This window comes from Hypanus sabinus, chromosome 25 (assembly GCF_030144855.1).
Source record: "Hypanus sabinus isolate sHypSab1 chromosome 25, sHypSab1.hap1, whole genome shotgun sequence".
Classification (NCBI taxonomy): domain Eukaryota; kingdom Metazoa; phylum Chordata; class Chondrichthyes; order Myliobatiformes; family Dasyatidae; genus Hypanus; species Hypanus sabinus.
The window spans coordinates 51659838-51804016 of NC_082730.1; the positions used below are offsets into that span (position 1 = coordinate 51659838).

General features: G+C 39.7%; 1 protein-coding gene across 2 annotated transcripts; it reads right to left on the bottom strand.

The window, feature by feature from the left end:
• Positions 1-15279: 15279 nt before the first annotated feature.
• Positions 15280-48667, bottom strand: tmem183a (transmembrane protein 183A). Of its 2 annotated transcripts, XM_059950615.1 has the most exons (8): positions 48250-48666; positions 37220-37309; positions 32736-32903; positions 31512-31671; positions 30775-30955; positions 26120-26200; positions 19431-19586; positions 15280-18671 (listed from the first exon to the last, which is right to left on the bottom strand). In XM_059950615.1, exons 1-8 carry the CDS (start codon positions 48608-48610, stop codon positions 18486-18488), a joined length of 1383 nt encoding a protein of 460 aa, XP_059806598.1. In that variant the 5' UTR covers positions 48611-48666; the 3' UTR covers positions 15280-18485. The 2 variants fall into 2 exon arrangements, with proteins under 2 accessions (XP_059806598.1, XP_059806599.1); XM_059950616.1 differs by lacking the exon at positions 32736-32903 and having other exon boundaries at positions 48250-48667.
• Between the last annotated feature and the right edge of the window lie 95512 nt (positions 48668-144179).

The window sequence follows — 144179 nt, forward strand, 5'->3', positions numbered from 1 at the left end:
CCCTACCGAGCCACGCTGTGCACCCTTCTGCGCAGCTCCCTACCGAGCTGTTGTTTGGCTGGCTGCTGAATTGTGTACCTCCTACTACACACGCAAGGGGAGAGATACAGAACCCAATCAACAACAGTAATATTGTTTAACTTTTAAGATGTACACTAGTCAGAATCAGAATCAGCTTTGCTATCACTGACACGTGTCGTGAAACTTGTGAACTTAACAGCAGTGGTACTATGCAAGACATGATCATATACAGAAAAAAGGGAAATCAGTTACAGTAAGTATATTTATATGTATATTAAATAGATTAAAAACAGTGCAAAACAGAGATAATATAATAGAAATGTAGTGAGGTAGAGTTCATGGGTTCAAAGTCCATTGAGAAATTGGGTGGCAGAGGGGAAGAAGCTGTTCCTGAATCACTGAGCCATTCACCTTCAGGCCTCTGTACCTCCTTCCTGATGGTAACAGTGAGAAGAAGGCATGTCCGGGGTGATGGGAGTCCTTAGTGATGGACGTTGCCTTTCTCAGGCACAGCTCCTTGAAGTTGCTTTGAATACTACAGAGGCTTGTACCCAAGTTGGAGCTGACTAATTGTATAACTTTCTGTAGCTTCTGTCAGTCCAGTGCAGTAGCTCCCCAGCCCTATACCAGACAGTGATGTAGCCTGTCAGAATGTTCTCCACGGTACATCTATAGAAGTTTTCGAGTCTTTTAGATGACAAATCAAATATCCTCAAACTCCTAAAGAAATATAGACACTCTCATGTCTTCCTTGTAACTGCATTGATATGCTGGGACCAGGTTAGATCTTCAGAGACCTGACACTCAGGAACTTGAAATTACTGACTCTTTCCACTTCTGATTCCTCTATGAGGATTGGCTCATGTTCCCTCATCTTACCCTTCCTGAAGTCCACAATTGGCTCTTTCATCTTACTGACATTGAGTGCAAGGTTGTTGCTGTTACACCACTCAACTAGCAGATATATCTCACTCCTGTATGTAGTCTCTCCATCTGCGATTCTGTGAACAATGGCTGTATCATCAGCACAGTCAAGGGAATAGAGGGAGTCAAGCAGTGGGCTAAGCACACACCAGTGTTGAGTGTCAGCGAGGAGATGTTATCACCAATCTGCACAGATTGTGGTTTTCTGTTTAGGAAGTCGAGGATCCAATTGCAGAGGGAGGTACAGAGGCCAGGTTCTGTATCAGGACTGTGGGAATGATAGTGTTAAATGCTGAGCTGTAGTCAATAAACAGCATCCTGACTGACGTAGATGTTTGTATTGTCCAGGTGATCTAAGTCCATGTAAATAGCCATTGAGATTGTGTCTGCCATTGACCTATTGTGGCAATAGGCAAATTGCAGTGGGTCCAGATCCTTGCTGAGGCAGGAGTTCATTCTATCCATGACCAACCTTTCGAAACCTTTCATTGGCAGTATTGTTATACAAGTAATCAACCTCCATATTGATATGTAGAGACAGTTTTCCATCTAACATGGTGTGTTAAGACATTGTTAATTTCAGTGATGGTGCCAAATTTGGTTGCACTCAAAAAGCAGCAAGTAATGTCAATAAAAAGCTTGATACCGCATCAGTGTAGGTTGCACCCAAGTAAAATGTTTAACCTAGTATATACACAGCTTTCAGTGGTTCTACTCTCAATGACCCTCAACCGTCATCACTGAGCAGTCAACAGAGAAGAGCATCAGCCCTTAAAAGCACAATCCTTGTAGGAGCCAAATTTGACTCACACTTGACCCCTGATAGGGGCAAGTGAGAACTCCATGGTTGATTGAGAAAACACATATGTGCTAATCAATGTAAAATTTGCTAGGGGAGAGATCTTTTTCATGAAAGGGGCCAGGAAACCCATCAGGAACACTAACAAAAGAAACATGCAGGAGATGAGTTATGAGGAAGAGAACCACACACTAAGATACAGAAACACATAGTTCAGAATTGGGTTTATTATCACTAGCATGTGACGTGAAATTTGTTAACTTAGCAGCAGTTCAATGTGATATATAATCTAGCAGAGAGAAAATAATAATAATAATAATAAATAAAATAATAATAGTAATAACTACACAAGTAAATTAATTACATATATTACATGAATACATTTTTTTAAACATGCAAAACCAGAAATACTGTATATTAAAAAAAATGAGGTGGTGTCCAAAGATTCAATGTCCGTTTAGGAATCGAACGGCAGAGGGGAAGAAGCTGTTCCTGGATCGTTGAGTGTGTGCCTTCAGGCTTCTGTACCTCCCTCTGCAATTGTTACTCTATCCACCTCTCCTATTTATTCCATTTTACTCTACATTATTCCACAACCTTCTCTTCACCACCTTCACAAAGAAATCAAGTCTCCCAAGATCTGATGATGAAAGAATTCTTCCATATTCTTCATCCCCTTCTTTACAGCTAAAACAAGGAATAGGAGAGAGTGTCCACCCGGCTGGAATAGCCATTCTACCCTCACAGGCCGATGACCCAAAGAGCCAGAAGACATTTCCCAAGCAAAAGGTATACAGAATCTGTCAGACATTCTCACAACAGTGTTTATTTAGATTATTATATTCCCATCCCGTTCCCAATTTGACCAGCACTAGATATCCTCATTAGCATTTGTGCTTCTGTATTGCTCTGAAGCTGTTTTGGATGCTTCCGAAAAAGATGGCTAACCTCTTTGTTCTTTATTTTTCGTCTTTATGGTGTGTCAGAACAGACTCACTGTTTCCTTGCCAGCACAACACCACAAAATAGCAGAAACACAGAAAGTGGAGGAAGGAGAAGTGTGGTGTGTAAGGGGGGAGGAGAGACATTCTAATGGTAATCTGATAATGATGGTCAAAGTGCAATTGATCAACATGACACCAAAGGGCCCAGGAACCAAACTAAAGTGGCAAACGAAAGGGAGGTTGGCTCACAAATAGAGGAAGTTTGGAGACAGTGCGAAAGGGAGGATAGGCAGGTGAAAGAGAAGGGACGCGTTCAGTCCGATGGTTTGAGATGTGTCCATTTTAATGCGAGGAGTATCACAAGTAAAGTGGATGAGCTTAGAGTATGGATCAGCACTTGGAGCTGTGATGTTGTGGCCATTACAGAGGTGCAGGGGCAGGACTAGTTACTTCAAGTGCCAAGCATTAGATGTTTCAGAAAGGACAGGGAGGGATGCAAAAGGGGTGGGGGCATGGCACTGTTGATCAGAGATAGTGTCACGGCTGCAGAAAAGGAGGAAGTCATGGAGACGTTGTCTATTGAGTCTCTGTGGGTGGAGATTAGGAACAGGAAGGGGTCAATAACTCTACTGTGAGTTTTTTATAGACCATCCAATAATAACAGGGACATCAACGAGCAGATAGGGAGACAGATTCTGGAAAGGAGAAATAATAACAGGGTTGTTGTGGTGGGAGATTTTAATTTCCCAAATATCAATTGGCATCTCCCTAGAGTGAGGGGTTTAGATGGGGTGGAGTTTGTTAGGTGTGTTCAGGAAGGTTCCTTGACACAATATGTAGATAAGCCTACAAGAGGAGAGGCTGTACTTGATCTGGTATTGGGAAATGAACCTGATCAGGTGTCAGATCTCTCAGTGGGAGAACATTTTGGAGATAGTAATCACAATTCTATCTCCTTTACCATAGCATTGGAGAGGGATAGGAACAGACAAGTTAGGGAAACGTTTAATTGGAGTAAGGGGAACTATGAGGCTGTCAGGCAGGAACTTGGAAACATAGATTGGGAACAGATGTTCTCAGGGAAACTAACAGAAGGAATGTGGCAAATGCTCAGGGAATATTTGCGTTGGGGTTCTGAGTAGGTACATTCCAATGAGACATGGAAAGAATGGTAGGGTACAAGATCCGTGGTGTACAAAGACTTTTGCAAGAAAAAAAGAAGAGTTAATGAGAGATTCAAAAACCAGGCAATGATATGAATCTAGGAGATTATAAGCAGGAGGGAGCTTTAGAATGAAGTTAGGAGACCCAGACGGGTCCATGAGAAGGCCTTGGTGAGCAGGATTAAAAAAAACCTCAACACATTCTACAAGTGTGTGAAGAGCAAGAGAATAAGCTGTGAGAGAATAGGACCAATCAAGTGTGACAGTGGAAAAGTGTGTATGGAACTGGTGGAGATAGCGGAGATACTTAATCAATACATTGCTTTAGTATTCACTACAGAAAAGGATCTTAGTGATTGTAGGGATGACTTGCAGTGGACTGAAAAGATTGAAAATGTAGACATTAAGAAAGAGAATGTGCTGGAACTTTTGGAAAGCATCAACTTGGATGAGTCACCTGGACCGGACAAGATGTACCCCAGACTACTGTGGGAGGTGAAAGAGGAGATTGATGAGCCTCTGGCAATGATCTTTGCATCATCAATGAGGACAGGAGAGGTTCCGGAGGATTGGAGTGTTGCAGATGTTGTTCCCTTATTCAAGAAAGGGAGTAGAGATAGCCCAGAAATTATAGGTCAGTGAGTCTTACTTCAGTGGTTGGTAAGTTGCAGAAGAAGATCCTGTGAGGCAGGATTTATGAACATTTTGGTGAGGCATAATATGATTAGGAATAGCCAGCATGGCTTTGGCAAAGGCAGGTCATGCCTTACAAGCCTGATTGAAAACTTTGAGGATGTGACTAAACATATTGATAAAGATAGAGCCGTAGATGTAGTGTATATGGATTTCAGCAAGGCATTTGACAAGGTACCTCATGCAAGGCTTATTCAGAAAGTAAAAAGGCACATGATCCAAGGGGACATTGCTTTGTGGATCCAGAACTGGCTTGCCCACAGAAAGCAAAGAGTGGTTGTAGACGGGTCATGTTCTGCAGGGAGTTCGGTGACCAGTGCTGTGCCTCAGGGATCTGTTCTGGGACCCCAACTATTTGAGATCTTTATAAATGACCTGGATGAGGAAGTGGAGGGATGGGTTGGTAAGTTTGCTGATGACACAAAGGTTGGGGGTGTTGTGGATAGTGTGGAGGGCTGTCAGAGGTTACAACGGGACATTGATAGGATGCAAAACTGGGCTGAGAAGTGGCAGATGGAGTTCAACCCAGTTAAGTGTGGGGTGGTTCACTTTGGTAGGTCAAATATGATGGCAGAATTTAGTATTAATGGTAAGATTCTTGGCAGCGTGGAGGATCAGAGGGATCTTGGGTTCCAAGTCCACAGGACATTCAAAGCTGCTATGCAGGTTGACTCTGTGGTTAAGAAGGCATACGATGCATTGGCCTTCATCAATCGTGGGATTGAGTTTAGGAGGCGAGAGGTAATGTTGCAGCTATATAGGACCCTGGTCAGACCCCACTTGGAGTACTGTGCTCAATTCCGGTTGCCTCACTATAGGAAGGACGTAGAAATGATAGAAAGGGTGCAGAGGAGATTTACAAGGATGTTGCTTGGATTGGGGAGAATGCCTTATGAGAATATGTGGAGTGAACTCAGCCTTTTCTCCTTGGAGTGACGGAGGATGAGGGGTGACTTGGTAGAGGTGTACAAGATAATGAGAGGCATTGATCGTGTGGATAGTCAGAGGCTTTTCCCCAGGGCTGAAATGGCTAGCACGAGAGGGCATAGTTTTAAGGTGCTTGGAAGTAGGTAGAGGAGATGTCGGGGTAAGTTTTTTACACAGAGAGTGGTGAGAGCGTGGGATGGACTGCCGGCGGTGGTGGTAGAGGCGGAAATGATAGGGTCTTTTAAGAGACTCCTGGATGGCTACATGGAGCTTGGAAACAGAGAGCTATGGGTAAAGCCTAGGTTCTTCTAAGTTAGGGACATTTTCAGTGCAGCTTTGTAGGCCGAAGGGCCTGTGTCGTGCTGTATGCTTTCTGTGTTTCTAAGTAGATTAGAATCAGCAGACCATTAGCAGTACACCAGACAAGGGCGGGCTGCATTACGGCAACTGGCTTAGGGAATCCATGCAGGTTTATCAGAGGCTGGGTCCGTGCATCCATGCTGCCCTGGGGACTTTGGTAAGGATCTCTAGTAGGAATCTTAATTGTTAGAATGATTTGGGTATGAAACAAATTGCCTACATGCTATTAGGATTACCTGAGTGGATGTAGGGATGACAAAGACCAAGGAGGAGCCCATCTCTATATGACTAGTTGTCTCCTATGAGCTCGACCACCTTGCTCACCGCCATGGCAACCCTTTGGCACGTTTGTCATTGTTACCCCCTGCATCCTTCCCTCTCTCTACTCTTCCGTCCTTCACTCCCACCCTCCGGTCACACAAAATGTCATTCTGCACAGGTTTCCAGAAAACTCATTCCGTCCTCTCACCCCTCCCCCCTCCCTCCCAGTTCCTGCTCAGCCTCTGGTTGGCCTCAGGACCTTATTCTAGGATTGTGATTTCATGCACTGTAGTCACAATAGGGGGCTGGGATATACAGTGCCTCTAAAATGTATTCAGTCTCTTTGAAGTTTTATTGTTTTACAACATTGAATCACAGTGCATTTAATTTGGTTTTTTTGACACTGATCAACAGAAAAAGGCTCAGTCGTGTCAAAGTGAAAACAGATCTCTACTAAGTGATTTAAATTAATTATAAATATAAAACACAAAATAATTGATTGCATAACCAAATCATGACTGGTGCAGCCAATTGGTTTTGGAAGTCACATCATTAGTTAGTGTCCGAGCTATATACAAACCTGTGCGCATTCAAGGTGTTTATTGTATTAACAGGTATCTGGAAGGTCCAACTGCTGGTGAGTCAGTATCCTGGCAAAAACTCACCATGAAGACAAAATTCCAAGCAACTTCGCAAAAATGTTGTTGAAAAGCACGTCAGGAGATGGATACTAGAAAATTTTCGAGTCTCTGAATCAAGTCAATCATCAAGAAATGGAAAGAGTATGCACAGCTGTAAATCTGCCTAGGGCAGAGGGCAGACCGTTCTCAAAAACTGAGTGACCGTGTAAGAAGGGGACTAGTGAGGGAGGCCACCAAGAGACCCATGACAACTCTGGAGGAGTTACAAGTTTCAGTGCATGAGATGGGAGAGACTGCACATAGAACAACTGTTGCCTGGGTGCTTCACCAGTCACAGCTTTACGGGAGAGTGGCAAAGAGAAAGCCACTGTTGAAAAAACTCACATGAAATCTCAGCTAGAGTTTGCCAGAAGGCATGTGGAAGACTTTGAAGTCAGCTGGAAGAAGGTTCTATGGTTTGATGAAACCAAAATTGAGATTTTTGATTATCAGTCTAAACAATATATTTGGTGTAAGCAAAAACACACATCATAAAAAGCACATCATCCCTACCTGTGGTGGCAGCATCATACACTGCAGCAAACCCTGGAAGACTTGTGAAGGTAGAGGGTAAAATGAATGCAGCAAAATACAGGGAAATCCTGCAGGAAAATCTGATGCAGTCTGTGAGAAAACTGTTACTTGGGAGATGATTTGTTTTCCAGCAAGACAATGACCCCAGGCACAAGTCCAAAGTCACACAGGCTTAAAAACAACAAAGTCTGGAGTGGTCAAGACAGAGTCCAGACCTCAATCCAATTGAGAATTTGTGACTGGACTTGAAAGGGACTGTTCATTCATGATCCTCATGCAATCTGACAGAGCTTGAGCAGTTTTATAAAGAAGAATTGGGAAGGGGGAATATTGCAGTCTCCTTTTGTGCACAGCTGATAGAGATCTATCCAGACAGACTCAAGGCTGTAATTGCTGCTGAAGGCACATCTACTAAATACTGACTTGAAAGGGATCAATAATTAAGCAATCAATCATTTTGAGTTTAATAATTCCAATAAATTTAGATCAATTTGTAAAAAGTTGTTTTCACTTTGATACAAAAGTCTTTTCTGTCGATCAGTATCAAAATGTCAAATTAAATCCACTGTGATTCAATGTTGTAAAACCACATATGAAAACTTCCGGGAGGGGGTGGTGAGTACGTTTTATAGTAATAAGCCTTTCTATATTTCCAATAAAGAACTTTATTCTCCTGATTCTTACGTTTAATACCGGAATTAAAAATGAAAACCACACTGTGGTGACTTCTGCTTTACAAAAAGACCCCTCGACAACTTGATGGCCAAAAGAGCATCTTTATCTGGGATGGTAAATGATATTTACAATACAAAGGCTTCCAGGTACCTCGTGTGGAGGAACAATATACAATGCATACTGGGAGTAGAAAGAGCGGAAGACCCCGCCAACCCTGGATCCCGCCTCTTGCTACCAACAGCTCCCCGATTTGTATTAACTTACTTTTAATAATACTCACATTACAACACTTCTCCCCCTTTAATATCCAACATTCCCCAAATATAGAAGAACTGGGAAATAAAAACGGTGGTATCATTAGCAACTGGTTATCAATACAAAAAGACCTAAAAAACATGGCAACTTCAACATTCAATCTAACAACAGAAGAAACAATCCAATCAAAGATTCAGTCTGTCAGGAGGTTTGCGAGGGCGCTGCGATCTACGCATTAACCCCGGTGACCCAGCATGCACTGCTGGTGAGGATGTTTTGGGTGGATCTAGTGTTGGGGACACGAGAGGGGTCTGTGTGTCCCCGTGAGAATGTCTATCCTCTTCAGGGGACTCTGTCCCCTCTGCCAGTGCCTCTCCCTCTAGCAAAGTCACTGGTGGACATGCTTTCCTGGTATGCATTAAGTGGTCATTGCTCCTTAACTGTTTTGGGCTACTGAGCTTCTTTGAAATCGGTGACAAGCTATTCTCAGCATTATTGGGATAAACGTCATCTGCAGGTTTGTCACCTAGCTTGGAATGCACTGAATAAGGAACTTTGGTTTTTGAACCATCGTCACGACTGTGGCTCAGAATAAACCCAATTGCAAATTTTTCATAGAGTTCCCTATTATAACTTGGAACTGTCTGGAGTTCAACAGCAGGAAATTGCAATGCGTTTCAGAAAACCTCCTGTGCTTGAACAAAGGTCTTGTCTGTTAAATCACAGTCATTGATTTTGATGATACATTCATTCTCCTGGAGCAGGTTCTCTTTTATTGAACAGCTGTTCTCTTCAATACCACGAATACTCAGGCCAAGGAATCTTCCACTCAGCGTAGAGTTAAAAGGTACCACATGGATTGCCAGGGGCCCGCCGCCTCCAGAAAATTCTACTTTCTTTGTCAAATCACTTGGACTGCTTTCTGAGTGCTTGTCTGGTGATCCTGGAGGCTCTGTTCTTACATCGCCTGCGGGTGCCCCGTCCGCTACTGTTACGACTGCCTTCACTGCAGGTTCCTGTTAGTGGGATCATCAGGCTAGGTTGCAGCTTGCTGTAACTGGGCAGATGGTACAAGAGCTGGGTCACTCACGTTGCCATCGGTGACTTCATCTGCACTTCCGTCATGTGTGCATATTTAAATTCATGCCAGTTGAGCCCAATTTTACGAAGCCAATCACGGCCCAGAAGACTGGGCCCACTGCCCTTAGCTATCACCAGCTTGGCTTCAGCCTTCTGGCCCCCGGCTGAAATATCCACATATAACACCCCTAAATGAGGTATGGGCTGCCCGTACAGGTCCTGAGTTGGAGCTTAGATGGTCTGATGGGAGGCAGGTTGGACCCCCACGTCCTCCTGTAGGTCTCTTCACTAATCACAAATGCAGTAGCCCCCGAATCAATCTCGAACTTAATGTCCTTTTCCTTGACAGTGACTGTAGCATAATATGGTTCAGGTGGTCCCTCATCCGTTTCCACCCCAAACATGTTGTAGGGACACACTGCCTCCTCGTCTGCTTCCCCTAGGTGGTGTGTGGCTGCCTGAGTCTGTTGAGCTTTCCCTGCCCAGGCTTAACCTCACCCTTTATGCTCCTGCACTTTTTAACTAAATGTCCCTTCTTGCTACAAGCATGGCAGACAGTATCTTTACACCTGTTTTTAATGAGCCAATTATTAATTGTTTTCTTCTATCTATTCTGATTTGATTCTTACATGATTTTGGACACTGCCCCATTAAATCAAGTTTAACTGTCATTCAGACTATACGTGGATACATTCAAAGGAGACAGTGTTCCTCTGGTGCTAAGGTTCAAAAACATGGGAAATAATGAGAAAGGAAAAAAAGACATAGTAACGTAAGAAAACAAATCTTTAGTCCGTCCTGAGCAACAACTCCAACAAATTGATGGTTTGGTTCCTGGCAGTCCAGCCTGTAATTCCACGAATCCACCACTGGAGGGCAGCACCAGAAGGCAAGACTACCACCAACTGAACCCGGACACCATGCAAGCCTGAGGACTGAGACCTAGTCGTAGCAACCAAGTTGACACTGCTGCCTGGCTGTATGTCTCTCAACAAAACAAGGGAAGCAGACTTACAGCAATCAATGTCCAACAGGGTCTTGCGATCACAAAAGAAACGTCCAGGACAATCACCACACACAAATTGCTGGTGGAACACAGCAGGACAGGCCGCATCTATAGGGAGCACTGTCGATGTTTTGGGCCAAGACCCTTTGAAGTGCTGTCTGGCCTGCTGTGTTCCACCAGTATTTTGTGTGTGTTGTTTGAATTTCCAGCATCTGCAGATTTCCTCGTGTTTGCTCCAGGACAATCACTCTCGGTTTCACTTCATGTCGGCTTTGCGCCAACTCGAAGGCACCAACTCTGGTGTTTGCAAGTAGCAGGGTCTCCACCCAGGTCAGCTCTCCTGATGGCTTGGTTCAAATCCCCAGGCCTTAAAGCTCTCTGCTTCTTTCCAGATAACAGACCCAACCAGATCTCCTCCACCACCACTCTTCTCTGTCTGGCAGAACTGGTCCTTACCCCCAAGAATTTTTCCTTCGCCTCTTCCCACTTCCTATTATAGGTGTAGCCATGGAACTCACATGAGTCCCAGTGATGCCTGCCTTTTTATCAGTAAAATGGAACTCTCCACTTTCCAAGCTTATACCACCATAGCTCTCTAACTCTTCCTATGCTACATCTACGAATGCATTGGGACTGCTTCCTGCATCAATGCCAAGCTCATCAATTTCATCAACTTTGCCTGGAACTTCCACCCTGCCCTCAAATTTAGCTGGCCCACTTCCAACACCTCTCTGTCTCCATCTCTGGAGATAGTGTATCTACTGATATCTTTTATAAGCCGACTGACTCTCACAGCTATCTGGACTCTTCCCATCCTGTCACTTGTAAAAATGCCATCTCCTTTTCTTAGTTGATTCATCTCCACCACATTTGCTCTCAGGATGAGGCTTTTCATTCCAGCACAACCGAGATGTTCTCCTTCAAAGAAAGGGGCTTCCTTTCCTCCACCATCAACACAGCCCTCACCTGCATCTCTTCCATTTCGCATACATTTGCTCTCACCCCTCCCTCCCACTTTCTCCAAGCATCACTCCCGGCACGACTCCCTTGTCCACTTGTCCCTCCTGGTACCTAGCCTTGCAAACAGAACAAGTGCTATACTTATCCCTACACCTCCTCCCTCACTTCCATTCAGGGCCTCAGTCTTTCCAGGTGACGTAGCAATTCACCTGTGAGTCTATTGGGACCATCGCAATTGTATCCAGTGCTTCCAATGTAGCCTCCTGTATATTGGTGAGACCCGACATAGATTGGGAGACCATTTCACTGACCACCTTCGCTCCATCCGCCACAAATATCAATCCATGGCCTCCTCTACTGCCATGATGAGCCCACACTTAAATTGGAGGAGCAACTCCTTATTTTCCGTCTGGACAGTCTCCAACCAGATGCTATGAAAATCAATTTCTCAAACTTCTGCTAATTGCCCCACCCCTTCAACATTCCCCATTCCTGTTTCCCTCTCTCATCCTATCGCCTTACCTGCCTATCACCTCCTTCTAGTGCTACAACCTCTTGTCCATGGTCTTCAGTCCTCTCCTATCAGGTATCTCCTTCTCCAGCCCTTTAGCTCTTTCACCAACTTCCCAACTCTTTACTTCACCCCCTTTCCTTCTCCGTTTCACCTTGTACTTCTTCCTCCCCTTTCCCCACATTCTTACTCTGACTCCTCCTCTTTCTATCCAGTCCTGATGGAGGGTCTCAGCCTGAAACGTTGACTGTTTACTCTTTTTCATAGATGCTGCCTGGCCCGCTGAGCTCCTCTAGCATTTTGTGTGTGTTGCTTTGGATTTCCAGCGTCTGCAGATTTTCTCATGTTTAGATATTATCATGTTCCCTATAAGCTTAATTTTAAATCAGTAGGAGTGATTCTTTTCAGGTGCTTGCATTGTAGTTCCACATGGCAGGGAATTCAAGGTTAGGTGAAATGCTTGACTATGGTTTATCATAAAATGCACTGCATATCAGTGTCTGCATTGTCCAGGTTACATTGCTGAGTTAAACACAAAATGCTGGAAGATCTCAGCGGGCCCAGGCAGCATCTATGGAGGGGAATGAACAGTCAAATGTGTCGAGATTAGACCTTTCATTGGGAGTACCTTGCTCTGGATTTCCAGCAGCTGCAGAACCTCTTGTGTTTATGCTGATGGGTTGATTGGTATAATATACAAAACAAATTATGGAGTATATTCCAGTCTTTTAATAGTAATTAAGTAATCACACTTCACCTGGATTGTTTGAATGGAATCAGCAGTGCTGAAAAATGAGCCAGATATGCAAGATTCAATAATTTTATGTAGAACAGTAATAGACTGCCACCTAGTGATCATATCTGTAACATTATAATACTTTTGCCTGTAAATTAGATTTCACCTATCTTCAAATTCATTTACACCATAACATAGGCGCAGAACTGGGTCATTTGGCCCACCAAGTCTGCTCCACCATTTGATCAAAGCTGATCTACTTTCCTCTCAACCCCATTCTTCTTTCTCCCTGTAACCTTCCACTCATTGACTTATCAACCTCAGCCTTAAGTACTGTACGTGCAATAGCCTGGCCTCCACTGCTGTCTGAGGCAACAAACTCTGCAAAATCACCACCTTCTGGGTGGAGAAATTCCTCTGTTGACTATGGCCAATTTAAAGTAGGGAAGAAAACATTGAACTCGAATGGGTTAAGGACAGTGGAAGCAGACAGATCAATTGGCTTTGTTCCTGTCATGTGCTTGGAGATGGAGACAACCATTTTGTGGAACTGTTTTACATCCTCCAATTTGTGAGATGGAGTTGCTTTGCTTTCTGTGACTTAAAGGAGACATGATGATTCAGGTAATCTCCTGGTCTGGAGATCATTTCAAAGTAATAAGTTATTGTGAGGTGTTCTTTGATATAACATGCAGGTTTATGAATGTTGGGGGTGGTGCCTGCCTGGAGTGATGCAAGCTGGTTACTGAAGAGAAGAGGGCAATAAATGGACACTGGCCTGGAGCAGCGCCAATAAAAAAGTGTTAAAGGTCAATCAGATCATCCACAGCCAATGACACTGGAATGCAACATTTTAATTGGTAAGGAACAAATATAAAAGAGGACACTTCGGATGTGCTATCAGTGATAACCCTCTCAAGAGACCCACCATTGCAAGGAAGAACTTGCCCCAGGCCAGGTGCTAGGCACAGAAAGGATCGATCATCCGGCCAAATGCGATACCCTGTTTTGGTGTTATAAATTGGACAAGTGTTCTTTGTGAGTGTTTTTACAGAGGGAATAATAATCATGTTCTAAGCTGTTGGCCAATAAAGTACAAGCTTTAATTACGAGCTGTGCAGTGTATTTCCTAAATGGTCAACACTTCCTCACCTCTTTTGAGGTTGTGTCCTCTGGTCCTAGACGCCCTCACTATGGGAAACATCCTCTCCAGATCCACTCTGCATAGGCCTTTCAACATTCGATAGGTTTCAATGAGATCCCCCCTCATTCTGATAAATTCCAGCAGGTAACAGGCCACAGCTACCACTCGCTCCTCATCCGATAAGCCGTTCATTCCTGGAATCATTCTTGTGAACCACCTCTAGATCCTTTCTTAGATAAGGGTTTCAAAACTGCCTACAATACTCCAAATTAGGCCTCACCAGTGCCTTATAAAGCCTCAGCATTACATCCTTGTTTTGATATTTTAGTCGTCTCAAAATGCTTGCTAACATCTCATTTGCCTTCCCCACCACTGACTCAACTTGTGCTACACTGCTCAGTTAGTGAAATCACTCTCTCAGTGGTGGAGACCCAAATTCAATCCTTATCTAGGGTGCAGTCTGTGTGGAATTTGCAAATCCTCTCCATTGCTGTATTTTTCCTTTGGGTGCTTTAAGTTTTCTCCCATTATAAAGCTTGTATTGGTCACAACAACTTGTTCCTGATGTATAAGTAAGTGGCAGACTGAATGGGGAATTTTAAAAATGGGATTAGTGTTAGTATAGTATACACATTCAATGGCTATGCTATTCTTTAAAACAAGCTACAATGATTGTGTTGACCAAGATTAGAAACTGGTTGCTTTGATCTCTACATACAAAACTATATTCCAGTCCCCTCACAGGTGTTAAGATTGTGCTTGATGGTGCCAAGAGATTTTGCAGATGCACAAAATCAGGAGCAACATGCACAAAATGCTGGAGGAAATCAGCAGGTCATTCACCATCTATATAGGGAAATGGACAGTCATTCTGGAGCAAAGCCCTTCATCAGGACAGAAAAGGAAGAGGCAGAAGCCAGAACAAGACAGGGAAGTGGATGGGGAGGAGCCCAAGATGGTTGTTAATAGACAAGTCCAGAGGAGGAAGGTAGGAGGGTGGGATGAAAGAATTAGAGCTTCATCTTTATTTGTTGAATATATTCTGTAATGATGTACAATCAGATAAAAGTCATACAATTAAGAGATTAATGTCCATTACATTGAAACACTTCAAAGTAATGATTAGTTTTATAGAGTGTACATTTTTGAAAATGGCTGGTTTGTAGGGGACAAAGGCCATTTGCTAAATAGCCATAAACACCAAACTAAATATAGAATATCTATATTCTAGTTCTGACCTCCTGATAATTCCAGATCTTAGTATTTCCACCAGCAATATTGAGATATGGTTTTAACAGTTTCCATCTCTGGAATTCTTTTCCTAAATTTCTCTTACTCTTCTGTTCAAATGCCCCTTAAAATGTGGATCAACAACATATATTCATTTGTCAAATGATGTTGAAAAACCTCTCATTCTTAAGTGAAAATGAATATCTATTCATTCACCCCAATAAAGGAAGTGTCCTTAAGCAAATTTAATTCTTTAAATTCAAAAATCAGATTTTAAAAAATGCTTGTCCTCAGCTCTTCAGTTTCCCCAATGAAGCTGTTAACATGATACTGTATTTAGTTTAGAAATTCATCAACACAACTTACAGCACAGAAATTTATACCATCATGAACTTTATTAAAGGTCTTGAGACTACTGTCTAAAAATGAAAATAATGTAATTCAAAAATGATTTGTTTAGCAAATATGCTATTTAAATTTTCATAGAATTTATGTTGTACATTTTAAAATGAAAATTCTAATTGTCCAATGAAAGAAACTTTCAAGAAATGAATGAAGGAAATCATGCTCATCAGTTGTCAACCAACATCAAGTTCAACACTTACATAGTCCAGTTAAAGTAACCATGATATATTTCAGTCAATTTGAATAATATTTAGTCATACAATTTCTGGCTTGTTGCAATTATAGTACATGTTCAATAGCAGTGAAATTTCAGACTACATCAATACCTCACATGAATACATCCACATCTGTTTTGTCTACTTAGTGGTACTGTACTTTAAATATTTAACCTCAATAGAGAAGTATGTAATCTCAATAGAGTTCATTTCAAAATAGGGTTTTTACACAAATTTGTAGATCTGTTTTAAATTACATCTTAACAATATGCCAACAATTGGACAGCTATATTTGATAGTGAAGCTTAATTACTTTCCTCCAATGTCTTTATATCTCTAATTATGCATATTAACCCAATACAAGAGGACTAAATCCAGAATGCAGAACTAGAAAATTAATTTTTCTCTTAATCAACATTTAGATCTACTACTTATTAAATTTTCCTACTCAGAACACAGATGGATAAATCATTAACTTCTGTCCAGTGTCTTTGAACCTAATGAGAAGCATCTTATTCATTACAGCTGTACTTCAGTAACACGCATGTAGCCAACAGTATTTGGCATTGGCTGAAAAAATTTCTGGTTAGTTCAGTTTTCTGCATTTCTGTAAATTACCAGGTGAGAAATTAAATGGTTTCAAGACACACTCAAAAACTTGAATTGATAGCTCATAAGCTGATGACAGCAGTGTAAAACTAGGTAATCCATAAACCCCCTTCACTGTCAAAAAATAGAAGGCTTGGAGAAATGAAGGTTAAGCAAATAGGTTTCTGAGATGAAACAAACTTCTGATAAAAGGCATTACTCTGGAGCATGCTACTTACAAATGAGATGCTGGTTTTCACAAAGTCACATTCGAAGAAGCCAATCACCTTCACAACTAACAAAAGATTTCTTCAATGTTACCTGGAATTTCTGAATAATCTGGAACATGTACCAAACATATGGTACTGACTTTAATGAATAATTAGCTACATTTCACAGAAATACTAGATTTTACTTTTAGAAAAAATAAAGTAAGTTGTACTAGGGACAGTAGTAAGCTTGAATTTTCACAGCATGTTTATTTTGATGTACAATTAAATCATCCCTGGCTGAAAATTGAACATTTAATTTTGCATTTATGGTTAAAATATAAGATTAAAAGAAATTTGGCAAATTATTTACCCTTTGAATACATATTCTAATAAATAAATGCACCAAATGGTAAAATTTGAACCAACAGTCACAATTAAAGGCCAATTCCAACAATTTTGAGAAAAAAATATCGAGATAAAATATTAGCTACGTCCTAATGGTTTCCCAGAAGCTAAAAGGGCTGCAACTTTCTTAAGCTCAGCTGTAAATTTCTGCATTTTGTGTATGTTTAATGCCATTTTAGAACTACTGGATTTACAAACTCTCAACTTCCAAACTGTCTAATTATATTGTATATGCATGCACATTGGAAAAACATTGTTCCAAAAAATTCAAATACAAGGTACTTCATGTAAAACAGTAATGAAAGAACATTGCTGTCAATTTCACATAGCATTGAAATATGTGCCACTAACTGAAATAAGCTGCCATGTGCTGTGCAAAAATCAGTATTTCTAGTTTCCTGCAAACAAATCTGTCAATCAGAAACATGATATCCATATTGTACTCAATTATACTACTCATACTCATCATATTCCACTAACAGAAATTTATCATGACTAGTAAGTTAAGATTGATTTGGGATTGACTTTACTTCATCATGTAGCACATTCGCTCAATCGCCGATCATGTAGTTTTTAAAGGAGGCAGGTAGCATGTTAAAAGTAGTGAAGACCAATTCAAAACAAATCAAGTTCTGCAATTTAGAACAAGTAGTTTGACAATGAAACAATTTGTCAGTCACTTTTAGTGTTCCAAATCATTTTCATTTAAAGAAATCAGCATCTTTCATGTATTGTGCCTGACAATTTCTGTCCTCAGACAGCAAGCAGTAAAATTCTAAATGCAAAAAATGTGTCAGGGTGATTTTACTAAATCCTTTTCAGATTACTGGAAACATTAATGGATTTCTTAATTTTTACAGAGATTCAAAAATGGCTTAGATTAATTAAATGCACAATATTTAAATTATCAACTTACAATTCAGTTATTTCAGCTTTTCTGCTTTTCAAGTGCAATTCATAACCATTTTGTGCATTTCTAAACCAATCACCCACTGCAATCAAAATCCCATCAACAAATTATACAAATCAAAACTAAATGTAATATATTTTAATCCATTTCTAATTGTGCAGAATTAAATAATATGTAAATAATAGAGAAAATGAAGAACTTCAAAATAACGCACCATACAAAAATTCTCTTTACAATAAGTTAACTTTTGGCTCCAGTCTTCTCATCTTTTATGAGACCAAAACGTGTTTAATGGTAATGAAGTACTATTGAAAATCCAGATTACTATAAAGCTTGCAATCACTTTTTGTGGAAATACATTAAAAAGAGAGCAATGTTTCTATTGGTTACCACCAATGCTAATTAAAAACATTGCATGTGAGTGTCATTAAGTGACATGGGTACTCTGTTTATGCAACTTCTTACTGCTCGTATACCACTGCAAAGTATTTAATAATTTCGTACTGTCAAAATAAGGGAAAACCAATCCCTACATCAAGCAATCTGAAAACTTTGTGTATAAAATAATGAGAAAGATGTAAAGTTGAACTACTGTTAAATAAATTACTTTCCAGACAAGATTAGTTTTTCCTGACTCTCAGATCCGGGCTCCAAATGGTGTACACATTTCATCCCACAATATTTGCATTTCAGCTGCTAATCACCTTTGACATTTATGAATCACAAAATTCTACATTCCTTAAGTCACTTCTCTATAAACTGAACTCATTCTCCATATCTAACATGCAATTCAATTAAGTGCCAATTTTTTCCTCCCAGTTTTGTATTGTTTGAAAGGGAAATAATACTAAATACTGGCAGAAAAGGGATATTGTGGATGCCACCAGTCCAGTAAACGCACACTATGCACAGGGTCCAAGATAACTTGGAGTCCTTGGTCCTTTTTAGGCTTCTTGCCTTGTGGAAGCGGGGAGTCTTGAAAGAGCATTCTGACACGATGGTGCCTCATATCAGTGCTCACATTTATTGTAAACTGTAAAAGAAACAAAAACTTTTAACATCCTGAGAAGGCTGAACATACAGTACATTTAGTCAGTAAAGGTTTTAACTGCAACTTGTAAGATAGTCTACAAAACTTGCATACCACAGAGATGATGTTCCATAAGTATGACAAATGTTGTAAAATGAAGTAAATTCAGCAGCAGCTAAAATCAGGGTTGGATTTTGACTTCCACAGCTCCAACAAAAGTCTATGCAACCTTCAAACAAGTTTTTAAACATACATAATTTGGTTTAATATTGCAAATAATTAATAAAGTTGTTCATGGAAGACTTTTGCAATACTATTGCAATAGTATTGATTAGGACATTTTTTTCCCACACTTGATGTATCTGCAATGTTTCGAATTTTGCCTACTCCTGAAACAATATTACCAGAGTGACAAAGAAATAAGCCAGCTGTTTAAAAAAGGCTCTTAATTAATTGTATCTTTCTTGAAACCTTCCTAGATTGTGTAGCCAGCTAAACCATATACCTTCCATTTTCCTAATTTGATTAATATTCCAGATGTATGGTTAATTATACAGGCATGTAGGATGGAAATGATTGATGGCAATTTCCATCATCAGTCAAGCTGTAAAGGTATTTGTCACACTCCACCTTATCCCCTTCTTTGGCTGATGTAATGCTGCCAAATACTAGGAAATCAGAAGCCAACAAATTTAAACCAAAGAAAATTATGCACACAACTTAGTGTTATAATACAATTAGAACATTCAAACTTGATCTTACCAAAGCTAATGTCATTCCCATAACCACAGGTGTGAAGATGAAATTGAGAGTGGTGATCTGCAATAAGTAGCAGTCTTGGTCAGGGTTCTTGTGTACTTGCTCGTATTGTCTAGGAAACTGTAGTCCATTTTGACAGCCATTCTTCAACTTAGGTGACTGATGGATACAAGTTGTACAAATTATTTGACAGTAAACCATTTCAACTACAAACTGACTCATCTACAGCTCTGACAGCAAATATGTGAGGGAGGTAAAACAAATGAAATTTTAAAGACAAAAAAATTAACTGAGAATTAAATTGTAGCTTAAAGCATGACAGCTATTAATTTCCACCGAACAAAATCTTAATACTCCTAAAGGTGTGAACACTTTTCTGTGCTAGAAATCCACAGGTACAAGTTACCCAGTAACCTGTTAGTTTGAACAGCATTCCAAGGACTATAATAAGAAATAAGAAACCATCTTGCTTGCAGTCAAAATTTTCAACAGACCATAAGACAGTACAGAATTAGGCCAATGGTCCATTGAGTCTTCTTCACTACTTTATCGTGCTGATTTATTATCCCTCTCGACCCCATTCTCTTCCCTTCTGTCTGTAACTTTTGACACCCCTACAAACCATGAACCTATCAAACCCTGCTTTAAATATACCCAATGCCTTGGCCTGCACAGCTATCTCAGTCAAGAAATCCCAAGGATTCACCGCCCTCTGAACTCCTCCACATCTCTAAATTCCTTCTCATCTCCAATTAGGAAGCAAACCTAATTTTGCAAGGGGCAAGTTGTTTCTCACCAACTTGATCAAGTTTCTTTATGAGGTGATGAGAGTGATTGTTGAAAGTACAGCTGTGGATGTTGTTTACATGGATAAGTAAGGCATCTGACAGGGTCCCTATGGGAGGCTTATCCAGAAGATTTAGATACACATATGATTCATGATGGACATTTGGATTCAGAACTGCTTGCCCATAAAAGGCAGAGGGTACTGGTTTTCTAACTGGAGGTCTGTGTTTGGTGTTCTGCAGGGATCTGTATTGGGACCTCTGCTGTTTGTGATATCTCAATGGCCTGGATGAGAATATAAGTCTGCAGATTATACAATGATCGGTGGTGTTGTGGATAGCTTTGAAGACTGACAAATAATACAGCATGATATCAATCAGTTGCAGATATGAGAAGAGAAATAGCCAATAAGAGTTAAACCCAGCCAAATGTGAAGGGATGCACCTTGGTAGGTCAAATATAAAGAAACAGTATACTGTTAAGGCTAAGAAATTTAATAGTATTGATCAGCAGTGGAATCTTATTGTCCAAGTTCATAGGTCCCTGAAAGAGGCTACACAGGTTGAAAGGATCGTTAAGTTATATTCATGCTTGCCTTGATTAGTCAAGGCATTGAGTTCAAAAGTCAGGAACTTGTGTTGCAGTTTTATTAAACATCAGTTAGGCTATATCCGGAGTCCTGCATACAGTTCTAGTTGTCTCACTTTTTGAAGTATGTGGAGGCTTTGGAGAAGGCGCAGAAGAGGTTTACAAAGATGCTGCCTGCATGTGCTGTAACAAGAGGCTGGACAAACTTGGGTTGTTTTCTCTGGAATTGCAGAGGCTGAGGGAAGATCTAACAGAGGTTTATAAGATTATGCAAAGCACAGGTAGAGTTTTTTTTTTGTCAGGGTTGAAATGTCTAATACCAGAGAGCATGCATCTCAGCTGTGAGGGGCAAGTTTTTTTTTACTCCAGAGTGTGATGGGAGCCTGGAATGCTTTCCCTGGGGTAGTGGAAGAGGCAGGTTGATTAGAGACTTTTAAGACATGTTAAGATGGGCACATAATGTCCATTTTCTGACATTTATGTAGGCAGAAGGGATCAGTTTAGTTGGCCATTTGATTGGTTCAGCACAACATTGTGGGCTGAAGGGCCTGTTCCTGAGCTGTACTGTTCTGTGTTCTAAAGGGACTTCCTTCTATTCTGAGGCTGTTCCCTCTGGTCCTTGACTCCCCCACTTCGGAAAAACATTCCCTCAAAATCCACTCTATTGAAGCCTTTTAAAATTTAATAGTTATCAATTCAATGATGGGTTTTGATGATGCACTGAAAGATTGTTTGGTTTGTGGAAACTTGCAAGAAAGCATTCAAAAATGGCTGCTAAACAAAGTACAACTCACATTTAAAAGAGCAGTTGAAACAGAAACCTGCCAGGCCGAATAAATTGTGTTACTGTTATGACAGGGGCTCATATACACCAGAAAAATGCAATTTAAAGACAAAACTTGCAGAAAATGTAACAGAGAATTGAACTAAATTGAACTGACTTTATTACTTATATCCTTCATGTACATTGAGTAATTATGTTAAGCTTCCATCTAAATGTGCAAAGTGCAATTTATAGTAATTTATAATAAATAGTAAGCACAACAGGACAGTCAATATAACATAAAAATACAGTTGTGTCAATATGAATTAATCAGTCTGATGGCCTGGTGGAAGAAACTGTTCCAGAGCCTGTTGACCCTGACTTTTATGCTGCGGTACCGTTTCCTGGATAGTAGCAGCTGTGGTTCAGTTGACTCAGGTCCCCAATGATCCTTCAGGCCCTTTTTACACACCTGTCTTTGTAAATGTCCTGAATAGTTGGAAGTAGAACGCAGAGAGAATAGCGGACATACAAAATAAATAGACTGCACAGGGAAGATGCAGTTTAAAAAAAACACTAAGCTCCATGCTGTTGATGAAAAATCTGATAATAATGAGTGACACAGGATTGGGAAGCCTCAAAATTTACAATGTGAAAACTAACAAGAGACAAGCAATAGGATTTACATCAGAAGTGAATGGCAAATTAGGACACTAGCTCAGATGTTTCAGTCATTCCTCAAAATAAGTTTGAATGGCATTTCAAAGATAACGAATTGAAGCCTGCAAATATCCCATTAAGAACTTATACTGAAGAAATAATAGCTCCTGTGAGAATGACATTCAGAATAGTGAAACACACAACCAAAAAACAGAAGGACCAACATTGTGGGACTGTGATTGGTTGAGACAACTACAACTTGATTGTGGAGATCCATCCACTATTGGCATACCGTATCCCCTGTAACAGTCATCTGAAAGTGGATTAGGAAAGGTACTGGACGATGTCACAGCAGTGTTCGAGTGGCATTGGAAAACACAAACATATCAAGGGCGAAGTAGTGCTAAATTAAAATGCAAACATCCAAGTTTTTCAAAGCTTGTCTGGCTCTTTATACCATCCTTGATAAAGTAGTCAGTGAACAAGATCGCATGGAGGCTGAAGGAATTCCTTCCAAGGTTGAGCGGAGCCCATGCGCAACGCCAGTGGTCCCAGCAGCCAAGAAGAATGGGTCTGTCAGGATCTGTGGTAATTTTAAGATCACCATCAATCCAGTACTGAAAGTAGATCAATATCTTCTGCCTAGGATAGAGGATACCTTTGCAGATCTTTCTGGAGAGAAACATCGTAGCAAAGCTGACTTAGCTGAGGCCTACTTACAGATGAAGATAGAAGAAAAGTCCAAATGTTTTTCACCATAAACACCCACAAAGGGCTTTATTGCTATAATAGGCTTATTTTTGAAGTAGCTCCAAATAGCTATGGACCAAGTGCTGAAGGGCTGCCCAAGCACTCAATGTTACTGATGGAATATCTCCAAACTGTCAATAGAGTTAAAGATTAGGTTATGGGCCCAGAGCACAACATGACAAGTGTGAATTCTTTACACCAAGCATCACTTACTGTGGTCACACCATTGACAGACACATTACACAAGTGTGCTGAGAAAATTCAAGAAGAGGCAGATGCCCCAAGACCAAAGGAAGTGTCAACCTTTGAACTCATTACTGCAGATTGGGAAAAAATAGCAATGAACCAGGCAGTGAGATGCCTTTCCAAAATGGAATGGAAATGGTGACATCAGAACTGTACTCACACATCATGATCCAGTGGAGCTTGCCTGTGACACTGTGCCTTATGGTATAGGTGCAGTCATGTCACATGTTATGTGATGGATGTGAAGGCCTCATAGCCTTTGCATCATATTGCCTTAACAGATTGATAGAGACGCCTTGAGTCTGGTTTGTGGTGTAAAACGTTTCAACCAGTACGTGTACAGGAAAGAGTTTGCCATCATTACTGATCATCAACCAATGGTGTCCATTTTCAATCCGCAGAAGGGTGCTCCACAGCAGCAGCACAAATGTAGGGATGGGCTCTGTTTCTTGGAGGGCACAATTACAAGATCAAATTCAAGAGGACACTTGACAGGGAAATGCTGACAGATTGCTCAGTTTATCCTTGGCAAAGGTAATAGCTGAAAAATTTACAAATGAGGACACTCCTCTTGGCATATTCTCCCTCATGCAAATTGAAATGTTCCCTATTATAGCAGGAATGATCCGAAGGGAAACCAGAAAGTGCCGAGATGAACTTGCCCTTGACAGATGTTGCCTTATGTAGGGATTGAGAACTGTTGTACCATTCAAGTAGAAAGTTAAAATGTTTAAGGAGTTGCAATACACGGCATTATTCTGAGCATAGTCAAAATGAAGTTGTTGGCTTGAAGCTTTGTCTAGTGCTCGAAGATAGATCAGCAGATCAAGCAGCTTGCAGAAGATACCAAGAACAGTGCCTCTCCGTCCCTGGGAATGGCCTGCATTGCTCTGGCAGAGGAATCATGTGGATTTTGCTGGACCATTCATGGGCACGGATTTCGTGGTAGCAATGGCTACAGCTACAAAGTAGCTAGAAATGTTCCCAATAGCCTCCGCTATAACCTCACATACTGCTGATGTGTTGAGAAACCTCTTCTCAAGAACCGGTATTCCAGAACACTTGGTCAGTGACAATGGACCACAGTTTATTGTGGAACAGTTTGTCATTCCTGAGAATAAATGGAATACGAATGACTTGGTGGAAAGACTTGTTCAGAGTTTAAAGAATGCACTGCAAGCAATGTCAGCAGAACACACTGCCATGAATCAGAAGCATGCCAATTTCTTCTTTGCATAACGTATCACAGAATACTGCAAAGCCATCCACTCGCCATCTATGTTGTTCCTGGGTAATTGCTTGCACTCACACTTGAATCTCCTCGACCTCAATCTCAAAAGGAGTTTGCAGAACAAACAGCTGAAACAAATTGAGGGTTCCTCAAACAAGCAGGTTTGATGTTTCGCTCCCGCAGAAGGACGACAGAGATGAGCAGAAGCGGGTACTTAGAAAGTTTAAGGAGAGAACTGGACCTGTGTGCTACACAGTAGAGACTGCGCAGGATGTCATCTGGAGAGAACACATCGACCAGTTGAGGAGTCTAGACTGAATTGTTATAAAAAAAAAAAGATGTCCAGAGCTGTACAACTTCCTGCAGTTCTAGAGTCAATTCCTGGAACCAGTATGAAGGAAGCCACAAAACCCAAGATTGTTTCACAGCCACAAGTCTCATCTGCCAATTAGAATGATCCCCCTTGTCAGAAAAAACATTATCCTGCAAGAGTAAGAAATCCTCCACAGCAATTAAATCTTTAGGGTTGAATGGGACAACTTAAAAATCACTATTCTGTCTATAATATAATTTGTAAAATATAATGACCAGAGAGCAATGAGCTACGGATTTAAGTTGAGATGCATTCTATATTGACAGAGTTTATAGCTAAGCAAGGAGGATTGCAGTGAATTTATTATTTAAGTAGTATTTGAGTAATACTGTAAGTATATTTTTGATTAAGCATTCTTTGTTTATATGCAAGTAGTACATGAACAGCATATGTCATTATGCCACATCATATGTGAGTGCCTCACTAATAAGAAAAAAAACTGAGTAGACAAGTATCCTGGCTCCTGTGTTTTTCTTTCAATTATTTTCTGAAGTTACAAAACAAAACCTACGTTTATTCCTTCTACCAAAGTGCATGACTGTATAGTTCCCTACACTGTATTCCATCCATCACTTCTCTGCCCAGTCTCCTAATCTGTCCAAGCTCTTCTAATTGCCTCTCTACTTGTAATGGCATGTGCTCTATCTTGTTTAGCAGCCTCATGTGTGACACCTTGTCACACATTTTCAGAAAATCCAAGCAATCAACATCCACTGATTTTCCTTTGTATATCCTGCTTATTAATTCCTCAAAAAAAAAACTAGTGACAGTTTCTCTATAGATAAGGATCCAAAGGACAGTTTTTACCCAGCTCAAGGAAGTCAAGGCCAGACTTAACCTTTTTACTCTATTAATATTTCTATTTGGACTCAACAAGAGCCAGGATACATCTAGGATAGCTACAATGAAAAAAATAGCCCCCCTTCCAGTGGTTAAGTTCTCCAGGACTGTTCATTTGACAATTCAATTTTGCTTCTTTGCAGCCTCTTCGTCCATCTTAATTAGATCCTTTAGTTTTCGTTACATGCTTTTTGTTACACTTGCGATTTCCTTAAATGCAAATAATTTAACCACAAATATGTTGTCCTCAGGAAGTCTAATAAAAGCAAACTACATATCTATGGGAACAAGTTGCACCCAGCTTGGTATCTACCCAGAGATAAAAATGAGAATGCAACTTCTACTTAGTTCCATAAATTGAAAAACATCTGTGATATTGTTAATAAATTTAAAAAACACACAATAAAGCTACACTTAGAAAACATTCATTATCAATTTAAAACTTCAGTGCATACCTGCTTTTTGAATTTGTAGTTGAACTCCCATCTTTGGTCTGATCTATTTCCACTTCCTTTCTTGCACCAGTACAGTAAGCACTAAAAACAACATTTATTTATGGTCAATGTTCAAACATTCAGCTTCACACATTAGTTATAAAAAAAATCATTCTAGGAAATTGGAAGAGTAAATAATTAAAAATTACAACTTCAGTAACACCAGATAATGCTTTGCCAGTAAAATTAGTTGCACACAAATTAAAGGCATTAATATACTCACATATTTCCATCATTTTTATAAATTGTCATTAATATTTAGATAAAAGTGCACAACAGTAAAGAAACTGCAATAATTTTTCTCTATCTACTGACATTATCCCAACAGAAATGTTAAAACAGCTGCCTAAAGACAATCACATTAATGGTTTAAACAATATACCAACTAAAGGAACAAATATTCATGTGGAATTCCATTAATGAAGACATATGTAATAGCTAACCTACTGAAGTTCACACAGTGTAATGTATCTGTATTTGCAGAAGCACAATCCAACGACAGACGCTTAATATTTTCGAAGTAGAAAACAGAAGTAGAAAGGAGAACAAGGACTTGATTATTACCAGTACTATAAGTCGGAGAATACATATTATTAGTAGATATGTAAATAAATGTGTGTCTGAAGAGATCATCTAGTGAGGTGGCACTTGTTCAAAGTGAACAGAGTTTCAATAGCCAGGGCTAATTCCTTCCTTTCTGGCAAGGCCCGTTACAGCAATACACGACAGAGAAGACCAAAGTTAGATATGGAACACAGCAACATAGTTGAAAGAGCATAACTTTCATGCAACAGTACACCTGATCTAGTATGCTGTCCACTGTCTATGTGGAGTTTGCAGATACTCCCAGTGACTGGCTGGGCACATTCCCCCACAGACACTGCAGTTCAGTTTCATCCCTGTAGAATAACAGACTACTGTAAATTTCCCCTAGTGTAAGTGTGTGACATAAGAATCAGAAATTGATGAACACGAGAGAGGTTACGCAGGAGTAGAAAAAATAGTGGGGGAAATGCCATGGATGGGATTGCTCAGATCTGGTGTAGAAATATGGTCCAAAGAGCCTCCACCTCTATGAAAAATATGAGCAAATGTATTCTTTGGTCAGAGCTTCACTCTATATACTTTTAAAATAAACAAACAAGGTTATAGGAATAAAGGTGATGAAGTGAGTGCGGCCATGACTGAAACAGGATATGAAGATGGTCAGGAAAGTTAACGGAGCATTGCTGCTTACAAGGCAAAACTAGACAAGATAGACAGGGTTGAACTATGTGCTAGCATAGCTATAGCGACTAAGGAAGTAACCACAGCTGGCCTTCCAGAAAGATCAGATGGAGTCATTTTCGTTGAACTGAGGAACAAAAATAGGGACAATCATCTTAAGATTTATATACAGGCCCTCTTACAAAGTACGAGATCAAATTGGAGATATTTCAGCACAAGTATAAATACAAAACAATAGGCAGCCAGAGTTGGAGATTTTTAACTAGGTTAACATTAAGTGGAGTGGAACAACTGAGCAAACAGGTAGAGTAGGAGCAAAATTTTTGATATGTACTCCAGAAAACATTTTTATTAAAATTTAGACTTAGCTAAACAAATGGTCGTGGAACTGGACTTGGTTTCAGATTATTAATGAAGGCAGCACTGGGAAAATGTATTGGAGGTAAATAATAATTTAATAAGACTAGTTTAATTTAGCACACATATACAAAAAGGACAATGATAAATGCAGAATAAAAATCCTACTTAAGGGAAAAGGCAATTTTATTGAGAAGTAAAACTGTTAACAGTTGTTTGAAGTTACATCAATATTATTGCAATAGGAAGCAATCAAGGAAGAGATAACAAGCATTCAGAACTAACATAACATCACCGAAAGAGCTCTCAGTGCCACATTTTGCGGATGTTGAAGGACATACAGGGCACAATAATGCTGTGCTGTATAAAACCAGAGGTCACAGTCTCAAAATATTCAGGACTGAGGTGGACAATTTCTTCACCCAGATGTTAGTGGATTTTCTACCCTGGTTAGCTATGGAGGCTCATTTAATGTAGATTTAGGAAAAAGATAGACAGACTTTTAGACATCCATGGAATCAAATAATCTAATTCAGCAAAGTGCCTGACATAAAACAGAAGACCATAAGACATACCTGCAGAATTAGACCATTTGGCCCATCGAGTCTGCTCCGCCATGCAATCATAGCTGATCCTTTCTTTCCCTCCTTAGCCCCTCTCCCCATAACCTTTGATGCCATGACCAATCAAGAACCCATCAATCTCTGCCTTAAATACACCCGACGACCTGGACTCTACTTCTGCCCATAGTAATAAATTCCACAAATTCACCACCCTCTGGCTAAAGAAATTTATATGCATCTGTTTTAAATGGACACCCCTCTATCCTGAGGCTCTGCCCTCCTGTCCTAGACATATCACCATGGAAAACATCCTTTCCATATCTATTTTGTCTTGGCCTTTCAACATTCAGAAGGTTTCAATGAGATCACCCCTCATTCTTCTAAATTCAACCGAGTATAGACACAGAGCCATCAAAAGTTCCTTGTATGATAACCCTTTCATTGCCAGAATCATCCTTGTAAACCTCCTCTGAAACCCCTCCAATGCCAGCACATCTCCTCTTAGATGAGTAGCACAAAACTGTTCACAATATTCAAGCTGAGGCCTCACCAGTGCCTTAATAAAGCCTCATCATCTCATCCTTGCTCTTGTATTCCAGACCTCTTGAAATGAATGTTTACACTGCACTTGCCTTCACCTTCGCCTGAACCTGCAATTTATTTTTTTAGAATGTTCTGCACAAGGACTCTGGAATCCCTTTTCATCTCAGATTTTTAGATTTTCTCACCATTTAGAAAATAGTCTGCAGATTTATTTCTACTACTAAAGTGCATGACATTGTATTTCATTTGCCAATCTCTTGACCATTCTCCAAATCTGTCTAAGTCCTTCTGCACCCTACCTGCTTCCTGAACACTACCTGTCCCTCCACCAATCTATCTACAAAATTGACAACAAAGCCATCTATTCCATCTAAATCATCGATATACAATATAAAAAGCAGTCCCAACACTGACCCCTGTGGAACACCACTAGTCACTGGCAGCCAACCAGAGCCCACTCGCTGCCTCCTACTAATCAACCATTGCTCTAACAATGCCAGTAACTTTCCTGTAATACTGTGGGCTCTTTAAAGCAGCCTCACGTGTGGCACCTAGTGAAAGGCCTTCTGAAGTTCAAATATAAAGCATCTACTACATCCCATTTATCTATCCTATGTGTAACCTTAATTAATTTTCCAGGCAAAATTTTCCCTTAAGGAAACCATGCCAATTTTGTCCTATCTTGTCCTGTGTCACCAAGTAAACCAAAACTTCATCCTTAAAAATTGACACCAACATCTTCCAAATAGCTAAGGTCAGGCTATCTGGTCTATAATTTCCTTACGTTGCCTTCTTCCCCTCTTGAAGATTGGAATGATATTTACAATTTTCCAGTCCTCTGACACCATGCCACAGTCCAATGATTTTTGGAAGATCATTATTAATGCCTCCACAATCTCTACCGCACTTCTTTCAAAACCCTAGGGTGCAGTTCATCTGGCCTGGGTGACTATGTACTCTTAGGTCTTTCAGCTTTTTCAGTACCTTCTCCCTTGTAATAGTAACTACACTCACTTCCCTTCACCAACTGGCACACTGCTAGTGTCTTCCACAGCGAAGGCTGATGCAAAATACTCAGTTCATTTGCCATCTCCTTGGCCCGTTATTATTTCTCGGCTTCATTTTCTAGTGGTCCTATATCCACCCTCAACTCTTTTTTTACATACTTGAAAAAGCTTTTACTATCCACTTTGATATTGTTTGCTAGCTTGCTTTCATATTTCATCTTTTCCCTCTTAATGATTCTTTTATTTGCTCTCTGTAGGGTTTTAAAAGCTTCCCAATGTTCTGTCTGCCCACTAATTTTTGCTTTGTTGTATGCCCTCTCTTTTGCTTTTACTCCCTTGTCAGCCATGGTTGTACTATTTTGCCATGAATATTTCTTCATTTTTGGAATACATCTATCCTGAACCTTCTTCATTTTTCCTAGAAACTCATGTCATTGCTGCTCTCCTGTCATCCCTGCCAGTATCTCCTTCCAATTTACTTTGGCCAACTCCTCTCTCATGCCACTGTAATTTCCTTTACTCCACTGAAATACTGCTACCTCAGACTTTACTTTCTCCCTATCAAATTTCAAGTTGAACTCAAATCATATTGTGATCACTGCCTCCTAAGGGTTATTCTACCTTAAGTTCCCTGATCACCTCCAGTTCATTACATAACACCCAGTCCAGTATAGCTGATCCCCTAGTAGGAATGGTGAGCCATGAATGGTGGAGTAGATGAAATGGATCAAAGAGCTTACTTCTGCTTTTATGCTCTGTTGTAGAAAGACCGGGAAATCTGCATTCAACAAGTCTTTGTGCAACACTAATTCTGTCAAAAGTAAACTTGGTGTTGATTACTACAATTAAAAGACTTTATATAATCAATGTTCACCAGTCCAAACAATGGAAAATTACTGGAAATTAAACTTCCACTTACGCTGCAATTCTGTAACGTGGTTGGAGTTGACTCAGGAATTGCTGGTTTCTCTAACAGACGAGAACGAAATGGCTCATACATGAGATACAAGGAACGAATCACAGAGGCCCGCAGTGAACTAAACCTTCCTATGACCTCGCGTTGTAAACGCTCAGGCAAGTACACATCTGGACAGTAATACCTATAAATTATGCAGGATCATGGATCGGTTAAGACAGCAACAAATATGCTTTTGTTAAAACAACGTAAATAAGGCACATTTATGCTGAACCTTGAAGTCACACAACAAGGATGAATGAAAGAAAAAGATATCTAATGTCATTCCAAGTTGTTCACCATTAATTGGTTCAGATTACAATGCAGTTACTGTATTTTATAATCTCACATTTCCATCAGAATCCAAACCAAACCTATGTGAGAATTACCAATTAAATCTCTACTTCTAACTTGGGAATTTAGGAAAATGGTGGGCATGGAAAACCTGGCATCACTACAGCTGCACTTAGATTTCAACTTAAAATACCAAAGTATGATTTGCAAAGATAAACCTTGGAGACAAATTCTAACTGGATTTGTGCACACAGAATGCATCCTGGCCTGCACAGAATAACGTGCAAGTTCCATTAAAAAAGAGAATCGTCACACCTATTGCTGCATCTACAAAAATCAGTTTCTGAATTAACACTTGTAGCTAGCAATATGTATAGAATAAAAAAAGTACTCAAAAATAAACTCACCTTTTGTACAATCTGGTCCAAAAAGCAGCTGTACAGGTTACAGCCCAAGCACTTTTACAAATCAGAGCAAATTTAACAATATCTTCAGGACGTATGTAAGATGACAGGAATAACCAAATATCTATAGGGTATTCTTCTCCACAGTCCTCTGCATCCTCCACTGGAAAAGGAGGAAAAAAACAATTCACTATGACAAATTTAATTTATACATTTGGATGGTAAAATGTTTTTTTCTTGCTATAACAATAAAATAAATTCAATTTTAGTTAACTCAGGAATTAGTTATTGTTATTAGCTATTGTAACTGTAATTCAAAACTATCAATTGTGACTGTTAGGCACGTAGCAGTTAGATGCTTTGGTCACACATTGAAAGATTACTCCTTTCATTTGTATTTTCCTCCAAAATCAAGGCTGGTGACTCAAATGTTGGGACAAATGTAACGGATAGGGAAACTACTTCACACACTTTATTTTTAAAAGTTATAACATTAAATGTTATGACAGGAGAATTCAATACTGAGATCTGCAATTATACCAGAAGCACAAACTGATTATGTGATGCACCATTCATATCTTCCCAATCTCATCACTCTGTAATAGTGACATCCTTTGGAACATTTGGGATTTGGAGAAACTGGTTAAGTTGGTTGTTAATAACTGAGCATAATAAAATGATAACTTGACAATGGAAGGCAATAGAATTAGAAAAAAAACCTCACACTTGCTTTACTTACAGCAAATGTTTGCCAAAGAAATGCAGAACTTGAATATCACAACTTTAGTGATACAAGTATAAGAACTATTTAACCAGATGAACACTGTGATAACTGCACCAAAACCCAGATAATCCGACACACAATATTTTGATGGGAGTTAGACTGACAGTTTTTCCCAACTGTTTATTAATCCTATATTTACCACAAAGCACTGAATTTTTTTATTGAGACACTGCACAGATGTATAATAACTTGTTTTAAGGGGCTCTGGTTAGTTTAATGGGAATGTGGGAAATGGGGAAATGAGTTTAAGGGAAGTGTAGGAATCAGGAGTTGAACCATCATTGATCTCCAAACATGCAATTTTATTGCAACAATTTAAAAAACTGGTCTATCTATTAAATTAATCCATATTCCTGAAATGCATTTAAAAATCATGCAAAGGACTCTTCGGAAAATATTCAACATTTTCAATTTAAATATATAATTTTGGAAACAAATCTTACTTTGCTGTCGTTTACTTTTCTTTTTCCTAGAGACCTTCAACTCATTTGAGTGGCCATCAGCATCTACTTCGTCACTACTGTCACAGTCCAAATGATCCCCAGCTACAGAGGAAAGAGCTTCTTCTGCTGCAGGGACTTGAGATGCTTCCAATCCACACAGCAATTTTACTAAAACATTACAAATACATTAGACCCAACTGTAATTCCAAGATATTACAATAATTTATAATGAAATATTTTAGAAAACATTCAATGATGTTTCAACAATGCATTAAGGCCATGTTAAGTAGTATTGCTGCATTAAATGTGCAAAACAGAACATTTCAATTCAAAATACTGTTCCCATAGTCCTGGGTTCAACCTACAGGCAACATTTGAAACTACAGGGCCATCACTAATGATGACAAAGATATTAAATATGAAACAATTAAAATATTCACCCATGGTATACAAAAAAACTTCTACAACATGGTAATGCAATGACCTGGGAAAGGTTTCCCTGCTAATGTAATGGCTTCTGTGTAGCGCAGTTTTTGGGTTATGACTAGAGATAATGGGGGCTTTGGAATGTGAACTGGCCAATGAGGAGAGATGTTTTCGTTCTTGTGTGCCCAAGCGAAGGTTCCGCAGTCTTTGGTTCAATGGAAGGTGGAGAGAGAAGATGCCAGAACGGGGAAGTCGTAGGCTGCAGGATGGAGTGGACTTGGAATGGGGTCAGGAGTCGACACCAGGGGAGAAAAAATATCGATAGAGAACAAACAGACGGGAAAACCATGAGCTCCAATGTTGCACATTAGACTGTTTCATGAGAATGGGCCCTTTTCCTTTTTTTGTTTCTTTACTAACCCTATAGACTAATTAAGAATTATAAAGCTCAATTGTTTAATCGCATATTGTGTACTGTTCATTATTTTCTGGTACTGATTTGTAACAGGGGAACACATTGCACAGCATCCACCCAAACAAGATTTGGCCAGGCCAGAGGCGGTCTACCCCTAGATTAAGCTGCTAGCTGAACCTGAGGGTTACAGTAACATTTAAGGCCCTAACAAAACTGAAGAATCCACAATAACATACTTCTTGTGCAACTTTTATTGGCTAGGCTATCAGTGGTGTCACACACACAAATTCTCTGTTTCTAATGGTAGCCAATTTCCCCAGCCCAGCTGCAGGAGCAAAGCAGCCTCCATTGCTTCACTCATTCCTCCATTACAGAAATCCCACTCTAATCCTCATCGAGAAACATCACTGACAGTTGAGGAAGAACAGAAGGCAGTGGATATAACAGGAGAAACCAAGCTATTACTAACCAATATGAAATGTTTTTGTTAACAAATATATAATGTGTTCTAGCTAAAGTTTCACCACCACCCAGAAACAAGGGTCTGGCTGAAATTTGCAAAACAATATAATTAATAAATAAGCCACTTGTTTTGTAATTTTGTCTGTCTTATCCACAAATTAGCTGGAAAATCTGAAGCTCATTCTTAAATATACGTAGAGCCTAACATTTATGATACTAAGAGTTTATCATCAAAACCAGTAAATCCCACGGACTTCTCAACTGTGCCCATCCCAGATTATGAATATCTGATTTATGTAAGTACGAACAAGTGTTTGGGAGACTGACAAGGTGGATATGATGGTTGTGCAGGCCAGATGAACAAGTATTTTGTGTCAGTCTTCACTGAGGAAGGCACAAACAGGATGCCAGAAACAGGAGCGTATCGGGGAGCAGAAGTGAGTGTAGTTGCTATTACTAAGGAGAAGGTGATTGAAAAGCTGAAGGCAGATCAGTCACCTGTACCAGATGGGACTACACCCTAGAGTTCTGAAAGAGGTAGCTGAAGAGATTGTGGAGGCATTAGTAGTGATCTTTCAAGACTTACCAGATTCTAGAATGGTTCGGGAAAATCATTAAAATGCAAATACCACTCCAAATTTTAGGAAAGGAGGGAGGGAAGCAAAGGATAGAAAACTATAGGCTAGTTAGCATGACTTCAGTGGTTGGGAAGACAGAGGCTGAGGTTTCGGACTAACGGGCGACACAAGTCGGAATAAAAGAGACCTTCCATCTGTTCGGTTGCTGAAGACCGTGGTGTTCCACAGGATCAGTGTAGGCATCATTTCTTTTCACATTATATGTCAATGATCTGGATCAGGAAATTGATGGCTTTATAGCCAGGTTTGCAGATGGAAAAAAAGATAGGTGGAGGGGCAGGTAGTCTGCAGAAGGATTTTGACAGATTAGGAGAATGTGCAGTGAGGTGATAGATGGAATATAGTGTAACAAACTGTATGGTCTTTCTGAAACCAGATGTGCAAAGAGACTTGAGAGCCCTACTGCAGGACTTCCTAACATTTAATTTACAGGTTGAGTCTACAGTAAGGAAGGCAAATGCAATATTAATAGTTATTTCAAGAGGACTCGATTATAAACACAAGGATGTAATAGTGAGGCTTTAAAAGGCATTGGTCAGGCCACATGTGGAATATGGCGAGCCCTTTATTTAAAAAAGGTTGTGCTGGCATTGGAAAGGGCCCAGAGAATGATTCTGGGAATGAAAGGATATGAGAAGCATTTGATGGCATTAGGCCTGTACTTGAATTTAAAAGGGGGGTGGATGAGGTATCTCATTGAAAGGTCTAGATGGAGTGGACATAGAGAGGATGTTTCCTATAGTGGGTGAGTCTAGGACCAGAGGGCATAGCCTCAGAATAGAAGGACATACCTATGGAACATAAACGAGGAGGAATTTCTTTAGTTAGAGGGTGGTGAATTGGTGGAACTCATTGGTACAGATGGCTATGGAGGCCAAGTCAGGACCGGTGACCCAGAACTATACAAGTTGTCCAGGTATGATCTACGGTAGGCTATCTTAAGGATAAAAAAACAATTCCAATTGAAGATAAGAGACAGAATCGGACGTACTGGGAGAGTTTGGAGGTCGGTGCAGACTCGAGGGGCCAAATGGTCTACTTCTGCACCTATTGTCTATTGTCATAACTTCCTACAAAGCAAACCCTAACATCATGATTGGCTGTGATGCTTCACTCCCAAATGAGCTCAATGACTCTTATGCATGCTATGAAAGGAAGAATGAAACTACACCTGTGTGAATCCCTGCAGCATTTGGTAACCTTGTGATCTCTGAAAGGAAGCTGCTTCAGAACATCTTTCAAGAGTGAACTCTCGCAAGGCGCCAGGCCCTGATGAAGTACATGCTTGGGCTCAAAAAACCTGTACCAACCAACTGGCTAGACTGTTCAAGGACATTCTTCAATCTGTCAGTACATTCAGAAGTTCCCTCCTGCTTTGAAAGACTGATAATCATACTAGTGCTGTGCGCTGTGATGAAGTGCTTTGAGAGGTTGGTCATGACTAGAATCAACTCCTGCCTAAGCAAGGACTTGGGCAGAGTGCAACTTGTCTATCGTCACAATGCGACTACAGCGGATGTATTTGAACTGGCTGTCCACTTGTCCTTGGATCACCTAGACAATAGCATTACCTACATCAGGCTGCTGTTTATTAACTACAGCTCAGCATTTAACACAATGATACCCTCAGTTCTAATCAACAAGCTCCAAATCCTGGGCCTCTGTACCACCCCCTACAACTGGATACTTCACTTCCTCAACGGGAGACCACCGCCTGTGTAGACTGGAAATAATATTTACTCCTCACTGACAATCAACATTGGCACACCTCAAAGATGGGTGCCAAGCTCTACTCTCTCTAAATCCGCGATTGCACAACTCAAAAGGCATCTATAAATTTGCATATGACACCACTGCTTTTGGCAAAATCTCAGATGGCGACAAAGAAGTGTACAGGAGTAAGATAAATCGGCAGGTTAAGGAATGTCGCAAAAATATCAGACTCAACATCAGCAAGACCATTTGGTATGTTACCCAAACCTCGTGCAGATTTCCACAGATGTATGGTGGAGAGCATTCGGACTAATTGTATCACAGCCTGGTACAGAGACTCCAATGCACAAAATCACAAGAGGCTCAGCCAGCTCCCATCACAGGCACAACCCTCACCGCCATCAAGGGAAGAGGTGGTGCCCCAAGAAGGTGACATCCATCAGTAAAGACTCTCACCATCTGGGCTATGTCTTCTTCTTGTTCCTACCATAGAGGAGGTGGAACAGGAGTGTGAAGACCCATACTCAATGATTTAGAAACAGCTTCTTTCCCTCTACCATTGTACTTCTGAATGGTCCACGAAAACTATCTCATTATTTCTTTTTATTACATTGTTTATTTTGTCTTTATAGTAGTTTTATGTTTTTGCACAATACTGCTGCCACAAAACAATAAATGTCACATTATGGGATAATGATAATAAACCTCATTCAGATTCCTGACTTAAAGAGAAGATGGAAATGTAACAATCAGCAGTAAAGTTCATGGATGGAGACCTAAACCTATACATGAAAAGCTTAATCAATTTAAAAAATATTTCCAGAGCAAACCTTCTTTTTGAATTGCATTTGCCACAGCTTTCTTTACTCTACCAGTCTTCACAATAGCTGGGTCTGAATCGGCATAATCTGCCACAGTAACTGAAAAACAAAAAGTTAAATATTTTTTAACCTCTGATGAGCAGATCTGTAAAATAAGAAAAATAAAAACAGACATCCTTTGTGCCACCAGATGAGAACTTTTTAAGTGCAGCTAGCTTGCCCTCATCCAAGCTTGTCAAGTAGAATATCAGAAGTTAATAAACAACAGATCTTAACATTTCGCTTTTCGTACCACCCACATTGTGCTATTTTCTTCTACCTAGGCGTGTATGATCAACCTAAGGCTACCCAAATTCTATTCATACAGCATCTTCAGACTGGTAGAACTACTACAGTATTATTTGGCATATTGAACTATCACCAGGCAGTGCCAACACTTCAATGAAATTGAACTGAAATTAATACAGCAGAAAATCTGCAATGCTAGTTTTCCTTAACTGACCAATGGCTGTGCCAGCATTTTAAGCCCTTATTTTCCTTAACTGTATTCCTATTTGAAATATTATCTGGAGATGCACAAGAGAACAGGTCCATTAAAAAATCTAATTGGTAGAGCAAAAACAGAGAAAGGGAATTTAATTGTGGGCAGTGTGTAGGCAGAGCTGCTGTGTGACAGCTCAAGCAATCCAGGTTTAATCTTGAACTCCAGTGCTGCCTGTTAATGTAGATAAACACTCAATGTTTTAGGAACAGCTTCTACCCCTCTACTATTAGATTTCTAAATGGACAGTGAACACATCAACACTACTTCACCATATTTTCTTTTATCTCTATAATTTTTTTTATGTATTGCAATGTACTGCTGCCATAAATCAACAAATTTCACAGCATATGGTAGGAATATCAAATCCAATTTGGAGCCTGCAGAAGCTTTTTAAAAAAATAAGTATGGGTTTGTCCTCCAACCGACTAGATCAGGGGTCGGCAACGTTTACCACTGAAAGAGCCAATATGGACCCATTTCCCACAGAAAAGAAAACACTGGGAGCCACAAAACCCGTTTGACATTTAAAATGAAATAACACTGCATACAACGGTTTTTTTTGCCTTTATGCTATGTATAAACAAACTATAATGTGTTGCATTTATGAAATTGATGAACTCCTGCAGAGAAAACGAAATTACATTTCTGCATGCAACAAAAACATTTTGAACTCCGAAAAAAAGACGTTGGGTTGAAGGTTACTCCATAGGTAGCCTACCTTGGCAGTGGTGATGTATATTAATAGCGATAAAAAACACGTTGTAGCAGTGTAGCGCTACACGCAGCGCTAAAATAAAGACACTGCAGTCAAAGGTAACTTTATTCGAACTGAACAGCCTTGATTTAAAGTCTCCCTCAACCCGTCCCCGTGGGCGCGGATGCTCCAAAAGACACGTAGTCACAAACCCCTGTAGGCCATCTCCCTTAGCCGGAATGGTGGCTAATTGTGAGCCGGTTCGGATGTGCCAGGAAATGGGGTCTCCACAACGTTTTTAGATTGTACAAGATCACCATAATCTTCAAATTTTGAATTACATTTCAAAAACTAACAAACTACGGGGAGCAGCAGCACAGAGATCAAAGAGCCGCAGGTTGCCGACCCTTGGACTAGATGCTCCACATCGCAAAAGCATGCTCTTATCAGAGATTGAGAGCTTCAAGTTTCTAGGAATGAACATCACCAACAGCCTATTCTAGCCCAACTACATAGATGTCATGGCCAAGAAAACAGACCACCGCCTCTACATTCTCAGGAGACTAAAGAAATAGGCTACAGGACTAAAGGTGGTATACTTGAATGCCTGCAGTATATGAATTAAGATCGATGAACTTGTAGCACAGTTACAGATTGCAAAGTATTTGTTGTAGACATCACTGAGTCATGGATGAAAGAAGGTTATAGCTGGGAACTTTATGTCCGAGGATACACATTGTATCAAGGCAGAGGGGACTGTTGATAAAAAGTGAAATTAAATCATGAGAAAGAGATGACATAGGGTCGGAAGGTGTTGAATCATTGTGGATAGAGCTAATGCAAGAGTAAAAAGACCCTAATGGAAATTATATACAGACCACCAAACAGTAGTAAGGATATAGTCTACAAGTTACAACAGGAGATAGAAAATGCATGCCAAAGGACAATGTCACAGGGAAATTTCAATACGCAGGTAGATTCGGAAAATCAGGTTGACGCGGGATTCCAAGAGAGGAAATTTCTAAAAATGTCTACGAGATGATTTTTTAGAGCAGCTCGTGGTTGAGCTCACGAAAGATCAACTATTCTGGATTTGGGGTTGAGCAATGAACCAGAATTGATTAGCGAGCTTAAGGTAAAAGTACCCTGAGGGGATAAAAGATCATAATATGACCAAATTCACTCTGAGAATGAGAAGCTAAAGTCAGATGTATCAGTACTTCAGAGGAGTAAAGGGAACTACAGAAGCATGAGAGAGGAGTTGGCCAGGATTGATTGGAAAAGGACACTGGCAGGGATGACGGCAGAGATGCAATAGCTGGAATTTTTGGAAGCAACTAGGAAGGCACAGGATATAAACAGCCCAAAGAGGAAAAAGTATTCTAAAAGGCAAGATGACACAACCATGGCTAACAGGAATAGTCAAAGCCAAGATAAAATTCAAAGAGAGGGCACTATGGCAATTGGAGCATTGGGAAGCTTTTAAATACCAACAGAAGGCAATTTAAAAAGTCATTAAGGTAAAGATGGAATTCAAAAGTAAGCTAGCTAATACTATTACAGAGGATACCAAAAATTTCTTCAGATACATAAAGTGTAAAAGAGGCAAGTGTGGATATCAGACCACTGGAAAATGATGCTGGAGATGCAGAAATGGGGAACAAGGACATGGCAGACAAACAGAATAAGTATTTTGCATCAGTCTTCACTATGGAAGACACTAACGGTATGGTGGGAGTTCCAGGAGTCAGGGGTCATCAAGTGTGTGAAGTTAACATTACTAGAGGGAAGTTTGTTGGGAAACTGAAAGATCGGAAGGTAAATAAGTCACCTGGACCAGATGGTGTACACCCCAGGATTCTGAAAGAGGTGGCTGAAGAGATTGTGGAGGCATTAGTAATGATCTTTCAAGAATCACTAGATTGGGGACGTCACGTGATGACGTATGATCGAGACGCTGGAACTCAGCCCTCCCATAAAAAAGTTAATAAATTAATGTTTAAGTGAAGAAAAGTTAATTAATACTTTTTTAAGGTTACTTATAAATTACTCTGGATTGTTTTAATCTATGCCTCATAAACAGAGGACAAAGAAAACTACTACCGCAAAGACAGCTCAAGTTGGAACAGAATCAAGGCCTACTTCTACTGAAGAACCGCGGACTCAGGTACAACACACCACCGGTGAAACAGAAAAGGAGACCGCTGCAGCATCGGCCATTTCTAAAGGAAAAGATCAACGAGAACTGCACAAGCGTAAAGGAACGAGCATGCGCAAATGAGAGCAAGCAGAACTACAAAACCCAGCAACGACTGAAACCAACAGTGAAAGTGAATCTGAGAGAGAGCCGGACTCTCTGGAAAAATCAGACGAAGATAAAGATGAAAGTTCCTCTGAAAATACAACAAAGACATTGAGGCAAATAATGCATAAATTAAATGCATTAAAAGTAATTAAAAGTAACCAAAAAGTAATTAAAGAAAAAATAATAAATATGGAGGCTATGTTTGATAAAATGACAAAGAAACAGGAAAAAATGGAAAAGAAAATTACAGATTTGGAAGTCAAAATGGAAGAAATGGATGGAAGAATGAAGAAGATGGAAGATGATAACGATGCCTGGACATCAGAAAGAAAACAACTCGTGGGAAAAATTGACAAGCTTGAAAATTTTAGTAGACGCAACAATATTAAAATTGTTGGACTTAAAGAAGGTACCGAAGGAGAAGACCCAATAAATTTTTTTCAAAAATGGATTCCTGAAAAATTGGAAATGGAAGAAGAAACTTCAATTGAGATTGAAAGGGTGCACAGAGCCTTAAGACCAAGATCTCAAGATGATCAAAATCCGCGATCAATTTTGATAAGATGTTTAAGATACCAGGATAAAGAAAAGATTTTGAGGGCGGCTGCCCAAGGTGCTAAAAGAAGAAAAGGTCCATTGATGATAGCAGAGAAACCAGTTCTTTTTTATCCTGATATAAGTTATAACCTTTTGAAGAGAAAGAAAGAATTTAATCCAGCTAAAAATGTTTTATGGGAAAAAGGTTATAAGTTTTTAATGCGTCACCCAGCAACACTGATAATTTTTTTGGAGGAGGGAAAAAGATTTTTTCCTAATTATCAAGATGCGGAGGTGTTCGCACAAAAACTTCCATCTCTTCGCTAATTAAACGTAGAGACTTCTAAATGTAATGGTTAAAGACGAAGACATAGATAGCAAATGGAACTGTGGACATTTAAGGATGATATAAGGGAGAAATGTAAAATTTTAGAAATATTAATTGAGAATAGTATGTTTTTATATATATATATACTTTTTATGTTGCGGGGGGGCTGGGGAGCTTTGAATCGGTTACTACGGGATTCACGTGTGTAATCATGGCGATTGCCATGACCTGTACAATAGAGGGGGGTAATGTTGTGTTTTTTTTCTTTCACAACATTAGTAGGGGGGTATTTTGTTTTTTTCTTTATTTTCTATTTTTCTTCTATTCTTTTGCCTGGATGATTGGTGGGGACACACATAGCAACATGGAGACTTCTAAAAAGATTTCCCAGGATACAATGAAAGTTGAAAGATTAGGTATTATTATAGATTGGAGTAACATAAATAAAAATAATGACTAATTTATTGAATTTTTTAAGTTTTAATGTTAATGGGCTTAATGGACCAATAAAAAGAAAAAGAATTTTAACATATATTAAAAAAATGAAAATAGATATAGCTTTCTTACAAGAAACTCATTTAACGGATATAGAACATCAGAAATTAAAAAGAGACTGGGTTGGAAATGTTACTGCAGCTTCATTTAACTCAAAGGCGAGAGCAGTTGCAATTTTGGTTAATAAAAATTTACCAATTAAAATACAAAATGTATTAATTGATTCGGCAGGAAGATATTTAATTATACATTGTCAAATTTTTTCAGAACTATGGACTCTTATGAATATTTATGCACCAAATGAAAATGATGTAAAATTTATACAGGAGGTCTTTTTGAATTTGGCTAACGCACATGATAAAATATTAATAAGTGGAGATTTTAATTTTTGTTTAGATCCAGTTTTAGATAGATCAACAAAGGCTATTACAAAATCAAAAGTAGCAAAATTAACTATCATTGATGAAAGATTTAAATTTGATTGATATATGGAGAAGAATCAATCCAAAAGGGATTATTCATTTTATTCAAATAGACATAAAACATACTCAAGGATAGATTTTTTCCTATTATCAACAAATACTCAAGATAGAGTGAAAAATGTGGAATATAAAGCAAGAATATTGTCTGATCACTCTCCTTTAATGACAATGATAATGATAGATAAAGAGGAATCAATTTATAGATGGAGATTTAATTCAATTCTACTAAAACGTCAAGATTTTTGTGATTTTATGAAAAAGCAGATTCAGTTCTTTTTAGATACAAATTTACATTCAGTTGATGATAAATTTATATTGTGGGAAGCAATGAAAGCATATTTGAGAGGCCAGATAATAAGTTATACTTCTAAAATTAAGAAGGAATATATGATAGAAATAGATCAATTGGAAAAAGAGATTATAAAATTAGAAAAAGAATCTCAAAGAAATATGACAGAAGAAAAACGAAGACAACTTATTAAGTTAAAATATAATACACTCCAGACATATCGAACAGGAAAAGCAATTATGAGAACAAAACAGAGATATTATGAACTAGGTGAAAAATCACATAGAGTTCTTGCATGGCAGTTAAAAACAGATCAGATTTCTAAAACAATAAATGCAATTCAAACAAAAGTGAATGAAATTACTTATAAGCCTCTAGAAATTAATGAGGCTTTTAAGAATTTTTATTCTGAGTTGTATAAATCAAAATCAAAGAATGATGATGTTAAGATAGAAGAATTTTTATCACAAATAACTCTTCCAAAATGAAATACAGAAGAACAGAAGGGATTAGGTATGCCTTTTACATTGAAGGAAGTTGAAGAAGCTTTGGGATCACTCCAAAGTAATAAATCTCCAGGAGAAGATGGTTTTCCACCTGAATTTTATAAAAAGTTTAAAGATTTATTAATTCCTCCTTTTATAGAGTTAATATATCAAGCGGAAAGAACGCATAAACTTCCAGAATCTTTTTTCAACAGCTATTTTAATAGTATTGCCAAAAAAAGATAGAGACCTTTTAAAACCAGCATCATATAGACCTATTTCTTTATTAAACACCGATTATAAAATAATAGCAAAAATCTTATCTAATAGATTCTCTAAATGCTTACCAAAATTAGTGCATATGGATCAAACAGGATTTATCAAAAATAGACAATCGGCAGATAATGTAACCCGGTTAATTAGTATAATCCATTTAGCGCAAAAGAGGGAGGAAATGAGTGTGGCAGTTGCTTTAGATGCAGAAAAAGCATTTGATAGATTGGAATGGGATTTTTTATTTAAGGTATTGGAAAAATATGGATTAGGAACATCATTTATAAAATGGATTAAAACCTTAAATACTAATCCCAAAGCTAAAGTAGTGCCAAATGGTCAAATTTCAACATCATTTCAGTTAACAAGATCAACTAGGCAAGGTTGCCCATTATCACCTGCTTTGTTTGTGTTGGCAATAGAACCACTAGCTGAATTAATTAGAATGGACCCAGATATAAAGTGTTTCAGAGTTAATCAGGAAGAATACAAGATTAACTTATTTGCTGATGATGTTCTACTTTATTTAACAGATCCGCTACATTCACTACGCAAATTATCTTATAGATTAGAAGAATATGGGAAAATATCGGGTTATAAAATAAATTGGGATAAAAGTGAAATTTTACCTCTTACTAAAGGAGAGGTAAAATTAATCAATGTCGATTAATAACTCAATTTAGATGGCCAGCAAATGGTATAAAATATTTAGGTATAAGAGTTGGTAATGACATAAAAAACTTATACAAATTAAATTATTTACCACTTTTGAAAAATATTCAGGAAGATCTAGATAAATGGATGGCATTACCAATAACATTAGTAGGTAGAGTAAATGCTATAAAAATGAATATATTCCCTAGACTACAATAGTTATTTCAATCATTACCAATACAATTACCCCAGAAGTTTTTTCAAGAGTTAAACAAATATGTGAGGAAATTTCTCTGGAAAGGTAAGATGTCAAGAATATCGTTGGAAAAATTGACATGGAAATTTGATCTAGGAGGATTACAACTTCCAAATTGTAAGAATTATTATAAAGCAAATCAACTTAGATTTATTGCATCTTTTTTCGAGAAAGATAAACCGGCATGGATTAGAATAGAACTAGATAAAATAGGAGAAAACGTACTAGAAGATTTTATATACAAATGGGAATCTAAATGGATACGGGAAAAGAAAGAATCTCCTATATTAAAACATTTGATTGACTTATGGAATAAGATAAATGTTGATGATGAGACAAAAAAATCTTTATTAGCAAAGAGATCTTTAATTCAAAATAGACTTATTCCTTTCACAATGGACAATTAACTTTTATATAATTGGATTCAAAAAGGGATTAGATATATAGGGAATTGTTTTGAAGGAGGTATATTAATGTCATTTGATCAATTAAAGAATACTTTATTTTGTTACTTTCAATTAAGGGCTTATTTAAGAGAAAAATTAGGTCAAACAATGTTATTGCCGAAACCTAATGAAATAGAAATTTTAATTCAAAACGGAAATATTAAAAAATGTATATCTTGTATGTATAATTTGATTCAAAAACAGGCAATTAAACAAGGAGTCCATAAGTCAAGACAAAAATGGGAAAGTGATTTGAATATTAAAATTGAAGAAACAAATTGGTCAAGACTATGTCTTGATCGTATGACAAATACAATAAATGTTTGGTTAAGATTAGTGCAGTATAATTTTCTACATCAATTATATATTACACCACAAAAAAATAAATAAATTAAATCCAAATTTATCGGATCAGTGTTTCCGATGTAATCAGGAAACTGGTACTTTTTTACATTCGACATGGCCTTGCTCTAAAATTCAACCTTTTTGGACAAATTTAAGACTTTTACTGGAACAAATTACAGGAACACAATTTCCTCATAATCCAATATTACTCTTACTAGGTGATATTGAAGGGATAAAACCGAAACTCAAACTAAATAAATATCAGAAAGAATTTATAAAAATTGCACTGGCAGTAGCCAAAAAAAGCTATTGCAGTTACTTGGAAATCGGATACATATTTAAGTATAGACTCTTGGAAGAAAGAAATCTATGGCTGTATTCCATTAGAAAAAATTACTTATAATTTAAGAGATAAATATGAAACATTTCTGAAAATTTGGAGCCCTTATTTACAAAAGACAGGATTAAATATATAGATGCTCTGAAGATGAAACAATTGGTTATTTGGGGAAAGAAATAAATATACATATTAAAGTTATTACGAATCCCATGGAGCATGTGGGGATCTTCCAACAACCAGGCATTCTTTCTTTTTTTTCTTTCTTTCTCTTTTTTTCCTATAGGGCAGTTAGGGGGGAGGGGTTAAGGGGAGGGGGGGAAGGGTTATATACATTTTTTTTCATACTTTACTTTGTAACTACTTAAAAATGCAATAAAAAGTTTTCAAAAAAAAAAGAATCACTAGATTCAGGAATGGTTCCAGAAGACTGGAAAATTACAAATGTCATGCCACTCTTCAAGAAGGGAGTGAGAGAGACAGACAGAAGAAAGGAAATTACAAACCAGTTAGTCTGACCTCAGTGGTTAGGAAGATATTGTAGTTGTTAAGGATGTGCTTTTGGGGTATATCATAGTCAGCATAATTTCAAGGGAAAATCTTGCCTGACAAATCTGTTGGCATTCTTCGAAGAAATAACAAATAGGATAGACAAAAGGAGAATCGGTTGATGTTATGTACCTGATTTTCAGAAGGCCCTTGACAAGGTGCCACACAAGAGGCTGCTTAACAAGATACAAGCCCATGGTATTACAGGAATGATCCTAGTTTGGATAAAGCAGTGGCTGATTGGCAGGAGGCAAAGAGTGGGAATAAAGGGAATCTTTTCTGGTTGGCTGCTGGTGCCTAGTGGTGTTCCACAGGGTTCTATGTTGGGACTGATAGTTAAATATATGTCAATGATTTGGATGATGGAATTGATGGCTAAGTTGCAAAGTATGCAAATGATATGAAGATAGGAGGAGGGGCAGAGAATTTTGAGGAAATAGGGAGGCTACAGAAGGACTTTGATACATTAGGGCAATGGATTAACAAATAGTATATGGAATATCATTGGTAAGTGCACGATCATGCACTTTTTAAGAAATTAAACGGTTTTCTAAACGGAGAAAAAATACCAAAATCTACGGTGCAAAGGGATTTGGGAGTCCTTGAGCAGGATTCCCTAAAGGTTAATTTGCAGGTTGAGTCTTTGGTGAGGAAGGCAAATGCGATGTTAGCATTCATTTTAAGAGGACTAGAATATAAAAGCAAGAATGCAATGTTGAGACTTTATAAAGCACCAGTGAAGCCTCACTTGGAGTATTGTGAGCAGTTTTGAGCCCCTTAAAATGGAAGTGCTGAAACTAGAGAGGGTTCAAGGGAGGTTCACAAAAATGATTTCAGGATGAAGAGCATTTGATGGCTCTGGGTCTGTATTCACTGGAACTCAGAAGAATGAGGGGTGACCTAATTGAAACCTATCGAATGGTGAAAGGCCTTGATAGAGTGGATATGGAGAGGATGTTTACTATGGTGGGAGTGTCTAAGACCAGCAGACACAGCCTCAAAATAGAGGGGCGTCCTTCCAGAATGGGGTTGAGGAGAAATTCCTTTAGCCAGCGAGTGGTGAACCTGTAGAATTTTCTGCCACAGGCAGTTGTGGAGGCCAAGTGTTATGTACCTTTAAGGCAGAGGTCATTAGATTCTTGATTGAGCAGGGAATGAAGGGATTGGGGGGCAGGGGAAGGAGATTGGGGCTCGGAGAAAAAATGGATTAGCCATGATTAAATGGTGGAGCAGACTCGATGGGCCAAATGGCCTAATTCAATTTAACATGTCCCAGTAAACCTTTTAAAACCCATGTTCTGTAGAAAACATCATGTGCTGGTATGGCAGATAATATTTGTCAGATTATAAATAATAAAAAGTTTATATTTAACAACCCCTTCCTATTAAATACAAAACGTTTTCCTATTTATAACCTGACCAATAGTACCTGCTTAGTCAAGTAAAAAATTGATAATAAGTAAAGAACAATCCACGAACATTCTACTTAATGGAGGGAGGAACGGCTCATCTCTCGTCAGATTGGTTTCTTTCCTCTTTATAGTCTCGAGTCGAAACACTGACGAACCCTCTGTTTTAGCAGATGGTGTCTGGCACACTAACTTCTTTCAGCAGGTGTATGTGTTTGTTCCAGATTCCAACATCTGTAGTCTCTTGTGTCTTCAGGTATTACTGGAAAGTCAGGTAAATGGGCGTGGTGTGAGTCCATTCAAACTGACCTTTTGTTGTTAAATCCTCCCAATTTACAATAACGATTAAGAACAGAATGCGACTGTCATGAGCGTCTATCGATAGAACATTTAATGGTCCATTCACAGCCATTCTGTTAGGTCAAAAACTGACCCGCGTTTAATGATAAATGGGCGAACTAACGATGAAGGGCTCAACTCTGAGACAGACAGGTCTACAAGCCAATCGGATGCCTCTTACGACAGAAAGAACCAATCAAGAAAGGGGAGCGGCTCGCAGTTAGGCTACGCTGCCGCGTTGATTCAATTCACTTTCCCTCGGTCGCTTTTACCTGCTTCAGAAGAAATGTTTCCCCGGTATTTCAGCCGTTTTCTGTTCCCTTTCTTTGGCATGGCGGCGGCGGCGACGACACAGAACCGAAACACGCTATCGAGAGTCCTTCCATGTTGCAAAACCAACAGGAAAAACGGAATGAAAAAAGAAAACCGTTGGGTGAATAAAATACAACCCTCCGGGATCTTCAGCCATATTGGAAGTGAGACTCCCATCAGCCCCGGCGCCCGAGGGTGGGAGCGCGCATGCGCGGGAAACGGGAGCCGGGGAAATGCGGACGCTGCCGATCGGAAATTAAAGCGAAATGCTCGGGAGGTCGGGCAGTGTCTGCGAGAGAGAGACAAAGTTAACGCTTGCATTCCTAAATTATTGGCCAACTTATGCAGTTTTCAGCATTGGCATTTGTTTGATTTCAAGTTACCGATTAAATTTACAAATCAAAGGTGGTTTGATTCCAATTCATTGTTATTCCTCTTCCAAGCAATGCTTCTCATAAAGAAGTTGAAGGAGCCAGAGGAAGATAAAATAAAAACATTTTTGTTTGACTCTTGATTTCTTACTTTGGTTTCTGACTGACTCTTATGCTTTAGTGTTTCCCGCTGATGTTGATACACTGTGACCAAAATTTGCTTCCACAAATTGAATTTCTTCTGGTATTTTCTGTTTCATTTCAGAATTCCAGCATTTGGAGTCTTTTCATTTACATGGACAATAAAATGCTAGCCTAGCTAATGATGTTCAAATCTTGAAATAAACAAAATATAAATGTACACATGTACTGGAGACCATCTACCTAAATGTGTTGCGGACATCTTACATTTAATTACACCTTGAATAATACAATAATGTTTTCACCAGTTCTTATCTCTTATGAAATACACAATTTGATACAAATGACTGAATCAATTCTTAAATTGCTTTCTGCCTGCCTGTGCCTAGGCTATTTTTCTGCCATCAGAGACTGAATGTGAAATATGGTTTACAGAGTAACACATTACAAATACAGACCCTTTGACCCAACCTGTATTTACCAACTTAGATGCCCATCCAAGCTAATCCCGTTTGCCAGCTTTTAGTTTATTCCCCTTTAAAATTTTCCTATTAATTAACCTGTTCAAAATGTTTTTATTTTATCTTCCTCAACCACAACCACACGTGATAGTTCCATGAACATACCACTTTCTGTGTCAAAAGGTTGCCTCTCAGGCCCGTTTTAAATCCCCCCACCCCACCCCACCATCACCACCTTAAAGCTTTGCACTCCAGATTTTAATTTTGGTCTACACTCAATTCCCTTTCCCTGGGAAATATGCTCTTCATGATTTTGTACACCTCTATATGGTCACTCCTTAGTCTCCTACGCTCCAAGGAATAATGGCGGAGCCTGTCTGCCCTCTCCTTATAACTCAGGCCCTCAAGTGCTGGCAACATTCTCATAATCCCTGCTCTTTTTCCATCTCAATAATCACTTTCCTATAACAGGGTAACCAAAACTGTACACAATGTTCCAGCTGTGGGCTCACCAATGTATTTCAGAACTGCAGCAGTAATGTCTCAGCTCCTGCACTTACTGCCCAGATTGATGAAGGTGTGCAAGCCAGACGTGGCCTTCATCACCCTGTCTACTCATGGCACCACCTTCCAGGAACTACAGTATATGCAAAAGTCTGTAAAAAGGAATTCTGTAAAGTGAAGGTGCTTTCAAACAGAATGAAATGAAAAGCTTCTAGTTATCAAAAAAATCACTATAAACAGCAGTTAGCAGTAAAAAAAACAAAATCAAATCAGTATTTGCTGTAACACACACAGAATGCTGGAAGAACTCAGTAGGCCAGGCAGCATCGATGGAAAAAGGCATAATCAACGTTCCACCCAAAACTTAGAGCAGGACCACCTTTGCTGTGACCACCCTTTGCCTTTAAAACTGCATCAATTCTGTTAGCTATACTGTTGTGCAGTTTTATAAGAAAATCATCTGGTACATTTTTCCAGCAGCTTGAAGAACTTGCTACAGTTCTTCTGCAGACCTTGGCAGTCTCGCTTGCTTCTGTCTCTCCAGGCAAGCCCATATAGCTTCAAAGATTTTGAGATCAGGGGTCTGTGGTGCCATACCATCTGAAACCATAAATGTAGGGTGCCTAAGAGTTTTACACAGTACTATATATACTTGTATTCCTCTGCACCTCTGTTCCACAACTCTTCCCAGGGTTTGCCCCTCACTGGTTTGACTTAATGTTTCACATGAAACATTAAGAATATATGTTGCAAGTTTTTAAACTATCAGTTCCTATAATATAAGCTTCCCTTATTTTGATTCAGGGGTTTTAATCATCTCTTCAATTAGAAATATTCTAGAAGTAGTTGTTTTTGATATAGGCTCAGATATGATATCTGCCACATATTATACTTGTAGTTAAGCAGTCATGCCTACCTGTGTTGATGGAATGATATGGATAATTATCATCTCTTGTTCAACATCAATGGTCATTTATGAATCTTTAATTAGACTGCTCTTCAATTTCTAAAAGAGTTAATGTCTTATTCAGGTGGAGACAATTTTTTTATAAATATATAAAAGTTGTAAGTCTAGTCAGCTCCATCTTGGGCACTAGCCTACAAAGTACCCAGGACATCTTTAGGGAGCGGTGTTTCAGAAAGGCAGTGTCCATTACTAAGGACCTCCAGCACCCAGGGCATGCCCTTTTCTCACTTTTTCCACCAGATAGGAGGTACAGAAGCCTGAAGGCACACACTCAGTGATTCAGGAACAGCTTCTTCCCCTCTGCCATCTGATTCCTAAATGACTTTGAAGCTTTGGACACTACCTCACTTTTTTAATATACAGTATTTCTGTTTTTGCACAATTTTAATTATCTATTCAATATACATAATTGAGTTACTTGTTTATTTATTATGTTTTATTTTTTTTATCTCTCTCTGCCAGATTATGTATTGCATTGAACTGCGGCTGCTAAGTTAACAAATTTCACGTCACATGCCGGTGATAATAAACCTGATTCTGATAATATATATACAAATATTTTTTTAAGTTAGAGCCAGATTGTGAATATAGTTCAATATTCTTACTCCATTATTTGTACATTTTATATGATAAAATAAGTAAATTTGTAATCAAAGGATATTGAGGATACCAAACAATGTTAGTTATTTTTTCACTCTCAAACTTGATTACTTCTTACACATTAGTCATCTTCAGAGTTACGCAGCTTTTGATTGGTACAATATTGCTTGTCAAAAAACAAATGCTTTTTTGGTAAGCAAGAACCAACTTCATTTTCCATTCTACGTGTTTTAGTAAAATTCTTCTGCTTTGCATTAAAATAATGAGTCTTTTCCAGCAATCAAGCTGCGCTTCCTGTAATTAGCATAGTGAGTATTTTCCATTTGTTTTATCTTTATTAAACTCAATGGTGTTAACAATGCCAAAATTTCTTTTTGCGGCTGATTATACAAATAATTTTTGTTCATAGCTTTTGTTTATTTAAGTGATGGTGATTCTTAGCATTGTAAGCATTTTCCAGGTTTAGCTATTAGAACATAGAATGTAGAACATTCAGCACAATACAAGCACTGCGGCCCATGACGTTGTGCTGACCTTATAAACTACTCCAAGTTCAATCCAGTGCTTTCCTCCCACGTAGTCTTCTATTTTTATCTTTCATCCATGTGTCCATCTAAGTGTCTCTGGTCCCTAATGTATCTGCCTCTATCACCACCCCTGCAGCATGTCCCAGGAACCCACCTCTGTGTAAAAAAAAACTATAATTATGCCTTCTTATATTAGCCATTTCTATCCTGGGGAAAAAGCACTAGCTTTCCACTCTGTCAATGCCTTTTATCATCTCATACACCTCTATCATCACCTCTCATCCTCCTTTGTCCCAAATTGAAAAGCTTTGGCTTGCTCTACCTATCCTTATAAGACATGCTCTCTAAATCAGGCAGCAGCCTAGTAGATCACCCCTGCACTCTCACTAATGTTCCACATCCTTCCTTTAATGAGCCACCCAGAAATGAATGCAGTACACGTGTGGTCTAACCAGAGTTTGACAGAGCTGCAATATTACTTCATGGTTCTTGAACGCAGTCCCTCCACTAATGAAGGACAACATACAATACACCTTCTTAACCACCCTATCAACTTGTGTGACAACTTTAAGGGGTCTATGGATCCCTTTGTTCCTCCACACTGATATGATCCTGTCATTAACCCTATACTCTACCTTCAAGAACATTTCAAAGTGTATCACTTCACATTTTTCTGAAATGAATTCAATCTGCTACTTTTCAGCTAAGGTCTGCATCTTGTCAATGTCCCATTGTAACCTTCAACAACCTTCCACGCTATCCACAATACCAACAACCTTTATGTCATCTGCAAACTTACCAAGCCACCGTTCTACTTTCTCATCCAAGTCATTTATAAAAATCACAAAGTACAGGGATCCCATAACTGATCCCTGTGGAACACCACTGGTCACTGACCTCCAGGCAGAATATGCTCCATCTACCTTCGGTGGGCAAGCCAATTCTAAATCCACACAGCTAGGTTTCCCTGGATCCCATGCCTCCTGACTTTCTGAAAGAGCCAACCATGAGAATTTTCAAATTCCTTACTACAATCCATACTACAACACTACAACATCCACTGATCCTCCTTCATCAATTTGTTTTGTTACTTCCTCAGACAATTAAATCAGGCTCACTAGGCAAGACCTTCCCCTCACAAAGACATGCTGACTATCTCAAATCAGACTATCTCCAAATCTTTGTAAATCCTATCTCAAAGAATCTTCTTCAAAAGTTTGCCCACCACTGATGTAATTCCCAAAATTATCTTTATTACTTTTCTTGAACAAAGGAATAAAATATGACCCTCCGATCTTCTGATGCTACTCCTGGGGCCAGTGAGGACGCAAAGATCATTGCTAAAGGAACAGCAATCTCTTACTTGTTTCCTGGGCTATATTCCATCCAGCCCCAGGGACTCATTTATCCTAATGCTTTTCAAAAGCTTCAACATATCCTCTTTTTTAATGTTGACATGATCCAGCATTTTAGCCTGTTTTACACTGTCCTTACAATTGCCATGATCCCCCTCAGTGGTAAATACCAATGGAAAGTATTCACTTAAGACCTCCCTTCCATCCTTTGACTCCAGGCACATATTTTTCTTCTTTAGTCCTTGATCAGTCCTACCTTCTCTCTTGTCATCCTCCTGTTCTTCACGTACATGTAGAATGCCATAGGCTTTTTCTTAATCCTGCTTCCTTGTTCCCTTCTAGCTCTCCTAAGTTCCTCTCTAAGTTCCCTCCTGGCTACCCTATAACTCACAGGGGCCCTGTTTGATCCTGGCTTCCTGAATTTTAAGTATACTTCCTTCTTCCTCTTGACTAGATGTTCCACATCTCTAGTCAACCATGGTTCCTTCGCCCTATCATCCTTTCTGTACCTCCATGGGACAAACCTGTGCAGAACCTCATGCAGTGCTCCATAAACAACCTCCACATTTCCATCGTGTCTTTATCAGAGTATTCCAGTTCCCAATTTCTACTCCCAAATTCCTGCCTAATGGCTTCATTGATTCATCTTCCTGCAATTAAATACCTTTCCACACTATCTACTCTCAACCCAGACAGGGAGTTATGGTCACTGTCTCTGAAATACTCATCCACCAAGAGATCTGTCACCTGACCAAGTTCATTGCCTAGAACTCGATTCCCTAGTACTAGAGGCTTCTCCTCTAGCCAGCCTGTCCATGTATTGTCTCAGGAATTTTTTTCTCGGCATACCTAACAAATTATGCCCCAGCTAAATCTTTTGCATTAAGGAGGTGCCACTCAATATTAGGCAAGCTGAAGTCACCCATGACAACAACCCTGCTCTTTTTGCTTACTCTTCTTAAGCCCAGCGCGGGGCACCAACAGCATCTTGGCCTGACAGAAGGCTGATCAGTCCTGTGGCTTTCACTTTTACCACACCGTTTCATGTATCTTGCAGTAAAGCCCCTTCCACTCCCAGGGAGGAGGTACTTGGAGCTTCTGTTCACGTTTCTGTGGCTCTGGGTTTTTACTGTGCTCTACTATCCCCCTTCTGCAGCCCGGCTTGGGACCATCCATGGCAAAGTTTTGTTATTTTCGCATCTTTCAAAAATCTCCCTTTCCATCTCCCCTTCAGTAGAAACAGAGATACTGAAGGGGAGGGGTATCTATAGAATACTCCCAATAGAGAGACTGCTCCCTTTCTGTTTTTGCCCTCTACCCACAGTGAATCAGTAGATTATCACTCTACAATGTCTTTCCTTTCTGTAGCTGTGATACCATTCCAGATTAACATTGCCATTCACCCAACTCTTTTACTTCCTCCCCTGCCTCTTTTGAAACATCTAAATCCCAGAACTTCCAGCAATCATTCCTGCCCTTATGAAAATCAAGTTTCTATAATGTTCACAACATGAATTGAACTGGATTGAATTGACTTTATTACTTACGTCCTTCATGTACGTAAGGAGTAAAGATCTTTATTTTGCATCTCTGTCTAAATGTGCAATGTGCAATTTATAGTAATTTATAATAAATAGTATATACAACAGGACAGTCAATATAACTTAAGATTTTGGTCCCCAATGATACCTTGGGCCCTTTTTACACACCTGTCTATGTAAATGTCCTGTATAGAGGGAACCTCACATCTACAATGCGCTGGTCTGTCCGTACCACTCTCTACAGAGTCCTGCGATTAAGGGAAGTACAGTTCCCATACCAGGCAGTGATGCAGCCAGTCAGGATGCGCTCTGACTGCTCTGTGCCCTGTAGAAAGTCCTTAGGATTGAGGGCCCATACCAAACTCCTTCGACTGTCTAAGGTGAAAGAGGTGCTGTTGTGTCTTTTTCACCACACAGCTGGTGTGTACAGACCACGTGAGGTCCTCAGTGATGTGGATGCCCAGGAACTTAAGACTGTTCACCCTCTCAACCCAGATCCATTGATGTCAATAGGGATTAGCCTGTCTCCATTCCTCCTGTAATCGACAACCAGCTCCTTTTGTTTTTTGCGACATTGAGGGAGAGGTTGTTTTCCTGACACCACTGTGTCTGGGTGATGACTTCTCTGTAGTTGGCCTCATTATTATTTGAGATTAAGGCAATCAGTGTAGTATCAGCAGAAAATTTAATTAGCAGATTGGAGCTGTGGGTGGCAACACAGTCATGGGTATAGAGAGAGTAAAGTAGGGAGCTTAGGACACAGCCATGAGGGGTTCCTGTATTGAGAATCAGAAGGGCAGAGGTGAGGGAGCCCACTCTTACCATCTGCTGGTGATCTGACAGGAAATCCAGGATCCAGTTACACAAGGCAAGGCGAAGGCTGAGTTTCTCTGAGCTTCTTGTTGAGCTCGGAGGGAATTATGATGTTGAATGCAGAAGTCCAAGAACAGCATTCTCACATAAGCATTCTTCTTTTCCAGATATGTAAGGACGGTATGTAAAACTGTGGCTATTGCGTCATCTGTCGATCGGTTGTGTTGGTAGGCAAATTGTAGGGGATCCAGTGTGGGTGGTAGCAAGCTGCAGATGTAGTCCTTGACCAGCTTCTCAAAGCATTTGCTTATTATTGAGGTGAGTGTGACTGGACGCCAGTCATTCAGACATGTTACTTTGGTCTTTTTAGTTACAGGGACAATGTGGATGTTTTGAAGCAAGAGGCACTCTACACTGGGAGGGGGAGAGATTAAAAATGTTTTTAAACACATCTGCCAGTTGTGCTGCGCGCATCCTGAGTACCCGCCCTGGGATGCCGTCTGGTCCCGCAGCCTTGCGACTGTCCACTTGTTGGAAACATCTGCGTACCTCAGCCTCAGAGATGACCAAGGTGCAGGACTCCTCAGTGGCTCTCCTCAGCCCCATTGAACCGGAGTAAAAAAAAGATTTAGCCCATCTGGGAGAGAGGCAACACCACTGTGCTTAGCTTTGAAGTCTGTGATGGTGTGCAGACCTTGCCATAAACTGAGTGTGTTGTTGGTGGAGAGTTGTGCCTGGATGTTGTCCTGCCTTGATGACTTTGCACAGATCATAGTTGTATTTCTTGAGTTCCTGCAACATAAGCTCTGTGTCACACAGTAAGTGTTGCTCGCATGGAACTGTTGATCCAGGTTTTCTGGTTTGCATAGACCCCGACCAATTTTTGATAGTTCCATGTACTGATGCATGCTCTAAATTCATCACTCTTGTTCCTGATACTTCTTGCATTAAAATAGTTACATTTCAGCCCATCCAACTTATTGGAATTATGCCCCATCTACCACCCTATCCTTCCACACAGTCTCTCTACACGTTGTTTCTACCTTTACTTCAACTACTCCATTCTCTGTCCTATCATTCTGGTTCCTATCCCTCTGTCAACTTAGTTTAAAACCTCCCCAAAAGCTCTAGCAAACTTGCCCACAAGCATATTGGTCCCCCTTGAGTTCAGTGTAATCCATCCCTTTTGTACAGTTAGGTAACGTGTCTCTAATGATTTCAGACTTGCATCTTTTCTGTACATATCAATGGCAGGTTATATGCAATCTATTGAGTGGAGAATTTTTATCACACTTATTTGAAAACAACCCAGTTCTGAAAATTAAGTGGGGGGGGGGGGGGGGGGGTTGGCATGCCACTTCCTGCAAACATACTGTAAGTTTGAATGCACAGGAAAATAAGAATTTGCAACACGTAGTGAACTCTGCCCAATGCATCAGAGCTACATCTCTCCCACCTACCTCAACATGAGCAGTATCTGCAGCAGGTCCATCACCTATCAAAATCCCCACCGTCCATGTCATCCCGTCTTTTCACATTTACCAGAAGGTACAGAGGCCTGAAGTCCCACAACACTGGGTTCAAGAACAGATATTCCTCTTCAACAATTCAGTACTTGAACAGACCATCAAGAATCTAATCAAGAATCTAATCTTTCTTTCTTTCTTTTTTTTTCTATGGGGCAGTTAGGGGGGAGGGGTTAAGGGGAGGGGGTATGGGTTATATACATTGTTTTTTCATACTTTGTAATCATTTAAAAATGCAATAAAAAATTATTAAAAAAAAAAAAAAAAAAAAAGAATCTAATCACCACACTTCAGCAAAGTTCTGATCACTTTGCACTAAAATAGACTTTTGGACTAATTGGGTTCTTGAAAAAATTGTGCATATTGTGTTTCATGTGAATGCTGCTTATATGATTCTATGAGTCTGTGACGCTGCTGCATGTAAGTTTTTCATTGCACCTGTGCAAATGTGTAATTGTGCATGTGAGAACAGACTCTACTTTAATAAACTTTGAATTAATCAAATCGAACTGAAAAGTTAAACATGCCTGCTAGTTTTATTTCATTATTTCAAATAATATGCAACCAAAATTTATTGGATTTCCTGTATTTCCAACTTGTTTTGATCTTGCAAACCAATGTTTCATTGCAAGTGGGTCAAACAATTCTGCCAATATAACTTTTAGCTCAAAAAATTAGAATAACATTATTGCACCACTGCATTGTGTGATATGAGTTTTTCTAGATCTGTTATTTAACTGAGACTCTATTTCCTTCATTGACTTTGAAAAACATTTTTGTCCCTTTAAAAGATGTCATATAAAAGTAACCCATTTAATAATTCGGATAAGGCTTTGTGCAGAAATAAATATCACTGCGATGATTGTACGCTCTAGTATCAATTGTTTGGTGAGAATAAAGTATTTGTATTTGTATATATGCACTGGAATTCTTTATTAAACTGGCCCATTCAAGGCTGAATAACTAAGTACCTTAAAACATCAGATTCTGTTTTGTATGATTCAAGAGTGTATGATCTTCAACTGCAAGCTCTCAAATATGGATATGAACTGATATTTATGCCTTTCACATTTCATATTACTATCTTCTATCTCCTTTACCATAGCATTGGAGAGAGATAGGAACAGACAAGTTAGGGAACCATTTAATTGAAGCAAGGGAACTGAGGTTATCAGGCAGGAACTTGGAAGTATAAATTGGAAACAGATGTTCTCAGGGAAACATACCAAAGACATGTGGCAAATGTTCAGGGGATATTTGCGTTGGGGTTCTAAGTAGGTACGTTCCAATGAGACAGGGAAAGGATGGTAGGGTACAAGATCCGTGGTGTACAAAGGCTGTTGTAAATCTAGTCAAGAAGAAAAGAAGAGCTTACGAAAGGTTCAAAACACTAGGTAATGATATGAATCTAGAAGATTATAAGGCTAGCAGGGAGGAGCTTAAGAATGAAATTAGGAAAAACAGAAGGGGCCATGAGAAGGCCTTGGCGGACAGGATTAAGGAAAACCCCAAGGCATTCTACAACTATGTGAAGAGCAAGAGGATAAGACATAAGAAAATAGGACCAATTAAGTGTGACAATGGAAAAGTGTGTATGGAACTGGAGGAAATAGTGGAGGTACTTAATGAATACTTAGCTTCAGTATTCACTACGGAAAAGGATCTTGGTGATTGTAGGGATGACTTGCAGTGGACTGAAAAGCTTGAGAATGTAGGTATTAAGAAAGAGGATGTGCTGGAGCTTTTGGAAAGCATTATGTTGGATAAGTCACCAGGACTGGACAGGATGTACCCCAGGCTACTGTGGGAAGCGAGGGAGGAGATTACTGAGCCTCTGGCGATGATATTCACATCATCAATGAGGATGGGAGAGGTTCCAGAGGGCTGGAGGGTTGTGGATGTTGTCCCCATATTCAGGGAAGGGAGTAGGGATAGCCCAGGAAATTATAGGCCAGTGAGTCTTACTACAGTGGTTAGTAAGTTGATGGAGAAGATCCTGAGAGGTAGGATTTATGAACATTTGGAGAGGTATAATATGATTAGGAGTAGTCAGCATGGCTTTGTAAAGGATAGGTTGTGCCTTACGAGCCTGATTGAAATTCTTGAGAATGTGACTAAGCACATTGATGAAGGAAGAGCAGTAGATGTAGTGTATATAGATTTCAGCAAGGCATTTGATAAGGTATCCCATGCAAGGCTTATTGAGAAAGAAAGGAGGCATGGGATCCAAGGGGGCATTGCTTTGTGGGTCCAGAACTGACTTGCCCACAGAAGGCAAAGGGTGGTTATAGATGGGTCATAATCTGCACGGAGACTGGTGACCAGTGGTGTGCCTCAGGTTCTGCAGTCCTTTCTCTTTGTGATTTTTTATAAATGACCTGGGTGAGGAAGTGGAGGGATGGGTTAGTAAGTTTGCTGATGACACAAAGGTGGGAGGTGTGGATAGTGTGGAGGGCTGTCAGAGGTTACAGTGGGACATTGACAGGATCCAAAACTGGGCTGAGAAGTGGCAGATGGAGTTCAACCCAGATAAGTGTGAGGTGGTTCATTTTGATAGGTCAAATATGATGTCAGAATATAGTATTAATGGTAAGACTCTTGGCAGTGTGGAGGATCAGAGGGACCTTGGGGTCCAAGTCCACAGGACACTCAAAGCAGCTGCACAGGTTGACTCTGTGGTTAAGAAGGCATTTGGTGCACTGACCTTCATCAATCGTGGGATTGAGTTTAAGAGCCGAGAGGTAATGTTGGAGCTATATAGGACCCTGGTCAGACCCCACTTGGAGTACTGTGCTCAGTTCTGGTTGCCTCACTATAGGAAGGGCATGGAAATGATAGAAAGGGTGTGAAGGAGATTTACAAGGATGTTGCCTGGATTGGGGAGCGTGCCTTATGAGAATAGGTTTAGTGAACTCGGCCTTTTCTCCTTGAGTGACAGAGGATGAGAGGTGACTTGATAGAGGTGTACAAGATATTGAGAGGCATTGATCGTGTGGATAGTCAGATGCTTTTCCCTGGGGCTGAAATGGCTAGCACAAGAGGGCATAGTTTTAAAGTGCTTGGAGGTAGGTACAGAAGAGATGTCAGGGTTAAGTTTTTTTACGCAGAGAGTGGTGAGTGTGCGGAATGAGCTGCCAGCAACGGTGGTGGCGGTGGAAATGATAGGGTCTTTTAAGAGACCCCAGGATGGCTACATGGAGTTTAGAAAAATAGAGGGCTATGGGTAAAGCCTAGGTAGTTCTAAGGTAGGGACATGTTTGGCACAGCCTTGTGGGCCAAAGGGCCTGTATTGTGCTGTAGGTTTTCCATGTTTGCATGTTATATGTTTCTATTTATACCCACATTTGTTTTCAGGTCCTGCAAGTCCATTCAAATGAAAGAATAATCCAGATCTTTTGTAAAAGGTTTAGCTAGCATGTTTATTATTATTTTGTAAAAGGTCTAAGAAACCAAAATAACTTTTTCTTGTTGATCTTTGACCAGCAACCCATTGGGGCATCAGAAGTTTGAAAGCAGGGGATTTCACTCAGGTCTACTGCCCAAGTAGAAGAAGGCAGCAGCAGGTCACGGCTGCGCAATTGAGTTTTGATTAATGACCAGTCTGCATTTGGGATTGATTAGCAAGAGCAAACTAAAGGAGGCAGAGCAAGCGCAGTGGTTGTCGTCTGAATGGACATGATTTTCAGGATTTAGCTCTTCAAGGCTTCAGCAAGGAAAGGCTTTAGTCAGAAAAAGCATAAAAGAACAGCTCTAGGTAGAGTTTTATTCCTTCCTTTCTTTATATCTGCTCAGCAGGACAGTAGAGATGACATGCAGGATAGTTGAATGCTCCTCCTGAGGGATGTGGGAAGGCAGGGAGACCTCCTGTGTCCCTGATGACTACAACTGCGAGGAGTGCATTCAGCTGCATCTTCTAACAGAATGCATCAAGGAGTTGGAGTTGGAACTGGATGAACTCCAGATCATTTGGGAGAAGAAGGGGGTGATAAATAGAACATACAGGGAGGCAGCTACACACAAGGTGCAAGACACAGGAAACTGGGTGACAGTCAGGAAGGGGAAATGGGTTAAGATGCCAGTGCAGAGCACTCCTGTGGCCATTACCTCAACAACAGGTATGCCACTTTGAATGGTGTTGGGGAGCTGACCTAACAGAGGAAAGAGACAGTTGTTGGGTTTCTGGCAATAAGTCTGCCTCTGTGACTCAGAAGGGAAGAGGGGCGAAGAGACACACTGTGGTGATGGGGGATTCATTAGTAAGGGAATGGACAAGAGGTTCTGCAGGCGAGAATGAGATTCCTGGATGGTATTTTGTCTCCCGGGTGCCAGGGTCTGGGACATCCCAGATCGAGTCCTCAGCATTCCTAGTTGGGAGGTTGAACAGCCGGAAGTCGTGGTTCATGTAGGTACCAGTGACACGGGAAGGACGAGTGATGAGGCTCTGCATTGGGAGTTTAGGGAGTTAGGTGCTATGTTAAAGGGTTGTGATTTCAGGATTGCTCCCCATCCACATGCTAGTGAGGCCCAAACTAGAAAGAGTATAGAGTATAGCACGTGACTAATGAGTTGGTGTAGGAGGGAGGGCATAATGTTTTTAGATCACTGGGCTCTTGTCCAGGGAATATGGGACCAGTGCAGAAGGGATGGTTTGCATGTGAACTAGAAGGGGTTTAATATCCTAGTGGGATGGTTTGTTAAAGCTGCATCGTGGGGTTTAAACTAGAGTTTCAGAGGGATGGGAACCAGAGTGGAGAGGTTGTGCAGCCAGATGTTGGTAAGACTTCGGACAAAGTTGGGAATCAAAAGGTTGTGCGTGGTGCGACTGAGCTGCATATATTTCAGTATTGTAGGAAAGGTGGATGATCTCAGGGCATGGATCAACACCTGGAATTTTAACTTTGTAACCATTAGTGAAACTTGGTGCAAGAGGGGCAGGACAGGCAGCTCAATATTCCGGGGTTCTGTTATTTTAGACATAACAGAGTGGGAAGGATCAAAAGAGGAGTGGTGGCATTATTGTTAGGGAAAATGTCACTGCAGTTCTCGGTCAGGACAGACCAGAGAACTGGACTAGAGAGGTGTTACGGGTGGAACCGAGAAATAAGAAAGGTATGACCATGTTAATGGGTCTATATTACAGATCACACAACAGTTCGAGGATTTAGAGGAACAAATTTGTAAAGAGATTGCAGACTGTTGCAAAAAACTCAAGGTTGTTATAGTAGCTGATTTTAACTGTCCACATATTCACTGGGCATCCCATACTAGATGGGATAGAGTCTGTCAAATGTGTTCAGGAAACTTTCCTTCATCAGTATGTAGAATTCCCATAAGAGAGTGTATGATACCGGATCTGCGATTAGGGTATGAGACAGGGCAGGTGACAGAAGTTTGTGTAGAGGAACACTTTGCATCCAGTGACCACAATGCCATATGTTTCAAAGTAAATATACAAAAAAGATATGCTTGGTCTCTGGGTTGAGATTCTAAATTGGAGAAGGGCCAATTTAGATGGTATCAGAAATGATCTGGAATGTGTGAATTGGATAGGCTGTTTTCTGGCAAAGGTGTACTTGGAAAGTGGAAAGCTTTCAAAAGTGATATTTTGAGAGTACAAAGCTTATAGATGCCTGTCAGAATAAAAGGTAAAGATAACAAGTGTATGCAACATTGGCTTTCAGCGATATTGAGGCCCCAATTAAGAGAATAAAGGAAGTGCATCGCAGGTATAGGCAGGTAGGAACAAACGAGGTGAAGAAATGCAAGAGAACACTTAAGAAAGAATTCAGAAAAGCTAAAAGAAGGCATGAAGTTGCTCTAGCAGACAAGGTGAACTAGAACTCTAAGGAATTCTAGGATACGTTAAGAGCAAAAGGATTGCTCTTTGGTCCTCTGGAAGACCAGAATGGTAATCCATATGTGGAGCCAAAACAGATGGGGAACATCTTAAATGCATTCTTCGCATCTGTATTTACTCAGGAGTTGGATACAGAGTCTATAGAAGTGGGGCAAAGTGCAATCAACTTCATGGCCCTTGTACAGATTACAGAGAAGGAGGTGTTTGCTCTAGAGGCATATCAGGGTGGATAAATCCCAAGGGTCTGACAAAGTGTTCCCTTGAACCCAACAGGAAACAAGTGCAGAAATTGCCAGGGCCCTGGCAGAGATACTTACACATTCTTAGTGACAGGAGGGTACCAGAGGATTGAAGGATAGCCAATGTTGTTCCGCTTTTTAAAAAAGACTGTAAAAGGAAACCAAGAAATTATAGGCCGGTGAGTCTGCTATCAATTGTGGGAAAGTTATTGGAAAGTATTCTAAGAGTCCAGATATATAGTGTAAGTATTTGGATAGACATAGACTGATTAAGGATAGTCAGTTTGGTAGGTTCATTGTAGATCATGTCTAACCAATCTTATAGAGTTTTTCGAGGATGTTACCAGGAAAGCAGTTGAAGGCAGTGGATGTTGACTACGTGAACTTTAGTAAGGTATTTGACAAGGTCCCACATGGCAGGTTGGTCAAGCAGGTTAATTGCTCTGCACTCAGGATGAGATAGTAGATTGGATTAGACATTGGCTTTGTGGGAGAAGCCAGAGAGTGGTAGTACATTGTTGCCCTTCTGACTGGAGGCCTGTGACTAGTGTTGTGCCACAGGGATTGGTGCTGGGTCTGTTGTTGTTTGTCAGCTATATCAATGACCTGGATGATAATGCAGTTAACTGGATCAGCAAATTTACAGATGATACCAAGACTGGGGATATAGTGGACAATGAAGAAGGCTATCATGGTTTGCAGAGGGATCTGCATCAGCTGGAAGAATGGGCTGAAACCTGGCAGTTGGAAGTTAATGGAGACAAGTGTGAAGTGTTGTACTTGAGTAGGACCAAACAGGGTTGGTATTGCACTATGAATGGAAGTAGGGCACTGTGAAAGTGATAGAACAAAGGAATCTGGGGAGACAGGTCCATTACTCATTGAAGGTGGTGTCACAGGTAGCTAAAGTCATAAAGAAAGCTTCTGGCACATTGGCCTTCATAAATCAATGTATTGAATACAGAAGATACGATGTTATGTTGAAGTTGTACAAGACATTAGTGAGGTCTAATTTGGAGTATTGTGTGCAGTTTTGATCACCTACCTGCAGGAAAGATGTAAATAAGGTTGAAAGAGTACAGAGTAAATTTACAAGGATGTTGCCAAGTTTGGAGGTCCTGAGTTATAAGATCTAGCAGGTAATTCTGTATTCTTTAGAATGCAGAAGATTGAGCAGAGATTTGATAGAGGTATACAAAATTATGAGGGATATAAATGCAAGCAGGCTCTTTCTACTGTGCTTGGGTGTGACTACAATCCAAGGTTATGGGTTAAGGGTGAAAGGTGAGAATTTTAAGGGGAACATGAGTAAAACTTTTACACTCAGAGGGTTGTGAGAGTGTGGAAAGTGCTTCCAGCACAAGTGGTGCATGTGAGCTTGATTTCAATGCTTAAGAGAAATTTGGATAGGTACAAAAGGGTCTCGGCCTGAAACGTCGACAGCGCTTCTCCCTATAGATGCTGCCTAGCCTGCTGTGTTCCACCAGCATTTTGTGTGTGTTGTAGCTTCAATATATTATTGTCATTCAGAGAGGTGGGAATAGACTTCAATAATTTTTTCCAAAAATTCTCAGAAAATTAATCAATCCAATGTTTAAACCTTTGCTACCAACTCAGTTGTTTTAATCTGGAAAACATTCCTGTGACCATGGAATGACTATTTTCCGTAGCTTAATAATACTATGTCAGAAACCAAAACTGGACAGTTATCAAATTGAGTTTTAACTAATACAATATTCAATTTTACAATGGATAGTCCTGTGAATATAGCCTTGTACAGTTTTTGTTAAAATGAATGTTTTGCGATTATGCTGTACTTTATAGGATTCATACTTTCCCTAAAATCTTTTCTATCAGATACCAGCTTTCAAACACGGGCATTCCTACAGTACATAGAAATTAGCATGCAGTTTTTGGGGGGGGGGAGCTGGGAATTGAGGGAAAAGGATGATGCCATGGCAAAAATCCATGTCCCAATCCACACCCCCCACCCTCACATGTACGCACTCTCTCCATTTTAAACATAACACATAAGACATAGGAGCATAATTACACCATTCAGTCTATCAAGTCTGTTCCATCATGACTGACTTACTATCCCTCTCAACCTCATTTTCCTGCCTTCTAATGAAGAAACTTATTAATCTCTTTTAAAACAAAGACTTGCCCCCCACCTCCACAATTATTTCTGGCAACAGATCCCACAGATTCACAACCCTCTGGCTAAAGACATTCCTCCTCTCCTCTAGTTCTAAAGGGACATCCTTCCGTTTCAACGCTGTGCCTCATGGCCCTAGACATCCCCACTATTGAAAACATCCTCTCCACACCCACTCTTACTAGGCCTATCAATAATGGATGTTTCAATGAGATCCCCCCCTCATTCTTTGAAACTCCAATGAGTACAGGCTCACAGCCATCAAATGCCCCTTATATGTTAACCCTTTCATTCCAAAGGATAATTTATTTATTTAGAGATACACCATGGAATTGACCCTCCCGGCCTCTCGAGACATGTCATTCCAGCAACCCTACATCCCTGGTTAACACTAACCTAATGACAAGACAATTTACAACAACCAGTTAACCTACCCGGTATGTCTTTGGACTGTAGGGGGAAACTAGAGCACCGGGGAAAACCCTCATACTCCATGCTGAGGAAACACAGATTCTCCCCACAGAATGGTGCTGGAACTGAACCACAAACTCCCCATACCCCGAGCTGTCATCGCGCTGTGATAACCACTATGCTACCGTAGTGCCTATGTGCAGTGAATTCTTGTGAACCTTCTCTGGACCCTCCCCGACGGCGGCACATCCTTCCTTAGACACAGGTTCCAAGGAAAGGAAATTGCAAAATGTCTACAACACCGCATTTTAGATCAGCCAGTGAGCGAAAAGACAACTCTGGATCAGACCCAAGTAAGGAGCCCAATTCAAAAGAACCTCAGATTATAGCAATCACAAAATGATGGAATCCACCCTGGAGAGGGAGAGGGGGAGAGAGAGAGAGAAGCAAAAAGCAGATGAAACAGCACCTCAGTGGGGTAAAGGGAACCAATGAGGCTGGAGATGGGAGCCGGCCAAAGCTAACCGCAAGGAGACAAAAACAGGGATGACAGTAGAACTACAATTGCCGTAATCTCTGGGAACAACTCAGAAGGTGCAGGATAACTACAGCCCAAAGGAGAAGAAGCATCCCAGAGGGAGGATGAGGCAATCACAGCCAACAAGACAAGGCAAAAGCGAAAGAGACAGCATACAACGTAAAGAAGATTTTCCAAGTTGATTCTTGGAGTGAAGGCCTTATTCTGGGAATAGCGATTGACCTGGAATGGTATAAACTTATTGGAGTTTGGAGAAGGAGGCATACTGGTGTAGATGCTGAGAGACTGTCTCAAATTCAGAGAATTTAGAACTGGGCAATGTAATCTCAGGATAAGGAATAGGCAACAAAGTGCAGAGAAAGCTCTTTACTCTGAAGCCATTAATCTTTGGAATTTTCTGTCACAAAGGACCATAGACTCTCAGTGACTCAGTATATTTAATGCCTACACTGATAGATACCAAGGGATTGGGTCTCAAGGCATACTTTGGAGTAGAATTATAGAATTTTTTTAGCATTGAAGGAAACTATTCAGGTTGTTAAATCTATGCCTGCTCCTGGAAGAGCAATCCTGCGAATTCCTTCACCCATTCCTCTCGCAAATTATTCTCAAGTACATCTACAATTCACCTTCGAAGGTACTATTTGGTTCTTTTTAAAACTGCTTTGTATTCTTTACTGCAAATATTAAGATGTTGCCTATCGGTTCTAATGGTAATCGTTTCCCTAAGTGCCCTATTCAATCAGTTATGATTTACACACCTCTATCGAATTTCTTGTGTTTCCACTCGTGGGGAAATTAAAATCAGCCGCTTTCAAATAGAAGACAGACACAAATAAAACTTAATTGGATTGCATCTGTTTATATGTTGTTGAACAGTGGTATATTGATTTTGTGCTTGCAGTTGGCAAGTACATGCCACTGCCTACGAGGCAAAGGGGAAAATTCCTCACCCATTCACTCGCATTGTCAGACAGCGAGGAGCTGTGAACCTGCGCAGAAGACTCTGAAGCTAACGATGACGCAACGGTGAGGGAGGCGCAGGCGCAGTGGCAGCCGATGCCGGCAGAACACTGGAGGAGCACGAGCGTGAGTCCCGGTTGCCGGAGTGACTGGGAGCGGCGCTGGGTCGGCGGCCTCAGGGCGGGCGGCAGGGGTCACCTACCGGCGCTGCGACCTTGCTCGCCTTTTTGTGTGGGGAAGAAGCTTCACCTGGTTAGTTTCCGAGTGGCTCTGGAGGATGATGTGCGAGGTGATGCCCACCATCAGCGAGGATACCCTCAACCAGAGGGGCTCGCAGAACGGCTCGGAGGACGCTAATTTCGAGCAGCTGATGGTCAACATGCTGGACGAGCGGGACAAGTTGATGGAGACCCTGCGGGAAACGCAGGAAACTTTGTCCGTCACTCAGGAGAAGATGCAAGAGGTGGCTCACGAAAGGGATCTACTGCAGCGCCAGCTTAATTCGGCTCTACCTCAGGTAACGGGCGTAAAGGCACCGGTGTGTCTTCAGAGGGGAAAACAGCCACGTCTCGAAAAAGCGGAAAAGGCTTTATTAAGTAAAACCTTCTCCTGGGATTGTAAGCGGGTGTGCCAATCGCCAGGGAATTCTTTTGTTATTTGTGTATTGGTTCATAATTATATAACGTTTAAAAATGATCTTGTGTTACACCCATTACAGTTCACCGTCTAATCAATATGGGGCGATAACGTGGGTGTTGCATGTAATAAAGCACTTGCTTAGCTTTCTTAGCACTGATTTATTTTGCAAAACGAGTGCGAGTTCTAGGTTAATTATGTAAGAGAACCTATTCTTTTTTAAAAAAAAAAAATCTTGAAAAAATGTAGGGAACTCCGAATGCGGTTTCAAGGAGTCTTGCACCTGTGTTCAGGTAAATGAGAGAGCGGATGAGACGTAACGGTTTTGAAACTGTTAAATACCTGGCCGCAGTATGTTTGCGCGTCACCACCAGGGGGCTGAGTTTTAGACCAAGAACATTTATTTAACGTTCCAAATTATTGTTTATTCTCTTTTATTTTTTTTGGGGGGGGGGGTTAGATACGTTTAAACCTGAGAGTTTAAAAAAATTGTACTGAGCACCCATATTTTGCAAGAGTCTATCTGTGATACAAAGATAATCAAGGTCTGTCCTATTGATCATACTGCAGTGTCATTTTTATATATAATCTTAATGAAACATTTTCTGTGCAGTTACTGGCAGTAATGGAGTCGAATATCTCGTGTAAAGCATATTATTTTTAATATGGTTTCTGTGTAATTGTGGTTTTGTTTTTAGTAAGTTATTTTCTGTAAGGTTTAATGAAAGCAAAATTAAATTGGATATCACTTTGAGATGGACATTGGGTTAACAATGAATCCGTGATGTTAGCTTGCACCAAATGGAGCAACAGCGCAAACAACTATTGTGAGAACTTACAGCACAATACACATATATAAAATAATAAATGGTTGAACTGTGCCTATGGTTATGGAACATAAATTTCTGATATCTGAAAACAGTTTACTGTGCCCATGAGTCTATTATTGGTGGTTGGGGAAGAGGGGAATGATTTACTATTTTGCTCTCTAATTTTATTTTTTGCCTTTTGTAATTAACGTGTCCTCTGTTTTCACTCGACTCCTATCTGGGGATAAGTATAACATAAAAGTTAATCTGAATCTCTTCTCCAGTTAAGTATTTATAAGGGGAAATGTGATTTCTTCAAAGGACAATACCTTTCAAGCTATTACGAAATGCTAATGAAGTTAAATTGACTCAGTACAAGTGAGCAGTTGGGGATGGATGACATATCCCAAAAAAAAGTCCAATGTAAGTAATCAGGAAAAGTGAAGTGCTGCAGGATGACCAAAGGCAATCATGAGATTCTGAAGAGCTTTTATGAGGCAGAGGAAAAATTATCATTGTGAAGAAGTTTACTGAACACATTTAAGCAGGGAAAAGTTAGTAGATGTGTAGATAGAAGTAGATAAGTTTGGGGTTGAGAAGTTTTGAGAAAGAAAAGGAGATTGTAGCAAAATAAGTTAATGTGAAAATTGCAAACTCATTAGAAATGATCAGTGACCTGATTGGTTCACGTCTTTTATGCTCACTTTAAAAGGGAGAATAACACTACACCTATGTAATATCCCATAGCACCTGGCAATCTCTGTCTTGGATTCTGATGTCCAAACGTTCTTCAAGAGGGTCAATCCTCACAAAGCATCAGGCCCTGATGATGCACCTGGCCAGGTACTGGAAATCTGTGCCAAGCCACTGGCTGGAGCATTCAAGGGTGGCATCTAGTTAATGCTGTGGTGTAAGGTTCCCAGTTGTTTCAAAGGGGCAGGTGCTCAAGATGAGAAGAGTGATCTGCCTTAATGACTATCAACTGGTAGTACACTTACTATAGTAAAGTGCTTTGAAAGGTTGGTTATGTCTAGAATTAACTGCTTACTGAGCAAGAACATAGACCCACCACTATTCACCTACGGGTGTACAGTGGGTGCAATCTTAATGGCTCTCCATTCTGGTTTGGAACACCCAGAAAAGAACAAAATATATGTCAGGCTGCTGTTTAGCAATTACAACTTGGCATTCAATACCATGATCCCCTCAGTATTAATAGCCAGACTTTCTAATCCTTGGCCTCTGTAACTCCATCTGTAACTAGATCCTTGACTTCCTCATTGGGAGACCACAGTGTGGATCAGTGATAACTCCTTTCTGACAGATAGCACAGACTCATCACAAGGATATGTGTTTTGCCCAATGCTCTACCCTCTCAACTGTGTGGCTAAGTGCAGCTGAAATGCCATCTATAATTTTACTGATGACATTACTGTTCATAAAATGTCAGATGGTGATGAAGGGCATACAGGAGTGAGATTGGCTGGTTGTTTGATTGGAGTTGCAGCAATGACCTTGCACTCGCCATCAGTAAGACCAAGGAGTTGTTTGTAGACTCCAGGAAAGGGAAGTTGGGAGAACACTCTGAAATCCTCATTGAGAGTTTGTTGGGGAGTGTGACTGCTTCAGGTTCCTGGGTATCAGCATCTCTTTGGATCTGATCTGGGCTCAAAACATTGATGTAGCACTACTTTGGAGTTTGAGGAGATTTTCAGAGGTTAGATGTTTGGTAACGAGCATTTTGAGTGGTTGCATCCCACCATGTTATGGAAGCTCAAGTGTACAAGATCACTAAAAGCTGCAGAGGGTTGTAGACTTATCCAGCTCCATCATTCAACAATTCAGAAACTGCTTCTTACAAAGCTGCCGACACCCACACACCATCAGGTTTCTGAACAGTCTATGAGCATTACTTCATTATTCATTTGCTCTATTTATTTATTTTGTAATTAACGATGATATTTGTCTTTCATTGTACTTTTGCAAAGCAACAAATTCTACATCCTAAAAGACAGTGACAATAAACCAGATTCCAAAATGACAGTAAAGTGAGTGTAATAATCAGTGGCAGGAAAGACAGACAGGTTTTTTATGGGTTGGAGTTGATGCTGAGCCTTGAGGACAGTAAAATTATTAGATTTCTGTGACAAAAATAGTTATTTGGAGTTTTGCAATGATGTGACTATCAGACTTGAGGCATGGCTCAAGATTGATTGTCTTTTGCTATATTTCTCATATTTTGAGGTTTACGGAACCTTGTTTTTCTTTTTTTAATAATTTTTTAATTGAATTTTCAAATGGTTACAGAAGGAAAAAGAAATTATCAACCCCTCCCCCTCCCCTTAACCCCTCCCCCCTAACATATCCCTGTAGAAAGAAAAAAAAGAAAAAAAATGAGAGAAAGAAAGAGTGCCTGGATATCGGAAGATCCCCGCATGCTCCATTTAGTTCATAATAGCTTTAGTATATATTTTTATTTCTTTCCCCAGATAACCAATAATTTTATCTTCGGAGCACCTATATATTTAATCCCATCTTTTGTAAATAAGGGTGCCAAATTTTCAGAAATATTTCATATTTATCTCAAATTATAAGTAATTTTTTCAAATGGAATGCAGCTAAAATTTTCATTTTCTTGATGTACGTTAAAATTCTTTTTCTTTTCACTTGTCCTTTAAGCCCATTAACATTAAAACTTAAAAAATTCAGTGAATTAGTCATTATTTTTAACAGGGTTACTTCAGTCTATAGTAATAACTTGACCTTTCAACTTTCGTAGTGCCTTGGGGAATCTTTTTAAAATTCTCCGTGTTGCTATGTGTCTCCCCCCCCCCCAATTGTCCAGGCAAAGAAAGAAAGATTAAAGAAAAATAGATTATAAAGAAAAAAAAACAAAATACCCCCCTACTAATGTTGTGAATAAAAAAACACACAACTTTACACCCCTCTGTTGTATGGGTCATGGCAATCACCATGATTACACACGTGAATCCTGTAGCAAACGATCTGAAGTTCCCCCAGCTCCCCTGTAACATAAAAAAGCATATATAAGAGAAGAAAAAATATCACTATTCTCGATTAATATTTCTCAAATTTTTACCTTTCTCCCCCTGTATCATATAATTAAGAGTATATTTAAATATTCTTCTGTCCTTAAACATCCATCAACTCCATTCACTGTCCCTTTCATCTTTAATTCGTTTCACTTTTAAATCTTTGGCTGCGGTTAGCGAATATTTGGGAGTTCTTGTGCAAATTCTTCTGCATCCCGATAATCAGTAAAAGATCTTATTTTTCCGTCATCCAATAAAATTATCAGGGTTGCCGGGTGACGCAATATAAATTTATAACCCTTTTCCCATAAAACTTTTTTTGCTGGGTTAAATTCTTTCTTTCTCTTCAAAAGGTCTTAACTTATATCAGGATAGAAAAGAACTGTTTTCCCTTCTATCATCAATATCATCTATTTCTTTCTGGCACGTTGGGCAGCCATCTTCAAGATCTTCTCTTTATCTTGATATCTTAAGCATTTTATCAAGATTGATTGTGGGTTTTGATCAACTTAAGGTCTTGATCTTAAGGCTCTGTGAGCCCTTTCAATTTCAATTAACTGGGTTCCTTCCATTTCCAAAACTTCTGGAATCCATTTTTGAAAAAAATTATTGGATCCTCTCCCTCTATACCTTCTTTAAGTCCGACAATCTTAATATTATTTCGTCTGCTAAAATTTTCAAGTACATCCACTTCTTCCAACAACCATTTTCTTTTTGATCTCCAGGCAGAAATATTATCTTCCATTTTATTCTCTCTATCAATGGTGTCTCCCGTTGTTTCTTCCAAGTTTTTAATGTTCTTGTCCATTTTTTCCTGTCTTTTCATCATTTTATCAAACATAATCTTCATATTTTTAATATCTTTTTTTATTACTTTTAATGCTTTTAATTCATGCATTATTTGCACCAAAGATTTTTTTATGTCTCCAATATCACCTCCAACCTCTTCCTGTTGCTCTTCTTTGTTTGTCTCTTCATCTTCGTCTGATTTATCCAGAGAATCTGATTCCACCTCATATTCACTTTCACTTTCAGTTCCGATCATGGCCGGGATTTGTAGTTTGGGTTGCTCGTGTTTGCACATGCCCCTTCCTTCATGCATGCGCAATTCCTGTTGCTCTTTTTTTTGGAAACGGTTGATGTTGCTGCAGTTTCATGTTCTGTATCGCCGAAGGTAAAATGCAATTGAGCCCGAGGCTCTTTCATGGTGGCCGGCCTTGATGCTTTTCCAACTTGTGTTGTCTTCAAAGTAGTAGCTTTCTTCTGCTTCTGTTTAGGAGACATTTCTTAAGACAATCCTGAGTAGTTTATAAGTAATTTTTAAAAAGTATTTACTAACTTTTCTTCACTTAAACATTATATTACTGGTTTTTTACGGGAGAGCTGGATTTCCACGCCTTGATCCTACGTCATCACGTGACGTCCCCCGGAACCTTGTTTTTCAAGAGAAATTGAGACCCTGGTTAACAAAAAAAAAAGGTGCTAGAAGGTATAGACAGGTAGGAACAAATGAGGTACTTGAGTATAAGAAATGCAAGAGAACACTTGGAGGGCTTAAAGAAGTTTTGAGATTGCGCTAGCAGACAAAGTGAAGGAAAATCTTAAGGGCTTCAGCAGATATTTTTAAGAACAAAAAGATTGCCAGGGACAATTGGTCCTTTGGAAGATCAGAATGGTAATCTATGCATGGAGCCAAAAGAGAGCGTGATATTAAAGGATTTTTTGCATCTGTATTTAGTCAGGAGATGGACACACTATAGATGAGAGGTAAAGTAACAGAGAGGTCATGGGCTCCATAGAGATTACAGAGGAGGAGGTGCTTGCTGTCTTGAGGACAAATCCCCGGGCCTGACAAAGTGTTCCCTTGGAGTCTTTGGGAGGCAAGAAATTGCAGGAGTCCTAACAGAGATATTGAAATCATCCTTAGCGACAGGTGAGATACCAGAGTATTGCAGGACAGTTTGTTGCTGTACTGTTTAAGAAAGGCTATAAGAATAAGCCAGGAAATTACAGGCTGGTGAGCCTTGCATCAGTAGTGGAAAAGTTATTGAAAGGTATTCTAAGAAACCGAATATGAGTTTTTGGATAGACAGGGATTGATTAGGGATAGTCAGCAAGCCTTGTGCGTGGTAGGTAATATCTAACCAATCTTAGAGTTTTTCAAGGAAGTTACTAGGGAAGTTGATGGCAAGGCAATGGATATTGCCTACATGGACTTCAGCAAGACATTTGATAAGGTCCTGCGTGGGAGTTTAGTCAAGAAGATTCAAGATGAGTTAAAAAATTGGATTAGATACTGGCATTGTAGGAGAAGCTGGAAAGTCACCTCTCTGACTGGAGGTCTGTGACCAGTGGAGTGCTGCAGGAATTGATGCTGGGTCCAGTGTTGTTTGTCATCAATATCAATGATCTGGATGATAATGTGGTTAACTAGATTAGCAAATTTGTGGATGACACCAGGATTGGGGTGTAGTGGAGAGTAAGGAAGAGGATCAAAGCTTGCAGAGGGATCCAGCCAGCTAGAAAATTGGGCTGAAAAATGGCAGATGGAATTTAATGTTGACAAGTGTGAAGTGTTGTACTTTGGGTAGACCAACCAAAGTAGGGCTCTGAGGTGTGGGGTAGAACAGAAGGGATCTGGGCATACAGGTCCATAATTCACTGAAAGTAGCAACATGGGTAGATATGGTAATAAAGGAAGCTTTTTGTGCATTTGGCATTTTTTGGATCAAAGTACAGGAGATTGGATGTTATGTTGAGGTTGTAGGAGATGTTGCTGAGGCCTAATTTGGAGCATTGTGTGCAGTTTTGATCACCTATTGACAGGAAAGATGTAAATAAGATTGAAAGAGTATAGAGAAAATTTACAAGGATGTTGCTGGGACTGGAAGACCTGAGTTACAGGACAAGATTGAATAGGTTAGAGCTTTATCCCCGAGAACGTAGAAGATTGAGGGGAGATCTGATAGAGGTATACAAAATTATGAGGGGCTTAGGAAGGGTAAATGCAAGTGGGCTTTTTCCACTGAAGTTAGTTGAGGCTACAACTAGAGATCATGGGTCAAGAAGAGTGAAAGGTGAAATGCTTAAGGAGAACATGAGGGGAAACTTCATTCAGAGGGTGGTGAGAGTATGGAGTGAGCTGCCAGCACAAGTGGATGCTATTTCCATCTTGATGTTTAGAGACATATGGATAGTTACGTGGATGGGAGGGGTATGAAATGCCAAGGTCTGGATGCTGCTTAAATGCTTTAGAATGGCCTGTTTCCAAGACTAAAGTGGAAAAACTTTGTTAATCCAATTAAACAGAACAATACAAAGATGTTGTTGTAAGTATAGGATCAGATATTGACAATGCAGCGAACTAGACAGAATTACAACTAAGAATTGCTTAGCATCTGGAAATTTGGTATGTGTATTAGAGGACTTTACAAGCAGAGTAAAGAAATATTTGGTCATTTTGCTCAGATTTTAGTGAAACCCATAATTAAGTTCGACTTTGTCATCTAATATGCAAATGTTTGGTGTGATTTGATTCTTTAGGCATTTTAGGCGTCAGAAAAATGTTTACGAAGGGAACAGACATACAAAGCAACATTGGGTTGTCACTTTGTAATGTGTTTTCTGTACTTTTTTAAAACTGCTTTTGTGGCTGTGTATAGAAATGGGATATATTGTTATCAAATACCCAAAAGCACATGGTGTAATCTTTCAATGAGCCATTATGCTAATTGTACGGTTCTGAGATCTGCCTTGCATATTACGGTACTGCAAGTTCTTTTAGGCGGTTGACTATGCATTTGAGGAGCTATGTTGCTATTTCATGAACCTTGTTAAGGAGGATAAACAAATCCTTCAATTCTGATATATTGATTTTAAGTTATACTTGTGCTGTAAAATGGCCATGCAATTTTGTTTTTGCGAATATATAACTCTTATCCTGTATGAGGTGACACATATTCTCCACACTTTATTTGAAGAAGGAAAAGTTTCAGTTTTTTAATGGCCTAGTTTAAATTTGTATTTTAATTTTCAGAAGTAATTGATTAAAAGAAAAACCAATAAGAACATCAATGAGAAAATGTCCTTGAAAGATGGAAATTTCTTCGAGGGCCTAACGAGGTTGTTGCAGAATTGATGTTTCTTCTAACTAAGATGTCTAGAATCATTGTGACAAAATGGGGAATTGGACATTCAGAGCAAAGATAAGAAGAAATTTCTTCACTTAAAGGGTGGAGGATCTTCAGAAATTTCAACCAAAGAAGGCTCTGCTTTGGCTATACTGTCTTTATATACTAGGCTTAGTTCTAGTGCTAGTATAATCAACAAGTTGTGAATCAAGGAAGACAGAGTTGGTAAGAGAATAGCTATGATTGTATTGATAGTGAGCAGCATGAGGTATATAGTATGGTTCCCTCCTGCCTCTTTATGCTGTGTTCTTGGATAACAAACACAAAAGTGTGTTGGTCATTAGGTAGCACAAAGAGCAATATTTTGTAAACTTGCACAAAGGGAATTGTATAGTAGGTGAAACTTTGCTGGAAAATGTGTTAATAGTGCATTGTTATTTGGGTGTAAATCAACTAGAAAGTTCAAAGGATAAAATTCATAAATGATGCATCTCCAAATCTTGTGGTTGATTTACACTACATAGGTTTTGTTGAATTTAGCTTTTTTGACCTAATGGTTGAGGAATCGTTGCCTGCCAGTTTCTTTCCATGATGGCATCTATCTGTATTCTTTGTTCATGGTTAATACCAACAGATGTAAAATGTCGTTTTTTTTTTCATTTTTGAAGGTAAGTCCAAATGATAAAATTCTATGTTTATATTGATGAAAGTGAATGATACCCATGCTTGTGGAACTAACAACTTCGGCTATTTCACTAATCACGACCAGCATAATTACATCTCTTATATACTGAAGATTATCTGATGCTGCATTGATCTGTTTCTATGTTGATCTTCAACCATGATTACTTGGTGAAATACAGGCTATAAAAACTTGTAAACTCTCAGCTGTAGATTTATCATGCTAAATCCCTAACTTTCATTTTAACAATTAAGATGCTTCCAAACAAAAGCTGTTTGTTGAAGACTTATCATCTGAGATAATGTCTCTCCAAGTGGCTCAGTATCAAATTTTGTTTGATAACATTTCTATAAATCACAATGTTTTATACCTTTGAAGATGATCTAAAGAGTTTGACTTGGGTCTGAGCCTTAGAAAAAGGGGAATGAGAGAAACAGATTTTTTCTCATAATTCATGGAGAATCCCTTTTCAGTAACCCTTTTAAATAAACACTTTTCATATATTCTACATCATGTAAGCAGGCTAAAATGGGTGAGATTGGGGTGTTAACAGACAATTTTGAGTTTGAACTTGATTCACATTTTCTTCTACATAAGTTAATATGATCAAGTCTACTAAAATAAAATTTGAAGTGGTTTGCAAACTTTGGGAAATAGCTTAAATTATTTTTTTAATTTAATGTTTTTTAGACTTGATCTATTAAACTTCTTAACTTTCCTCCTGAAACTCCAGACTGACAGTATAATGTGTCATCATGTGAGGAGGTGGTTCAGGAGCCTGAAGACACAAAGTCAATATTTTAGGAACAGCTTCTTGCACTCTGCCATCAGATTTCTGAATGATGAACCCATGTATATTGCCTCAGTATTTTTGCTTTACTTATTTAATTTTGTATATTATTGTGATTGATATTTTTATTATGTATCACAATGTACTACTGCTGCAAAACAGCAACTTTAAAGACGTGTGCTAGTGATATAAAATCTGATTCTGAATATTTTAATGTGAATACTAATTTGGGAAACAGGGTAAGTTTCTAGCTCTTTTAATTCAGGAATGTAGAACGGTGCAAATAAGGAGTTCAGTGCATCTCCTTAATGTAACAAACAAATTTCATGATTTTGGCATTTTGTTATTTAGCTGTGATGGAGTAATGTCTGTATTGTCACTAAGGTGTCTCTTGCCTTATAAATGTTTATACAGCAGTTTAATTGCTAAATCACAATTAAGGAGAAACTCATAAGTCTCACTTGGAATGGTTAGTGAAGAGGTTAAGTGTGCATTGAAGTTTGATACAATATGTATCCATTAGAAGTGTTGGAAATGCAACACTACAGTTTTGGTTCATTTAATTGGATGTGCAGTAATTAGAGTAAATTATTTTTATATAAATGTTTTTTCTTATGTACATTTAATATCTTGTGTTGAAAGCTAGCAGGCAATTGAAATTGACTCAATTTATAAGTATGGGTTGCTGTTATTGCACTTGACAGACCATTGTGAAACAAATGGCTTTATCGTGTCTAGCAAACAAGAATAGTTATTCCTCTAATGGCTAGGTTCAAAATTGAATTTTGCCATCACCTGAATGCCCCAGTTAGATGCTTTTCATCAGTCTATTTTAATTGAACTATTGGTGGTGTGTGTGTTGTGGGGGGGGGGGGGGGGGTGTCCGAGTAGTATTAATTGTCTTTGTCACTGTTTTGTTTTCCCTCAGCTATGCTCATTAGCATGCATGCAGAGCAATTTCAGAGTGAGGCAAGTATAACAGATTAACTACTGACATAATGTCCATGTGGCTATTTGGTTAGATGGGTAAATTAATCAGTGGTAGCAGAAAGTATATTATGAGAATTAAGTGGTCTTTAGTTGTTAATTTGTAATTTATTTGAATTTTTAGATAGAATTGGATTTTTAAGCTGTAAATAATATTGATAACATTTTAAAGAGACTGGAGAAATTAACAGATAGGTGGCAGATCAAGTTTAACCAAGAGAATTGTGGGGAAGAAAGATCAATTTTTGTCGTGGAGACTGAGAGGAATGATACAATTTTAAGGCAAATACACGAGTGACTTTAGGAGTATGAGTTGTATATATCTTCTCTGGAAGACAGGAGGAGTCCATTAATGTGATTTGTGATTTTTGATTTTACAAAGTAGAGGCATGGCTTACAGAAAATAATCCCAAAACTGGTAAGATCCCAGAAAGGGTACTGTGACCAGTTTGGATTAATACATTTTAAATATAACAAAACATTGGAGAAGATCCAAAGATTATTCATGAGAGCAGCAGCTGACGTAAAGAATGTTTCTTTACTTGGAGTGGGACAAGTGAACCCAGGAAAAATGGAAATATTTTATTTCACCTAGAGAAAGTTAACTGGAGTTAATGGTGCTCAAAACCCAGATGGTTTTGTATACTAAGTAAGGAACATCTGTTGCTTTACTTTTGGTTAATTCTGTATCAGAGGAAATCTATTACTATAGAAAGAGATATCAAAGTGTCAAATATACAGTATGTCAGAATAGTTGATGATATCAGATGCATTAAGTTTAAAATCTTGAGATAAATGTAAGTGGAATGGTGTTTTGGAAATGCTTGGAAAATTAGGGCTAATTTGATTGCTCTTCAGACTGAAGTTTGACCTCCTCAATGAAGATGAATGGTCTGTCTCTTTGTGGCCATGAAGTTGATTTGTATAGCTGACAGCCATAACCTTTTGTTTCTGATAAGTTCCCATTCTGTCATTATTCTATTCTTTCTTTATTGGATCCAAAGTGATGACCCCATTTTAGTCAGTCGAGCTCCTTATTATTCTCAATCACTCTCTCAGCTTCTGTCTTTTCATTACCTATTTTCATCTTGTTGTGCCTTCTCATGTAGTTTGCACTCTGAGAAGTAGTCATCAAAACTCAATACAAAACACTGAAGTTCACAATGGAAAGCTGAGGACCCAGTTGCTTGAAAGACACCATTTATTGTAATCGTGTGTCGAATGTTTTTCTCCTTTGTCCTTAGTTTAGTTTCATGACATAGGTTGATAATTGGCTATTTCCAACTCCTGTACTCAGAGTACTTATGAAAACTCTTTTGAGTCTTCCAAGCAGACACTCCCCTAATTACTATGTTAGTGACAATCTTATGAGATTTAATTTGATCTGACAGATGCTGAAAATTTGTAAAAATATTGTCAACGTCTAAATATGCAAAAGTTCATCTGTAATACTGCTAAATTTTTGTAACTTCAATTCCCACAGCACCCCATGCCCCCCTCCCCAAACAATGGAATGAAGATTGTTACCTACTGATGTGAAAGTAGGCTTTCCATTGCTAGGAAACTTTTGAGAATGATGAGGTTTATTTTAAACCCCCTCATTTTTTCTATTCAATTTTGAGCTTCAAAGAAAAAGAGGCATGCCTTTTCTACTCTGTCTCCATTTATGAAGTTAATTGAACACGTTTTTGTATTTTTTACACTCCATCTCTATAAAAGTGATCAGTAAATGTTCATTTAGTAAGTCTGTCTTTTTCTTGTTGGTTATGTTGTTTGAATCTGTGCTTGCTTTTTCTATAGTTTTTATTCACCATGAGTCTTATCACAATTGTTTTTTCCCCTATTGAAAAGTTGATTAGTTTGGAAATGCAATTTTACTCAATTATTGACCGTAGTTACTTAACCAATCATGCCTTTTACCGATACATGCTTGGTTTTGTCTTACCAGTGCTCTAATGAATATTTATAACTGTTGAACATTTCAGTTATTATTAAACTTCCGAAAGTTTAGTTTAACCAATTCTTTCTTGCTTCCCATTGTGCCGCTGGCATTTAGGGCAGCAATGAAGGCCCTCCATCACTGTCAGTGTTCAGGGCTTCCTTCATCATGTCAGTACTTTCCTCTTGGTTTTCACTACTGTCAGTCAAGCAAATCCTAGTTGGAGGCTCGGGAATACCATTCCACTCAAATGTACAAGAACTCATTGCTGTCTCCATAACAATTTGGATTTACCATCAGGATTGTTAGCCCTGAGCTTCACCCCTGAACCTGGAGGTCTGGTTCTACCCTTTGACTTGTTTAGCATGGGTGACCCTAGAAAGAAAAAAAAGTGCAAGGCCTTGACTTCAATCACCATTGCTGTTTGGGTCATTGAGGCATGCACATCTCCAAACCACAACAAGGTTGTGGTCCTCCTGGAGGTTGACCAATTCTACTGATGGTTTATGCTACTTGACTTCCAAGCTTCTCTCATTCCAAGCTGTCAGCAGCAAGTTTGTCATCTATCGGTGTTTTTTGTTAGTTGTGTTCAGATCAGTTCCACTGCTTGATTATGAAATCAGTTGTACTCACTGCTTTAATATGGTATTAGTATAATTAGATTAAATGAGTGTAGTGATCTGATAAATGGAGTATAATGAAGGAAAATGTGTAATTGGCCATTTTGGGCTGGAAAAGCAGAATATTGCCTTAATGGTGAGATGCTGCAGAGGAATATGGGTGTTCCAGTGCACCATTCATTATGTGCTAGTTTGCAGGTTCTGAAAATAATTATGAAAGATAACACCATTTATTGCTAGGAGAATTGAATACAAAAGCAGAGGAGGTTATGTGTCACTTACTTAAGACTTTGGTGACATTACACCATCAGCACTGTCTAGAGTAGGTAAGAACAGATGTAACATCGTTGAAGACATTTCAGGGAAGGTTTATTAGGCTGATATTTTTGACCAAGTTGGGCATGCAGCCCTATATTTATAGTTTAGAAGAGGAAAATGGTTCTTGGGATATGCAAGATCTTGAAGTGCCTTGATAGGGTGCATGTAGTGTGGATGCTTCAGCTGTTCATTGACCTTCTCACTTTGAGAATGAGGGTCACCGTTCAGATATGTGTGAGGTGAGTCTGTCCTGTGGGTCTTTAGTCTTAGGAACATTCTTCCAAAGAGTGGTGAAAGCTGACTCTGAATATTTTAAAGGCAGAGTTAGTTAAACAATGGGGCAAAAGTTTACTGCAGGTGGACAGGAATATGGAATTGATGTTAGTCAAGTCAGCCATAATTATTAAATGATAAAGTCCGCATGGCTTCATCTAAAGTATATGAATATATATTGCTGCTACTCTTCTGTTCACAATTTTCTTTTTCTATTCTATTGAACCCAAAACCTTGGATAGTTGATTGCTAGAAGTGCTTGCATAACTAGATGGATGAAATGGATATTATTCATAACTTTTCTGAGGAGTTTTTTGTTACAGGTTTCTTAGTTGAGTATGTGCTGTCTTTCTGTATATATTTTGTCCCTCTTAAGTCTGTTTTTTAAAATATGTGGTTTTATTTTAAATAAGACAACATCTGAATTGCATTATAAAAATTATAAAATAAAATTATAGAACTGTCAAAAGATTGAAAAGAGATCACAAGAAATCTTTATTAGATTATGTCAGAAATGGTAAGGAAAGCACAAACTCTCTAGAAGATGTTATTACAGGTTGTGAACTGTTGGGTAAACATTTGTATAAAATGCACGGCCTTAACATGCTCAGTGGCTTTCCCTGCTTATGTAGTGAAGACAAAAAGATACTTTAATATCAACTCATATCAGTCTAATGACCAAATCATTTTAGCCAACAGGTGGAACTGTAGTGCACACTTCTTGCTCCCAGCACAGCTCTCCAATAACCGCTGCCCATGCCATGCAATTGTGAGCAAAGTACAGTCATTTCCCTATGATGTTGGGAGGGAGTGGGGGCATTACATTCCTATGAAATGCTCTTTTCTGTAATGTGATGTTGTGTCATCTGTGCGTGCATCCTTGAAAAAGAAAGATTTTAGTTTTTTCTCACAGTACTGGGAGCAAATTTTATTCCATATCTCAAATTTTTGGGGAGTCATTTGTGAAATCTGTAAGGATGAATTTTCATTACCCAAATGAAATGCCAGTACTCTGCATAAGTTTTTGCACCTATTATGCTTGGATTGTTGACTGTGCTCAAAGACATTATTTTAAAAGTCAATGTGCTGAGTTTCACTGGCATGGTTAGCATTTGTATATTGATTTGCTCTATTTGTTTCACTTGGTAATTTATTAATATATACTCTTGCATACTCGTTCTGTATCAACAATCCATGTACTAGCTGTCTCTTGCTGCCTAACTTCTCCTTTACTCACTTTAAATGACAGTTTCTGCCCCACTGAGAATATTCAGTAGATGGAATTGACAAAAATTTACTAATCTGCTGCAAGACTTGATACACTTATCTTGGACATTTGCAAGCTCCTATTTTTCTTGGTTTCCTAAAGATTTATAGTCTGATTGCACGGATGTTTGCCAAATCTGTTTGGTATAATTTTTCCTTAAGTGATACTTTGTTTTGAATAAAGCTTGTCCTCCTTTTATTGTTTCAAATATTACTCTGAAAGGACTATAATGCAGTGACTGCAGTGAGAATATATTGAAAGCACTATGCTGTCAACTTGTAGATTATGCTATGGGAGGGTCCCATTCTGTCATTAGCTTGAATTAATTCCAGATTTTGGGTCCAAGTTGCCTGACTGTTGTCATTATTAATGATATATTGCTACTAAAATGCTAGTAACACTTGTGTAAGTGTAAATTAAAACCGAGGATTTTGGTCAAACTGTATGCTAAAGCCTGGGGTGTCTGTAGCCTTATGTATCCTGGCGATTTAAATGCTCATTCAGATATTTAAAGTCATAGCATAATCCAGCACAGAAACAGGTTCTTTAGTCCACTGACTTCTTTACAGCCATCCCATTAACTCTTTATTCTAACAGTAATCTACACAAAAGTAGGAATTTACAGGAGATAGTTTACTGATCAATTTGTAGGATTTCTGAGATTTGTGAGGAAATACACATGGTCAAAGGAACTGTTTGGTATTATGGTCTGAATTATAACATTTTACAGATTTATTTTTGGGGTTGCTGGCAGGCCATGTTTAATTTTGTAGATGATTTCCTAGAATTACTGAAATTGGGATGATATTCTTCCATTGATTAATCATGAATTCCATAACTTGAAGGCATCAAACAAGGATTGTAGAGTCATACAGATAGTAGAGCTTGCCACTGTTCCCAGTAGTTTAGGGCACAAGAGGTCAAATTGAATTGTGTTCAATGATTTTCTGAATTAGATAGCATAAACTGCAGTGATGCAACTATCTACAGTTTGCAGTGTTTGAAACAAAACCAAATGTTGAAAGTGCTTTGGTGACATCTATGAGCAAAAGAATCTATCATTTCAAGTTAATGACCTTTCATCAATTTTTTGTCCTCAGAAAGGATAAGCTAAGTCAGCAGTTTGTGCCATCTTAAATTTGTTGTGCTCTCTTAAATCTGATAAAGCAAGTAGTAATTGTTTATTGGCTGTGAAAGGTTTGTTTTGACTTTTTCAAAGGTATAGTGGTTTTTACCACAATCTGTGCATTTATTGATTACTGTTACTGGTAGCATCATCGTATTCTGGAATTATTCAGATAACTGAATTAGAACACCTTGCTTCGGTGGTATTTGAATTTTTTTATTTTGGGATCATTAGTTGAGACCTCCCAATGGCCAGTTCAGTAGCCTGAACAGTATTCTTTTGTAATCCAGGAACTCTTCTAAAAAATGGTATGGGCTAAGTGTGAAAGGAGATTTGGGTGAACTGTTAGTTAATTATGTTTTGTAACTCCAAGTAAAAGAGTCTGTAGTGGAGGCTATTGGGAACACTTCTAGCCACTACCTTGCTGTATTCACTACTACCAAGAAATATGTGCCCATAAATGGTTTGGCAAAATTCCCATTAATCCTCTGCTAGGGCAAGGCAGGCCTTTCCCGGCAATGCTCTTGGCATTTTCTAGACATGTTGGCATCCTTGCAGTATATGGCAAGCTGCTCAATCCATCCCAGGCCACTAGATAAAGCTTTGAACTAAAGCTTTCATTTCACTGCCAATCATCTAGTTCCTCCAACATTTTAGCTCTCAACTTGGATGGTACAATAACTTCAATCCCACATAAGGCAATCTCTGTCAAGGGCAAGTTCATCCCCACACTAGTAAAAATAGGGGATCTGGAATTTCTGCTGCACATTTCAGCCACTTTGGGTTGCCATGTAGACCTGAGACAGCGTTGGGTCTTTTCTGATTTCTTTTTGGATCTTCTCTGCCACAATAGGGAGATTTTCAATTTGCATGAGGAAAAATATGTCAAAAGAAGTGTCCTCTTCTATAAATTTTTCAGGTATTTCCTTTTCCAAAGGTAAATGGGATAATCCATCAGCATTTTTGTGATCAGTTGTCCTTTTGAGTTCTATCTTATTTTATCCTCCAGGAAGCAGAGCCCATCTCTGCATTTGTGTTTCTACAGTTAGTGGGACACCCTTCTGTGGACTCCAGTGGTTGATGATCAGTAATAGGGTAAACTTTCTCCCGTTCAAGTACTGTTTGAAATGTCAAACACCACAAACCAGACTCGAGGCCATTCTTAAAAGAACATGATACAAAAGCTACAGGGCATTCACTTCCATCACTCCTAGCATGCGACATCGTAGCACCTATACTATAAGGCAAGACGTCACAGGTAAACTTCACTGGATGATGTGGCATGGCTTTGTCCGTTGTCATTTCTTCCTGTTCTCATGTAATGAGTTCAAAGGGTAGAGCACTATAACCAGGTTTATAATAATTGACAAATCCTAAAAAGTGCTGCAACTGTGACATATCCTTTGAGCATGGGTGTTTCATTACTCCTTTAGTTTTCTTAATGCATTTGTGTATTGTTTGTGTGACAATGCTGTGATCACCATAAGTGACCTTTGGTTTAAAGAATTCACACTTGCTGTGTTATGCTCTGTGCCCATAATCTTCTAATATTTTTAAATGTCTTGAGATTTTGAAGATGTTACCAGTAAGGATGACAAAGAACAATAATGTACTCAGGTAACACTGAGTGCCTGGGCAGCCTTGCAACACCTGGTCCACAGCTTTCTGTTATAGTGCAGGTGCAAATGCTACTCCAAAAATAAGCCTATTAAAGGGATAAAGCACTTTTGAGTGTTTATGGTGAAGAGCACTTTGGACTCTGCTTTCATCTCCATCTGTAGGTAGGCATCAGCTGATTGCACTTTGCTGAAATGTTTCTCTCCAGAAAGGTTTGCAAAGATATCCTCTATTCTGGGCAGAGGGTAATAATCTACATTCGGTACTGGTTTGATGCTGGGCTTAAAATCGCCACAGATCCTATTGTTACAATGTCATTCTCACTGGAGTCATCCAGTTGGATATCTGTAGGCTACAGATCAGTAGCTTTGAAATGCTGTATAAACTCAACTCAATTCTATTTTAATTAATTTGCTGTTCACTTCTGGTGTAAGTCATATTGTTTGGGTCTTGTTAATTTTTGCATAGCAAATCACAAAGCTACACAGTCCAGTGTCACACTCATCATTTTCTTATTTTTCAACAACCATGCTCTTTTCAGAACTGCACCTTGACATTTTATCTTTATCTCCTGTCAGTGCAGCGCATGTAATTTTGTCTGCCCAACATGGTCCTTGTGCCCTACTTTGTTACATTTTCTGCAAGGTTCACCTTTAAACCTGCATTGGTCTAATCCAGGGGTCGGCAACCCACGGCTCTTTCATCTCTGTGCTGCAGCTCCCCGTGGTTTGTTAGTTTTTGAAATGTAATTCGAAATTTGAAGATTATGGTGATCTTGTACAATCTAAATAAAACGTTGTGGAGACCCCATTTCCTGGCACATCCGAACCGGCTCACAATTTGCCAGCGTTCCGGCTAAGGGAGATAGCCTACGGGGGTTTGTGAGTACGTGTCTTTTGGAGCATCCGCGCCCACGGGGACGGGTTGAGGGAGGCTTTAAAGCAAGGCTGTTTAGTTCGAATAAAGTTAGCTTTGACTGCAGTGTCTTTATTTTAGCGCTGCGTGTAGCACACCGCTACAACGTGTTTTTTTATCGCTATTAATATACATCACCACTGCCAATGCCTGACACCCACCAGTGCGCACTTTCTTTTAATTCTTCGATCCAAGGTAGGCTAACTATGGAGTAACCTTCAACCCAAAGTGTTTTTTTGGAGTTCAAAATGTTTTTGTTGCATGCAGAAATGTAATTTCGTTTTCTCTGCAGGAGTTCATCAATTTCATAAATGCAACACATTATAGTTTGTTTATACATAGCATAAAGGCAAAAAAAAACCATTGTATGCAGTGTTATTTCATTTTAAATGTCAAACGGGTTTTGTGGCTCCCAGTGTTTTCTTTTCTGTGGGAAATGGGTCCATATTGGCTCTTTCAGTGGTAAACATTGCCGACCCCTGGTCTAATGTATGTGAGCCCCTGTCACAAAGGTTACACAATTTGTTTGGACATGCAGGTTTCTCTTTAGACATTGTAATTTTGTTCACGCTTACTTTCACTTCTGACTGAACTCAATGCTTCTGCTGTTTCTGTTGATACAGCAATTTCACCTGCTCTTCTAAATATGAGTTGTGCTTTGGTTAGGAGCCATTTTTGAATGCTTTCTTGTAATATTCCACACACTAAATGACTTTTCAGTGCATTATTAAGCCCATCACTGGACTGACAATGCTTGGACAATTTGTTCAATTCAGCCACATAAACTGAAAAGGACTCCCCTTCCTTTCAATTGTGTTTATGAAACCTGAAGTGTTCTGCAATCAACAATGATTTTGGTGCTAAATGTTCCTGCATTACTTTCCTGATATCAACAAAGCTCATTTTGGCTGGTTTGGTAGGAGCAGTTATATTTCCAAGTAGACTGTATGCTTTTCCTCCCACTGCACTCTACAGCACTGACACTTGACCATGAGGCAAAAAGTTAATGTATGGATCAAATAAAATTCCTTTTTTAATTGGCTTACTATTTCAAAGCAAAAATAGCAATGTTACCATGAGGCTTGATAAGACGCTAGCTAGGCCTACTTGTAGTATTGTCAATAGTTTTGGACCTCGTATCTCAGAAAGGATGTGTTCTCATTGGAGAGAGTCTAGAGGAGGATCACAAGGATACATCTGGGAATGATGGGGTTAACATGAGCATTAGGCCGCTTTGGGCCTGTAGTCATGGGAATTTAGAAGAATGTGGAGAAATCTCATTGAAATCTACTGAATGACTAGGTAGGGTGGATGTGGAGAGGATGTTTCCTATGGCAGGGTTATTCAGAACTAGAGGGCATAGCCTCAAAATTGAGGGGCAACCCTTTAGAATGGAGGTAAGGAGGAAGTTTTTTAGCCAGAAAGTGGTAAATATGTGGACTCCTCTGCCACAGACTGTGGCAGAGGCCAAATCCATAATAATACAAAGTTTATTATTTCCTGGTCAGTCAGGGCATCAAAGGATATAGGGAGAAAGCAGGCGTATGTGGTTGATTGGTATCCGGGATTAGACATGATGGGATGGCAGAGCAGACTTAATGGGCTAATTTTGCTCCTGTGTCTTATGGTCTTTGGAAAAAAATATGCCATTGATGATTCAGCTAGTACTATGACTAAAGTGTTATATTCAAGTCAGAGCCAGAAAATTCTCAGAACATTTTAGTGGACTTTGAATTGTTCTTTCCATGCGGGGAAATCTTCACCCAAGTTTTAAACTTAACCTAAGCTTTGAGATGTAGGAATCTGAACATTGTGCATTTGTTTAGAATAGAAACATAGAAAACCTACAGCACAATACAGGCCCTTCGGCCCACAATGCTGTGATGAACATGCAGTTGCTTTAGAAATTACCTAGGGTTACCGACAGCCCTCTATTTTACTAAATTCCATATACATATCCAGGAGACTTTGGAAAGACCTTGTTGTATCTGCCTCCACCACCGTCGCCGGCAGCCCATTCCGCGCACTCACCACTCTTGGCGTAACAAAAAAACTTACCCCTGACATCTCCTCTGTACCTACTTCCAAGCACCTTAAAACTGTGCCCTCTCATGTTAGCCATTTCAGCCCTGGGGAAAAAGCCTCTGACTATCCACACAAACAATGCCTCTCATCACTTTATACACATCTATCAGGTCACCTGTCATCCTCTGTCGCTCCAAGGAGAAATGGCCAAGTTCACTTAACATATTCTTGTAAGACATGCTCCCCAATCCTTGTAAATCTCCTCTGCACCCTTTCTATGGTTGCCACATCCTTCCTGTAGTGAGGTGACCAGAAGTGAGCACAGTACTCCAAGTGGGGCCTGACTAGGGTCCTATATAGCTGTAACATTACCTCTCGGCTCTTAAACTCAGACTCACGGTTGATGAAGACCAATCCACCGTATGCCTTCTTAACCACAGCGTTAATCTGTGCAGCAGCTTTGAGTGTCTTATGGACTTGGACCCCAAGATCCCTCTGATCCTCCACACTGCCAAGAGTCTTGCCATTAATAGTATATTCTGCCATTATATTTGACCTACCAAAATGAACCACCTCACATTTACCTGGGTTGAACTCCATCTGCCACTTCTCAGCCCAGTTTTACATTCTATCGATGTAACCTCTAACAGCCCTCCACACTATCCACAACAATCCCAACCTTTGTGTTTTCAGCAAATTTACTTACCCATTCCTCCACTTTCTCCTCCAGGTCATTTATAAAAATCACTGTAACAATCCACAAGGCAGATCAGTTGAATATGGATGAAATACATGCAGCTAATGTAACTAATTAAGTTCCAACTTAAGTGATCCAGTGTAAAAGTGAGGGCATTGTCTGAAGTGTAGAAGGAAATTGACATTGGTTGAACAGAATGCCATACCTGTGGGGAAGGAATAAGACTTTGGGAAGTTAACTTAAAGTACTTTAATATCTCTGGCCATTATTTTGTAACAATTAGTCAAAGACAAAAATAAATCAACTTCCCAGCTCTTTACTTCATCTCTCCCCCTTCAGGTTTCACCTATCACCTTGTGTTTCTCTCTCCTCTCCACCACCTTTTTAACTCCAGTCCTGCTGAAGGGTCTTGGCCCAAAACCTCGAATGTACTCTTTACCATAGATGCTGCCTGGCCTGCTGAGTTCCTCCAGCATTTTGTGTGTGTTGTTAGTAATTCCTGCATCTGCAGACTTTCTCTTGTTTGTGAAGAAAGAATGCTTGTTGATTTAACTTGAGGGTAATGTCAAATTCAGAGATATACTGGGATTTAATAAGCATAGAAGCTACAGATCAGAATCAAGGAAATTTGAATGTGCTAAACAGTGGAAATTGAAACTTTATTGTTGGTCATACAATCTACATATCTATAAAAATACAAGTAGTACTGTAGTTCCTCTTATCCAAAGGCAGTAATGCACTGTTGTGTATTTAAGTTGCTTAAAGGATACTAGATAAACTATATGAAAATCTATCTTTCCTTTAAGCCACTGCAGCTGATTACATAGAACCATAAATGTTATGTGTAAACATGATTAGATTTTAATTGATAAATTAAACTTGACTATTGCATGATAAAATTTATCATGTTTTACACATAGCATCTATGCTTCTATGTAATCAGCTGCAGTGGTTTAAGGGAAAGTTAAATTTTCACAAAGTTTACCTTGTATCCTTTAAGCCATCAAGTTCTTTGATACTTTTATTCCCTCTGGCATGAGGAAATTAAATGAAAACCAGCATTTGGATTGAAATTGTAACATGCTCACAGCTACCCGGACTCTTTCCACCTTGTTACTTGTAAAAATGCCATCCCCTTCTCTCAATTCCTCCATCTCTGCTGAATCTGCTGTCAGGATGAGGCTTTTTTTTTATTTCTGAAGAGATGTTCTCCTTTTTCCAAGAAAGGGTCTTCCCTTCCTCCACCATCAAAGTTGCGCCTTCCATTTCATGCACATCTGCTCTCACCCCATCTTCCCGCCACCTTAGCAGGGATAGGGTTCTTCTTGTCCTCACTTGCCTCCCCATCAGCCTCTGCACCAAGCACATAATACTCCAGAACTTCCACCATCTCCTATGAGGTCGTACAACCAAGCACAACCCCCTCTCCCCCCCCCCCACTTTCCACTTTCTGCAGGGATTGCTTCCTAGAGTCTCCCTTGTCCATTTAGGTTAGAGGAACAATGCCATATGTTCTGCCTGGGTAGCTTCCAATCTGATAGCATGTACCTCAATTTCTCAAACTTCAGGTAATGCCCCTCCCCCTTCATTTCCCCATTCCCTTTCCACCCTCTCAGCTTATCTCCCTGCCTGCCCATTGCCTCCCTCTCGTGCTCCTCCCCCTTTCCATGGTCTCCTGTCCTCTCCTATTAGATTCCTCTTTTTCCAGCTTTGTATCTCTTTCACTAATTAACTTCCCAGCTCTTTACTTCACCCTCTTCCCCCCCCCCCCGCCCCGTTTCACCTATCACCTTGCTTCTCTCTCCCCTTCCACCACCTTTTAACTCTACTCATCTTTTTTCTCCAGCCCTGCTGAAGGGTCTTGGCCTGAAAAGTTGACTGTACTCTTTTCCATAGATGCTACCTGGCTTGCTGAGTTCATCCAGCATTTTGTGTATGTTGCTTGGATTTCCAGCAGATGCAGATTTTCGCTTGTTTGTGATTGGGTTGAAGTTGAATTTCTTTTAGATGAACCATAGGAAGTCCAATTTTGATTATTCTATTTCTAAAATTTATATGCATCAGCATCATGGATTGTTCTAACCTCATTCTACAATAAAATAAATTAAAATATGTTCAAAAGCTAACATGTATGTATCTTTGTACTTAAACAGTAACACTTATCCCCTCATCCCCAGTCTTAACACTGATTAGTCTAAATCATATTCTGTGCTTAAGGATCTGCCAAAAGTGGGGTATCTCATACCATGTCTTTATGCTGGTTTTGATTGATACAGATTCAAAACTGCATTATTGAACAACATTATTGAACAATTGTCACAATAAATTAAGTCTTAGTATATTTTCTGCTTCTTGACAGTGCTGTTGTTATCTTAAAATATGTTAATATTTGATTCCTTGGATAGTAATATGTGTTGAAATACGGTTAAAAAGAAATGCTTGATTTTTCTCTCCATAAATTTCTGGGCATGTGTTAAGCTATGTAGGAAATTATAGGGGAGAGAAGAAAGAGCATGTTATGACTCACAGCTATGCTAACAGCAGCAGTAAATAGATTAGTTTTATGTATAGTGATACATTGCTTAAAGTTACATATATTGATTCTTTATTCATTCATATCATATGGGTGATACTGTTAACACCAGCAACAAATGTCATTGAGAAAGCAATGGTGAGCAGTTTCCTTGAAACTAGTTTCTGTGGAAACTGGAGAGTACGGTTAGGTAAAGTGGAAAACATTAGCAGTATGTTTTAAAGTAGTGGTTGCCAACCCGTCGATCTTTGAGATTTTCCCAGTAGATCATAGAAACATAGAAAATAGGTGCAGGAGTAGGCCATTCGGCCCTTTGAGCCTGCACCGCTATTCAGTATGATCATGGCTGATCATCCAACTCAGAACCCTGTACCTGCTTTCTCTTCATATCCCCGGATCCCTTTAGCCGCAAAGGCCATATCTAACTCCCTCTTAAATATAGCCAATGAACTGGCTTCAACTGTTTCCTGTGGCAGAGAATTCCACAGATTCACCACTCTCTGTGTGAAGAAGTTTTTCCTCATCTCAGTCCTAAAAAGCGGAGTTTATCCTTAAACTGTGACCTCTCGTTCTCCCTCATGATCCTGAAAAAAATGAAAAATAAATACACACATACTGTTGAGAGATTGTTTCTGGGTTGTGGGGTTTTAGTTCAGTTCTTTCTGCCCAGTGTGCATGCGTGTAGCTCCCCTGCCACACATTTGACCACACAGCGTACTTAAGTGGTCCCCAACCACCAGGCCGTGAGGAACCGATGTGAGTCAGCTGCACCTTTCCTCATTCCCTGTCACGCCCACTGTTGAACTTGAACACACGCGAGGTCATCAGTCGCCTAAATGCAGTGATACCCTCGCGCCAGGGATCACTGGTTGGCCTCGCGTGGCTGGACGCCTCGTACGGCTGGCAAAAACTGCCATTGCTACTGGCCTGGAGCGCGGACAGATGGGCGCTGCCTCTAAACCTGTTTAGCACACTGAATGTTCGTGAGGAATCTGGTGCTAAAATATTTGCATATGACCTAATTTGGGCTCGGGGTTTCGTAAGTAACAGAGCAGCTACCTCGCTGCGATCTGCTGAAGCAAACTTTTGTCGGCCGATAGATCCTACAAGGGGGGTGGGCGCGGGCCCTGTTACACTCGCTCGGTCAGTCACTCTGTCCGGACTGCAACCAGCGCGGCCCCAGTATGGGGAGCTCGGGCATGACCTTGTCCTCTCACCCCACCCGCAACCAGCTGCACCTGGCCAAGGTGTCTGGCGGTGGGCAGGTGGGAAGCTGGAGTTCGGGCCCGGAAGCTGCCAAATGAGCCAATGAAGCCCTCAAAACTGCTTTGGTACCTTAAGTCCAAGTGCCCTGCACTTAAAGACAAACCCATTGAGTTTTTTCACTGGAAAACAATGTGAGCAAGTGGGACAGAAGCTAAGTGCTGAGAGCCATGGAAACTAAATAGCGGAATAGACTGGACATAAGGAACCTGCTTCAAGTATTACTGTATTCCGATCATGTTTAACAACCACCCCCCGTCAGCCGGTCCGAAGAATATTGTCAATATTAAACCGGTCTGCGGTGCAAAAAAAGGGTGGTAACTCCTGGTGTTCATATATTATTTCTGCTTCCGGGTTGTGGGGTTTTACTTCTGGTCTTTTCTGTCCTGGTGTGCATGCCTGTAACTAATCATTTTGGGGTCGATCTCGCCTTTCAATAAGGCTGACGTAGGGGATCTTGGGCTTAAAAAAGTTGGTGACCACTATTTTAAAGTAAAGGTGTATGTGGTTTGGAGATCCCATTCATCTTTCGATTTTTATTCTCTGGACTAGGTGTTCCCAGGTTTCTTAATGACATGGCACCAAACCATTATCTATTACTGGCATAAAAGCAAAACAAATACAGTCGGCCCTCCTTATCTGCGAGGGATTGATTCCGGGACCCCTCGCGGATACCAAAAAACGCGGTTGCTCAAGTCCCTTATTTAACCTGTCTTAATGCGGTGGGCCTTAGGACCCAGCGGAACCCCAGACCTTATTTAACCTGTCTCATTGCGGTGGACATTAGGACCTGTCAGTAGAGCTCTGAATCCACAGTGTTTCTGTTCACAAAAATCGCAATTGAAAATAAAGTGGAAATAATAAAGCGATCGGAAAAAGGTGAAACACCATCAGTCATTGTAAAAGTGTTAGGCTACGCCCATCAATGATTGGAACAATTTTAAAGGATAAAGTGAGAGAGGCCCTGCCCCGATGAAAGCTACAATTATTAATAAGCAATGTAGTGGTTTAATTATTGGGTTTTGGGGTTTTGAGTTTTTTGATCCTCCACATCAACCCAGCACGGATGGAGAGCGCACTCGAAAGCGGTCTGTCACTAGATTGAACTTGGGAACTTCCATTCCCGAGCCCGGTTCTGAAACATACATTCTTAAGTGTTTTATATGCATAGAAAGGTAAAATATATAGTAAGACAAACGTTTGACTAACTGACGCTAAATAATACCAGATGTACCTATTCCGACTTACTTAGTAAGAGAACTTCCGATTTTTTTTTTTCCGATCTCGATCCATGATAACCCACACACATCCTCCCTTATACTTTAAATCATCTCTAGATTACTCATAATATCTAATACAATGTAAATGCTATGTAAAATAGTCACTGTACTGTGTTGTTTAGGGAATAATTACAAGAAAAAAAAGTCTGTACATTCTCGAGCAACAAATTCTGGAAGAGCACTTCCGGGTTTTTGCGATTGGCAGTTGGTTGAATTCGCAGACGCGGAACTCGCGGATAAGGAGGGCCAACTGTATTGCTTCTCACTTCATTAGTAGTCAGATCTTGCTGTATGCAGGCACCAGATTACATTATTTAAGGAATTATAAATGACCCTTAATGGAAATAGTGAGTTGATAATTAGAAAAGTGGTGAAGTTGTAGGGCTAACAAGGCAGGTCCAAGAGTCGCTTTGTGGTATAGTTCACCGGAAGAGAAAGCGAATCGATCAGGGAACACAAATATAGAAAGTCCAAGTACTAGCTCGGCTCTATCTGGTCCATTGGGAGCAAAGTAGGAATGGTCGTATAAGTAGTTGTTTACTTTTAAGAATTTAAATAAATACAATCACTTCATCTTCATTAGTTCAGTAATTCTTCCCCCCCCACCACCAAAAGTATAATAATGTAGCCTCTACAATGTTAATCTTGCCTTGTGTTCGGACTCACGGAAACTTGCTCCCCTGGAGAGTTCATGTGTGAGAAATATCAGCTAATCCAACACCTCGAGACAAGGCAGCTGACCTGTGATGTTGTAGAGGATCGGCAGATGTAGCCCAGATGTCCTTTAGGAGATAGTGTGCACCCCAAGAGAGCCATGGGTCGAGACCCCAGACCAGAAAGAAAGAGGTGGGTGACAGTGGGAAGGAAACACAGGGTAAGAGGTGCACACTGTCTGAGGGCATCAACCCCAGTGTTGGAAATGTCCAACCATTTTAAGCATCTAGCGATGCTCTATGATGACCACAAAACCTCTGTGGTGGTGGGCAGGACAGAGGAGCTCCAGAGGACCCTCTCTAATAATAATAATCCTAAACCTAATGTAGTGATAGTAGGGGACTCAGTGATCAGGGGTTGAGAATCAGGTGCGTACTGACAAGGAGTCTTGTACGGTGTGTTGCCTACCAGAAGCACAAGTAGGAGATCTCTCTGGATGAGTAGATAAGCTCCTAGCCAGAGCTGGGCTGGATCCAGTAGTCATTGTCCACATCGGAACGAATGACATAGGGAAAGGCAGGCTGTCAGTTCTGCATGACAAATTTAAAGAGTTCGGTGGGAAGTTGAGGGACAGAACTGACAAGGTGGTCGTCTTGGAAGTTCTTCCTGTGCCACACGTCCGTCCAGGTATGATGGAGGAGGTTGGAAGATTTAAAGTGTGGCTCAAATCATGGTGTATGTTAGAAGGGCATAGGTCTATGGGACATTGGGGTGCCTTTTGGGACTGGTAGAACCGGTACTGCCAGGATGGGTTGCATTTGAATCAGAGGGGCAATAATGTACTGGGCAGGCGTATGTTTCAGTTAGTTGAGTACCTTTTAAACCAGAGGGCAGGGAACTTAGAATAGGCCAGGCTCAACCGTTTAAACACCTCGGTGGGGAATAAAGTATTAGGACATAAACTGAATATAGGCTTCAAAAATATAAAAATGGGTCAGAATAGGATGAAACAAAGTTAGTAATAGTCTAAGAATGTCCTGTATAAGTGCAAGAAGTATTAAGAATAAAATTAACAAGCTGGAATTACATGCAAGTGTATAAAGTATGACATAGCAATAACGGAAACCTTGCTGACCTTGATGGTGATGAATATAGTATTAAAGGATGTACTTAGCAAAGATAGGCAAGATCGTAAAGGTGAAGGAATAGCCATATACATAAGAAATAATTTAAATATGACGCTGCTTATGATAGCAGCTAAATTGAGACAGTGAAGATATCAGGGTGAGAACTGAAAGCTATAAGGATAAAAAATAACATTGGTTGATGCTGAATGTGATTTTGGTGAATAACTATATCAGAATATTAAAAAAGCAATTTCTGAGGATGATGTTATAGTTACGGGTAACTGTATTTTCTCAAATATTGAGTGGGCGAACCCAGTGACTAGTGGATTTCAGTAAAGTGAATTGATTGTGTTATTGAATAATTGTTTTTTTTGACCCAGTATGTAAATACACTAACAAGAAGGGAAGCCTGTCTAGATTTGATATTCTGTAACAATCAGGATAGACTCTTTGAGTACTGAAGTTGTTGAGACTCAGGAACAAGTTATTATAACATTGTTAGCCTTGAAGTTTTTTGGGAGAGGGTATCAGTATACCCTCAGTATCAGTAAAAAAACAAAGCCATTAAATTGAATTTCAGAAGGGGAAAGTTTGTGCAGATGCGGCAAAGACTTCAGAAGGTAAACTGGAAGGAACTGCTTGATGTTAAGTCAGTTGTGGAACAATGGGGCAGATTTAAAGAGATGCATGCAGTGCAGGAAATTTTTGTGCCCAAGGTTGGGAGAAATAATAAAAACAATAGATCAGCTACATGGATGAGTAAAGATGTACATAAAAAATCCAGGTGATAAAAGAACATCGAGTATTAATCTCCATATTATTATCAGTCGGTAGATGCTATAGCTTACACATTGTAAAATGTGCTGTTTTGTGAAATAAACGAGTTGGATATGTGCATTCTTTTACATGATCATTACAAATTATTTGATTTATTGGGAAGGTTGGCTTCATATTGAGTTCCCAACAATCAAATTTGCAATGTACAGCTTTGAAACAAATCAGGTAAGCTAGATTTAGGGCGTAAAATTTCTGCATGTAAGGGTTTTATTATCCAAGTTCTCCTCATTGAACTTTTATAATGAATTTAAACACTCTTCTTGGAAGTACTATTTCAGTTGCAGTGCATAATGTTGCTTCAGCCTTTTATTGTGAGATCATCTCCTTCAGATATCTAGCTTTGGTAAGATAACATTTAGCAGTCATCTGTGTCAGTTGTTGAGAATAAAGTATCCCAGCTCACTAAATGTTGTTTCAGTATTTTTTTTATTCTAGGTTTGAAGGCATCTAAGCACTTTCAAAGGGCTTTTAAGCAATTTTTCATGTTGTTTTATCAATCTGGTATGAATTTGTATTTCCTGTGGCATAATAGGAGGCTGGTTGGCCCAATTAACTTTATGCTGAAACCTGGGCAATTCTATTCTCCCATTTTCTACAATGCATTTTCTCTACAATCTTTTCTATCACACATGTCTATATAGACTATCAATTCTCCAACCACTTATCTTCGCATTGAGCAATATGCAGTAGGCAATTGAATAACACCAACGTGTCTTAAAGATGTGGGAGAAAACTTTACTTTTGGGATAGTGAGGCTCCCGAACCAGTGTGGATAACTTCATTCATTGATCTACAACCTACAGACTTATTTCAAGGACTCTTTACAACTCATGTTCTCAGTATTTTTATTTGTAGTTTGTCTTTTGTACATTCGTTGGTTGAGTCTGTTTTTATGAATAGATTTTCATAATAATCTATTATTTTTCTGTAAATGCCTGCAACAAAATGAATCTCAAGATAGTATATGGTAACACAGAGATTGATAATAAATTTGCTTTGAACATTTGTAAGAGGGATAATATGGAAAGTGTGTAGTTTCACTAGTAATGTTGATTTCACAGTTTCAATTAAGTAATTTCGATTTAAATTAAAGTAAATTTGTAACCTTTCTAGTGGGGCATTAACCTGATCAATAATTACTGATGTATACAATTCCAAGATCATTCATCATTAGAAGATTTGTTTTGGAAAGTCTACTTATTAGCTTGAAGAGAAGGATTAACTGCATCAGTATCTTTTTCCTTTAAGTATCAAGTTGCTTACAAATTGTTCCGTTGTTTCATGTTTACAACAGAGTACATCACTCAAGTAGCAATTTTTTTTGACAAGATTTTAAAAAAATGGAAGGATAAACAATTATTTGTTAGCAGAATATAGAGCACATCAGTGCCCCCCCTCCAAAAAAAGAGATGGTAACAATTGTTCTTTTTCTCTTCTCCTGCTTTTCCTAGGATATGCGCAGAGCTCTGTAGAAGCCAATTGTTTATGTCACCATCACCTCCACCTAGTTTTGGAAGAGGTGTAAATGGAAGAAACATCATTTGAAATTGTACAGTTGTATATGAAAATAATGTAAATGAAGGTGCTGGCCACCAGGATTGTTAAACTCAAGAGTCTGGAAAGTTATAATATGCCCATTTGAGAGTACTGTTCCTTGACATTTGTGTTGAGTTTTTTTTTTAAGGACAAAGTAGGAGGCTTGATTTTTTTTCTCCTTGCAAACTGTTTTGGATCAATGTTCATGTATGTCACCATATACATTATGTCACCATATGAGATACATTTTCTTGTGGGCATACTCAAAAATTCATCACAGAATAACCGTAACAGGATCAATAAAAGACTGCACCCTTGTTTTATAATTATTGTTTATAGTCTATTGTACCATATAATTATTTATTATTTGGAAACCAATTTTTTTTTGCATATGACATTTCCTACTTTCTGGAAAAGATCACATTGATGATTAATATATTAATATCAGAATGCTGTCACTCTGTGCCAAAGAATAATTGTTCTTGTCTCTGCCATGCAGTCTTGATAGGAGGTAACTTCCAGAACTGCAAGAGTTTTGATCTACCTGCATCAAGAATAAATGTTGGCAGACAAATTTTTAGTTAGTCTTTGGCCTTTCTTACTTACCTTTGATTTAGTTCTGAATACAATCTTAGAAATGTACAAAATCATTTGTCTAGTCAAGGTTATTTTGTGAATGGCTGCTGTGTTTCTATGCAGGTCTTTAACTTCACATCCTGTAGTGCCGTTGGATTTCATTGAACTAATTTTTAATGTGAGATGGCTAGGCCTCATGTTGTATACATTAGCAGTATACACAATCTGGGGCATTCTTCTTTATGCAAAAGCAGCTGATCAATAAAAAATTATACTGAGCATACTGATTCTGATAGGATGTTGTAGTTTGCAGCAAATCCATTTATTAGCGAAAGGCTTTAATGAGGTATCAGTGGTTGCAAATTGCCAGAGTTTCAGTCACGTACAATTTGCTGTCCATAGGTGACTGATGCAGGAAATATATGGCATGTGATTGTTCCAGCAATTAAGCTTGAAGGTTCCTCACTGAAATGGAGCTTATTCTAAGTGGTATAAATTTAAATCTTTTGTATTGTAAAATCATGTTGCAAAATGAGATGAAGAGAAATGGGCGGCTGGTAAGGCAAGGGAGATTATTAGAACATATAACATGGAGAAGTACAGCAGAGGAACAGGCTCTTTTGCCCACAGTTTAACGCCAAACCTGTTAAATTAGTCAATAATGCCGAAGACACTTATAAATACTTAAATTTTTAATCTTAGGATGTTATGTACCCCGTAACTGGGTCACTTACCAGCAAAGATAGAGAGGTCCATTGAAGTCTGATGGTACTATTTTTAACAGTATTTATTGATAAAAATACACAAAAATAATATCAATGCAAACATACAGATAATATACGTCGTCGATACTAAATCTAAAAGTGCGGGTATAATAATAATCAATAAGAAATAGCTATCGTTGTCTAGGGGATAATGTATTGTTCGATGGAAATATAAAAGTCACTCAAGTTCATGCAAGCTGCAGCCTTTGGTTGGAGTCAAGAGAGAGAGTTTAAAACTTGCCCATTCCTTTTATGATGTCAATCCTTCAAGAGTCGTTGGGGCTGATTTCTCCGTTGTTTTAGCTAAAGCCGTTCTTCCGTGGTAAGGCCCACCAATTCCGAGGCAAATGGAAAAGGACACACGTGGGCTTTGCACCGGCTGTCGCTATTCCGAGATTTCTAGTGCGTCTGAAGGGGCTGTTCCCCAGACCCTCTTTTATGCTGACTCGCAGGGTCTCAGATGTCAATCAGGGTGGAGGGATGCCTCCCCTCAAGCAGCCCACTTTTGGTCATTCCCTGAGGCCTTCAAATAAATAGCACAGTACTCAATACACAATTCTGTCTCCAAGAGACAATGGCCATTTCCCGTCTTTGTATCGCTGAGCGGCCAGGACATTCCAAATGTCTCTCTCTCTCATTTCCTGGGTCTCCTGACTTGAATTAATAGCGATTTTGCGATTCTCAAAAAGGAGGGGGCTACTTTGGGACCCTTCGGCCCCTCAGAGTTGGGCACAGGCGTAACAAGGAGAAGGTTGCCTGACAGTTATCATTAACGATTGGACACAATAATTTCACTCAAATCTAAATGTACTATGTTAACTTGTCTATTTTTATTTACTAGGATAGTAAACTAGTTTCACAACTAAGTTTTTCAACAAGATGCTGGTAGAGGACAACTGTTGAGCAGGGTAACATGGGTAACAGTTTTTTGATTTCTGTGTTCTATCTGCTCAAGTATGGACTCCAGGATTTTCTATTCAATTACTTCAGTATAAAATTAATATCAATTGTTCTCTTAGTGCAGGATCCTAACCAATAGCTTCATTTTTAGACAATGAATTACCAAAGTGCTGTAGATGAGTGAAGCACCCTTTGGATAATAGCTGGATATTGTTTAAATAAATGTTAAGAATGAATGATAAAGCTGTGCCTTGAAGTGTTGATTTGAATCTTTCACAAATATTAATGAACAGTAATATGCATTACTGTTCCTGGGCCTCCTAATGGTCATCAGTTCTCATGCCAGATCATTTATCTGAAACTTTAAATGTTTTTCTTTCCATAGATGCCATCCGACCAGTGGGCATTGTGTTTGAAACTGAAAGTAATTTATTGGTTCACAGATATATCATTGAAAAGGTTACAAGCTCTTATTTGAAATAGCATAATCTTATAATTGAATCAGTTTGTACAAAATTCATTAGCCCTTAACTTTAAGTCAGCTTAGTAAATTGGTTTATTATTATCACATGTACCAAGATACAGTGACAAACTGTTTTGCATATCATCCATAGAGATTATTTCACCATGTCAGTAATTTGATGTAGTATAAGGGAAAACAATCAAAGGATGCAAAAGAGTAAGTTAATACTAATTGGGAAGGTGTTGGTACTGAGAGGCGGGATCCAGGATTGGCGGGGTTTTTACTTCCGCTCTTTTTACTCCCAGTATGCATTGTACATAGTTCCTCCACCCATGCTGCACGAGATACCTGGAAGCCTCTGTATTGTAAATATCATTTGCCATCCCTGATAAAGATGTTCTTTTGGCCATCAAGTTGTCGAGTGGTCTTTTTGTAAAGTAGAAGTTACCACATTTTTATTATATTAATGTACAAAAGTGTTACAGAGAAAGTAAGGTGCAAATCATACCAAGGAGATCGAGGTCAAGAATCCATCTTATTTTATTAATGGATAGTTCAATGGTCTTGTAACAGTGGGATTGAAGTTGTCCTTGAGCCTGATTATAAACATGAGGTTCTGCAGATGCTGGAAATTCAGAGGAACAAACAAACACAAAATGCTGGAGGAAATGAGCAGGTCATGCAGCATCTATAGAAAGGAATGAACAGTTGATATTTTGGGTTGAGATCATTCATCATGACTGGAATGGAAAGAAGGAAGAAGCCAGAATAAATTTGGGGGGGAGGGAGGGGAAGGAGCTCAAGCTGGCAAGTAATCTGTGAAATCAGGCAAGGGGGACGATAAATGGGTGGGGGAGGGAGATGAAGTGAGAAGCTGGGAGATAGGTGGAAGAAGTAAAGTTCTAAAGAAGAAATCTGATAGAAGAGGAAAGTGGACCATGGGAGGAAAGATCTTGCATGCTTTCACGTTTCTCTATCTTCCTGTTGGGAAAGAGGAGGAAAGAACATTTGGGGTTGTGGTGTCTTTGAATATTTTGGCTATTTTACGAAGGCAATAAAAAGCATAGAGGGATTCCGTGAAGGGGAGGCTGGTTTTCATGATATGGACTTTTCTCAACACAACTCTCTGTAGCTTTTTGCAGTCTAGGGCAGAGCAGTTGCCATACCAAGCTATAAAACATCTGGATTGTTCATGCTGAAGTAGGTATATAAAGAAGAGTAGTTTCACTATAAGGCTCATATGGGTTGGAAATCTATTCATAATTAACAAGTGCCCTGGGTCTAAAATACAATTTGCACTTGATGCAAAGCATGAGGTGTTCTGGTTAAGTCTGGGGCAACCAAGAAGCTCAACACAACTGAAATAAACTTTAAACTGGCAGATTTAGCACAAAGAGCAGTACAGTGCAGGAGCAAACCCTTCAGCCCACAATGTTGTGCCCAACTAATTAGGTTAATCATGCCTAATTACGTGAATCCCTTCTGTCTGCATATGGTCTACATCTCTGTTCTTTCCATGTTTGTGTCTAAGTGCCTCTTAAACGTCTCATCATATCTGACTCCAGCACCACCTCTTGCAGTATCAATCACTGTGTAAAAATAAATAAATAAAAACAAAAACTTATCTACACATCTCCTTTGCATTTTCCCCTTCTCAGCTTAAATGCATGCCATCCACTATTAGACATTTCAAACATGTGGAGAAATGTTAACTGCTCGTTTCCACAGATGCTGCCGGACCTGCTGAGTTCCTCCAGCTTGTTGTACATGTTGCTCTGACTATTTATCTATGCCTCTCATAATTTTATAAACTTCTGTCAGGTCTTCCCTCTGCCTCCACTGAAAACAGCTCTAATTTGACCAGCCTCTCCTTGTAGCTGAAGTCCTCTAATCCAGGCACCATCCTACTAAACTTCTGTGCACTCTCCAAAGCATCCATATCATTTCTATATGTAGATAAATACAGGAACAAAGTTATCATCATCGAATTGTGCCATGTTGTATGGCATGGGCAATCATGGTCTTTCCATGACCATGATTGTTCTTGGCAATTTTTTCACGAGAAATGGTTTGCTATAGCCTTTTCTGGGGAGTGTCTTATCAAGATGGGTGAACCAGCCACTGTCAACATTTGACTGGCCTCAGTGGTCGCATAATCAGGGCTTGAGATATGCACCAACTGTTTATTGACCATCTGCTGCCTTTATCCATGGCTTCATGTGACCTTGATCAGGGGGCTAAGCAGATGCTACACCTTGCCCAAGGGTCACCTGCAGGCTATGGACGGAAGGCGCACCTTTCCCCTTTGGTAGAGATGTACCTCCACCCCGCTACCCCGAAGTATAGGATGTAATTGAGAATGCATTTAGTTTTAAGGTGATATCAAATGGATGATAACACTGAGAAAGTTTTGAAAGTGTTTGTTCAGTTATTTGTGACATAATATTCAATAAACCTAATGTTGCGATGAGTTAAGCAAGTAGATGCATTCCTAACGAGATTGCTGATGCTGAAATCCGGAGCAAAAGATGTATTCTGTAAGAACCCATGATCTAGACCTGAACTTGGACCATCCATCCCTTTGCTCCCAATCATGCACTTCCAGCAGTTAATTGGATACATACTAACTGTTAATTGTTACATACTACATTAATTGTTACATACTATGTTAATTGTTACATACTACATTAATTGTTACATACTACATTAATTGTTACATACTACGTTAATTGTTACATACTACGTTAATTGTTACATACTACATTAATTGTTACATACTACATGTTAATTGGATACATATTTGAAACTTTACAGATCTGCTAAACCTATAAATAGCATTTTATTAATACAAAGCTTTTCTACTTTTGACTATTTGAGTCAGAATGAACTTTCAGAAACAGAACATGCAGCCACACTTGACATATGATGTCTGCTGAAGATATGCTACGGATGCATTAAGCTATTAGTGACTTTAGGGTTGAGTGGGGAGGAAGACACATTGTTAAATACCTAATTCATGAATAAATTTTCATAGATTGAGTTGTCAATGCAACTTTGTTCTTGTGGTAGTTTCCCCTGGTTGTGATTTATATGGACATTTCAGTTATCAATGCACCAGGGCACTGAATTTCCAGAGAAGCATTGGTGCTCTTTTGCAATAGAACAACCAGATCTGAATTGAACAGCTCTCATCTTGTTTCTCTAATTGCTGATGCTGTGAAAAAAAAAAAAAAAAAAATATTAGGTGTTTCTGTGCAGCAAACCATTTGGAAATAGTTCGGTTCAGAAGAGTTTTTAGGCATTGCAATGTTTTCAGACATACTATTGAATTTGTGGTGAAGGCCATCGTAGGTTGAAGAATATTTATTAAACGATTGCTTGTAATAATTTTATAAGTTTAAGTCATTGAAAAGCAATGGAGGGAAAAGTTATTGTAGCCTAGATATGGTATGCAGTCAATTTTTCTATATTTGCAGTGTGAATGGAGTCTGAAAGCTCCTCTAAATATACCTCTGTAGATTTTGTGTGAGAAAGGTGACTTCCAATTTAGCCATTTGACTTAAGTCAAGTCTGTTGAATATCTGCGTGGAAAATTAATCATATTTGTTTCCTTGGCGGCATATGTGTAGCTGATTGTGTGGAATTTAACATTGTGGTAATGTGCATAATAGCTTTCTACTACCTAACCCCCCCCCCCACCATTGCCCAGAACTGCTTGATGTTGCCATGCTGTTTGTGTGGGAAGGTGAGGTATTTATCACTCAAAAGTAATCAAGATCCAGAAAAATGAACTGAGGAAGGATGTAGCATCTGTGAAAAATAGCAGTGCTTTAGTCATTATCACACCTTATGTACAACTGCTTTGAAGCATTAATGGCTTTTCAATCACTCAGTCATTAATAAGCAGGAATCCAGCTGGATGTCCGGTATTGATGAAGGAGCATATAATGATAGCCCTAATGTTTTCCAGAATTATGCCATATTGCAGCAGCATGTTATCAAGGACATATAAAATTGTTAAAATGTCTCCTTGTCTTCCTAGGCTCTTAAATTATATTGATATTTTTGCAACTAATTAAAAATTAAGTGATTTAAAATCTGAGGCTTCAGTTAATTCTTGACAAAACTATATTTATACTCAAGATCCTGTTTGCTGTCAAGGCAACAGTGAGGCTCAGAGCATCATCATCATTCAAGTGCAAATGCTTTAGCAACTTGAGCCAAAAGTGAATTTTGATTAAATATAGAAAACCTGTCTCGGAGTTTGTTAGCTTCAAGAAAATGATACCTGTCTACACCCCAAATTTAGTGGCACCCTTTGTATTTGCAGGATAAATATCACATAAAAGCTTTATAGTTAATTTGATATCCAAATTCTTTGTCATCCGTTAATTTATATTGGTGGTAATGATTGATTAATTCCATTGGAACATGCTGAGCCTTGTGCATTACACTACTCCAACAACATCTGCAAAATATCAGGTGAAATAAAAGGCAAGATTGAAGATTTGTTTGTTGAAGATTACTCGATCAGAAAGTAGAGTGGAATAAATAGATTTTTTTTACAGGTGATAAGTGGGTACCAAGCTTATTGATATTTAGGTCTCAGCTTATCTTGATCCCTATCAAAGAATTCTCTGAAGTGACTGAGGCTACATCCACACTAGACTGGATAATTTTGAAAACGCCGGTTTTGTGTAAAACGATAGGTGTCCACACTATGCGTTTTTGAAAATATCTCTATTCACACTGAAATGGAGATTCCGGCGAATCTCCTCCTGCTGCGCATGTGCAGGGCACATCTACCGAAAACAAGCAACATGTTTGGTGTCAAATCTTGCCGTAAAAGTGCGCGTTTGTGTAGTTACAGACTAGAAAAACTTAAAACGATGGACAGCTGTTGGCTCTCACGCAGGAGAACTTAAAACTTAAAAAAAACAACAACAAATACTGGAGCATATGGAGGCAACCGACAGGGAATTCATGGACTGTATGACCCGGCTGACGATGAACATTGAAAAACTGACTAACTCTGTTGCATTAATAAAGCCCTTTGTTAAATGTATAAAACATGTCTGCATCAGTGTTATCTTGTATTTCCATACAATGTTACATTAGGCTATTACACATCCATTGTCAGAAAAGTACTTGCATAAATAGGTAAACCACCTTCTTACGAGCAAGGACAGAAAACAGCAAAGTGAGTACAGTATACTTATTTATTCAGTAAGTTATAGGTCACAGTATTTGGTGAGTACATTTCTAACTCTTCTGGCTTCAGTCTTGTTGCTGTCTTTTCTGAAATTGTTAGGTTGCATTCAAGAAAACAATGAAATAGCGCGCTGCTGTCTGACAGTGTTTACAAAAGTCTGCGGTTACTCCATCCACACTGATCTGCCTGAGCAGTGTTTTCAAAAATACCCACCCTGGAAAGCTTTCTGAAAAGCTCCGGTTTCAGGGGACAAAAATGCAGTTTTAGTGTGGACAGAGGGTAAAAACGAAGAGAAAAAGCTTCGGTTACGGATTTATCCGGTGTAGTGTGGATGTAGCCTGAGTGGCATATTTCTAAGGTTGCTAATGATACCAAACTTGATGCAAAAAGATGGACTTGGGAATAGGGAAAAGGTTGTTAATAAGCTGCCAAGAGAAGCAAACTGAGGAACTGGGCAAGAATTTAGTAGGTGAAATATAATCTGGGAAAATAAGGAATTATGCACTTCACCAAATAAAGCAGAAAAGTGATATTACTGTTAAATGATCAAAATGTATTTAGACACCCTGGTTGAGCCATCGAAAGTCAGCATGCTGAGGTGGCATGTTAGTGTAATGGTTGGCTCAACACTTTACGGTACTGATGACCAGGGTTCAGTTTCTGCCGCTGTCTATAAGGAGTGTATACCTTCTCCCAATGACTGTGAGAGGTTCCTCTGGCTGCTCTGGTTTCTTCCCACAGTCTAAAGATGTACTGATATGTAGGTTAATTGGTTACTGTAAATTGTCCCATGGCTCGGGTTGCTGGGCGGCGTTTTCTCAAAGGGGTGGAATGGTGTAACCCAGTGGTTCCCAATGTGGGGCAATTTGATTTTTAAGGGGGGCAATTCAAGAATGAGTTATTAACAGTAAATTTTTTCTAGTAAGTCTGTGTGAGTACGAGTGTGTGTGTGTGAGTTAATGCATATGTGTATATACAGTATACATACATAAAAATACTTGTATGTACATGTGTAATTGCGTATGTACTGTATATATAGTGTATTGCCATCATTACAACCATCAAATGGCTTTCATAATTAAATTAATGAATTGACTGATGTAGGAAGGAACGAATGAACAAGTCCAAACACGTAAGAAACTCGTACGAAGTTGCGCCAATGCTGCTTTTTGCAGTAGCTTTCGGTTCTTGGTGGTGTGAAGGTGTGTACATTGTGTCATCTCTTTTAAACGGTGCATCTGTCTTTGTATGCTGTAGAAACAAATCGGCATTGTTTTATTTATTTATTATTATTATTTTACTATCACTTAATGTTCTTTTTTTTACAATTTCTTAGTAATTTCTTCCTCAGAACTTTAACAGTCCTTTGGTTCTTTTATTTTTCTCTTTCATGAATGCCATGTTCTTTGGAAGCTTGTTTAAACCGAGTTAATGGTCTTTTAGGCTTCATCCAGGTGAATAGGAGTTCACTTTTTGAATAATAAGAATTATATATCACCACAGGGGGCATCAGGATTTTAGAGGTGATTAGGTGGGGCATGGCCAAAAAAAGGTTGGGAACCATTGGTGTAACCTGTACTCTGTCTCAATAAATAAATAAAATAAGGATATTTGGATGTTTATTATGGGATGATTTGAATTAAAAGTGCCTTGCTGTTATATGGGGCGTTCATGAGAATGCACCTGGAGTATTGTGCAGAGTTTTGAGTTCCTTACACACAAAAAAATACTTGATGTAGAGGGATTATGGTGATGAATCACTGGACAGTTTCCAGGGATGGCTGGAAGACTGCACATAGGGAGGATGTTTACTCTGGTTAAGGAGTCTTGAAACCCAGTAGTCAGTCTCAGAATAAGGGGGTAAGCTAGTTTTTTTCTGAGTTATGAAGTTTCTTCTATCTGATATTCTCTATCTAAAAGGTTTAGAATTTCAGCTATTGGGTTCACTTCTGGATATTAAGGGACAGAAAGGAAGTATGGACAGTGTCAGAAAATGGAAAAGTAGGATCAAAAGGAGGTAATTTTGCAGTTGAACATGCCTGATTTCAATATCATATTCTTGCTGTCTCCTCATTATTAATGCCTCTTGTCTCCCAGAATCTGTCTTCAATATGTTTGTCTTGAGCTCCAAAGCTTTTTTGAGGTAGAAAATGATAGATTAAAGATACTTTGAGTAAAGAAGTATATCCTCATCCCAATCTTAAAAAAAAATAATAATTCTGGAAATATGATCTCCAAAATGTTCTATATTTCAATGACAGATGGTCTCTTCCTTCTACACTCAAGTGAATACAGGCCCATTCAACCCAATAATTAGTTACTCATCAATCAGTCCTCCATTCTAGAATCAGACTAATGAACTTCTTACATTACTTCTCTGGGAATAAGCCACATTTCTTTAAGAGGACCAAACTGTGCACATGACTTAAGGATGTAGTTTCACCAAGGCCTTGCATAACTGTGTATTCCAAACAGAAATGGGTCTCTTGGCTCCTTGAGCCTACTCTGCCAACTAGTGAAATCATTGCTGATCTAATTTTAACCTGTCTATTAGCCTCATGGCCGATCAAGAATCTAATTGACTACACCTTAAATATATCCCAATTCTGTTTTAAGTAAGAGAATGTTCCAAATATTTGTGACAGTCACAAAAAATGTCTTCATCAGTTTTCAATGGGCTTTTTAAATGGTGACACTTAATTTAAAATTCAGCCAGCTGAAGAAACATTCTTTTCACATCTACCTTGTGAAAACACCTCTCAATCCTATTTTGCAATTAAGTTGCTTCTTGCTCTCTTGAACTCCAGCAGCTAAAATTCAGCTTTACAACCTTTCCCCATAAAAGAATTTACCCATTCCTGGTATGAATCTAGTAAACCACTTCTGAACTGCTTCCAATGCATTTGCATCCTTCCCTAAGGAGACCATGATTCAAGCTTGGACGCTGCGCTCTTAATAGGTGAAACATGCCTCCCTGGTTTTGCATTAAACTCCCCTAGCAGTAAATGTTTTATTAGCTTTTCTAATTACTTGCAGTATTTGCATTCTACCCTTTAGTCAATCATATTGCATGCAGCACACCCAGGCATCTCAAAGGTACACAATTTCTCGCCATTTAGTTTTTGTTTATTCAGCCTGTCAAAATGGAACATTTAGTATTTTGCCACACAATTTGCCACATTTTTGCTAAGTTAATCTTTATATTCTTTCGTAGCTTCCTTATTTCCTGTTTGCAATTGGATTGTACCTTCATAAAATTTCGCAGGAGTAATGTCATTGCCTTGATCAAGTCATTCATGTATTTATAAAAGGTGGCAGCTCCAGCACTGATCCCTGTGGCACACCACATGTGATATGCAAATTGTAAATTGTAAATTTTCTGTGTATTTGCGTTCTATACATTGTTTTAGTTATTCTCATAGATTATTCTCTTTAATTTTTTGTTGGAATATGTCATTCTGTGTGTTCTGAAAGATCCGCTAAATGTCAGCTGCTGCATCTTGATTGACTGGTCACGTAATCTAATTTTCCAGTTCACTTCCGTTAGCTCTGCTTTCATGCCCCTCATAAATGCCCCTATTTAAATTTATAATGCTTTCTTCTTTCCTTCAAACTGAATGTAAAATTCAATCATTGCGATCACTTGAGTAGGAGTGCCTTGACTATAAGGTCATTATTTAACCCCATCTTACTTCCGGTAAGATGGCAGTGTGTTTGATTGCAGCAGCTTCTGCAGAGTCAACCAAAGGTGTTTACAGCCACCTTGGAGAGAGGTGTCAGAGTCGGTGCACTCCACTGGATGTGGCATGGTGTGCCATTCAAGTGGAGTTGGTGTTGTCCCCTGGTGTTCACTTGGCAGAAGACAAGCCCTATTGTGTTTGACTGCAGATTTTGTCTTGGACTGTGTTTTTTTGCGTGACTGTATTTTAATAATACCTTTACATGCTTGCTATTTTTTAAGTGTTTTCTGTTCTGTGTGGCTGTTCAACTGTGTGCTGCATCTTGGCCCCAGAATAACACTATTTAGCTTGGCTGTATTCATGGTTGAGACTAACGGAGGTCTAATACATACATGGTTCATATACATACATTCATGGTTGGTTGAGTACACTTGAACTATGAACTACCTTGCTTTGCAGTACCAGGCCTCCAGAGGTTGTATACATACTGTGTTTGAGCATTTGCTGAGACGTAGAAGCACGGTTGTGGAAAGTGGTTTCATTTTAAACCAAGGTCTGATTGTAAATCTTGGTGGGCTACATGTTGTGTAGGAGGGGTGGGTTAAAAATGGAGCTTTGTTTTGCAGGTGTTTAGTGAGTCCCTTTGCTGGCTTGTGGTTTGAATTTCAAATATGCACATATAAAAGTGAACTCAACCACAACATCTTGACTATTGAGGTAGGAGTGAACTTTGTTCTGGAGTGGAAGTGATGGAAGGTTAATAATTTTACATATATCTTGTAGCTTAGCTGCACTCCAGTGGATGTGAGATACAATATAGCTGCAAGAAAGATTGAGAAGGTTGCTCTGATTGTACAGCTTTGTTTTAGTTTGCACTGGGATTTGGCCTGTGTTGACCCAATTGAATCATGAGAATCATAGCTTGCATACTATTATGTTACAGACATAGAACAGGAATGTATCTCAAAGAAAAGGGAGTGGGCAGTATGTTAAAGGCAGTTTGAGCTGCTCAATAATTCAGCAAGGTCATTGCCATTTTTTCTCTGTCATTTTGCACCCGAGAAAACCTCAGCCCTGAGAACAAGGCATGCTGCAATGTACCCATATCTCTTGATTTTCTTTGTCCTGATTTCTCTTGTAAATGGATGACATCCAAGTCTCCATGGAGTTTTGGGGTACTGAATTCCAAAACTTCGTGATTAAATTCCTCCTAATTTCAGTGTGAATTGGCTTGCTCCTTACTCTGAAACAGGGATCCCTGGTTCTGAGAGTCTCAGCAAGATGAACATCTTCCTTGTATCTGGTCTTTTAGATCCTTTAAGAATATTTTATATTTTGTTCAGATCTTTCTTCTAAACTTCAGAGAATAATTGCACAATCTCTCCTAATGTGGCATTTTTTTGTAGCTAACATGACCAAAACTATAAATGCAATGGACCCCTTTTATTTTAATACTGCAGTCCTCTGGTAGACTAACATACTAATTGCCTTCCTTCCATATCCCCCACTAAGCCTGTATGTTGTCTTTCTGTGACTTATGTCACTAGGGTGCCTTCTGAACATTAACATTCAGGAGTTACCAACCTTCCTTCTGCCACGGGCCCCTATCATTAACTGAGGGGTCCACGAATCTGAAGTTGGGAACCCTTGATTTTAAAACAAAACTCCAGTTCTCTGTTTTGTGAAGTTATCCATTTTTGTGCACATTTTTGCAGTTTAAATTATATCAGCTATATTTCTGTCCACACCTTGTCTCTGTCTTTAAGTATCTTTACCTGATTTACCTGACTAGCAGACCACATTACGTGCGCTTGCAACACTGTGTGTCAGACAGAGTGGTTAGCAGCACTGGGGCTCCACAGGGAACTGTCCTGTCTCCCTTTCTCTTCACCATCTACACCTCAGACTTCAACTATAACACAGATTTTTGCCATTTTCAGAAGTTTTCTGATGACTTTGCCATAGTTGGATGCATCAGCAAGGGAGATGAGGCCGAGTACAGGGCTACGGTGGGAAACTTTGTCACATGATGTGAGCAGAATCATCTGCAGCTTAATGTGAAAAAGACTAAGGACCTGAGGAGGGGTAAGACTCCAGTGACCCCTGTTTGCATCCAAGGGGTCAGTGTGGACATGGTGGCGGATTACAAATACCTGGGGATACGAATTGACAATAAACTGGACTGGTCAAAGAACACCGAGGCTGTCTACAAGAAGTGTCAGAGCCGTCTCTATTTCCTGAGGAGACTGAGGTCTTTTAACATCTGCCGGACGATGCTGAGGATGTTCTACGAGTCTGTGGTGGCCAGTGCTATCATGTTTGCTGTTGTGTGCTGTGGCAGTGGGCTGAGGGTAGCAGACACCAACAGAATCAACAAACTCATTCGTAAGGCCGGTGATGTTGTGGGGGTGGAACTGGACTCTCTGACGGTGGTGTCTGAAAAGAGGATGCTGTCCAAATTGCATGCCATCTTGGACAATGACTCCCATATACTCCATAATGTACTCGTTTGGCACGGGAGTACATTCAGCCAGAGACTCATTCCACCGAGATGTAACACTGAGCATCATAGGAAGTCATTCCACCTGTGGCCATCAAACTTTACAACTCCTCCCTCGGAGTGTCAGACACCCTGAGCCAATAGGCTGGTCCTGGACTTATTTTTTCCACTTGGCATGATTAACTTATTATTATTTAATAATTTATGGTTTTATATTGCTATATTTCTTCACTATTCTTGGTGGTGCGGCTGTAACGAAACCCAATTTCCCTTGGGATCAATAAAGTATGTCTGTCTGTCTGTACATTCCCCTCTCTACTCACAATTCCATCTAGTTTTGTATCCACAAGATTGAGAAAGATGAGGTTATGAACTTGGCTTGAAGGTTTTCGACCACCAGTGTTGGAATGTCTGCATCACCATGTCTGCTTCAGAGGTTTTGTTCTTCAGATGTGTGACTATTTTGTTCCCTTGTCCATTTGCTGCGAGTGTGAGAGAGGATGAGAGAGTTTCCTGTCAGATGGTATTAAGGACAGTCTTATGAGGGACAGGGCTATGGTCAAGGTATTCTTTCCAACATGTGCTGATAGTCTTTGTCCTTGATGGATTTTTCCTGTTTTTGACTCTCAGCAGGATTGATCTATCTATATTTAGAGTTTAGATGGTCATGATAGCAATGAAAAATTTGGATTGGATTATCAGATGATTGCTGTGATTATCCATATTTCAAAATATTCATCAAATAAGATCAAATGAAATGAACTGAAGAACATGTGGGGCAATTACACTGAAGGGAGTTTACTATAGATCACAGTGGACGGAGATCGAGTAATTTATTAGCAAATTTTTGACAAAGCATTAAAGCACTTGGTCAGAATAGTAATAGATTTTAGTTATTCTCATACACTCAGTATCAAATTTGTAGAGACCACAGCGCTTTGTAAATGGCATAGCTTCTAAATTGAGGTAAAGCTAATTCTATTAGACTGAGAAATAGGGGTCAAAAACATGGGTGATTTGAAGTATTTGATAATTTAGAGGGACGGTTGATGCACCATCAATAACTCTCTGCGATGTGAGGTGAGATATCGGCTTTTATCGACTGGAAGAAAGAACAAGCAGCAATTGACCATCATGCTACCTCCTGGAGACTGAGGGCTGGGCTCAGGCCTCAATCGCCTTTATACCGGAGTCTGTGGGAGGAGCCACAGGAGCAGTCAGCGGTGGGGGGGGGGGGGGGGGGGGCATGTCCAGACAGGTTTATGTAGTTCACCACAATGGTAAAGAAAAGCTTTTTCACCAAGACATGGTAGAGATTTGTAAACTTACTGTCTGAAGGTGTGGCAGGGGCAGAAGGCCTTTTAATATTGAAATAAGTTCTTGGAGCCATAGTTGGAGACCTGTGATAACATGAAAAGGAGAAAGAAGTAAAATTGAAGTGAGTGATTTCACTCTTGAAAATGCTGAGTTGGAAGAATGCAGCATATGCCTTATAGTTCTGAAGGTGAACCAGAATCTGAAGACCAACACTTGACATTTTAGGAACTGCTTCTTCCCTTCTGCCATTAGATTTCTGAAAGGTTTATGAACACTACCTCATTCCTCTTTTGCACGATTTAGATTTGTAACTTAAGGTAATTTTTATGGTAATAAACCTGATTCTGACTCTCATATAATCAGGAGATCTCCTGATTGGGTGTGAGGGTGTGGAGGGTAAAATGTTCAGGTATGTTCAAGGTGATTATGATTAGAAAGTAATTACTGTGGATGAAAATATTGGAAAGATTATAATAAGTTCCGTAGTATCTATAGGAAGAAATAGTATTTAGCCCCTCAATGTTATGCACTTCAATTAAATTATAGCTACAGTAACATTTCATTTGTAGTGGCTTTTAAGTGGACGTGTTAATAACCCTTAGCATAACCCCAGGATTAAGGAATGATTCAAGGGGTTATGAATTCAGCATAGTTTTGAATGAATAAGTAAAGGTAAATTGTTCACTTTTCTGAGTGTTTGCTAATTAAAGCACATGTATAAAAATGGTAGGCAAAAGGAAAATGGATTATGATTTGAAATGTTGTTGCCTGAGGGAGTTTTCAGAAATCATTACGAAGGGAATTGGAAATGTATGTATTGTAGCAACATGCTACACACAGCGCTGAAATAATGACATGCAGTCGGTAAATCATTTCGAGACTAGTTTATTCAAACCGCGGTGCTGGCATTTAATCCCTAGCGCCCGCCCTCTCCGGGCGGAAATGAGGTGCAGTACCAAAGTCTCTCCCGCACGCTGGCTATTTGTGAGCCTGCGCAGAAAGTGGGTCGCCCCAGTCTGTAGAAAAAGTACATTTTAGAATTAAATGAGGAACAGGGCTACTTGATAGTGTTTTGCAGCTGGCTCAGCCTTGTGCTGAATGTGCTTTATGATTGATTTGTAACAGTTTTGCTGCCTATAAAAATTAATTGGTCTTGATCCTGGAAATTTCAACATTTATAGCTGCTTAGAGGAATGTGTTCTAATCGTCCAGAACCCTATTGTGTAAAGAATTTAGCCTTTGATTTGGTCTTGTGTGTCCTAGTTCCACTTTAGGATTGTGACCTCATGTTTTGGATTCCTTTACCAGATTAAGTAGCTTCACTATATGTTTTTGATTCAATGCTGAAGTAGGTCATCCACTCTTTCGGAAGGGAAGCACAGTTACCTATTCTGATAATGGAATATTTGACAGCCCTTGCACAGCTATCCTCTTAAGCTAATACCTTTCCTATTTAGTCCAGAGCTGCAGATATGATCTGACCAATTGTACAGCTAAAAACATTTCCTTGCAGTTATGTTCTAACTTTCCGAAATAAAGACATGTGGGATATTGGCCATTGTAATTACTTTTGTAACTCAGTAAATTTTTCAGTGTTTTCTGCATGTTATCTCATAGAATCTGTGACTCTACCCAGCTCTAGAAAATTGTCTACTTTTCATTTCATGCACAGTGGATGGTAATTCCACCTTTTTATTGTTTTCCATTTGATTTGTCTATCCATACCTTTAGTCCTTTCTGGCTTCCTGCTTCCATATGCCACCTTGCCTACAATCTGAAACTTTGTTTATACACCTCTTAATTATTCTGTATTGTTCCAGCATAAATCACTGGGAAGTGCCATTTATGAAATGTCAGTTGGTGAAAGTTTTGTCTTGACTCTCCCAGAATTTTTTTGGCCAATTTTATAAAACAATTTTTGAGTAGCCTTGGAAGTGACAGTATGAACATTGATTTCTTTAACTTCTAGTGGGTTCTCTTCTCCCCCCCCCCCCCCTTAACTTCTGTCCTTTTCCATTCAGTATTCTGGCTCCCCTCTTTTCCCTTATTTTCCTCTGATGCCCTCCTCCTTTTCTTTCTCCCATGGTCTACTCTCCTCTGCTATCAGATTCCTCTTTCAGTACTTTACCTTTTCCACCTATCATCTCCCCCTCTTCAAAGTTCAAACTGAATTTATTATCAAGGTACGTATACTGTGTCACCAAATACTAACCCCAAGATTCATTTTCTTGGAGGCATTCACAGCAGAGCAAATGCAGAACAAAAACTACACACACTGTGCAAATACAAAAGGAAACAAGAAACAATAACAAAAAATAAATAATACTGAGAATCTGAGTTGCAGAGTTCTTGAAAATGAATCCATAACTTGTGTTCAATGATCAGTTCAATGTTGTGTGAGTGAAGATGTCCATGATGGTTCAGGGACTGATGGCTGAAGGGTAATTATTGTTCCTGAACCTGATGGTCTGGGATCTGATGGCCTTTCATACTTAGTCATCTGCTGCCACCAACATAATGAATTCAATGCTTGAATGAAAAGGAGGGATCATATCATGAATACTTGGTGGAAGTGTGTAATAATTGTAGCAAGTAGTGTGTCTTCTGGAAGCATACTAAAGCCTCTGCAGATTCTTCTGAATGAACCATATATTGTACTCAGTCATAAAAATTGTTCTGTGTGGATGAACAGGTTGTACCTATCTCTAGCATTTGTTAAAGACCAATAAAGCCAATGTAGAGTCAGTTCCCAACAATTTGATGAGATTGAAGTTTTTGGTCTAAACTGTAGGGAGCAATTCAGAAACCTAGGAAATCTACAACACAATACAGGCCCTTCGGCCCACAAAGCTGTAGGGAACATGTTCTTACCTTAGAAATTACCTAGGGGTTACCCATAGCCCTCTTTTTTTCTAAGCTCCATGTACCTATCCAGGAGTCTCTTAAAAGACCTTAGTTGAGCTGGATGTACTTTGTGGAGAGCTTCAAATTGGGAGCATGCAAGTACTGGTTCAATGTGGCAAAGAGAAGATGAAATTGGGATTCATTCAGAGTTTTTAACCTTTCCAATTTTCTATGCTTTGAGAGGCTAGTCCATGATTGGGGAATCATACTTGGTTCAGACCTTATTTATTTATATTAATTGCACTTGAGTTTATGATGACCCCATCAGAACATTCAATCATTGCAAGCATTCGATTTCAATAGAGATCTTTAAGGATTTCAACTAAACACTTTAATTAATGATTCTTTCAGGCAGCTGCAATGATTGATGCGCCAGTAAATGCAATTTCCATGACATTAATGCAATTTGCAATAACTATCTTCTGTACTTGAATTGCAGCCAGTTTGTAACATGCTTTTCAGCTGATTAGCCTTGTAATTGGACAAGTTCTAGAGGAGAGTAGTTTAATACAGTCATCTGATGGAACATTGAACTGAAGAATCTTATGCTATCAAAAAGCTACAGGATATCTGCAGAGGTATTTGCATTGCAACCATTCAGTCTAAGCCTGAGACTGAGCAAATATCAGGAATGTCTCTCAACCTAAGTTAACAGTAATGGATCAGGACCAGAATGAAGAGCATTAACTTTAGTTCCACTTCATACAAAACAGAGTCTAGTACAGTGGTCACCCCATCCACGTCTATGATAGGTCAAATTAATGTCATTAAAATGTATATCCTTCCTAAATTTTTATACTTACTTCAATCTTTACCAATTTTTATTCCTAAAGTTTTTTTTGACTCGTTAGATTTTATTATTTTGTCCTATCTATGGAAGGGCAAACATCCCAGACTAAATAAAGCTCTCTTTCAAAAGCCTAAATTACTGGGTAACTAGCATACGTTATCTTATCTTTTGGTCTTTCTTTAATAATCAGTTTAACTGCCCAATGTCAGTGGCAATGGAGTTGAACTCTGATAGTAATTTCTCCATCTCCTCACTTCTTAGATCCACACTTCCTTGCCATCTGCCTAAACAAATTGTTAATCCTGTGATCAGACACACTCTGAGAATATGGGCTCAGTTCAGAAAATATAATGGTCTTCACAGTATCTCTCTCTCTAGTTCTATTCTGCATAATCATCTTCTTCAGCCTTCTGTGCAGGATTTTACATTTCAACACTGGCACAGAAAGGGCATTAGGTGCTTTGCAGATCTTTTCATAGACAATCGCTTTGCAGCTTTTGAACAACTGTCTGTAAAGTTCAACCTACCCAATACTCATTTCTTCAGATATCTTCAAATTAAGACATTTTATCAACCCTTTAATACCAAACTTTCCTGAGGCACCCGATTTAAAATGTTGTGGTAGTACACACAAAATGCTAGTGGCCCGAAAAGTCGACTGCTTCTTCCTATAGATGCTGCCTGACCTGCTGCGTTCCACCAGCATTTTGTGTGTGTTGCTTGAATTTCCAGCATCTGCAGATTTCCTCGTAAAAAACGTTGTGGACTTGTTTCTTCATGTGAAACCATTGGGTAAAGGTTTAATATCTATTATTCAAGATATGTTAGTGATTTTTGAGGCGAGCCCCCTTTGACAAAATTAAAACTGCCTGGGAACATGATTTAAATTTTCCTCTGTCCGATGAGGTTTGGCATTCAGTTCTGAAGTCGGTTAATTCAACTTCTTCATGAGCTCACCACTACCTTTTACAGTTGAAGGTTGTACATGGGGTTCATATGTCTAAAACTAAATTATCGCGGTTCTTTCCTGATATTAGTCCCTGTTGCGACAACTGTAAAGGGGGCGAGGCTTCCCTTATTCATATGTATCAGGCTTGTCCTAGCTTGGAGAAATTTTGGAGAGATGTCTTTTTAATTTTATCCCATATACTTAATTGCTACTTGGAACCTAACCCTCTGATTGCTCTTTTCGGTACCTCGGGAGAGGTTGACACACATCTGAGTCCGACTAAACGTCGTACATTGTCTTTTGCCTCTCCTTTGGCCAGATGTGCAGTTCTTCTTAGGTGGAGAGATGTTGCCTCACCCACTCATGCTCAATGGCTCAGAGAAATTATGTCCTGCTTAGACCTTGAAAAGATTAATTGTTCACTTCTTACTTCAGACATTAAGTTCCAAAAGGTGTGGGGACCGTTTCTTGAATATTTTCATAATTCCCATTTAGATTAAGGGTTCATCCCTCCTTTTTTTTGCATTTAGATCTCTTTTTTCAGTTGAGATTTATGGGGTTTTTTATGTGTAAGCATATTATAGCTCAGGTTGTAGGCAATATACCTTTTTATAAATACAGTTCTGTGGTGATAAAAGTTCTGATTAACTTTTCTATATATAGTAAGGTTGGCTTGGAGTTGGGTAGTGGGAGGGTGGAGTGGTAACTAACTTTGTACGATTCTACTATGAGTGCTTTTCCTTAACTTATGAACTGTTGATTTGATAAGTTTGTCTTGCACTGTATAAACCTCTTTTTTACTTTTTTTTGTTGCATTGTAGAAAGGTAGAAACTTATAAAAAAAATAATAAAATAAAACTTTAGTTCCACTGATTACAAAGGTCAAGGAGTAAATTTTGCCTTCATGTTATGGATCCCTTTAGATGCATCTGCCATGTGGCTCTTTGCAAACTAAGATCACTTGCATTTCATTGATGAAACGAATGGTGTATTTCTTAGCTGTTAATTCGCGATGAGTTTACAAGGTTTCCTATGGTGTTAATGCTTTCAGAAGCCATAAATGTTTGAGAAATGAATGAAAGTTCTGATGAAGGAATGCACTCGATTTATTGTCATTGAGTAATGTTTGAAAGTGTTACGCCTGTAGCCCCCTCCTTTGTGAGAATCGCAAGATCACTATTAATTTGGGTCAGGAGACACAGGAAATGAGAGAGAGACGTGTGGAATGTCGCGTTCCCCGGCGATGTAAAGCTACGGGACACGGCCATTGTCTCTTGAAGCCAAACTTGTGTATTGCCATACTGTGCTACGTGGAAGCCCTTAGGCAAGGTGGGCTGGTTGAGGGAGGGATTGCATCACACCCAACCTGATTGACATCTGAGATCCTGTGAGTCAGGATAAAGGAGGATCTGTGGGAACAGCTCCTCAGACGCACCACAAGAAACGCTAGCGATCCCGTAATAGCCATTGGAAGGAGGCTACGTGCGTTTGGTTCTGTTTGCCCAGAACTGGTGGCTTGTACCACAGAAAACAGCTTTTAGCTAACAACGTGGAAACCAACTCCCCATGACTCAAAGGATTGGCACCATAAAAGACCTGGGCAAGTTTAACCCATCTCTCTCGAAAACCCAAAAATGCTGCAGCTTGAACGAACTAACAGTGACTTTTATATGTCCATCAGACAATATATTATCCCCTAGACAGATAGAGCTATTTCTTATTGATTATTATTATAGATTTAATATTGATGTATATTATCTGTATGTTTGCATTAATCTTACTTCTGTGCCCCTTTATCAATGAATACTGTTAAAATAGTACCCTCAGACTTCAACAAACCTCTCTATCTTTGCTGGTAAGTGACCCAGTTAAGGGGTTTCATAACAAAAGTGGGGGCTCATCCGGGATTTGACACTAAACTGGGAGGCCAGTGAATTGGGCTTGTAAATCCAAAACTTGGATCTGGTTACGTGGGTAGCCAGACAGGAAACCAGCAAATATGGACATGGGTGAATTTATAGAAAACCCGATTCTGGAGGCGCTAGAGGCGGCCACCAAATCAGACTTGATAAGTTTGGCGAATGGGTTAAACCTCGCAGAGGTGAGGTTGTCAGTGTAAAAGTGGGAGGTGCGAAGGGCAATAACTCAGTATTATATTGGGAAGAATGTGTTTGCAGCTGAGGTATTGGAAAATATCCCTGAAAAGGTACCAGCTAGTGGGATGGCTCAGTTAGATTGGAGAAATTAAAGTTGGAACAGACAATTAAGTTAAAGCAGCTGGAGGCAGCTGAGAGAGAGAAAGCGAGGGAGCGTGTGCTCCAGCTAAAGGAGTTAGAGGTGAAACAGGGGCAGGAAAGAGCTGAGAAACAAAGAGGACATGAACTTCAGTTAAAACAGCTGGAAGCAGCTGAGAAAGAGAAAGAAAGAGCTGCAAAGGAGAGAGAGTATGGGGAGGCAGAGAAACAGAGGAAACATGACTTGGAGATGGAGAAGTTACGGCAAGAGCCACGAGTTCAGAGGTCAGACCGAGAGGAGCGGTTCAATGTTAGTCAAGAGTTGAGGTTAGTACCTCCGTTTGAGGAGATGGATGTTGATAGTTATTTCTTGCTCTTTGAAAAGGTGGCAGGGAATCAGAAGTGGCCCAGAGATCAGTGGGTGGCGCTGTTACAGAGCGTGTTAAAAGGGAAGGCACAGCGGGCATATATGGCGTTGGCCATGGAGGAGGAAGAGGAGGAGAGTTATGACAAAGTAAAGGCAGCCATTCTCCAGAGTTATGAGCTAGTACCGGAAGCATATAGACAAAAGTTCAGAACTTTAAAGAAAGGGTGGAATCAGACGTATACCAAGTTTGCCTGTGAGAAGGGTGTGCTCTTGGACTGTTGGTGCACAGCAGAGATAGTGGAGGAGGATTATTGGCGTCTCAGGGGGTTAATTCTGATTGAGGAATTTAAAGGTTGTGTTTCGGAGGATATCCAGATGTATTTGAATGAGAAGCTGAATAAGTCCTTCTCAGAATTTGGTAGGTTCGCAGATGAATATGCTCTAGCCCACAAGACAAAGTTTTCCTCGAATAAAAGTTCCCAGAGAGACTGTGGGAACGATCGAGAAAATCCACCGGCTGAGGCAGAGGTCCTGCCGGGAGCTAGTGGTAAGGTTGAGGGGGAAAGGCCAGACGGCCAGAGATTTCCGGGCTTGACCTGTTTTAATTGTGGAAAGGGGGGGGGGCATATTGCATCTCGGTGCTTTGCTCCGAGGAAAGTGACAGGAAAAGGGAAAGCAGCAGTCCCTATCAGATGTGCAGTGGTAATCAGTAAATCGACAAGAGAGCCCCTGGTAGACAGAGTACGAGAAGGGTCTGAGACTTGTCTGTCACACAGAACCGTGTCTCTGAGGGAGGGAGACACACCAGTTCCCGTACGGATCTGGAGAGACACGGGGGCTGAGCTGTCGTTGATCAGCAGTAAGGTACTAGAGTTTGGTCGTAAGACGAGAATGGTAGCTGTGAAAGGAATAAGTAAAGGGAAGAAATGGTGCCTTCACATAAGGTCATTATGGATTGTAAGCTGGTGTCTGGACCAGTTGAAATAGGGGTGCGATCAGACTTCCCGAGAACTGATGCGGATGTCCTTCTCTGTAACGATTTAGCAGGTGGCAAGGTTTGGGCAGCAATGATGATTACAAGCCGGCTGGTGAGTGTTGCAGCCCCACCCCTAGATTCCAAGATCTATCCCGCATGCGCGATCACTCTCAGCATGTCGAGAGAGGCAGCTGAGAACGAGAGCAGTTTAAATCTGGCCAGTTTCGATTTGGCCGAGATGTTTTTACCGACCCTGTATCACGAGGGTTTAGAGGGTGGAAAAATGAAGAATAGTAAAGTGGAAGAGAGTAAGGGAGAGGAGGTAGACCTTTCCTTAGTGAGGAGAAAAGTTCTAGAGGCAGAAAATAAAGATGAGGAACCGATTGCGCGGTTAAGAGGTCCAGAGTTGGACAGGGATGATCTGTCTGGTTTGGCAGAACTGTTTGAAGAAGTTGGAAATTCAAAAGGTGTTCCCGATAATGAAATGCAGGCAGTCCTAGATGAAAAGGGTGCCCTTGCCTTGAAGAAGTCTGCTGGGTTGGCAGATGAGGTTGTTTCAGCCCGCGGGGTTGAGTTTACTACGGAAGGGAGTCGCCCAGAGAGTAACTGGGAGGATTAGGGGAACTTAGAATTTGAAAAGGGTATGGGCGTTGAAAGCCTGGAAGAGGCAAATGTCCCGTTTGAGTGTGTCAAAGATGTGGATGCACGTGGTACTGAACCTAGTCCTGGAGCTCAGAAAAAGTCTGAGGTATTTGATTCCGTTGACAGGGAAGGCCGTCCTTGTGGGTCAGATAGACGTGGTTCAGTGAAGAAAGGGTTAACCTTGGTAATAGTGGGAAGTGAGAGTTCCCATGTGTTTGTGCTCGAAGGTGTGTTAAAGTTAATGCAGAGCTCAAAAATGGGGAGATAAATATTATTATTGAAGGAAACAGATAATATGTAGTTCCCAAATCGAATGAAGAAATTTTAAAACCTGTGGATCGCTTACAGATTAAGTCGGGAGATGACGGGGCCCCCCGTGCTATTGTTATTCCAGAGTGTGGTGTGAAAAGGCAGAATTTGAAATGCTTCTTGAACCAAGAGTTCGAACTGAAAACACATAGCCTGAAGGGTCCTGAAGAGAGGGCTGGCCACCTGTGTAAAATTAAAGAATTGCGTGGAAATTCAGAAGATGGTCTAAGTTTGGGACACGGTGTTGATAAAATAACTCCTATGGAAGAAGCGGGCGAGAGTTTATTTTGCCAGGGTACCCAAGCTCCCCACGTGGGAACGAACCGGAAAAGAGGTGACGGTTAATGGGGACGCCATTTTTAAATAGCAAAGCCGGTTGTACAGGATTTCGACAAAGCATATGAATAATAAAGACAACCCCATGGAAGCCTCCCTGTTAAGTTTGAAAACGACTGAAAGATTAGTATTTACATAAACTTTTGTAGATGCACGTAAGCTAAGATCACAACTCCTTAGTTTTGTTGCTGAAGGGAGGAAATAAAAATAGGTGGTTATTAAATTGAAGTCTGATGCTACAAGACTTTAGTAAGGTACAAGACATTAAGATATTAAAGGAAGTGACACTGTAATCATTAACTGTTTAGATGCTGAATTGAATGTATAACTGTATTACTCTGTAGTGAAAAGGAAAAGCTTTTGTATTGTGTTAGGTTCTACAATCCTGTAAGATTCTGCACTACTTCGTTTTAAACGCCGGTAAAAACACGTTGAAGAAAGGGAGTGTTATGCCTGTAGCCCCATCCTTTGTGAGAATCACAAGATCACTGTTGGGTTGAGTCAGGGGACCCAGGAAATGTGAGAGAGACGTGCGGAATGTCTCGCTCCCCCGGCGATATAAAGCTATGAGACATGGCCGTTGTCTCCGGAAGGCGAAGTTGTGGATTGGAGACTGTACTACGTGGAAGCCCTCAGGCAAAGTGGGCTGGTTGAGGGAGAGATTGCAACACCCCCAACCTGATTGACATCTATGACCCTGCGAGTCAGAATAAAAGAGGGTCTGTGGGAACAGCCCCTCAGACGCACCAGAAGAAACACTAGCACTCCCGTAATAGCGGGAAACCATTTGAAGGAGGCCACATGCATTCAGTTCTGTTGTCCAGAACTGGTGGCTTGTACCATGGAAAACGGCTTTTAGCTAACAACGGGGAAACCAACTCCCCACGACTCAAAGGATTGGCAACATAAAAGGCCTGGGCAAGTTTAACCTGTCTCTCTCTAAAACCCAAAGACGCTGCAGCTTGAACGAACTAACAGTGACTTTTATATGTCTATCGGACAATACATTATCCCCTAGACAATGATAGAGCTATTTCTTATTGATTATTATTATACTCACACTTTTAGATTTAATATTGATGAAGTATATTATCTGTATGTTTGCATTAATCTTACTTTTGTGCCCCTTTATCAATAAATATTGTTAAAAATAGTACCATCAGACTTCAACGGACCTCTCTATCTTTGCTGGTAAGTGACCCAGTTATGGGGCTTCGTAACAGTACATACATATCACCACTTACAACTCTGACATTCCTTTTCTGTGGGCATGCTTGGCAAATCTATAGAACATTAACTGTAAACATCAGGGACTAAAAACTGTAAACATCAATGCATATGCAGATATAAATAAATAGCAATAAATAATGAGCATGAAATAACAAGACAACAGAGCCCTTAAATGAGTGTAACTATCCCCTTTTATTCAAGAGCCTAATAGTTGAGGAGTAGTAACTGTTCTTGAACCAGGTGGTGCGAGTCCTGAGGCTTTCGTACCTTCTACCTGATGACAGCAGTGAGGAAAGAGCATGGCCTGGGTGGGGAGGATCTTTGATGATGGATGCTGCTTTTCTATTGGCAATGTTTCATGTGAATGTGCTCAGTGATTGTGAGGGTTTTGCCCATAAGGTACTGGGCTGAATCCACTACCTTTTGTAGGATTTTCCACTCAAAGGCAGTGGTGTTTCCTTACCAGGGCATAATGCAGCCAGTCAGCACACTTTCCACCACACATCCATAGACATTTGCCAAGGATTTTGATGACATGCTGAATTTCGGCAGACTCCTGAGGAAGTAGAGATGCTGTCATGCTTTCTTTGCAATTATATTTATATGATGGTCCAGTTGCGACATTGCAGTTTTGTTCACTCTCACTTTCATTCCTGATAGCGACCTATTGACCATCCCTATTTTTCCATATGTGAAGAGATCCTATCTCTAAGAATCCCCAATAATTTCCCTATCACTAATATAAGGCTGACATTTTTGTCTAATGCCCTACACAAACAAAGAAACAACATTGATTACTCTTCAGTCCTCTGGAGTACCAGCTATAACTAGAGAGAATACATAGATCTCTATCATGGTCCCAGTAACCTCTCTTGCTCCTCTCAATAACCTGGGATAGGTCCAATATCACTTTGGGGACTTACCCAAATGATCTTTAAGAGTCCCAACGCTGCTTGATATCAACTGCCCCAGAATATCAGTATCCCCCCCTCCTTGATCTCACTGTCCTCTGTGTCCTTCTTGCTGAATATCAATGCAAGGCATTCATTTAATACCTCATTGACTCCAGATGAAAACTTACAAACTTCCAGCTACAACCTTCCTTTTCCCTGGCGTGGTCCTTCCAACAAATTTATAGGATTCTTTTGCCCAAGGCATTTCATGAACCCTTATAGCCTTCCTGATCCCTTGTTTAAATTATCTACTTTACATTCCTCAGGACCGTGACCGATTTCAGCTGAAAGTAAGTTTCTTTCCATCTGTGCGTACATGTACTTGAACATTAATAATAAAAACATAAATTTGATCCCATAATCGCGGAAGCCATTGGAAGGAGGCCACGTGCGTTCAGTTCCGTTTGCCCAGAACTGGTGGCTTGTACCACGGAAAACGGCTTTTAGCTAACAACGGGGAAACCAACTCCCCACGACTCAAAGGATTGGCATCATAAAAGGCCTGGGCAAGTTTAACCTGTCTCTCTCTAAAATCCAAAAGCGCTGCAGCTTGAACGAACTAACAGTGACTTTTATATGTCCATCGGACAATACATTATCCCCTAGACAACGATAGAGCTATTTCTTATTGATTATTATTATACTCATGCTTTTAGATTTAATATTGATGATGTATGTTATCTGTATGTTTGCATTAATCTTACTTTTGTGCCCCTTTATCAATAAATATTGTTAAAAATAGTACCATCAGACTTCAACGAACCTCTCTATCTTTGCTGGTAAGTGTCCCAGTTACGGGGTTTCATAACAAAAGGCATTGATTATGAGCTGCACAAGCAGGAGCAAAAATGGGAGTAGACTAAGGGTGGGAACAATGACATATGCAAAGTCTCAGAAAATACATGGGACGAAATTATACTGTTGTAAATCTAAACATAAAGCTGCAAATGAATGTAGATAGGCCATTATCTGCATTTCGGGTTTTTCTTTAGATGGCCCAAGTAAAATTGCAGTACCCTAGTTATTTTGGAACAGTCTGCAGTTTTGAGCCCAGAAGTGTAGATGCTCTTATATTTTTATGCTGCCCCTTGAGATATGAGATGGAGATATTTATGACCTAAGACAAATGAACATTTGAAATATAAGAAGATGCAGGATAATGGAGGGTAAGAAGCTGGCATGAAGGAATAGCTAGGTAGCCTTCTGTACATTGTAAAATTTGCTTGATTCTTAGGAACTCAATAAGAAGCATTTTCAGATGAAGGCCTGATTATTTCCAGAATTTAAGAAAAATAAAATATTGCATAATGTCCATGCAAATTGTTTAACATTTGCTCCCATGTCCTCCTCTAATTCTTTTGTGAATTATTCACATGTAAACTTGCCCAAAGCCAACTCTGCCCTGAGACCCATTTCTATCCAGTCCTCCTAATAAGCTTGACTTGCATTATCTTGTTAATTTTGCTTATCACCTCTTGGCCACTGATCTTCCTTTCACCCTGAGTACTTGCCCATGACTCTTCTCATCTCTTAACAGGCTCTTTTCCCCCAGCCCACACAGGCTGCAACTCTGAATCACCACCATATTCATATGATGTGGGACTGGCCACTGTAGGGAGCTGGCACCCTTGGTGTCTTTGAGCCAATCTCTGCTATGGTTCTCCGATCTAGTGACTGATAACTACTTAGATTCAACACTTTTCAACACTTTCCTTGGCTTAGTCGTGCAATGTCACAGGAATAAAAAGGTTATTATAGATGCAAATCACATTTTGGTCAGGGATTGACTGCACAGGTTCACTCTTCATTTATAGCTTGGTTGAATGAAAATAGTTCTACTTTGGCCTTTGAGCAGGCAGTTTTAAAATATATAAAATATGTTTGAAAATATGTATATTATAAATGTTCAGACATTAAATTTGTATTGCACATCCAAACTCTTGGCCCTAAAGTAATTTCTGGACAAGTTTTAGAAACCTCTGGACTTTTCTCACTATATAACTTTGATACTATATAGTGTTGAATGTCATGAGGCTCAGTGGACCTCTAGTTGCTTATGAACTTATCCAAAATTATCTGTTGAAACTGCAGACAGGCATCCTGATTCCTAACTATTTAAAACCATGCTTATATATATCTAACCACAAGCAGTGCTTTTCCTAACTGATAAAATCTCTTTATTAAGCTGCAACTCAAACTGGCAGCAGCAGACTAACCTGGAAAATAAGCTTGTGCTGAAGAAGGATTTCTGTGTATATGTTTAAGTACAATGCAGGTATGAGTTGTTAAAACATTAAGTTGATACAGTGCATTAGGCATATATTTGCTCCCAGTGAGGATATTGCTGTTGTACTGCTTTTATGAATTTTTGTTTCACAAATAATGGCGGCAGATTATAATAATATCTATGCATAATAGCTTGAAATTAGCTTCCTGCTTGATTGTAGCTCATGGTATGAAGATCATTCTCCTGAGAACAAAGTAGCTTGTTGTAATTGCAGAGTAACAAAAGTCTGCAGTGATATGTTGTCAAGAAGAGAACAGGGTTACCCAGATTCTTAATATAGTGAGGACGTATTCCTAGCCAGAAATCTTTTTAATCCGTTTATCATGACTTTTGCTGGCTATGTCCATGGTTTAAATAACATAGCCTCCTAATCAAACTCATAGCAGTAAATTAAAAAGTAGAGAAAAGTGACTCATTGGAAAACTGATGATGGGTGGAACCACATGAGGAGAGGGATGGGCAGATGGAGTCAAGTGGGGGAGGAGAGGAGAGGGATGGTGGCTGCAAGGTGATGGGTAGAGTTAGATAAGAGAGAAAAAAGGGGATGGGGGAACAGGTGGACCTGGGGAACATGGAGGCTGGAAGTTATTAAGTGGAAACGCATGGCTGCAGTTGTTGGAATCTGATAAGTAATAATGGTGATAAGTAGAACCAGATAAGAAAGGGATGATGGACAGAGCGAATCAGTCGAGGAAGTGATAGGAGAACCAGCAAGTGGCAGATGGAACCATTTGGGGGAGGGAATAAAAGTAAATGTTGGGGAGAGGGGGCTAAAACCATGAGAAAGGAGCACGGAGTGTGAATTAGGTGAAGTTGTAGAATTCATTGTTCACTCCATTGGGTGGGAGGTAACCTGGATGGAATGCAAGGTTCCTTGGTTCTGTTTAGCTTCACTTGGCAGTGAAGAAGGTCGAGGATAAACAGGTCAATGTGGGAATGTGAAAGGAGTTGAAATGGCATGTAATCATGAATCGGGTTACCCAGTGTGGACGAAGTGCAGGTGTTCTACTGGTCTCACTGATGTACAGGCCACATTGCACTAGACAGGTGTGGAAGAGATGCATACAAATCTTTGTCTGACTTGAAAAGCTTCTCTGAGGCTCTTTGTGTAAAAGGAGGAAGTGAATGGACAAGTTTGCCCTTTATACAATTGCAGGAAAATAATACTGGAGAGAGGGAGGGGTGGGTGTTGAGGGATGGGTAAATCAGAGAATTGGAAGTTGGTCCTTGTGAAATATCAGACTGGTGGAAAGATCCCGTTTCAGTTGACACAAATGATGAAGGATGTGTGAAATGTAAAGGTTTGTAAAGTGAAATTTGAGGATTAAGGGAACTCTATCTAGTCTTTCTGGATTTGGGTGGGGGGGGGGCAGGTATGCAAGAGTAGAGCTGGAGAGGAGAAGACACGTTTCCTGAAAAAGGAGGACTTCTTAGCTGTAATGAAACAGAAAGCCTCCTCTTGAGAACAGATCTGGTCATGATGGAAAAATATAAAATGGATGTCATCTTTACAAAAGGCTGGTTGTGAGGACTTGTAAGGTATCTGTAGAAGTCAGTGTGATCATAGTAAATACCTGTAGATAGCTTGTCTCCTGAAATGGAGACAGATCATGAAAAAGGAGAGGGGTGTCAGAAGTTCATTAAGTAATATACTGCTATGTGGTTATACACTCCGTGGCTACTTTTTTAAGTACCTCCTGTGGCTAATAAATTGTCCACTGTGTGTATATTCGTGATCTTGGGCTGCTGAAGTCCATCCACTTCAAAGTTCAACATGTGTTCAGCATTGTTCTGGACACCACTTGTATTGCGTTGTTGTTTGAATTAGTCAGTTTGAACTAGTTTGGCCGTTCCCCTGGGACTTCTCTCATTAACAAGGCATTTTTGCCTACAGAACTGCTGCTCAATGGATTTTGGTTTTTGTTTATCGCACCATTTTCTGAGAATGTTGTGCATGAAAATCCCAGGAAGTTAGAAGTTTCTGAGATACTGTCTGGTACTAACAATCATTTTATAGTGAAAATAACTAAGATCACATTTCTTCCCCATTGATACTTGAGCAACAACTGAACCTCTTGACCATGTCTGCAATCTTCTATGCATTGAGTTGCTGTACACTTAATTGGCTGATTAGATGTTTGTATTAACCAGCAGGTGTACCTAATAAAGTGTCACTGAGTATATAAATCCTATTTTATAGAGGATTAGAAATATTTATAACTACAGATCCATTTTCATACTGGTACTTGTTTTTTTTTCATTGTAAAAACCAGATAATGTTAATGAGGTGAAAACATCCTGCTATCAACAAGAAGGTGGTTAGTATTATTAGGTCAGTAGGATACAATTGTGTCCGACGGGTTGTACTTCTGCACAAGCTGATGCTGTCAAATGTAAATACTGAGCAGCTTGCAAAGTCCTCTACCATTTTAGCAAGTTCCCGAAGTTCTGATCAGTAGGTAAAACCGTCCCTCTGTCAATTGTGGGGTCCTTTACATCCTGTTAGACTTGTTTGATGTCAAAACAATTTGGAATGTTTATGGATTCTCTGACATTCACATAGAAAATCATTATTTTTGGAAGATTAAATATTCAAAGTTATAAATTTTAAAAAGCAATTTCAGTGTTTTAAGGTTGTAAATGATTTGAAACTTGCATCTATTTCTCTCCATTGAGATGGAGTTGCTGGACATCAGCCAATAGACTTTCCATTGTAATTGCTGGAAAGCTGCGCAAAGCTAGCCTTCAATTGCTGATCGCTATGGGGTGTTCAAAGTCAGAATAATAGTAGCAAAGTTCTTTTGGAATTTTAGAAATTCCAGGCCTCAGAAGTGATTCCTATTGTCAGTTGCTATATAAGCACATTGAGAAATGTAGACAATGAGGATTGTCAGTCTGGCCAGGTTTGCCCTGAGTCCTGATAAGGAGGCCTCCACTCATTTTCCATTTTATATGATATTAATTCTTGGAAACTCAAACAGCAATAAATGCGCTACAGTAATATTTCAGAGAGAAGAGGTTGGTTAGACTTGAGAGTACCCCTTTCTCAAAATTGTTGCTGTATATTTCCAATGACTTTGAATTTTTGGGTCATTTTATCGATGAACATAGACTTATCAATGGATCTGTATATATGGTGTACAGTCGGCCCTCCTTATCCGTGGGGGATTGCTTCCGAGACCCCCCCCCCACCCCTCGCTGATACCAAAAACGCGGATGCTCAAGTCCCTTATTTAACCTGTCTCAATGCGGTGGTCTTTAGGACCCAGCGGAACCCCGGACTTTATTTAACATGTCTCAGTGCAGTGGACATTAGGACCCGGCAGTGCAGCTCTGAATCTGCAGTGTTTCTGTTCACGAAAATAATCACAATCACAATTGAAAATAAAGTGGAAATAATAAAGCGATTCGAAAGAGGTGAAATGCCATCGGTCATTGGAAAAGCGTTAAGCTACAGTTGGTCAACGATCGGAACAATTTTAATGGAGCATGTGAAAGGCCCTGCCCCGATGAAAGCTACAACTATTGCTAAGCAATGCAGTGGTTTAATTATTGAAATACGTATGTTTCTTAGGTGTTTTATATGGGTAGAAAGGTACCATATACTAAGAAAAATATTTGACTAATTGACACTAATTAATACCAGATGTATCTGTTCCAACTTCAAATCCAACTTAAAGACGGACTCAGGAACGGAACTCATTCATAACCTGGGGTCTGCCTGTACTTTTAAGCCATTTCTAGATTACTTATAGTACCTAATACAATGTAATTGCTATGTAAATAGTTGTTGTACTGTATTGTTCAGGGAATAATGACAAGAAAAAATAGTCTGTACATGCTCAAACAACAAGTGCTGGAGAGAGAACTTCTGGGTTTTCCCGATCCGCAGTTGGTTGAATCTGCACATGCGGAACCCGCGGATAAGGAGGGCTGACTGTACATATGATAGCTGTACATTGTGATACAAGCTGGAGATCTAATGGGAACAAATATGTAATTATTTTAAGAGTACAGGGAGTACATATTTTAGTTCAAAGGAACATTTTTGCACTTAGTCTACTGCATTACTCTTTATGTCAATTGTTTTTTGAAGTGAAACAACTGGACTTTCTGGAGATGTTTCAGTAAATTTATTAGCTTAATTGCACAGCTGATGATTTGTTTTTGGCAAACAATTGAATAGTATTAGGGTTTGAATCAGCTAGGTTTTGTCATGTGTATGGTGAGTTTCCTTATAATGAACACACGTGCAACTAGCCTGTCCAGATCAAAAGATGAATATTTCAAATTTTATAATTATGCTCACTTAAAAAGGGTTTAAGTGCTTAAAAGTCTTATTGACTTGAATGAGTGTTAAAAATGCAATTGATAATTAGGTAGGCTCTGTCCAGCTGAGAATGAAGGCAAGTAATCAGTATACGTGTTAGAATATTTATTGCAGCTGTGCTTGAGCTGTCAGCTGTGCCTTTTAATCGGCTTTCGAAGTATGAGTCAGCCTTTTAGGAATGGCTGCAAATTATATTCATGCTATTAATTCTGTGAATATGGGTGTTTCAGACAGCACAAAAATAAACTTTATTTCTAACTGAATATTGTAAGTACAATGGAACTTGTGTGAAGTGCCTGTATTTTTTATTTTAAAGCTCAATTTTGTATTATGGGTAACATCCAAAAGTTGTGGAAGGAGAATACTTGCAAGCAATATTATTTCTTCATGGTACTCAAGAAAATATTTGAGAGAATGTGCTGTTCAGATGAAATCTTAACAGATATGGCAGCATGGGGCAAATAAAAACTTAAGATGAAATAGTTATTTTGGCAGTTCCAATTTTTACAGTAGTGAGTGTTTACATGAACTAATCAAAGCATGAAAATATGCTTGCAGTGACAACGATCTATCTTCAGAACAAAAAAAGATCAATTTTTAAAATTTATTCTGAAGAAAAGCTATTTAGAGCTCATCAAGATGAGCCTATCAGTGCAGGAAAGTGGAAGTCGTCTTTGTTTTTGAAACCTGTTGTTTGAGGCAGGTACTCCCAAATCAGATGTGTCTTGGAATGCATACAAAAAAAAGCTCCTCCTGATAAGACTATAAGGCATAGGAGCAGAATTATTTCTGCTGTATGCCTTCACCTCAATTAAAGTACACAAATACAGCCTTTTTGACCACTGGTCTTGCTCTCCCTCTTGGTTTGAATACTGATTCAAGATTGCCCATTGTAAGCTGAATAGTTAGTGACATCGACAGAGGACCATGCAAAACTGGCAAACTTACTTCATAAGCACTTCATGTGCAACTAGTAAGAGATTTTCAGACATGGAAGTTCACTGTTGATTCAGATAAATGTTCTATTTTTTAAAAATTGGGAAATGATCTTTGAAACATCTGTTATCACCAGTATGATGCCACCTTCAGCTTCTGTTCCTGTATTCTACAAGGTGGCCATTCCCTCCTTGATACTTTGGTACAGGCTTTGTTCTTTGCTAACCAGATGTAATAGTTATAATTTTATATCCTTTTCTGCCACTTTCAGGTCACTAACCACTCCCTAATGAAAAGGACTTGCATATACATTTTCAATTTGGTACACTGCACTTGCTGCTCACAATGCAGCCTCTTGTATGCACATGTAGAATGGCTGATAACTTTGTGGAATATCTCCAGTCAGTCTCCATAGTGTGGCCCTGTGCCCTTGTCTTCTGTCCACGATGTTCTTGGCCTTCCACCATATTCTAATAAATAGACAGTAGACAATGGGTGCAGGAGTAGGCTATTCGGCCCTTCGAGCCAGCACCGCCATTCACTGTGATCATGGCTGATCATCCACAATCAGTACTCTGTTCCTGCCTTCTCCCCATATCCCTTGATTCCGCTATCTTTAAGAGCGCTATCTAACTCTTTCTTAAAAGCATCCGGAGAATTGGCCTCCTTTGCCCTCTGAGGCAGAGCATTCCATAGATCCACAACTCTCTGGGTGAAAATGTTTTTCCTTAACTCTGTTCTAAATGGCCTACCCCTTATTCTTAAACTATGGCCTCTGGTTCTGGACTCCCCCAACATCAGGAACACGTTTCCTGCCTCTAGCTTGTCCAATCCCTTAATAATCTTATGTTTCAATCAGATCCCCTCTCATCCTTCTAAATTCCAGTGTATACAAGCCCAGTTGCTCCAATCTTTCAACATATGACAGTCCCGCCATCCTGGGAATCAATCTTGTGAACCTACGCTGCACTCCCTCAATAGCAAGAATATCCTTCCTCAAATTTGGAGACCAAAATTTAAGGTATGGTATCACCGGGCCCTGTACAACTGCAGAAGGACCTTTGCTCCTATACTCAACTTCCCTTGTTATGAAGGCCAACATGCCAAGGACATGCCATTAGCTTTCTTCACTACCTTTTGTACTTGCATGCTTTTTTTCAGTGACTGATGAACAAGGATACCTAGATCTTCTTGTACTTCCCCTTTTCCTAACTTGACACCATTCAGATAGTAATCTGCCTTCCTATTCTTGCCACCAAAGTGGATAACCTCACATTTATCCACATTAAACTGCATCTGCCATGCATCTGTCCACTCACCCAACCTGTCCAAGTCACCCTGCATTCTCATAACATCCTCCTCATATTTCATACTGCCACCCAACTTTGTGTCATCTGTAAATTTGCTAATGTTACTTTTAATCCCTTCATCTAAATCAGTAATGTATATTGTAAATAGCTGAGATTCCAGCAGCAAGTCTTGTGGTACCCCACTAATCACCGCCTGCCATTCTGAAAGGGACCCGTTAATCCCTACTCTTTGTTTCCTGTCTGCCAACCAATTTTCTGTCCATGTCAGTACCCTACCCCCAATACCATGTGCTGTAATTTTGCCCACTAATCTCCTATGTGGGACTTTATCAAAGGCTTTCTGAAAGTCCAGGTACATTACATCCACTGGCTCTCCCTTGTCCATTTTCATAGTTACATCTTCAAAAAATTCCAGAAGATTAGTCAAGCATGATTTTCCCTTTGTAAATCCATGCTGACTCGGACCGATCCTGTTACTGCTATCCAAATGTGCTGTTATTTCATTTTTTATAATTGACTCCAGCATTTTCCCCACCACTGATGTCAGGCTAACTGGTCTATATTTCCCTGTTTTCTCTCTCCCTGCTTTCTTAAAAAGTGGGATAACATTCGATACCTTCCAATCCACAGGAACTGATCCTGAATCTATAGAACATTGGAAAATGATTACCAAGGCGTCCACAATTTCTAGAGCCACCTCCTTAAGCACCCTGGGATGCAGACCATCAGGCCCTGGGGATTTGTCAGCCTTCAGTCCCATCAGTCTACCCAACACCATTTCCTGCCTGATGTGAATTTCCTTCAGTTCCTCCGTTACCCTAGATCCTCTGGCCACTATTACATCTGGGAGATTGTGCCTTCCCTAGTGAAGTCAGATCCAAAGTACCTGTTCAACTTGTCTGCCATTTCCTTGTTTCCCATAATAAATTCACCCGTTTCTGCCTTCAAGGGCCCAACTTTGGTCTTAACTAATTTTTTCCTCTTCACATACCTAAAGAAGCTTTTACTATCCTCCTTTATATTCTTGGCTAGATCTACCTTCGTACCTCATCTTTTCTCCCCTTATTGCCTTTTTAGTTATCTTCTGTTGCTCTTTCAAAGCTTCCCAATCCTCTGGCTTCCTGCTCATCTTTGCTATGTTATACTTCTCTTTTATTTTTATACTGTCCTTAACTTCCCTTGTCTGCCATGGTTGCCCACTACTCCCCTTAGAATCTTTCTTCCTCTTTGGAATGAACTGATCCTGCGTCTTCTGTATTATTCCCAGAAATACCTGCCATTGTTGTTCCACTGTCATCCCTGCTAGGGTATCCTTCCAGTCAACTTTGGCTAGTTCCTCCCTCATGGCTCCATAGTCCCCTTTGTTCAACTGTAATACTGACACTTCCGATTTTCCCTTCTCCCTCTCAGATTGTAGATTAGAACTTATCATATTATGGTCACTACCTCCTAATGGCTCCTTTACCTTGAGTTCCCTTGTCAAATCGGTTCATTACATAACACTAGATCCAGAATTGCCTTCTCCCTGGTAGGCTCCAGTACAAGCTGCTCTAAGAATCCCATCTTGGAGGCACTCCACAAACTCCATGAAGCTTGATGTTAACTTGAAGAAACTGATGTCATTTTTCATTTCAACGCTTAATAGTGTTCGTGACATGACCACAGCTTCCACTTGTGAGTAGCAGTTGTTTGTGATAATGCTGATACAGTCTCTCTATGCTCTTTTGTTTTGTTACTTGTTTTTTACCATTCTTTTATACTGCACCATTATCATTTTGTCATTTTAATTACTTCTATCCTTCTAGACCTTTTCCTTTGAGCAGTTTCAGACTCCTAGGAGTGCACATCTTGTACAACTGTCATTGTCCCCAAACACATTCTATACAAGTGGAAGGCCCACCAGCACCTCTACTTTCTGAGGGAACTGAAGAGAGCTGGTGTGTGTGTTTGTGTGTGTGTCTATGCGGGTGTGTGTGTGTACGTACATACGTGTATACACACACACACACACACACACACACACACAACCCCCCCCCCCACAACACAGTATGGTATGGAAACTGCACTATGACAGAAAGGAAGATTCTGCAACACGTGTCAAAGTTACCCAACTCATCACCTGCACCAGCCTACCTGCCGTTAACAATGTGCATTTAGAAAGGTGATGGAAAAGGACAAGTAACATCATGAAGGATCCCAACCTCCATTAATAGACTGTTTGTGCCCTTCCCATCAGAAAGGGGGCTACCGAACATCCACACCAGCACGACCACACTCAAAAGCAGTTAGCTTCCCCAAGCAGTAAGTCTGATCAGCACCTCCATCCACTAATTCACCTCTCCACACTCCCTACCACCAATACTATATCATTTCCTGTCTGAGTCATCTAGTATACTTGCACTCCTGTACCTAGAGTCTCTTTATGGATATGCAATCAATCTCTGTATATAAGCTATCTTATCTATTTATATTTATTTAATGTTTATTGCTTTTGTTTTGTTGTGCTCTATCTGCTCTGGAGTAACAATTATTTTGTTTTACTTTACACTTGTGTACTGGAAATGGCATTAAATGATCTTGAATAGTATGGTCAAGGGCTGATTTAACTGAACATTTTGTTAAGAGATGTTGAAACACAGTGGGTTGCTGGTGCTCTAATAGCAGCATGCTAACAGCTACTATGTTGTGACAGACTTCTGTCAACTTTAGCTTGCCTCTTGTAAATGTCCTCTAAAACTTAGACTAAATAAGCGTCTTCAATTGCACATCAGCTTTTTTTCTCTTATAATGTTCAAACCATTTTGTAGGAGAACAATGTTGTTGAAGACATTATAATGTCCACCAATTTTCTACTAAATGGTTTGTGCACCTAAATTGAAATATTCATGTTTGGGTTATGTACATGTTTTGAAATAAATTTTAAAAAAACTGGTGAGATAAGCTGTATGTAACCCCCAGGTCGCCTCAGGCTCGCTCAGCTCGTTCTTGTCTAGGGGGAGCAGCCTTCGGCCCCGCCAAACTGGGTAATCAGCTGGTGTGGATGCTGTGTGATGTCCCCGCCTCACCCAGAAACAGACAGTACACCATATGCGATTAAATGAGTACAATTTATAAAGGTTACTATAACAAGTGATTAATAACAATACAGTATATATGAAGAAAAAAAATAAAGAAAAAGGCACCAAACTTATCAAAGTCCAAACCACTTCGCGCACAACTGTTGGAGCTCAATTACTGAAGTCTTCTGGCCACCATTCGATCCCCTCCGAACTCCTCGACTCGCAGCTTAGGACCATCCGAAGTGGTCAACCAAGCACATCTAGCTTCATCTCCTCTCCTCAGAGTACCTCCTGGCCTCGGACCCCCGCTTGGGGTCCGTTCCTCGCCCAGCTTACAACATTGTGTCCTCTCTGTCAACCCCTCACGCCAATCTCCCCAAAAGCCCGCTAACAATAGCTTACAGACTCAGAAGAAAGAACAGCATTAATCCCAATTGGTTTACAAAGGAATACAATTCTCGTTATCAGTAAATTTTAACCCAAACAAGCTTCCAGCACTCTCTCGCAACAAAGAAGCATTCCTGCTTTTAACAAAACTAAGAAGCCATTTTGATTACATACACGGTAAAAAAGAAAAAAGAAGAAACCCCCTTTACACTCTCCCTCCACCAAATAAAAGTCATGTCCTCATGGCTATTAAATAACTCGCCACCTTTCCTGCCAACACACCGTAACTCAAGCACAAACAGTGACATCTCCTCCCCACACAGTAAACCTCACGCCCTGTTCCTCAGGTGCTACATAGGCCAACTATCTGGGAGTTCCCTAACCCTTCTGAGACTTCCGTATCCCCTCACCTAAACCCTTCAGGCTAGGACACAACTGGGGATACCTTGGGCTCACTACCAACTCCTCTCTCAACCTCTCACTCATGCCCCCCACTGCACAGAGCTAACCCTCCCCACTACACCTGACTCAGTGGAAGAAGGGCCAAAGGTCTCTTCCTCAATCGAGGGAAAGTAAGCAAAAGGCAGCATGTACCACACATCCAGCACATTATCCATCGAATCTGTATTCTTCCTCATTTCTGCGATCGATAGCTGCTGTTTGATCTTCTCCAAATGGAAACACGTGGCCTGCACTGCTCCTGCAGTCTCTTCAGCCTCCTGTTCACTATTCATGGCACTTTTCTCCAGCTTTTTCCTCCTCATGACTTTTTCCAGACCAACTTTCTCCAGTCTCTCCGTCTTCATTTCAAACTTGATTCTGTGGAGACAGTCACTCATGAGCTGCGACCTTCGCCAGCCCTAGCAAGTGTCCAGAAAACACCTTAACTCTGTAGTTCTCAGCCGCTCTTGCAACGACCTCCCTTCATATTCTCCTGAGGCAAATCCAAATACCAAGAGATCATCCACATACACCAAAACTCCAAACGCCTCCACATCCCCTATGGTCTTCCACCTGCCCGTCAGGAAGGTTGCAAGGGCTCCAGATATGCCCTGTGGCATCTTTTCGGACCAGAAGACTCCTAGAGAATTTATAACGGCCGTCTTCTCCTTGTCGGCCCCACTCATCGGGATCTGGCAACATCCACTCCTCAGATCCAGCACCTTAAACCACTTTGCACCACTCAGATAGGCCATCGCCTCTTTGGCCCTCAGGGCCATATTCTGGTCACTGACAGTGCGCCTCTTCAGCGCAATATAATCCACACACACGCTGCCTACGTCTTCCACGGCTTCAGGGGCCAGTCGCCGCAACCTGTCTCTCTCCGAGGTGTCTTCAGCGGTCAACTCCCCTCCCTCGTGGTATTTCGCAGCATCCACGAAGAGGGTCTCACCCTTAGATACTTCCCCCAGGCCGTACCACCACCGGCTCTTGTTTGAATTCGGTATCAGCCCAATGCTGCTACACACGTCCGCACAAGCAGCTCGAAACTCTGGGTGTGTCGACAATGCCTCCAAACAGTGCTCACCCGCCTCCTCCGGGCAGGCCCCCAAGCGCACCAGCAGGATATTGGTTCTCTCTAGAACAGAAACGCTGCCCGTCTCAACAGTGTCCGGACACATCAGCATTAATGATTCACGAACCTCAGTCACCTCCACATTTGCCTCTAAGAACTCTATTTTCACTGACCAACAACTGTCGTCTGGATAATCACCAGCACTGGTACCCCAAATCTTACTAAGAAAAATTTAAGCCAAATACAAAGTTAAACACTCAACACAGTGTCAACAACAACGACTTAAAATAGCAGATGCCATCGTGATCCAAATTCAAATGGCAGATGGCGTCGCGTTCTTACTTAAAATGGCGGACAGCGTTCTCCTTCCTCAGTTCATAAGTACGAGTTGTCCGTAAGTCGGATGTTCGTAACTCGGGACTACCTGTATATGAACAGGCAATATGTGTCTTGTATGTTATTGTACTGTTACTTCTTTATACTGAATGGTATTATGTTGTAGAGTCATGCAACATGTAACCACATTAAGCATTTAACCCATTTTGCAGTTTTTATTCCAGATTTGTCACAATAGGTTTTACTTCTTGGTTCACTCTGTACTTGTTGGTTTTGCTGAGTAATAAATTCAATATGATTAAGTCAGGCGATTGCAGCTTGGAATTTTGGTAGGATACTAATTACCTCCTTGGCTTCATCAAAGAGAGGTGGTATTTGATGATGCACTTTTCTGCATGACTTCATTTTCAGTCCACAGATGGAATGCCTGTAACCAAATCAAACTGGCCTCTGCAACCAGAATTAATTGCAACAAATGTGAGGCCATTTTCTATCGCAGTTGGTCCAGTTGATCTCTCGTCCTCTTCTTTGTCAGTTCCAATTAGCTGACCTGCTGTGAAACTATGTCTAAACACCAAGAAATGGAAGGAACAATCAGAAAAGGTGAAACAGAAACTGTGATTGTGGCACATGTTGGAAAAGGATCTTCTCAACATGTGAGTTCCTCGTATTGCTAGCACAGATTAGATTTGTGGTCTGTTTCTCTGTTCTAGCAGTCATCTGGGCTGCTTCCCAGATTATCTTCGGTTCTGTACCGATGTGATTCTTATCCAAATGTCATCTTTTGTGTTGGGCTGCCTCAAGCTGTGGATATTCTCTGGGTATGCAAATATCAAGTGTCACTGCTTGGGCTCCATCTGCAGCTGTCATTGCAAATGTTGCCACGGGGAATGCTCTATTTAGTTGCTGTGTCACCTGTTTGAGACATCTGTGATCACAGGTCATTGTTGCAGTATGGCATATCCCTGAGGCCCTTGGCAACTTGGATTCTGTTGGAGACTGCCAAAGCTATTTGCCAGAACTTCCAAACAAGCACCAAGATTTTGTTTGGCTCATGGTGAGAAGATCTGGACTTATTAACATATGGATATCAAAAAGAACAGCAATTGTTCGTCGTCTGAAAGGAAACTGGAAGCACTCATCGGGTCAGGCTATGGCCATGTAAAGAGAGTCCCTGTGTCAGACGGAGTCAGAGATTTGAAATGTTGACAGTGGTTCTCTTTCCACAGTGATGCTTGGCTCGGTGAGTATTTCCAACATTTGCTGTTTTTGCTCTGGATCTGACAGGCCCTTTCATGAAGTCAGTGTCAGCAGTACCACATATATTTTCCACGTCTTCCCTCTCCCAGAATGTCTGAGAAGGAATGCAGAGGGTCTTTGCAGAGCCCGTACAGCTGCGCAGCAGTGTTTTATCGGCTGTTCTCAGAGATGTACATCAACACAAGCATCAGCTGATGCTGAAAGTTTTAGGAGAGATGCTCTTTAGTCTATCCAAAACTTGTGGGTCCTTCAGTGTAAGGAGGTGTTCAGAACTGATTGTTGTGGACTGGCGCATTTCAAAGTCCTGGGGATGCACTGATGCCTCATGCAGCTGCCACACAACTCTGGGGAAAAGCCATTGTTTAAGGCCCTCCTGCTGCTGCACTTTGAGTGGGCAGAGCCTAGTTAAAAATTCCTCAGTGTTTGGTCTTTGAAATTATATAAAAGAGATCTGCTATTAGATTGTAAATCTTGCATGAAGTAGAATGTCCTGCTTGTACTGAGAAAGGTGACAAGGATGTACTGTATTATGATACTACAAATTATATAAATAAGTGAGAATCCTCTGCAACGTAGTTATTTTAGCATAACTTATTTTTGTAGAAAAATCTAATACACTTAGGCAGGAAAAAACAGCTTTAAATTTTATTCAGGGAGTTTAAATGAGTACTTCAACAGATACATCAGCACCCAGTTTTATTTCTAGCCATCTAATGCCAAGTTTTATTGTTATTTTAATTATTTATTTGGAGATACAGCATGGAATAGCCTCTTTTGGCCCATTGTGCAGCTTCACGTAGCAACCCAAATAAATCCTAGCTTAATCACAGGACAATCTACTATGACCAATTAACCTACTAGTGGGTACATTTTGGATTGTGGGAGGAAACTGGAGCACCTGGAGGAAAGCCACCCATGTTAAATCATTTCAACATCAGACGATAAATATTACTGCTACTACTTTCTCGGTGTTTTTCGTTTACTCTCTGGCACACAACCAACAACACTATTACTCAAATATACCTTCAAATTTTTCAGTTGCTTTGGTGTCTTCACGAACATGCGTGTTTCTATATCCCTTTAGCTTTAAACTGTCCTTCCTTGACCACAGCTTCACGGCACCTTGTCTAATATCTTCCAATTTTGCCTGACAATTTTTATTAAGCCTTTTTTCTTGAAGCATTAGATATTTGTATTACAGATATATTTTAATGCAATTTTGCAATTTCATTTTGGAGGAATTCTGAGATTGCTGAAGTTTCTATTTGGGCTGTAAAATTCCAAAATGTGTAATGGTGAGCCATTCCTTAAACTTCATTGGAACAAAGCAAAAGGGTAAGGACTGAAAAAAATGGAGTGGTGTTGAGAATTAATCAATGACCAAACAAGTGATCTGCAAATTGATCTCATTATTTGAATTTATTCCTCCAATGAACAGTGAATAATGATACAGTTTAGGATGGCCAAAAGGGGTCATGAAATGTCCAACGCAGGCAGGTTTAAGGAAATCCTAAGTCATTTTATACACAAGGAAGTTAGGGGACGAGTATGTCCATTCAAGGACAAAGGAAGGAATTTATGAATGGAACCAGAGGAAATGAGTTTGTGCTGAATTACAATCTGAATCAGGTTTGATATCACTGGCATATGTCATGAAATTTGCTGTTTTGCAGCAGCAGTGCATTGTAATACATAATAAAAAATAAATTGTAATAATAAATATGTATAAAATAAATTAAATTAGTAGTGTGAAACAGAGCAAAAAACAGTAAGGTTCATTGTCCATTCAGAAATTTGACAGGGGGGCAGCTCCTGAAACATTCTGATCATCAAGGACCACCACCACCCAGGACATGCTCCCTTCTCTGCTGCCGTCAGGAAAGAGGCACGGGCCCTTCAGGAATCACACAGCAGGTACAGGAACAGTTATTACCCCTCAACCATCAGACCCTTGAACAAAAGGGGATAACTTTACTCAACTTCATTTCTACCCTCTCTGAAATGTTCCCACAATCTATGGACTCAGTTTCAAGGACTCTTCATCTTGCATTCTCGATGTTTATTGCTTATTTATTATTATTTATTTTTGTATTTGCACACTAGTTGTATGCCCATTTGGTGTCATCTTTCATTGATTTTATTATGGTTATTGGATTTATTGAATCCCCAAGAAAATGAATCTCAGGGTTGTATATGGTGACATATGTACTTTGGTAATAAAATTTACTTTGAACCTCATTATGATCTTGCATTTTATCATTCACCTGTATTGTACTTTTTTGTTAACTTAAACGTTATTCTGCATTGTTGTTACTTTTATTGTAGCTCAGTACACTATGTAGTGATTTGATCCATATGACAGCTTGCAAGACAAGCTTTTCACTGTATCTTGGTACATTTGGCAGCAATATAATCTAGTATTCTAAAATAATGGATGCTATTGTTATGATTTATAACTCCAAAACATTGAACTATTTGATGAAAAAGACGGGAGCCTGGGGAATGCAAGTCTAACTTTGTCTTTTACTTTAAGCAAGGCATGCGCGTAACATGGTGGTGTGATAATGTATTCCATTTACAGATAACCCACCACGCATTAATTAAATGAACAAAAATGCTGAGATAAACAATATATTTACAATATTATTCAAAGAATATTGAAATATTAAATACTTGTTTAGCTACAAGCTCCAACTCAATATAGAATGCATCTCACCTGTATACACAATATGCTATATAATACAACTACTGTACAGTACAGACATTCATGGCACAGTGAATTTTAAATCGTCCCATTCAGGCCTAAAGATTTAATCACTGTGGAGGTCTCCTTACTCTTGTGGGATTATGTCTTTCCTGACAAGGGGATCAGTCTGCTTGGCAGGTGAAACATGTCTATCAGGCAATCTCAGGTTCTAGGATCTGTTCTGTGGTGGTTGTAGGTGTTGACTGTGTGGTTCTGACAGATCTGACTACCTTTCTTCTCTAACAAATTCCTCTGTTTTGCTCAGCTGATTGATGCACCATCGCCAGATCATGCCAGACACAACCTCTGCTGTGTAGGAGAGTGGTCCAGTTCCATCCTTATTTTGTGTACCCACTTTTGATCTCCTCTATAGTGCCTCACCAGCAATGCTTGTCCAAGACTGAAACTTGAATCTCCATGTTGAGGAACCCTCAATTTGTCTAGGCTGTTTGTCCTGCATGCCCGAGGTTTGGTTTGGGAAGATCCAAGTGTGGAATGTAAAGGACGACCCAGGAACAGCCTAGTTGGTGAGTTA

Excerpts from the sequence above, each read along its gene's own strand:
- tmem183a (XM_059950615.1), bottom strand. The coding sequence starts at position 48,610 with ATGCAAGCGTTAACTTTGTCTCTCTCTCGCAGACACTGCCCGACCTCC. Across the intron at positions 19,587-26,119 it reads ACTACAAATTCAAAAAGCAG|TCACCTAAGTTGAAGAATGG; the intron begins GTATGCACTGAA and ends TGTATCCATCAG. Across the intron at positions 18,672-19,430 it reads TGGGAATGACATTAGCTTTG|TTTACAATAAATGTGAGCAC; the intron begins GTAAGATCAAGT and ends TTTCTTTTACAG.